At 35.2% G+C, this 144179-nt stretch overlaps 2 protein-coding genes across 11 annotated transcripts; one reads left to right on the top strand and one right to left on the bottom strand.

Annotated features, from left to right (window-relative positions):
• Positions 1–24301: 24301 nt before the first annotated feature.
• Positions 24302–29840, top strand: LOC149550691 (uncharacterized). Of its 10 annotated transcripts, XR_016352563.1 has the most exons (5): positions 24302–24532; positions 24960–28469; positions 29194–29349; positions 29501–29569; positions 29721–29840. XR_016352563.1 is itself a non-coding variant. In XM_089786254.1 (2 exons), the coding sequence occupies exon 2, from the start codon at positions 25046–25048 to the stop codon at positions 27875–27877; it is 2832 nt and encodes a 943-aa protein (XP_089642380.1). In that variant the 5' UTR covers positions 24302–24532; positions 24960–25045; the 3' UTR covers positions 27878–28842. The 10 variants fall into 10 exon arrangements, 1 of the variants encoding a protein (XP_089642380.1); XR_016352559.1 differs by having other exon boundaries at positions 29194–29569; XR_016352562.1 differs by lacking the exon at positions 29721–29840 and having other exon boundaries at positions 29501–29642.
• Positions 29841–68737: 38897 nt separating this feature from the next.
• On the bottom strand, positions 68738–131769 carry LOC149550690 (DNA-directed RNA polymerase 1B, mitochondrial-like). Its single transcript, XM_089786253.1, has 19 exons — positions 130805–131769; positions 103504–103716; positions 103279–103406; positions 103079–103145; positions 102741–102799; positions 102001–102118; positions 101610–101723; positions 101276–101407; positions 100742–101158; positions 100497–100547; positions 85819–85889; positions 84719–84803; positions 84342–84491; positions 84055–84129; positions 71298–71387; positions 71147–71194; positions 69974–70088; positions 69772–69875; positions 68738–69632 (listed from the first exon to the last, which is right to left on the bottom strand). The coding sequence occupies exons 1-19, from the start codon at positions 131561–131563 to the stop codon at positions 69522–69524; spliced, it is 2907 nt and encodes a 968-aa protein (XP_089642379.1). The 5' UTR covers positions 131564–131769; the 3' UTR covers positions 68738–69521.
• Between the last annotated feature and the right edge of the window lie 12410 nt (positions 131770–144179).

Below are 144179 nucleotides of genomic sequence, written 5' to 3'. Positions count from 1 at the left end.
AGAATCCTTACCTTTATCACTTTTTTGCTAGACACTCTTAGATGATTCTCCAATTTCAGTGTTGTTGTATCCAAGTCCTGATGTATCATGGGCTGATCTTGGAAATTTCATCAACTGTTCAAAGTACTTAATGGCTTCACTTGACTTGTTGAGATTCTCTGCTACCTCTTTTTCTCTATACAATTCATTTTGCATCTTCAAAGTAGAGATCTCAATATCTTTCATATTGAGTTCATGATGAAGATTCATCATTTGGGCAAGTGTATCCATCTACATGTTTGAGATCCTTGATAATTTAGTACATTTTTCTTCAAGTCTATTTGCAAGATTTCTTTTGTCATCTTCCATCATGACTCTATCCTCAACTGCTCTTTTCTTTTGTTCAGTGATTTCACATAACATTATGGCCTGTGATTCATGTTCCATCTTGAGAGATCTTATCTCATCTGCTTGAACTTTGTTTTTATCCATTAGTTTTGCTATTGTTGCATCAAATTCTTTAGTGTCTCCATTGGCAAACAGTTTTGTGGTATCAGTCTCCTTGTAGTTTATATCATTTTCTGCTATGGCTATGTCCTTCCTTCTTTTCAAGGATTTTCTTAATTCCTCCCTGGCTTCCTCTACTTTGTGTAGGGCCAGTTGCACATCAATCACTTGATTGTCAATAATCTTCCCAAGTTTGGAAACTTCCATATTTAGATCTTTTTCTCCAAGCTGTTAGACTTCTCCTTGTGAGAACCTTATCAGCTCTGATACCAATTGTTGGAATATTCAAATAGGAACAGTGAATCTGAGAGGGGGGGGGGGGGGGGGGGTGGGGGGGGGTGGGGGGGTGATACCAATTGTTGAAATATTCAAATAGGAACAGTGAATCTGAGAGGGGGGGGGGGGGGGGGGGGCGAGGGGGGGTGAATTAGAAGTACTGTACTTTGACCATTAAAACTTTTTCTTAATTGAAAGTAGATTGCATGCATATAAACATATCAAACAATTATGAGAAACACATAAGCATCACCACATAACACTTGAGATTTTGGTAACCCAGAAACCCTCCAGAAATAAGAAGGTAAAACTTGGGTGGGGATGATACCCACAAAATCACTACAGTGATAATGTTTAACCACTTCTGATGGTCTGCCCTGTTAAAGGCTTTACACTGTATCAATAGTGACTTGATTAAAGGATTTCAAACACTTTACATGAAGTGTTACCCTATTAAAGGATTCAATCACCTATTTGAAGGATCTACACAATAGCTGTTAAGCTAACCTATCACCATAGGGTTTCCTTTCTAATACAATTGCTAGAGAGTATTAGGTATAATAAACCTGATAGCTTACAATCCTTCGATTGCTAAATATAGGCACTTGATCTGCTTTCTCTGATCTTGATCCTCTGTGATCTGATACTCTTCACTTTGGAAATAGTTTTCCTTACACACCCTCATCCATTTTTTTTTACAATGAGATTTAGTCTTCCTTATAAAGACATTTGAAGACTTAGGGTTAGGTATGGATCTACGATCCATATTGAATCGCTATTTCCCACTCATTCCTTTCACATTTACTATTGGTTGCATGCCTTCTCCATTTTTCTTATTGGTTGTATGTAGATTGCATAGGAAAAACAAAAGATTCGATCTTATCTTTTAATCCTTCAAGATTCGTCATATGTCGGCCATGAAAATCGTTTACATTTGCATTTGTAAAGTTACAAACTCATATGTGCATTCTATGTTGCTCAACACTTACTGATTCTTGATGCTCAACACTTATATTAAACTGGCTTACTTGGCTCTTGTTGTATTTCTGTATTGCCCAGCATTGTCTATGACTCGGCACTCAAATATCACTTGGCACTTGTATCATGCTCGGCACCTAAAGTCATTTGGCACTAGATCTTCACTTGCCACCTGATCTTCACTCGGCACCTGAAGGCTTCTCGGCACCTAAAGGCTTTCCTGACTCATCTCATGTTGTGGCTCGGCATACATGGTATACTCAGCTCCAATGTAGAAAGTGGTTAAGTGTGTTGGCACTCAAGTGTCAAAACCATTCTGAGACTAACAAGAAGATCACTTCTTCACCAAAAAGAGCTCTGAGAGGTCAAGAATGAAGGTCATTAACTTTTGACTGAATGGATGAATCAACATGAAAGAATGGAGTGTCTCTTTGCATTTATCATACCTAGGGAATGATGAAAGTGGTTGCAGGAGATCAGAAAGATCAGGTTCATCATCAAGGAACTATTTCTGTTGTCATTAATTTTGCTAAATTTAGTTGTGTTATTTGGTCAATTAGAATTAATCATCAATCCATGCCACATGGACCAAATACTTCTTACCATTCTACCATTTTGTCACCAATTCAACTTATGCCTTGCGTTTGACTACCCACGATCGCAACCTCGCCAGCACCCTCCTTCAATAATAGTTACTGCTTGTAAGACCATGACCATTAGTTATCGCTTCCTTGAAACCTACTCTTAACATTCTTCATTAATTGTTGCAACCTTGCAAAGGCTAAAATCTAACCACATCTACACTGTCACCACCTTAACCTGAGGTTCCTCTCTAACCTTTGTGACCAAGCCAAACAAGGGAAATCACTTGATCACAACTCAAACCTTAGCTACTTTTAACCCATTGCAATCATGCACTGGTCATAGATTTGAAAGATCTAACGATGCAAAATATATTTTTGAAGCATTGAAGGTTTGTTCTCTCTGCACCGTCACGACTTGAACCATAGTGTGTTAATGTAACCACGTGATTAGTTGAAAACAAAGCAATAGCACCCTCGCCATCTCAACCCTAGTTAGCACTCAACCAACCACAACTGTGTGAATCGCATGGTCACAACTTAAAACATCTAAGGCATAATATGAAATATAGTTCATGTTAAATTAAAACCTTAGGTGACTGTTAAGAAAATTTGAATTTGAATTTGATATTTTGGCGGAAGGGCATTTTGGCTAATAGTTGTATATGAGAAATATGTTAGCAAGTAATACTAATCTATTCAAAAACAAAAGCATTAACTAGCATATAAACCATAACATAAATGAGAGACTAAAGAGGAAACCCCAATTGGAAATGTGAGCCAAATGAATGGACTCTCCCAATGGGATTTAGCTCCTTGCTTGGTAGATGGGTCTAAAGATTGGGATGTATGCTCAAGGTTCCCAAAAACTAGCTTCAATGGAGATGAAAAATGGCAAATTGGTAGCTTTGTGAGCTCTCAATTTGGCATCATAAGGGTATGGTTGATGGCTTTTTGGCTCTCAAAAGGGCATTATAACTTTAGCTCCAAGATTTTGATGAAATGGCTTGGGAGGGGATTCAATTTATAGGCTAAGGGCTTAAGGGATGGAGGGCTAAGATGGAAGGAAAGATAAAAGCTTAAGGAGGGCTAGGATGCACTCAAAAGGGAGCACATGGATTGTGCTTTTTTAGCACCAATCAGGGAGTGACACATGTCACAAGGTGAGTGGATGGAGGAAAGGGGAAGGATGAGTCAACAAAGGAGGCTCAAAAGGATAATATCTTCATAAAGACCCTTCATTATGGCTTGTAAGAGCTTGTAAGAGTCTTTATGGCTTTTGTAAGAGCATTCATTGTTGGGATATTTTGAGGGGAGTTGAGATTGTTGACTTTCTTTGGCTTAAGAAAGTCTTAAGCTTGCTTAGGGAATGTGACAACATTAAGGGGTGGATTAGGCTTGGGTTTAGGATTAGATTAGGGATGTTAGAGATTTGCAAGTGGATGGCATTCATGAGGGTGGGTGAGTTAGTGGCTAAGCTTGGTTAGTATGGGTGGATGGGGTGGATTAGGCTAAAAAAGGGGGTTTAGGGATAAGTTAGGGGTTTTTAGATTTGAGGGTTTTATTTATCAAATAGTTTTATTTAATAAATGGGGATTTTGGATTTAGATAGAAGAATAGGATTTAATTGATAAATAATAGGTTATTTGATTTATCAATTAGGACTATAGAGGATTAATTAAATTAATCAGCTAGGGAATGGCAAAGGATTAATTAAATAGGAATTTAATTAATTATGCCTTTAGAGATAACTAAATAGGATTACCAAAGCAATGTAATCAAATTTAGGTGTCTACAATAGTATTCCCTTGGGGTAGTCTGTTAGCATGTTGGAGAGATGATTGAGTGCTTATGTGTTGCATTCATGACTTGGTTTTTCATTGATATCAACATATACGCTTCCTAGTTATGACAGTCATAATTGTAGAAAGAGTTTTGGCCAACCCGATTAGAGGATGTTGAGTTATGTTCCACGAGCTTAGAATCATGTTGTTGGATATGTCTTGATTATATATATGTGTTCGCAAAAAGTATTTCAAAGGTTCATGTGAGTTTCAAAAGATTTTTTGAAGACTAGTTGCTGAGAGAAGTTTGTAGGGAACAATTTATTGGTAATTGGATTCTATCTATTCAATGAGGTGAAAGATTGTTTAGAGAGCTTGGATTTTGGTTGAAGACATGTTCAAGGTAGAAGATGCTAGTGATGATTATGTGAAGATTGTTGAAGGATGTTGGAAATTTGATTGAAAAGTTCATTGATGAAGATCAAAGAGAGATGTTGCAAAGAAGGAAGATTGATGTTTTCAATCATTATTTTGTCATTGATGTCAAACCTGCTATTTGTAGGAATGGCATTTGCTTACAAGATCCAAGTACTATCACTTAGTTGATTGATGAAGAGGATTTGGTCAATAAGATGTAACAAGACTACCTAAGGGAAAGGTTGAGTTATGATGTTGTAATGAAGTGCAAGGATTAGTTAAGACAATGGTTAAATGATGTATTGATAACATACCCAAAGATACAGAGGTTGGTCACACTTAGAAACATTGAAGGAACAAGTTGTAACAAGGTTGACTGCAAAGCTTAAACTAAGATCATTAGTGGGTGCCGAGCAAGTTAGTTGAAGCTGAGCAAATATTTAGTTGGAGTCGAGTAGCAGGAAATTCTAGTGTGTGCCGAGTGATCTTCAGGTGCCGAGCATCAGGAAAAACACAGTTGATGTCGAGTAACATAGTGTGTGCCAAGCGCTAATATTTCAATAGTGCCAAGCTACTACATTATTTTAAATAACAAAGACTTTCCAAATTTGAGCCGATAAAGTCGTTACCTTGAATTTTGTGAACTAGTTGGAGGATAAGGATGATGAGCTGGTGGCATAGAATTCTATGTAAACTATTTTTAGGCAAATTCAAGAGGATTATTCAAGAAGTTTCTAGAGGAAACAAAAGATGGGTTAGATATAATGAATCCTACCTAATCCATACAAATTGAAATCAAAAGGAAGGAAGAATCGAGCGGGAAAAGAACTCCAAGACTTCTATTTACGGAGTCACAAACCAAGAACCAAATGTTGCTAATGCTACTACTGCCAAAGAGCCAAATTGTGAAGTAGTTAGAAGGGTGTTAAGGAGAAGGCATCTAGAAGAAGGAAGAGCACAAAGGCTCTGCTTCTACAAGTGGTTAAGAAGAGATTATTACACTAGTACATTGAGCATGGAGACTCAAGGAGACTAAGCTTGAAAGGAGATCAAGCTGTCAGAGTTGCAGAGATTGAAGACCAGACAATGATATGAGCTGAGAAGTGATCTAAGATCTGCAAGTTAAGTTGTATTCTGCAATCAGGTCATAATCCCTAATTGTTACTCTCTAGCATTTATATCAATAAGTATAGAAGGGAAAATCATATAGACTTAGGTTGGCCTAATAGTCATTTGTAAATCCTTTAACAAGGTGGCATTCCAAGTGAATGTTCTAAAGTCCTCTCACAAGGCCCACTTCTAACAGGGTGGTTAAATCCTCTAACAAGGTCACATTTAACAGTGTGTTGTAAGCCTTTAACAGGGTAGGCCTTTCATAGGGCATCACTTTAGAAGAGTGAGAATTGAGTAGCATGTTATTGGTGGTTTTTCCCAAATTAGGTTTCTATGTAAATCACTATGTTATGTGTTGATTTCTTATGTGTTATGCTTGCATGTTGATTTACAATAACTTGTTGGTTAGAAAAGTTAAAGCTTGGATGAATGAATGGTGGAATGGGCTCACTATACTTAGTGAAAAGTTTGAATAGGACATTTGGACCTAGAATAACTGATTCACCCCCCCTCTTAGTTATTCTAAAGCATTTATAACATTTCAAAGGTTCATGTGAGTTACAAAAGATTTTTTGAAGACTAGTTGCTGAGAGAAGTTTGCAGGGAACAATTTACTGGTAATTGGATTGTATCGATTCAATGAGGTAAAACATTGTTTAGAGAGCTTGGATTTTGTTTGAAGACATGTTCATGTTGATATGTTCGAGGTAGAAGGTGCTAGTGATGATTATGTGAAGATTGTTGAAGGATACTGTGTGGGTTATTCCCTGGAAGTTGACTTTTGTTTATATTATTTTGGGAACCTGTAATTGTAATGAAACATGTAATGTATTATCTTATTAAAGTCCTATATTATTTATTATATATTGAATAAGCCTCAAGGATGACTCAATTAGTTTTTTTAGAACTTGGTACAAAAGAAATACATTTTCCTTGGTTGTAAAGTGTCATATGTGTTGTAATGATATAATCATTGTATTATGCAAGGATTGGATACAAATTTAATGAGATCAAAGTAGAGGATGATGTTGATGCTGTGTTGATAACTTAAAAGCATCTATAATGCCAAGGAAAGTTGGTGTATCAGTTAGTTCACCCTTGGATATGTTATCCTAAGAATTGTTTTGGGAAGACGGTTCTAAAGTTATTTAGATAGTGGGTGAAGTATCTCCTAACAAGGTTGAAATCTTCTAGCAAGGATTCGAAGTCTCCTAACAAGGACTACATTTACTAATTCTATGTAATTAGCTTCCAATAGAGTCTTATCCTTTCACGAGGAATGTTTATATTAGTACATCATCTTGTGGGTATCATTCCCACCTGGGTTTTCCATCTGATCAAGGTTTTCCCTAGTTAACAAATCTTGTGTTATTGCACATGGTTGTTGTATCTATTAGTTATGTATTTGAGATATCATAAAGTTAATTTAAACTTTTTAAGCACATAACTGATTCGCCCCCTCCTCATTTATGTTGGTGGACTTTACTTTCTAACAATGACAACAATATAAATGTGTTCTTCAGACATGACAAAAATAGTGACATGTTCATGGGGGGTTTTGTCTAAAATACTCATAGATCCTACAACTGTACTTGGTCTACATAGATACAATATAATGACTCTATAACTTGTTCCTCAACATAGGATGATGGGGCAAATGTTGTCCAAAATGGTTTATATTTTTCAAACCCTTGTAAAAGAATCAATAATGAAATATGAAGTGAAATTGTATTAAGGAAAGTAAATAGGAAGGGAAATAATAGATTTACCTTACATAAACCCTCATGGACAGATATAGAAATCACTTATGACCATAAAGATGCTTGAATGTACTTGGCATCTAAAGAGTTGGCCTTGAAATATGATGTAAAATAAAGGTTTCCCTCACAAACACATACAACTATGATTGTCACTCCTAGATCTTGAATGTGGATATGTTTGATAATCACTTACAGAGAGGAGAGAACAGGTGGATGAAAGAATGGTTTTCTTGCTTAGTTTGATAAATCCTCTTATTAGCAATCATGGGAGAGTAACTTGCATCACTTGGCCATCTTAGAGAATTGGAGATCTTCATCTTGGATGCTTGTCTTCAAACACTACTACATTTGGACCCGAATTGTGATGACAGGATGTCGCAATTACGACGGCCTACCATCGCCTAAGCAATAGTACCAAGAATTGGCTCCTATCGGATGGGCATTAGAATTTTGGCATTTCATATTGCGATGACAACCTTGTCTGTCATAATTATGACACCAAAAGAAATCACAATTTGGTAGAGGGCAAGGCCAAGAGGTCACCATGACATTTCATAATTGTGACAGGTCATCATCACAATTACAACATCTAACAGTTTCACATTGTCATTAGAATAGTAACACTTGTACTGTATGACTGACAGTCAAGCATCTAAATGTCCATCACAACCACGATGGTATGTGACATTAGTTTCATGGGTTCAACAACTCTCTATCATATTTATTTATCACAAGTGTGACAAATATGCAAGACAGTGCTCTTGTTCCAACGATGTTCTGTCAGACGGGCGTGGCAATTGCAACGACTTGCTGATATATTAGAAAAAACATTTGTTCTTCTTTGTTTGAAATACATTTTACTATGTTGATCACATGTGTATGTTTTTTAGCGCAGGTCATGCAGTATCCTCTTTGGCCCCACTCACGGAGATTGTGTTTGACATTCTTCTAAGTTGTTTGATTGATACTACTTTTGCTCAAGCATTTCACAGATAGTGTTGAATTTTCATTTCCTTTTTATATTACTATAGATAAGAAGCCTGATATCATGATTATTTCTCCATGCAGGAAGTTGTGGATTCAACAAACATTTTGTGTGCAACATTAGTTTATTGAGAACTTGACATGAAAATAGGCGGACCATCGCCAAATGTTTCCAAGTGGCCTTTTTCTAGTGGTCTGCCTATTTTCATGTCAAGTCCTCAATAAACTAATGTTGCACACAAAATGTATGTTGAATTGATAGCTTCCTCTATGGAGAAATAATCATGACATTGGGCTTCTTATCTACAGTAATATAAAAAAGAAATGGAAATGCAACACTATTTGTGAAACACTTGAGTAGAAGCAATGTCAATAAGACAACTTAGAAGAATGTCAAACACAATCTCCTTGAGAGGGGTCAAGAGGAAACTGCATGACCTGCGTTAAACAACATATGTGTGTGAGCAACATAGTAAAATGTATTTCTAACAAAGAAGAACAATTTTTTTTTAACATGTTCTTCGGATGTTTTCCTTGTGGTATCATTCAATGTTTGTTATATCTCATGTCTTGAGATATTGTGTTGTATTTACCTATCTATACATCTCCCAAGGGATTTACCATGCCTTTTTATTGCTTAACATTGCTTTTATATGGTCCTTTCAAGGATTTTTATAATAGCTTGTCTTTATAGAAAATATTTAATACATAGCATTATATAAGTATCCCTAAAAATCAATGAGCAAGTAATGTGATTTTGTGGAGTGTTTGCCAAGAATCACTTGCCTCAAAATAATGTATACTAACATATTGCAAGTATGATCTTAAATTCATGCTTAATAAATCACAACATTATGTAGAAGATTGCATGATTCAAGAACTCATTGTGATGGTTCCAATTGCTCTTGTCACGGTTTGAGTTCCTCTTGCTGTTGATAGTGTCGTCAGAGCTCCTTTTATTTTGTTGATCCACTCTTCTTGTTGATGTTTCAATGGGGGATGTGTTTCTTCCTTGCTTGTCTCTTACTTGGAGGTTCCTCTTTCTCATATGGTTTTGGTCGAAACTTCTATTGGTGTGGTTGTCCCTGTGGTTGCTAAGATTTGAACTCTATAAGCATTTATATTCCATCTTTGAATTAGTATGTTGTGACAAGGCTCATTGAATAGAACACATATCAAACTAATATTCAATAGAGGTTAATTGAAATCATATCACAAAAATTAATTAGAATGGAGTACTCTTATTTCAGTACTTAGCCAATCAAAAAAGTGGTATCCCAAGGACCGAAAACGTCTAAATTATCATATGGAAAGGGCAAAAGTAAAATATTGTGCATCTCTTCTTCAAGCTTATACATATGTGTTGTACTAAAGTTAAATATTTGCTAGATATATTTATTGTTGATTTGTTCATTGTTAATTGTAACTGACTAATATAGACATGCATGTGGTTAAGAAGATTACTTAGAACTCCACAAAAATTGTTAGAAAATGAATGATTGTTAAAGCACCTTCCTTTGAAAAGTATATCAGTGGAAATTGAGAAATTCAGCAACCCTCTTCAGAAAATCTATAATCTTTTTATATGGGGTGGAAGACTGATTTCAAATGTTGCGGATTACTTTTCTTTGTTGTCTATTCATTATGTGTGAAGCCCACCCATGCCAAAGTTGATAGAATATTTCCTCCCCTCTATGAATTGCAGTTACCATATGTCTCCATGCTATTAGTTCTTCTTCACCAATATTTTTTGATCTTTCAACATGATTCTTGTTGCTTTGATAAGTTTTTGTTTCCAAATACATCAAGAATTTCTTCCATGGATGAATTCTCACACTCTAGAATCGGAGATTAGAAATGGTAAAATTATTGTGCACTTATGAGAAATTGGTTACATGGAAAATATCTTCACCTTAACCTCCTTCACAATAAAAGAAAAATAAATTTGAGGACAATAGAAAGACATATACAACAAAGTATAAATAGGTTCTTGCTTTAGTGGTAGATACAAATTGCATGTAGCATGTATCATAAGATCTGTGTAATAAACTTTTCATCCAGAAAAAAAAGGACTTTTTTTCATGTGAACGTGAAATAAAGTGATCAACCATGTACTCCATAATTGTCTAGATTAGAGACCTCTCCATAACAATCTAAATCTTCTTCAGTTCATATCTCCCAAAATTATTCATTTGCATTTTTCTCTTTGAATAATTTTGTTACGCTGATACCATGTGAGACTTTGGGCAGAATTATGGAAGCATGCAAAGATTTTACACAAATGATACCGTGCTTTGATTCTTCATCTCTGTTTAATAAAAATAAACATAATGCTTTGCTTTTCCAGATCTTATATTATAAGAACCACCCTAAAAGGATTCCCTAATATATGAATTGTTTTAACAACTCAAAAAAGCAATCCTATTTAACCTTAAAACATCTATGAGAATGGTGTAATATTCCCAGCACCTGGTGCATGCATTCAAAATTTCAAAGAAAGTAGAGATAATACATTTCAAACACATCCCAAATAGCCATCTGTCAAACACCATGACACATTTGCTATCCATTCATGCTTTCTCCACTTTAAATTCATGATTCAAATTTTAGACATTGTTAATAATTGCAAATATAGGTCTGTACACTTTATAATCTCAGTGACATTGTAAATAAAAATATATATAGAATTACGATAACATTCTCTGCCACTGAATTCAAAGTGGACCACAAGTTTTGTGGAAGGTGGCTAGACGATGTTGTGATAGGGCCTTGATCAATATAAGTGTTTGCCAAAAAAGTTGTTGGGTTTGCCTAACTTTGCCTTTGTTTCTCCTCTATTGCTCTTATCATTTGCTACTCTGATGTGATCATGCCCTGCAAATATCCACAACAATGGTTATTAAAGCACTTCCTACATTTATTTTTCAGACAAGTCCCAAAATTTTAGTTTGGGAGGGGATCAAAATATTATTGATTGCTATCCTTTATTTATAATCATATGTTCAAGGATAAATAATCAATTTTCACTAGTGTGTGTTCATTTCTATTATGACTGACATTTCTTTCCATTTTTCATGTTTGGGCAAGTTTTCTATATATTTATGTTGAATAGTCATGTTTTAGTGATCAACAATCTTTAGTGTGTGTTCAACTCTATTATGGAAGTTTGACATATAGTAGTAAATATATAAGTACACCAAAATATGCTATGACAATAAGAAGTTCAATTCCATTAAGAAATTTTTAAGATTCAACAACCAAGAAGAAAACTCTAGGTCCCACGAGGCATTTGTAGTTTTGAAGGTTTAGTGGTATGCTCAATTTTGAGAGGTGCAGATATTGCTCTAAATTTTCTATTGATGTGACCAGTTTCATCCTCTGTTTGGGTCATATATTGTGTTTTTTTCACACATTTTTTTCTTATACACCGTGATCAAATTACATGCATTTTGGTTATCATGAGTGAATGGGCAGCTTTTTCCAATTGCTATATGTAGCTAGCAAAATGTGAATTCCATAGATAGAGTGTCCTCATTCAAGGCTATATGGTCATCATAATTTTAGCATAATTAATGATCACACCTCTTACAAATGTGATTAATCTATGTCTAGTGTACATTTTTAAGGAAGCATGACTTTAAAACTCTTTTCTTTTGAATTCTCTTCATTTTTTTGCTACTACATGATTATAATATTGTTACACAATTTGTATTAGGGAAAATCCATTAATAACAGTGAATATTATTTAACTTTATATTTTTGAAGTACAAAATGTTGCTACTCTATTGAATTTGAGGAAGAGGGGTTGTAGAGAACAAATAATCCATCATCTATAGGAGAAGCAACATTTCAGACAATTTCTTGGCACCTCTTTAGGATTGTATCTAAACAAGTTGAACTTTACATTATATTGACCAACTCTACATATTAGTGCATATTTAATACTAATTTCATATGTGTCATCTAACATCATGTGCATTCAAGAAAGGAAAAGAACTATTAAATCTATCACCTTTTTTTGCAAATTGCACCAGACACTCTTCAATTACAGCTTGAAAAGACTTGTTCCAGTTGTTTATATCATCACTGAGATGGGAAGCCTCATAAGTACAATGCATGCTCTTATGCAAATGCCTTTCTAGATTAGACATGACGCCAACCATTGATATAGAAGATTGTGATTTTGATAGTTGTGCAAGGATAGTAGAAATTTCAATGATATTAATCTGCATTTGAGAATGGCTTGCAAATTGACCAACAAAAAAGCATGAAAAATCATAAAATATTAAAATGAAAAGGTGAACTTGGAATTTTGAAATAGTAACTAAAATGTTCACGTATAAATTATAATTTAACCAAAGTATTTTGAAAGTAAAATTCAAAATTCAAAGAAGTGGATGTCTTATATAAACCTAGCTAGAGATGTAGCCAATGAAGTTTGACTTTTACACATTGCAATTTGCAACAAGGATTATAAATTGTGAAATTATAAATGTTACTTGCTTTCTCCATTAAGCATTGCATGTCATCTAGACTTTATGATCCTCTAGTTCCTCCCTATAATATTATTCAACGTATCACCACACTCAAAAATAATAATGAGAATAGTTCATGAATCAATGTATACTTTAGAATGATCTAATATCATTTGTTTCCATTATTCAAATTTTTCTTCATGTCTCCCAATTTACAACAAAAGTTATCAAATGCAATCAAACATGACTGTAGATAAATAGAAACATATCTTAGAGAGAAATAATTTGAGGCAATCCCATAGAAAGCCATTCTTTTGAATACTTCATACACTACAACTAAATTTCATAGATAAATGAGTTTGACTATGGCGTCCTTCTACATTATCTGAAACCAAGAGATTCACACAATTAGTTGTCATGCAGTCATAGGTTAATGTTGAGCTTCTCTTGGTTTCAAGAATAGTTTAATATTCTCTACTAATTAGGGCCAACCATGTGAAGGTGGAAGCTCATTCCCCCCCCAAACATCTACATTCCCCGTTAACAAGTAACATTCATTAACACATTAGTTTCATTAGAACATTCACATTAACATTGAAACATAAAATTCATTAGAACATTCAATAGAACATAAATAAAACATATATACATAAACATCAGTCATTATCAAACAAGTTACATAAATAAGTTACATAAGTTCACATGAATCATTTCTTTTTTCTTTTTTATTTTTTCCTTTTTTGTCCTTCCCTTTATTGTTGCAGAGGCATATCCATGTTGTTATCGATATTTCTTCTCACCCATTGACGTGCACTCATTGTCCTTTGCAAAGGTTGGTCCTTTGCAACAACAAATAAAAGGGTTAAATTTTAAAAAATTGAGACTTTAAAGATTTTAAAGAACATTGTGGTGCTCTTTACCTTGTCCAACCACATCATCTTGCCCGCCATCTTGGACCTCAACACACTCATCATCTGCATCCCCTATAACTGCAATACAAGATGTTTTCTTAATCCCAACACATATTATAGTTAAATTTATATTACTACACCAAATTCAATTTAAGATGTTTACCTGTATTAATAATTCAAAAATAAAAAATCAAATAGAAAATGTTTACTTGTATATACGTTGATATTATTCTTCATCCATCTCATCATTGGGAACATCATTGTCATCAACATTATCACCACCACTATCCTGGTCATAGTCATCGTCATCGTCATCCTCCTCCTCCTCCTCATCATCATCATGATCAGTAGCAATATCATTTTCTTCAGGAGCATCATCAACTAACTCTCAGTCATGATCCACATCTTCCTCTTCCTCGGTATCTTCTTCTTCCATCACATTATACCTTATCGACCTTCCTCTTTGACCATGTCTAACAAAAAATGACTAACCCAATTTATGTGTAACCTCTAAGTAAAATAGTTGCTCACATTAGCTTGGAAGAACATAGGGCTCATCCCCAAATGGATCAAACAACCTTGTATTAATCATTGGAAATCCATTCTCATGCTCAATAACAGTTCTATCAGGATCATTTTGATTGAGTCGTAGTTTGTACCATTTGACAACGAAGAGAACTAATTTGAAGGAATTAAAGTCATAGTCAAGTATATCAACCAAAATGCCATAGTGTCAATTGTGAGATTGTTGAGGATGTAATTCATTTCTATATGAAATATTGATCACCTAGAAGACTACACTTATCCCAGAATCACAAGTTCTTTTCGTGTCATCTAAATCTTTGATACAAAATTTATAACCATTACAGAACATAGTTTTGTGGTGTTTCACCTACATTAATGCCAAACATGTATAAGTTATTCCATCATGAGTTCAAAAACATACGGTTGATTAACAAACTCATAAGTACCTAGAGATCTCTTAAACCATATGCTAAATCTATTTCCTTTTGTGTAACATTGGGATCTCCATTAAAATGAGAATGTTTAACCAATGAAGACATGGATTCCTATTTTAATCCATGACTAGAATTTTGACATCATTCAATCCATACCATCATCCAATCTTGATTGTTTGCAATAAACAAATGTATTGCATCCCACTCTTTAGTAGCTGTACAAAAGTAAATAGATGACTTAGAACAAATTTATTTTGAAGATTAAGAATTAATTAACTACAATAAAATCTCATAATTTATTACATTTCACTTTCATAAATCTACCTTTCCCCACCAAGTAATCCCCTTCAAATTTTTTAATGGATGCGAGATCCCAAATGCAATCTATATGGGTCTTTGATGCAAGATTAGGAAGATATTAAGTAAATGTACACCATCATCTGGTATGCCATATATCCCTCAATCATAGAAACCTCACGACATTCTCTTTATCGAACCAAACCCTTCAAAAATTTCAAGTGTCTCAACAATCCACGTCGACCTAAGTTGTACAGTTCCGCACAATTCAATCTCCTCAACTTGGTGTATGAGGTACTGTTCTTGTGCATTGAAAAAAGTTGAAGGTAAACACTTTTGCATTTCACAAATTAGTAGAGAAATTATTTTCTTCTAATATTTTATATCTTCTTTATGGATTTCTTTAGATGACAACCACCTACAAGGGATTCAAGACACAAAAACATATAAATACGAGACTTTACAATTTATATTAGTTGTTTGATATATTAAACAAATATCGTTGCTTACCTCATGTAGTTTCCAAGATCATATATCACTTATTTGATATTATTGTTGAAGTTGTTTGGGAGCGATAGGGATAGCAAATACTGCAACAATTGTCAACTGATCATTTCATTCTTTTGTAACGTAATACAATGATTGAATGCAGTTTCAAAAATATGTTGTAAATACAAAAGACTGTGACTTAATTTGATGAATGTATGCCAATCATGTGTTTTCAGCCCTGGGCCAAATTCACTTTTCTTTGATATGAGATTTGCTTATATTCATAGCAAATCCTATAGGAAATATCATTTTTCGTATGACTTCTTTTATGACTTTACTTTGATGCTTCGTTAATAACCAAGGAAGGGTACTTGCATTAATTTGGTCCCCATTTCTATTTGATTCAATAATATTTTCCATTGCATGATTGGAATCATGAATGTCACTACAAATTTTGGCAAATTTGTCTTTGTCACACCTTCCATCCAATATTTCCACAGTGTCTCTATTACATTCTTTGCAATATGCATGGTATCAAACAAATGCACAATTTGTAGTTTCTTGTAGTAGGGCTACCTACAAAATTATTTGGGTAATATTTTAGTCCCTTTGGAAGGTGGTCAGTACTGATGCCTTTACGACCTCAAATTCTATTATATTCCAACTGCCATAGGTGAGGTGTCATTCTTTGTGGCTTTGATGTAGTCTCTTCTTTCCCATTGAAAATATGTTTTTCGACACTTCAAAACTTATGTTTTTTGTGGAGGAAGTACCTATTCTCATCAAACACCTGCTTTCTTAAACTTTTGGAATGAAAAGATTTTAGCTTTGGACCACACATTGGACATGCAAATTTTTCCTTTGTTTGAAGACCTACAAGATAATGATACAATTAAATTAAAGATGTTCATTTTTGGAATTAGTATTATTGTGTACAACTATATTTTAGCATAATATACCATAGAAATGGGTCAACCCTGGGGCATCATGAATTGTCCATAGAAACATCGCATGGAATTGAAATTATTTTTGTCCAATTGGTCTAGAGAAATCATACATAGTTAAACCATTCCATAACACTAGTGACTCATCGAGAAGAGGTGCAATATATACATTCATATCTTTCACTTGGTACTTACCTAGTTGAATGAACAACATCAGATAATTAGTGTGGTCATTTCACTCAAAGACTTATAATTACATGTAGGTAACAATAAAATAATTAAATACTTGGAACAATCATTGCCAACATAATATGCTCCCTCTTTATTGACATCCATGGAAGAAGGTTATTGTTGATAACAAAAATAGGCCAGACCGAGTAAACGGATCTCATCTCTCTATATGGATTGACACTGTCAGTTGCCAGAGAAAGCCTAAGATTTTGAGGCTCTTCTTTAAATTGTGGCCACTTTTCTTCTATGTTTTTAAATGTTGAACCATCCAGAGGCATTTGAATAATGTCATCTCGACTTCTATTACATGCATGGTAATCAATAAATTGTGCCAAGCTACTACACCTAAATAATCATTTAAGATGGAAAATAATGGGGATGTAACAAAGAACCTTGTGAGGCACCTTTTTTTTCACTTGATCATCTCAATATCTACTTGTATAGCATTCAGGGCATTCTATTGCATTTTTGTGATCTTTATGATAAATTACATGATCTTGAGGACAAGCATCTATTGATTGATACTCCATTCCAATATGTTTCGTAGTGGCACATAATTCTTGGTACGAGGGAGGGAGAACATTTGATGGTGGTAAAAAATAGTCTTTTAGTTGTTAGTATAAACAATCTTAATGGTACATATTTCACCTTTATAGACTATAATGATGTATATCACAAACCTTAGCATACATGGCATTGTTATGTTGGATAAACCATTCATAACCTTCAAATTCACCAATAACAATACAACAAAGAGAAGAGTTGATTGGGATCCTTCATAAAGGGTCATGTTTGCGTTCTCAAGTAGAGGTATATCATGGAAAAACTCAATGTCATCCTCCTCCTCCTTGTCGTCATCATCAGTAGCAGCAGCAATGCTAGTACCAAGTGTGTCATGGATCAATGCATTTGTACCATCATCTTTAAATGTGTTTTCTAATGCATGATCACCATCTTCCATGGGATCACGATCTTCTCCTTCAATACTCACACCTCCATGTTCCTCCAAGATGTGTTGGTCCATATCACGTACTACCCTAGGGAGATCGACTTATATAAAAATGATTATAATCAAACCCCCATTCTATGATTCATAAGTATATTAATTGTAAAAATAATATAACAAATAACTTACCAATTGATGATAATCAAACCCCCCTTCAGTGTGACCATTCTCCTAACAATGTCTCTTAGCTAATTTGATTTTTAGTCTTCTAGTCTTTAAGTTGTTACAATGCTTGCAAGGGCAATAACATTTGTCATTGCCCGCTCTTTGAAAGTTAGATAACAATCTAGCGATTGTCTCCCTATTTTGATCTAACTCCCATTGTATTATTTAACATGATCCTTCTTCATAGGAATAACTTATTTGTGTACTTTTATTGAGTTGGTTGTAGTTAATGCTTATATTTGCACATATGGTTTTGAAAGGAACATTTGGTGTAATTAATGTGCATATCTGCAAAAATATTGGACATGTTGTACTTAATGTTTATATCTACACATGGTTTTGAAAGAAAAATTTGGTGTAATTAATGTGTATATCTACAAAAATATTGGACATGCAGTACGTAATGTTTATATCTGCACATGGTTTTGAAAGAAACATTTGGTGTAATTAATGTTTATATCTACACATATCGTTTCGAAAGAAACATTTGGTGTAATTAATGTGTATATTTGCAAAAATATTGGACATGTACTTAATGTTTATATCTGCACATATGGTTTTGAAAGAAACATTTGGTGTAATTAGTGTGTATATCTGCAAAAATATTAGACATGTTGTACTTAATGTTTATATCTGCACATATGGTTTTGAAAGAAACATTTGGTGTTGAAACAATACAGAAAGTTTTACAAGAAAATGAGCCTGAAGCTCGAAAACAAGAACATGGTGTTGAAATAGTATAGAAAGTGCTTGACATGAGAGGTCCAGAAGTGAGGGTGTTGACCAATCTTAAAAACTTGAATGTTGAAATGAAATCTATCAAGGATCAAACACCTATGCCAGAGTTACAACACAATGTGAAGTTGAAAGCTATCAAGGATCAAACACCTATGCCCCTTGTCCTTTATCCCCTTCCTCTTCATTCCTCTTGTTTGTAACTCCTTGTCACTCCCTCCATTGTTCTTCTTATTTTGGCCTTCTTGTTTTCTTGAACATTTAGGGAGTTGTTCACATGATTCCTCATTAGTTTACATTTCAATCGAATTCTTTTTTCCTTCAACTTAACCATCTATTAATTTATCCATTTGCAAGTGAATGGTGCTAAACATGAGTAATTATTTTCTCAAAGCTTCATCTTTGTTAGACCAAACTATAGTAGGAATTACATTCTTTCTTGTTCTATCATGATCACCTTGAAATAACATCTGCATTTGCTTAAACCAACATATCCTAATATGTTAAATGCTAGTTTCTCAAATTTGTTCATTTGAAACATTTTGCTAGTTTTTGTGTAAGTTATTTATTTGCTTTCTTCTTTCAAAGTTTGTGTGCATGGGATACTTAAAGAAAACACACTTCTCACAAGATTCTTAGCCTCCAATTTATTTCATTTAAGCTATTAAATTAGTATGATTTGTCATGATCACCTTGGAATTTGTCATGTATTGCATGTACATTTGCTTTGCCATTGCTTATTAGAGTGTTTCAAGGTTGGCAACCACTTCAATATCCTTTGCATGGTTTAGAGGTAATGTCATTATGGAAGAGGTTTCTGCAAGGAATGAGCCTCATGATTATGACATTTACACAAAAGTAGAACTTTCTTCTTCAACTCCTTTCACTCAACTCTTCACTAAAGTTATTCTTCCAACTATAAGAATAGCTGCTACAAATTCCTGGGAGCCAAGGAACCCTGAACCTATGCTACATTTTTTCGAGAGATGGGATAATTTACTACCAGATTTAGTACTTCATAACATTTTGGATCATATAGTGATGCCCAAATTAACAACAACAATAGATACTTGGGATCCTCGCAGGGAGACTATGCAAATACATGCATGGTTACAACCTTGGCTTCCATTGTTGGACTAGTGTATGGAGCCTTTATATCCAACCCTTCATTATAAGTTGGGGAATGCACTTCATGTCTATCATGCAAGTGATGCATCTGCATATGCAATTTTATCACCTTGAAAAACTGTGTTTGATCCTGCTAGCTAGGAACAACTAATTGTTTAAATTATTTTCAATCGAAAAATTATTTCTCCATCTTCAAGTAACCTAAATCCTTGCTTCTCCCAGTTGTATTATTTCTCTATTGTTATATATTCTATAATAGATTTTCAATTTCTTTCTCCATGTTTTTATGATGCATAGAAAAGCCCATATCATCTTAGGATAACACTAAGGAAAGTGGTTGCAAATATTTGAATAAAGAACTCAAAAGGGAGTTTAATTAATTAAATAATTTGTGTGTTTGATGCTATTTAATGAAATACTAAACCAAGTGATCATCATATAATTATAATGTTCAAAATATGCACAAAGTAAGATCTTGGTACATAAAATTTTAGCAAAAAATAGAGGGAACAAAATTCAAATAGGGAGTCATATAGTATCTAATTATAATTATGAATTAAACATTATATCAAATACAACCATGTTTATAATGTAATATCATTTTGTGTATTTTGTTAGTCCACACCGAAATTAATAACCTTGTTTTTACTATACAAACTTTTCTTAGTCAATAACCTTTTTCTTTTTTCAATTTGGGAAGTAATCCCCTTGAATTGGGCATACCATGTTTTTCATCCATGTAGTATTAGGACAAGTACAAACAACTCCTAGAATTTTTGTTCATGGACCTAGTGGATATTCATGCACACCCAATTCGAAAGTTGCTACCATTAGATCTCTCTATTTCAAATAATCATATAAGAATTTGGGTTATGGTGCTCAACCCATGAGCACTCTAAGCCTTATCTTATCATGGATGTCAACTAGGTACATTCTATTTCTTCTTTCATTAAATCAACAAAAAGACTTAATCCCCACATGCCTTTCAAGAATCAATTACATTCAGCGTTGAGATCATTGCAATTCTTTTTATTAAAGCTGGAATTTAGTTTTTATGATTACAAAGGAAACTGTTGGAGTGAATGTGTTTATTGATCAATATCAATAAGCTAGAGAGTAAAATCTCATCCATACCCCAAAAATGATCAAGGAAATCAAAGGCTTAAGAAAACAAAAAAATGGAGTATATCTTAGAAGTAGAAGATCACCTAGGGTTTGGTGGAGTTGAGAAAATAGTCTAGAGTTGATAAAACTGAAATAATATTGTATAGCTCATGCTTTCAACTCTATTTATTTCTCTATTCAACAAAATTTGAAGAGTTTGTATAGTAGAAAAATCATTTTGTGTATTTTGCGTATTTTATAATATCTGCAATGATATGTTTTTGTAAAATTTCTTGTGAACTCTACCCATTTTTTGTGGTCTGCATTATTTTTGTGTAGGATATTGAGGTAAGTCACTTAGCATGGGTTGAGTGAGTTTTATTGTTTTATTATTTGGATTTTGGAATATGTACGCAACTAGATCATTTTTTCTATTGTGTAGATAATATGTAATAAGCACCTTAAATAAAATCTCTCTGAATATATAAAGAGAAACATGTTTGGAAGGAGATATAAAGACATACATGTTTAGAAGGAAAGGAAAAGAACATTTACATACGTACCTCTTCTCATTCTAGAAGAAAATCACAGAGCAAGGGTACGACACAACAATGAAATCACTGAGAAAGGGCATGACACGATAATGAAATCGCACAGCAAGGGCATGACATGACAATGAAATCACAGAGCAAGGGCACGATAACAAAATGCATAGATCACAAGGGCACAACAACAAAATGCACTGATCACAAGGGCCACGACAATGTTCACAACACCACACCTCTTTCACACACAACTCTCCACAATCAAAATCAAATGGAAAATGATTGTTGTGTTTTTTTTTAATGCTCGCAAGGGCATCGCAATTATGACGCCAACGTCAATATTGCAACGACGTCGAGGACAATTGCAAAAAAAAAATGAAAATCTCCACAAATTACATTGTTGTCGCAAATTGCCATTGTAATTTGACCCCAAATGTTGTAGTGAAATCTTGATAACTTGATTGCAAACATGCTTTCATATGATAAATGGATACAAAATGAGGAGTGGTAACATGTTCTTATACTAAATCTATCATTTTAAAATTCAAATTTGATCTAGGTCACCCATAAATGAAAAATCTCAATTAGAATCCTGACATCGTGCCAAGGGGAAAGTTTGGACACAACACCTAAGGAATTTTCACCATTGGCAATGTGTCCCATGGAGAATGGGGTTAAATTTCAATGGGAGCTCGGGGAGAGTGAATAAGAGTAGAGGGAGAAAATATTGGTTGCCAAGATCAAGCATAATGGACATCCAAACCTCCTCACTAAAATGTGGTCTAATAAGTCCAAAAGCATCCAATTATGGTTGCTAAATTTTTAGGACTATACATGCATAAATTGAGATGGATGGAGCAGACAAACCCTTGAGCATATTGACATCTAATAATTAAAGAGTCAACTACATACATGAATGACCAAAATAATAAGGAGATTGAATATGAGTAGTAATGGTGGGCTTTTTACTTTGTTAGCAATATATAATATAATTGCCTAAAGTTTAGAAAATTTTCTATAAAGAATCTTGTATGGAATAATGTCGACACTTTTCAAGTTTTCTAGATCAAATCTTTGGCCATGACTATGTTTGTTTTGGAATTACATTACTCATTTATTGTATCTCATGGTAGTTATTCAATAAATTTTCTGTTTGTCACATCTCTTCAAGGTTTCTCTTCAAAAAATTTCCCCTCTTCCATTCTCTATCCCTTGGAGCTTGTCTCCTCTCATAGGATAGATGCCAAGAGAAGAATGAGAGCTCGATTAATAACACCAATAGCCAATCTAAGAGACATTGAATTGCATACCTATTCCAAGTGTTATGCTACTACTATTGATCACTTGGTGCTTAAAGCTAAAGTGCAAGTCTTGGAGTAAGTTGGTGAGCATTTCTAAATTTAGCTCTAATGTCATTCATAAGTGAGCTACTTCCCTCTATTGCTATTGAATAAGGAGATAGGCAAAGATGGTCATAAGGAAAGCAATCATAAGAAAATATTTGAATTCATCACCAATGACTTGGGCTATCTCTTTGGTTAGCCTGTTGATTTTTTGGTTCATGTATGTTCTATGTTATGCTTATGAATATTTTTTATTAGTATTGTTTGTGATATAAAAATTTATATGAAAACTTTCCATGCATTGTTAAAGTGGTCGTAACCAGTCATCTTTCAATACCTTGCAATTTTGTAATAAGGTTAAAACTTTGATTTGCTTCTTTTAATTAAAAAATCACTTAAAATGAACCCAATTAATAGAATAAAATTTGTCATGACTCACAACAAAGAAAGTAACCTCCTAAGTATAATGCAACTCCTTAAAGAAACATCTTTGACCATGATAATTTTCATTAGTAACAAATGTAACTCCCATACACCACTATTACGGAGTAAGCATTCACCAATAATAAATGATATCTCAAATTCTTTTTTATAAAATTCTCTTATCGACTACCTCATTAAATAATTGATGTGGCTAAAACTGTATAGTTGACCAATTTTCAAAAAATTAAAAGTATCATAGATTTTCTCGAAAATTTCAGCATTTGATCTTCATGATTTACATAGTTTATAGTTGAAAACAACAAAATAATTAGAAAAAAATTACTACATTTTCATAAATCTGAAAAAAAAAATTGACTTTATTTTGTCTTTAGTGCATTTTGTGTGAGATTAGCCTCTCCCATTTTAAAATGCACATAACTAAAAGACGACTACAAACTTGAAGTTGAAGATGAATAATACAACTAATACTAACAAATTTTTGTTGTTTTGCACATTCTAAATATACTTATTTTTTTCAAGTCTAATGAGTAAAACTAGAAAACCATAACGACTTGTGATGTATTGATTACTTATGACTAAAACCATTGAAAACTACTAGAAACTACTCTCAATTTAAATCAAAACAAACATTATACAAAAAAATACTAAATGGTATTATAATATAGTTATCCATGCAGATATATGCTATGGACAAAAACATCATCTTGTTTTAAAAAAAATGAAAATTTATGGGTCAACTACACGCATAAATAGAGATATATGGAGTGGATGAACACATATTGTAATGTAACAATTAAATGGTCAACTGATTTCATGAATAACTAAAATAATAAAAATAATAAGAAGAGGATCGAGGATGGGTAGTCATGGCAGAATTTTGACTTTGTTAGCAGTATATAATAGAATTGCCTTAAGAGTTGGAAAGTTTCCTGTCAGGAATCCCGTACGGTACGGTGTAGATCCTCTCCAAGCTCTCTGGATGCAATCGGCACCTTTAAGGTTTAAAAATCTGCGCACAATCTCAATAAAAAACGAGTATCCAGTTAAAAGTCAATGCCATCAAAGGAGAAAAAGTGGAATTACCAAAAGGTATGGTGAAAAGCTATGTGTGTTGTATACACATTGATTGGGCTTACTAAAAGCAATCTATGGCTACAGGATAGTGTGTGTGGATTGTGGCAATGAGCATTGAATGCACCGCATTGGAGTATGGAATTAATTGAATTCACCTCTATAATATCGGAAGATGGATAGTCCATGCATTTGCATGGAGTGCAGCGACTGAATTCAGGATTAAATGCGTGTTGCAGACATGACAGATTGACATGACTTGAGCCGAAAGTAGAGAACATGATATGAATTGGGGTTACATTAGAGGTAAAAGCAAGAGCACCCACTTCCTCATCTTGGGCTCCGCAATTCTTGGCTGTACCCAAAAAAAATTTAAATTTGAGCTCAGAATTGATGCTGTTTACGTCTTACTATTCTAGGCTTGTTAGGTTGTGGTGAGTAGGGGACTGTTTTTTTGTCTTAATCAGAGATTGTAGTTGGGCATTGAATGATTTTGATGTTCGATTTGGGATGTTTGATACAAAAATTAGTTCAGCTCGGTACCTGATGCCGTTATCTGGTATTGTTCGAGCATGAGATTGTGGAGTGAGTGATTGTGTTTTGTTTTTACGCGGAGATTCTTGTTGGGCATTGAATGAGATTTGATGTGGTTTGATTTGGGCTGCTTGTTTGGTACAATTTTGAGAACTGTTTAGTAACTAATACCATTGCTGTTTTCTGTCTGGTTTATTAGGTTTTGTGCAAGGGTAAATTTTCCTGCTAGGCGATGAATTTTTGGGTGTGGTGAATCTGGCGAGGGACATCTTTTGCATTTCATTCATGCATATTTCAGTATGGAAGCCGATATCGTCCATGTGCGCGGCACTGATAATGGATAAGAAGGATAGAAGAAATGGCGGTGTTGTTGAGCCTTCTGGAGGGCCATCTCTTTTGCGGCAGCTTCATGAGAACAGGCTCAGGGAGGCTCTTGAAGAGGCATCTGAGGATGGGTCTCTAATAAAATCACAGGAAGATGATGATTATGATGAGCAAGGCACTGAAGATGGGATTTTCCAAAGATCCAGATCGTTAGCTAGGCTCAATGCTCAGAGAGATTTCCTGAGAGCTACTGCAAAAGCTGCAGAGAAGATCTTTAGTGATGAAGCGTCTATACCTGAGCTAGATGAGGCATACGATAAGTTTAAAGCCATGTACCCTAAATATAGTAATTCATGGAAGGTGGATGAGCTTAGGATTGATGAATATGGACATCTTGAGGACTACAATAACGAATACAAGAAGGTATGCTTGGACTACTGTGGATTTGGGTTGTTTTCATATTCACAGCAATTGCAGTTTTGGGAGTCTTCAACATTTATCCTCTCCGAGATATCGGTGAATTTGAGCAACCATGCGTTGTATGGAGGTGCGGAAAGGGGAACAGCGGAGCATGATGTAAAGCATAGAATTATGGAGTATCTGAATATTCCCGAGTCTGAATACGGTATGGTTTTCACTGTCAGCAGGGGTTCTGCCTTCAGATTGCTTGCAGAGTCATACCCTTTTCAGCAGAACCGAAGATTGTTGACTATGTATGATTATGAAAGTGAATCCGTGAATTGGATGGCTCAGACTGCGAGGAAAAAGGGTGCCAAAACTGCTAGTGCCTGGTTTAGATGGCCCACTCTCAGGCTATGTTCCAATGAGCTCAGGAAGCAGCTATTGCATAAGAAGAAAAAGAAGAAGGATTCAGCTGTTGGGCTTTTTGTATTTCCCGTGCAATCCAGAGTAACAGGAGCCAAGTATTCCTATCAATGGATGTCACTGGCACAACAGAATGATTGGCACGTTTTGCTTGATGCGGGGGCTTTGGGTCCTAAGGATATGGATTCTCTTGGTCTCTCTCTTTTCAGGCCAGAGTTCATAATAACCTCCTTTTATAAGGTGTTTGGATCAGACCCCACTGGATTCGGCTGTCTTTTTATCAAAAAATCTGTGATGGGTAAGCTTCAGCATAAGGAAGGTGCTGCCGGACCTGGGATGGTAAGGATTATCCCAGTTTTCCCTCAGTATCTCAGTGACGATGGAACAATGGATGGAACCATAATGGAAGAGGGGGGCAGTGTAAAGGACAAGGAAGACCAAGACCAAGAAGAGGATGATGAATTTGTGCCTGATGTTCTGGGGAAACTTAAAGGATCTCAATTGCCGGCATTTTCGGGTGCATATTCTCTCTCTCAGGTCAGAGAAGTTTTTGAGTCTGAGATGGATCAGGAGAATTGTTCGGATAGAGATGGAGCAAGTACCATCTTTGAAGAGGTTGAAAGCGTTTCGGTTGGAGAACTCATGAAGAGTCCTGTTTTCAGTGAAGATGAGACGGATAATCTGTATTGCATTGATTTGGGTCAGAGTCCTCTTTCACTGGAGAATTCAGGTAAGCTTGGTTCACCCCGGCTTCCTTATTGGTTTTCAAGTAAAAAGCACTTGAACAGAATTAGGACACCAGAGCATACCATCCATGAGGATGAACAAAATTGTTCCGCCTTAGAAAAGGATCAAGTCATTTCCTTTGACGCAGCATTGTTATCGGTTTCCCAGTTAGATTCTACCAAAGAACCGACTTTCTCTCAATCTCTGGTTAAGACACCTGAGAATCTCCATACTGGACGACGTAAGCCATATCAAACTTCAGAAATGAATGGAAATGGAAATGGTACTACATATAGCTCAAAAGAGGATACCCATCTGGAAAAGTATTTGGCAGAACAGCGGAGCTCAACTGCTTACAGCATGGCAGGCTCAAGCAAACTAAACCCATCTGAAAATGGAAGCTTGGTGGATTACAAGGCCAAGGAAAGTGCCATAAGGCGTGAAACTGAAGGTGAGTTCAGGCTTCTAGGCAGGAGAGAGGCAGATAGGTTTTCTGGTAGACATTTGTGTGTGGGCGAAAATGGCCGAATAAGTAGTATGGCTAGAAAAGTTTCTTTTAGCAGTGAAATAGATAGAGAAGGCAATGCTTGTATTTTGCCTAGTGGGGGAGAATCTGGAAGCACATTTTGTAAAGAGGAGGATATTACAAGTGATGCGGAAATAATACAACATGAGGAATGGGCTAGAAGGGAACCTGAGATCTCTTGCATGCATCTTGACCATGTAGACATGATGGGACTCAACAAAACTACCTTGAGACTAAGGTACCTAATCAACTGGCTTGTAACTTCACTACTGCAGCTTAGATTTCCAGTAGACAATGGCAGGATCCCTCTTGTGCATATTTATGGACCCAAGATCAAATATGAACGCGGTGCGGCTCTTGCTTTTAATTTGTATGATGTCAGTGGTACATTGATCAACCCAGAACTTGTACAGAAGCTTGCAGAGAAAAATGATATTTCTCTTGGTTTGGGTTATCTCAGTCATCTAAGGTTTTCAGAGAATTACACAGATCTGAAGGATGCCTCATATTCTAGCAATGATTCTCTTTGCAAGCCTATAGTGAATGGGCGGTATGACAGCAAGAATGTATTCGTGCGGGTTGAAGTTGTAACTGCTTCTCTTGGTTTTCTCTCTAATTTTGAAGATGTATACAGATTATGGGCATTTGTGTCAAAGTTTCTTAATGCCGATTTTATCAAGGGAGATGTGTGTCAGATAAATTCTCAAGCGGTGTGAAACCAATGGAAAGAAACAAACTTGGATGTTTCTCCTCAATTTTCAATTCAATTGATTTTGATTGACAACCTTAGTGTACCGTTCTGTAGAGCATTCATGATCGGCCATTCTTAACTTTATTCCTGTAGAGGCAGAGGCTGGGGGAAACATAGCTGAACCGCTATTGGCTATTCCCAAGTTTATTTATGTAGAGACAGAGGCAGTGGGCAATATAGCTGAAGTGCAATTAGGTATTTGAAGTTCATTCATGTACAAACATAGACAGTGGCAAACATAGCACTTGCACTGAATGGCTGTTGGCTATCGTTCTCAAGGTTATTCATCTAGACGCAGCAACAACTCTTTTTGAGTCGAATCTCTGTTTTTGGACCTATTTTGGGTGAAGTACTATAAACATGAGACATGGTGACTGACGTACTACATGTTTCTAAGGCCTGCTCTGGAAGTTTTGGTTCATTGATAGAGAGTCCCAGTTTTGGCCAGTTCGCACATACTGGGGGCTCCTTGATACAAAATGCCCGAGAGTTTAGAATTGCAATTAAGTCCATGGCATCGCTTGGTTCATACAAAGCCTTACCTAATGAGAATCAAGGTAATATTTTGCTGTAAGTAGTTGTTTTTGGCAAAATCATATTTGACTAGCATTTTGTATGTTTTCCCTTAACAGGCATTATATGTTCTCAGTAGGTTTGCCATGTTGTCAATGATTTTGATAGGAAGATGGTTTTCACACTCGATGTAAAGGAAGGAATATAGTTGATTTGTATGTTGGTTTTCCAAGGATGTTGTATATGCATATTTTTGTCCAGAGGAATTCTTTTATGCAGGCAGGTACTTGTAACCAAACCTCGAATGTCCATAAAAGCAGGGGTGATCTTGCCCTGCAAATTTCGAATGAAAGAAAATGTAAAGCAATTCTTATTTGCAGACTTGTGGCTATCAATGAATTTCTTATGTATATTAAATTTCTTGTGTAGAGTTGTTTAGTGGAATACTCTGATCAATTATATAGTAATGTGGGAGTGGAAATTTTCAATTGTGCTTGTAAATCTACTGGTTGAAATGTTAGAGAAAATGTTTAATTAACTGTATCTGTAAATCAAGGACATTATAATTTGATGGTAGGTCATAGTGACCAGCTTTCTTGTTTGTTTTGAACCACTCTGAAGATGGCTTGTAAGTAGCATGCTCAAAATCCTGCTGGATAAATATACAAGTAGTTTATTTAGAGACCATTCTGGAACTTAAAATCTCAATTTCTAGAACGTAAACTCTCAGAGGCAATGCTGTAACCTAAATTTCATGTCTGATCACAGATTTTTCCAGTACAGCTCTCTCAACCTGATGATGGATCACTCTTCAACATTGATGCAGAAAATTCTACACAATTGAATCCAGATACAAAATTACTAAGTTTTGTTGTAATCTAAATGTCTCAACCACTTTGGTTTTAGATACTCTGAAGATCACTTGTAAGTAGCATGTTTCAAAATCCTTCTAGGTAAAATCACAAGCAGCAGTTTATTTAGAGGCAAAGCTGAGACCTAAAATTTCAATTCCTTGTACAATTGAAGATTTTTTTTTCACAGCTATTTCATTCTAATGATAGAATGATGGTCACAGAGTGTGATCTGTAACATTGGTGCAGAAAATCCTCCACAATTGGTCCTGTTCGATATTCTTCTTTCGTTGGTACCCTTCTTATGCTCTTTTATTTGTATCCAAACTGCTTTCTTTCAGCTAAAAACTACTTTTTTTGTGTCAATATGCTCATTGTTATCAGATTGGCTTGGTTTGTAAGGTTTAATGTAGGAAGAATGCTGTGTGCATTGTCTTTCCTCAGGCAACCGGGAATATACTGGATCTCTATTTGTAGAACAGGCGAGACTATTGCAGTTACATTGGCAACACAATATTCATTTTATATACTAAGTGAGCCTAATTGAGTCATTCTAAATTAAAATTGTTACTCCATTGTTTGCAACAATTCTGTGAAAGGGAGGTTGATTTTTGGTTTGTTCTAACATCTTTATAATTGTGGAAACTAAAGGACTTGTGAAATTGATCTGCATTCTTGAAAAAATCGCCCATCTCGACATTGTAAGATGTGTAACACAAGCAATCAAAACAAGCTACAAGTGTTTCTCCGAATTCGAAAAAACGATCCTAACATCAACATCAACATCATCTGATATATATATTTTTATAAGCCTCTAGTTTTATATTTCAAGGAGCTCATCCATATCAAACAAAGGAGGGGATAATAATTTAGAAGACTAAATGTAGGGTACTTAAATCAAATTAGGGTTTTATCGTCATACAGGTCACCGACAGTTTAAAGATATCAACCCAAGGATCAGAGTAGTTATTAATCTTACAAGTCACCGCGTGTCTGACCGAAGTCCCAAGGAGTTCTTGATGAAAAAATAAATTATCGCTAAACATTCCAGGGCAAAATCAGAAAAATGGGAATAAATTGTGCGTAAATAAGCAAGAAAACATTCTGATTAATGGAAATGATATCAAGGGTGAGGGCTTAACATTCTTTGTTAAGGGGCCAGTTAAATTGTTTATTGACGATTCATGATTGTGAGAAAAAGTAGCTTTGAGGACGCCATAACAAAGTAGATGGAGTATTGTTCAATTTACGTACACTTTTGAGGGCCTAAATGATAGAAACAGTTTTCTCAAATAGAATTGTTTCGGGAATTTTGTAAGTTTTTGCAAAAAGTTGCATAGAGGTTTAAGTTAGTGATTTAGGGGTAACATGGAAAACAAGTATAATGAAGTAATGTTTGAGTAAATAACGAGTATCATACTTTTTGAATAGTTGAGTAAAATATAATTATTTTAATTGTAGGTATGTATAAATTTGGTGAAATATATGATTTTGATGAAGAGTACAATTTTTATCAATTTAAATATACAATTCAAATTAAGGAATATAAAGAAATAGAAAAAATGAAACATCTCTTTTTTATTATTTCAATGAAATAAAATTATCTTATTTGGAAAAATAAGGTGTTATAATCTTTATGGACATTATCATTATAATAATCTTCAAGTCAAAGCTACAATTTGTGCTATTGGAACTATATTTTGTCACTGCATTCACAATTCTTACTTTTGATGTATAACAACACTAGATTGTATAATATTATTATAGCAACCTAGCAAGGGGGGTTCACCCTTACACCATAGTCCAAGGGTTTTCTAGAATAATGATTTACAATAAGGTCCTGAAAGGCCATTAATAGTACGTTAGCAACACAACTTATAATTTGCATCAAGAATGGGCAGATAACTCAACCACTACAAGGGGAGGAGAGTGAGGGTTTGCAAAGTGTTTTTTCTTCTTATTTTATGGACAATCGTTTGGTTGATACTTTCAATGTGGTTCACACCACGAGGGGAAGGTAGTGAAGCCCTCTTCTAGATAATTAATAATGAGAATAGAGTGTTGATAATGTAGTATCTCAATAGCCAAGGGTTGACACAAACTAGGAGCAACAACAACTAGAGAAGGGCCCACATGGACAAAAAGAACCACACAAACAATAAGAGGTGGAGTCTAATCTACTAGGTCAGAGGAGGCTAGCTCAATAGAAGCATCACCTTGTAGGTAGTCATCATTAACTTGTGAAGAACTAGATGAACAAACAATCAAATGATCGCCATCGAAAGGGGAGACCGTCACAATCAAAGTGTTGAGCCCATGGCTTGTCCCCTACAATGAGATCATCACCATAAAGAGGCAAGTGAAAATGCCATTGTCCGCTAGAATGCAATGAAAGGTAGAGAGATACATTGAAAGTGTAGCCTCATCCATCTTTACAAATGGACTGATAGAATTGTTGATGGCCTTATAGTAAGAGTTTTCCCAAATTTGTAGGGGGAGATTGGGGAGATGAACTCACATTGGATGCACATTGAGAGGTTTAGTAAGAGGGTCAAAGGAGGTTTTCCATGGTTTGATCAAGATAGAGTGAATCCCTCTCCCACAACTTGCTCAACACCAAATCACATTCATCAAAAGAATAAATAATAATAATTAAATAAACCCTTAGCACATTAGAAAAGCTTGATGTTACCTAAGACTAAAGGTCTCTACTTGAATCAGATACCTTAGAGATGTAGATTAGGAAGAGAGGCCATAAGCTAGTGAATCTATAAACTAACCTACAACACTTATGAAAATCCTCACTATCCACATGTTTGGGGTTGCAAACAAGTATAGCGGTATCGTGGAACAAGCCATGGGTGGTGTAATCACCCATTTGGTCTCATAAACTAAGGGCCCCAAACCTAAAATAATTAAATTAAATAAAAAACCAAAACCTATTATGCATTAAACCAATTTTGCATAATTGAATTTATCATTAAATCTTTGATCATTCAATCAAATAATCATTAAATTAAATTATTCTAAAGTTTGATACTCATATCTTGTTGACCCAACTGATCACATTAACTAAGAATAGTTGGCATAAGTTTGTTGTCATTGATTGGTAAATGATTGACAATATACATCTCTTGAGTACTGTAGATATCTTCACTGGTCTACAAGGAAGAACATGGTTGAGCCAAGTCTATCCAGTCAGCATGAGGGTAAACAATTGATGGTGTTTCTAAATTATATATATATATATATATATATATATATATATATATATATATATATATATATATATATATATATATATATATATATATATATATATATATATATATATATATATATATATATATATATATATATTTGTTTTGACAATTATTGATCAATATAATAGTGTTTAAAGTCCTTATTTTTAATCATGAGATAATTATTATTTTGATTATCACAAACTATATATATATATATATATATATATATATATATATATATATATATATATATATATATATATATATATATATATATATATATAATGTAATCAAACAATTATTATAAATATTATTATACAAACCAATCAAATATAAATATTAAGATATATACTTATATCAAACTATTGGATGATCGTACTTAATAATTGAACCAATTACAAGGTTGGAGTCATGACCTAAACAATTGGTTGGGACTCTCGGATACTCAAACATCTTATTTAATTGAAATCAAAACCACGACAAATGGATTGAACAAAGGAATTATTACTTGAGAATCAGGAAGAATAACAAAATTAATTAATATTTGACAACAGGATGAGCCAATGATCATCATGATATAAATAATCAGGATGAATAAGTTATAGGAGCCAATGTAGTTTCTGAGATCATTCAACAAGAATCATTCATATTTGAGCAAATTTGAAGATCACACATTTATGATGAACATAGCCAAGAAAGTTCACACAAATCGTAGCCATTGGATTCACATCCACCCAAAGAGGATTATGGACTCAACACCCAACAAGATAGAAAAGGTATCCAGAGATATACACTCGTTCCACATAAAAGTCAATCTCATTGGTGAAGGATTACATCATACTAAATATATAGAACAATAACAAATATTTACAGGTAGAGCTTACTAAGGAAGCTAGACAGAAAGCTAACTTACATCGAAACTCAGAAGTGGGATACAGACCCTAGAACATATCATCCTCCAAACCATCAACCGTCATAATACATCATACATCAATCCAATTATAAGATGTTTTAGGCCCAAGTCTAACAAGGAACCATATTATCAATACACAGGGATAGAAATAACAAAATAACTCATACTAGAGTTCTACGAGTTCCAAGGAAAATTAAGGCAAAGAATCAAGCATCTCTAAAGGTCAGTATATCGAAAGACTAGACATATGCATATGATAGGATGAACATACTCATGGTTGTTCATAATGCTTAGGTTGAGAGTAATCTCTCCTAAGAAGGATGGATGGATATGATTAATCATCCATAAGGCTTATCGAGATGGAAGTTTGTGAGATGACATCACTTAGTGGAGAGTTGTGCCAATATAGGAGCTCCAAAAGGCACTACCCCAGGAGCTAAGTGTCAAATCATGACCTCTCCTTAAGAAGGAAGTACCAAATAAGAAATAGGATCTATGTTATATATATAGATAATGCTTAGATAACATTTTTTATCATAATTATTGGAGAACTAACATATTTGCAAGTTCATAAGTCAGGAGCTTGTGGAATCTTTTCAACCAGTGACCCAAGGACATTACAGTGGTATTAGAGCATCAATCTTGCCATCTTGAGAACGATGTTTCATGCAAACCTACAAGAGAAGAAGTAGGAATCCTACCATGAATGAAATGACCAATGAATTAAGAGCTTTCATGGAACAAACCAATCAAACTCTCATGAGTCAAAATGAAAGATAAGATTAATCCAACTAGACCCTTCTAAAAGCTTTACTAAATATGGGGAATTCTATTAATAACCTTAGGAATAACTCTTCCCATGGGGGAAATATAAGTTCAAATGAACCAGATATTAATGAGTCATCATCATCTAGAATATTAAGACCCCCCTTCTTGCCATGAGAAGAAATACCAATGGAAGAGGAAGGAATAAACCAACCCACCAATAATACAAGGCCCCTAAAAGAACCAAACTTTGGCATCTAAACAAAGAGCTTAATCATAAGGTAAACAAAGTAATGCTACCAACTTTTGATGGATCAAGAAAAATAACAGCCCATGCCTGGCTCCAAAAACTAAACTCCTATTTTACTCTTAGCCCAATGACTGAAGAAGACACACTTCAACTTTCTATACTCCACTTAGAGGGAACAACACACGAACGGTGGCACAATGGGCTTCTCTCTTAAGGCCATCAAAAACATTACTTCTTACCAAGAATTCTCTCAAATCTTATCAAACAATTTGATCAAATCAAACCCGAATGGTACTTCCAAGAACTAACCCATTTAAAACAACACATAACCATAGAAGAATTTTCTAACGAGTTCCAAAAATTTTTGGTCATTGTCCTTGACTTATGGTAGAGAAGGCTTACATACTTATTTGTTGAAGGCCTAAAAGACTATATCAAAAATATAGTTAACCCTTTAGAACCTCAAATAGTAGAAGAAGCCATCCCAAAGGTTAGAAAAGTGGAATCTAATGTATCCAAAGAAACATTTATAACTTACCCCCCTAAAAATCCAAACAAGCAAGAAGAAGCAAGAAAGGAAAACAAAGATAAAGCATGCTACTATTGCAAAGAACAATGGAATACTCCAAGGCATCGATGTCAAGATAAAGAAGCGATGACGAATAGGTATGAATTATCTAAGAAAGGTTTATGTTTCAAGTGCAAAGAACCATGAGGTCGAGATCACCAATGTAAGAGGGGACAACTTCATAGAATGGAAGAAATGAGCAAGGATGAGACACTAAACAAAAGAAGAAAGGTGGATGAGAAGGAATTTGGAACACTAGTTATAGTCACCTAAGAGAGTGGGTAGAGACTTTTTTGTCTAAAAGGAACTTCAAAGGGCCAAAAGGTGATTGTGTCAATAGATTCAGGAGCCTCACATAACTTCATCAAGAAAGACCTAGTAGAAAAGAGAAGGTTAAAAAGTCAAAAATTTAAAAGGCTTCAAAGTGATAATGGGTAATGGTACCATTGACCAATGCATGGAAATCATTCCCCAATTAGAAATTACTCTAAGTAACTACACCCTTAAAACAATTTTGTTGTTGTTGTGAAACTACAAAATGATATCATTCTCGAAATGCCTTGGATTGACTCCTTAGGGTGCTTCACTATTGATAACCCTAACCTGGAGGTGTGTTTCAAGCATGAAGGAAAATATATAACATTAAAAGGATTACCTAATGGATCCTCCAAAATGGTTTCTTGAAATAGAATAGAACATATCCTTAAACATGGTCAAGGAGAATAGATAGTGGAATGTATGATTATAGATAAAACACCCACTAAAGAACTTATGATACATGCAGATATGCGTCCCATCCCAAAAAAATACAAAAAGGTCTTTGAAGATATTCCCCCAAGTTTACCACCAAAAATGGGTTTTGAACATTCCACATAAATACAAAGAGGAAATTGAAAGGACTATTAAGGAATTACTAGAAATGGGGCACATTCAACCAAGTAGCAGCCCATTTGCCTCTTCAGTAATACTCGTCAAGAAAAAAGATGGAACTATGAGGATGTGCACTGATAATAGAGCCTTAAACAAGAAAACTATCAAGAATAGATGAATTGATGGACGAATTACATGGTGCTCAATATTTTTCAAATTTTGATTGAAGATCTAGATATCACCAAATCAGAATGAGGAAGGAAGACATCCTAAAAATATTATTTAGATGCCATTATGGGCATTTTGAATTCCTTGTACTTCCCTTTGGCTTTACAAATGCCCCAATCACCTTCCAATCATGCATGGATCATATTTTTAGGAAGCAATTAAGGAAGTTTATTCTTATATTATTTGATGATACACTCATTTGTAGTAAAACTTGGTAAGAACACCTGCAACATATTGAAGAAGTCCTAAATATTTTAGAAACAAAGTCATTATATGCCAAGATTTTAAAATGTGAGTTTGGATTAAATGAGATTCTTTAGCTAGGACATAAGATTAATGTTGAAGAGTAAGTGTAGATGAGGAGAAAATCAAAGCTCTCAAGGAATGGAAAAAACCAAAGACCCAAACTCAATTTAGAGGATTTGTTAGTTTGTGCAGTTATTATAGACAATGTGTAAAAGCTTTTTTTCAAGATTGTTGCCCCGCTTACTGACTTAACTAAGAAAGGAGCTTTCACATGTAATCAAAAGGCGCAACAAGAATTTAAACAATTAAAAGAAGCTATGAGCTCATGTCCTATTTTAGCCATACTTGATTTTACAAAACCCTTCGAGTTATAGTGTGATGCCTCAAGAGAAGGAATTGGTGTAGTCCTCATGCAAAAGAAACACCCAAATGCATTTGAGAGTCGCACACTCACAGAATCAGAAAAGCATTACTCTATATATGAAAAAGAAATGTTGGCCATTATAGTGTGATGCCTCAAGAGAAGGAATTGGTGTAGTCCTCATGCAAAAGAAACACCCAAATGCATTTGAGAGTCGCACACTCACAGAATCAGAAAAGCATTACTCTATATATGAAAAAGAAATGTTGGCCATTATGCATGCCTTAACCAAATTTTGACAATACCTATTATGTGGGAAGTTCATTGTTAAGACAAACCATTATAGTCTACATTTCTTCTTGGGCCAAAAAGATCTTAGCGATCGACAACGAAAATGGGTAAGCAGGATTCAAGCATATAATTTTGATATAGAATACGTTAAATGGGTGAGAAATGTAGTGGCAAACGCTCTATCGAGACATCCCCATCTCAACATGGTCACTAGTATTTCGAGAGACTGGAAAGGGGATATTATTCCTGAGTATGCAAAGGACCCTATAGCTAGTGAAATGCTAGAAGGAAAATGCCAAATGAAGACTTCAAAATCCGGAATGATGTTACATTTTACAAGGGAAGGGTATTCTTGACTCCTCAGTCGAGGATGAAGAACATTGTCATAAAGGAGTATCATGATAACCCCTTGTCCGGTCATTAGGGATATTTCAAAATATATAAATTGACAAGAGAGAAATTTTCTTGGAAAGGGTTGAAGAAAGATGTCTAGAAATATATACAAGAATGTATGACATGTCAGCAAAATAAGTCTGAACAAACACATCCTATAGGTTTACTACAACCTCTACCCATTCCTAATCAAAAGTGGGAGAGCATTTCAATGGATTTCATAACCAGCCTATCCAAGGTACAAGGGAAGAACAACATTTATGTGGTAGTAGATAGACTCACCAAATATGCTCACTTAATTTTTCTAGTCAGTATTGAATCATCAACACGTCAAATAGAAAAACTATTCTTCAAAGAGGTATTTAAACTTCATGGACTTCCACAAAACATAATCAATGATAAAGATAGAAAATTCATCAGTCAATTTTGGCAAGAGCTATTCAAACTAGCCGTAACTAGTTTCATTCCAAGCACGAGTTATCACCCACAAACATACAGGCAAACCAGAATAATAAATAAGTGGTTAGAAGGATATTTGAGGAACTATGTAACTAGACATCAGAAAGCATGGATCAAATGGCTGCATTTAAGCAATTTTTTCTATAACATGATGTATCACATGTCCATCAGAATGTCTCCTTTCAAAGCTTTATATGGTTATGAAGCACCAACATTTGCAAACTTGATTCTACAAGAGATTTGAGTGCCTAGCACACATGATTTTATTTAGTAGAATGGAAATACTTTAAAAAATCTTAAGGAAAACTTACAACAAGCCCATAATCAACAAAAAATCTATGTTGACAGGAAGCGCATCAAGAGAACATTTGATATTGGAGATCTAGTGTTCCTCAGATTACAACCATATAAACAAACTTCAATGATAATAAAAAGAGGGGCAGAAAAATTAAAACCACAATTCTATGGAATATATTGGGTAATGAGAAAACTTGGAGAAGTAGCATACAAACTACAACTACCTGAGGGAAGTAGAATCCACAATATTTTTCAGGTCTCAAGGCTTAAGAAAGTATTGGGAAAACAAATAGAACCTTGTACATAATTACCTCCACTGGATGACGAAGGTTAGCTTGTCTTAGAACTCGAGGTTATTCTAGACACATAGAAGAAGCAACTGAGAAATAGAACTATTACTGAGTATCTAGTCCAATGGAAAAATCTACCTAAGGAAGACACCACTTGGGAGAAGGAAGAAACTATCAAATTTCTTGAGGACAAGAAAAAATTAAGTGAGAGGGACTGTAATGACCTCAGGGTAAAAAATTGATGGTGTTACTTAATTTTAAATAAATAATAAATAAATTTTTGTTTGGACAATTATTGATCAATATAATAGTGTTTAAACTCCTTATTTTTAATCATGAAATAATTATTATTTTGGTTATCACAAACTATTATTAATAACTACATACATACATACATACATAATCAAATCAAACAAATATTGTAAATGCTATTATACAAAATAATCAAATATAAATATTAAGATATATACTTATATCAAACTATTGGATAACCGTACATAATAAACGAACCAATTACAAGGTTGGATAGTCACGACCCAAACAATTGGTTGTGACTCCAAGATACTCAAACATCTTATTTAATTGAAATCAAAACTATGAAAAATGGATCAAACAGAGGAATTATTACTTGTGAATCGGGAAGAACAACAAAAATAATTAATACTTAAGAATAGGGCGTGCCAATGATCATCATGGTATAAATAATCAGGAAGAATAAGTTATAGAAGCCAACATAGTTTTTGAGGTCATTCAATAAGAATCATTCATATTTGGGCAAATCTCAAGATACAAGTCAAAAATTGGCCAAGGAGGCCATATTGCAAGAAAGAGGAAGCCTAAAAAATTATTAATCTTCACCATCTCTATCATATCAACACTTACCCAAGCTCACACATTTCTGATGAACATAGCTAAGATGGTTCACACTGTTAGTAAACAGTTTTTCTCATGAATGTTCATATGTAAGAACAAAGAAAAAGTATGTAAACTAACAAATTAATTCCTATAGAAGAGACTAAGGAATTCTCTGCTTAAAGTTTCTTCAATGAAAATAGGTGCAACTACCTTTATTACAATGAGAATTTTTTTTATCTAAAGACTCAACATAGTGACCTTTTCAAAAAACAATCTGTTGAAAGTGTTGAATCAACTTATTTTATCTCATCAATACAAAACAAACTTTAATACAAAAGAACCACTCGATTTTAATTATCAAGATGATCCATAGTTGAAAATTAAACCATTGAGCAAGCAAATTGGATAAAACTAACTTCTCACAGCATCCCAAGTTCTGAATTGACAATTTCAAAATCAATAACAGACATAGCCAAAAGCTTAAATAGTATCTACAAAAATACTAATTTAAATAGGCAGATAATAGTATCTACTTACAAAGCCTTTAACCATAAATCAAACTGTAGAGTTTCATTGTATTTGCACAATTCTAAAATGCTACTTCTAAATTGGGAATAAAACCATAAAAAAAAATAGTTTTGTCTATCGATTTGCTGGAGAATTCTAAAAAAACCCCTTTACCATACTAATTATTACATATATATAGGCATGGGGCTGGACTACTACCAAAATTACCCCGCCAGGAGTTAATTGTCTTTGGGTAAAGTAACTATTAACTGAAATGCAAGAAAAACAGACAGCAAAATAAAATATAACTAAGTGATTAAGTGTAACTGCTTGTCTTGATCAGGTAGTGTTGTCTCCACTGGCCACGCCTTTCACCATTTTCCACATTTCATAGGCAGTCGAAAAGGTTGAGATAACGGATTGATGTGGCAAACCAATATAGGCGAACCTTTGCTTCCAGATTTCTTTCATCTTCTTCAGTTTAGCAACCTTTTCTTCATGCATTTCCAAGTGCTTTAGATTGATGATTAACATAGCCTCAGTATGCGCCACGTTAGAAAAGTCTTGCTTAGCTGGTGTCGTCTTGTCTTGCCATTCTTGAAATTTCTTTTGAACTTCTTTGATTATCTCATCCGATTGGGCAACAGAGTCGTCTTCTTTTCCCATGAACTGTTTGGCAAACCATTTAAGGTCATTTTGAATAATCTGGTGTATAGCCTTAAGTTCTTGCAATGCTTCTTTAATTTCAATTACTCCTTGTGTCAGTGCTTCATTCCTCCATTCAATGCAATCTTTGATGACATACAGGGCCTTTTCGTCTAGACCAGCTATGAGGCATTCAACCTGGAACCTCTATAAGCCAAGTTCTTGCACATCTTCCAACCACATCACCACCTTTTCCCAATTATTTTGCTCTTTTTCATATCCTTCATTGCTTGCCTCCACCTTTTTAGCAATGTTCAATATTTCCTTCGAAGCATGGTCTAAGTGACCTATGTGCTTTACGGTGTCATGCAGAACATCCTGAACCCATTCCCTTACTATTTTCGCTACCACTTTGCACTTATGCAAATTCTCCAATGATTGTTGATTAGTCACAGTGGACACATCAATGATCACTGATTGGCCTTGCTTCAGGATGAAGGATAGCATTAATATATTATGCCATGTTTTTTATTGTTTCCTTCATCTCCTGCTTATCTTGTCCATCCTTCCATACCCTGTGTGCAATCTTTTGATTGGATGCTTCAAAGAATTCCATGTCTACTTCGCGATTCCCTTTTTCCCAAGTCAACCTTTGTTATCTGGTAGTCTTGAGGGACCACGAAATCATGTAAGCTTCCATCTGGTGGTGTAGCTATCTCTGCTGCCCAACGTCTTGAATTCTTATCAAAATTAATCCTTGCCTCGATTCTGGCTTTCTTTACTTTAGGTGTTTTACCAAGACACTAACCAAATCATCAATAGGCATGGGTATTGGGACTATGCTTCTTTTCTTCTCCATTGATGCCTCTAACCATTTAGGCATAGCCTGATGTTTTTTTGTAGCAGGGGAACATTTGACCAAGGTGAGGTTACTCTCTTGGCCTTCAGTAGTCGCTGACAAGCTCTAGGATTTAGGTACGTTATCTACCATAGGTGGGTCTTCTGCTACCTCCAGGTCAACGGTTATGGTGTTCTTTCTTCTGAGGATTGATGCCTTCCTTGTGCTTGAACGGGTTATCCTCTTGCTCTCTGGAGTTGCCTCTTGAACTTGAAGTTGAAGTGATTCAAGAATTGCTTCAACTTCAACTTCAACGGGACCTGCAACAAAATTAGGAACACCTCGATTAGTTTTCTTGTTGGCAGTCTTTTTATCTTTGCTTTTTGAAAACTTCCCAGAAAGGTTTGGAGTAGCCACTATCTTTAATTTTATCCACTTGGCGGTTCTGGCTATTACATCTTTAGTACGGGCATAGACATCATTTTCTTGCCTCTTTTCCCAGTCAATTTCATGAATGAGCATGCATTCAATCTGGTCAATATAATATTGATCAAGCACTTCTTCAGAATCATCATCTTTTAGTCCATAAGTATCTAACTCCACATTAAACATAGTGATCTGTTTAATGGTTAAGCGTGACCACAGTCTTTTCCTTACTTCAAATTCATTAAGGTAGTTTGCCCAAAAATCTTCTAATTGCGGGGAATGAACCAGGGATACTGAATTCTTAACATTGTTTCTGACAATGCCAGTATAGTCAAAATCTAACTGAGAAATGAAAGGCTTAAAGCATAAGCGAGTTAATGATTTTGTTGACAATATGGCTTCTTTCAGACTGGGGCATCTATAGTGTCCAATCTCAATTGGGAAGAATACTAAAGAAGATCTTTTTGAAATCTAAGAAGACTCAACCACAGAAACAAATTGCCTACACATCTCAGATAACACTACAGAGTCTGAACAATAACGTGGTAGCTTTAAAGGTTCATCAGAAAAACCACCCACTCTGATATATGTAAATCCGGGGAATTGAATGTAATAGCAACCATAGATTTGGACAACCTACATAGCTTCTTCTGACATCCTATCATTCTCCCGACCTTGGAGTTCAAATACCAATTTCCCTAGAAAGACATCATTTACCCTTTTAAACTCTTTGCATAATGTAGTTTCTTGAAGATCACCGTAATATTGGTAGATGGGCATGTCATCAACCCAAGGTGCATGTGGAAGATAGTCCCATTCTTTAGATGCCATTAGGATGTAAATTAGATAAGAAGACAAGAAAAATGGACCACAATTGTTAACAACTATTAAACCCCTATGCAGGTTTTCTGCTATCAGGTCAGACCAATCAATGAATTTAACTCCTTCAACGATCTTCTGTATGAAAAAGTACATCCATGACTCCCAGTGGAATGCATGCTCATTTCCCTTAATCCTATTCAGCAGAAGAATGATGTCTACAATTTCTTTTATAAAATGCTCAATAGTCAATGGCTTAGGCAGTCTAGAACCTCCTTCTATTGGTTTCAAAAGCCAGGACAGAGCTATCTTGTTATCATAGTTGCTTTTTTTTCGACGTACAGGCGCTCAGCTTCTTTGAACATCCATGGCTTGTAGGGTTCCTTGTGAGGAATCCTAAAAGCTGAATGGACACTGGTTCTATTGATTTTAACAATCACTTCCCCTGAGGCTTTCTTAATGCACCCAGAAACAAGGTCATAATGGCTTGCACATTCAAGGAAGAGTTCTGGGTATGTGATAGCAGCGAAAAAAGTGGCAGCTTCTAATAATCCACTATCAACTAGCTTCTGGTAAATAGGGCTTGATTGTATGTTCTTGGCTCGTTCAATTACCTCAGATAAATTTTTATTTACCAGAAACGTGTCACGAATTTCAAGCAGTGAACTGAGCAAAGATGGCTTCTCTAACTTGGGCATTTTGGGGTGGAAAAGCATCATGATTGCTAATAAAGACAGGTTTACAAGATACAGCTTGAAATATCTCAAAACAAAGCAAACACAATTTGAAATGCAAAGGGTTATGGAAATGCACTTACAGTTTGACAGAGACACAACCTGCAATTCGCCCTTCTTACCCAATAGTGTTGGAATTTCTTTGGAGAAAGTGGAATGAGTGGGAAAGGCTAAAATGAATGCATTTACGGAATGATTTGTGTAGATGATCGCAAGATAGATTTGGCAAGTAAGTGCAATAATTACTCATCCATGTGACATGCATTGGAAAAGACACCGTGTGTGCTTTGTTTTAAATACTCCATCAAATTTGCACGTATAATGTTATGCTAAGTGATCATGACATGACAATTTTAACCCTTAATCAAATCTTGCCATAGCCGAACACATACTGCCTTAAACCCCTTCACTTATAACTTTGCATGTCTTGGGAAGTGTTATACTGGGACCCATCTTGATTTGGCCCGAAAAGTTGAAACTTGCATACAATTATCGTTAGTGTGCAAAATCAACATTGAAGTTGAAGTTGAAGATTTGGGTGGTTGGGTTTCAACTTCAACTTTGACATTACTAAGGTTGACTCGAGAAAAAATACTGGGCTTGACATATGAAGACAGATGCAAACTCGAACTTGAAGTTGAAGTAAGCTAAAACTTCAAGAAAAGAAGACTTGTGACTGAAACATTCAAGGGTACGAGAAAAATATAAGTGCTAACACACACAAATCGTAGCCATTGAATTCACATCCACACAAAGATGATTCAAGACTCAATGCCCAACAAGATAGAAAAAAATCCAAAGATATAGACTAGTTCCACATAAAAGTCAATCTCATTCGTGAATCATTACAACATACTAAATATATAGAACAATAACAAATATTTACAGGTGGAGCTTACTAAGGAAGCTTGACAACAAGTTGACATACATCAGAACTCATAAGTGGGATACAAACCCGAGAACATATCATCCTCCAAACTATCAGCCCTCATAATACATCCCAAATCAATCCAATTATAAGATGTTTTAGGCTCAAGTCTAACAAGGAACCATATTATCAATACATAGGCATAGAAATAATAGAATAACTCATACTAGAGTTTGATGAGTTCCAAGGAAAATTAAGGAAGAGAATAAAGCATCTCTGAAGGTTAGGATACCAAAAGACTAGACATATGCATATGATAGGATGAACATACCCATGGTTGTTCATAAGGCTTAGGTTGAGAGTAATCTCTCCTAAGAAGGATGGATGGATATGATTAATCATCCGTAAGGCTTATCAAGAGGAAATTTTGTGAGATGATGTCACTTAGTGGAGAGTTATTCCAATATAGGAGCTCCTAGAGACACTCCACTAGAAGCTAAGTGTGGGATCACAACCTCTCCCAAGAAGGAAGTACCAAATAAGATATAGGATATGTGTTAAATTTCTATATATATATATACATATATATATATATATATATATACATATATATACATATATATATATATACATATATATACATATATATATATATATATATAAAACATATATATACATATATATATATATATATATATATATACATACATATATACATACATATATATATACATACACACACATATATATATATATATACATATATACATACATATATACATATATACATACACACACACACACACACACACACACACACACACACACACACACACACACACACACGCGCGCGCACACACACACACACAGAGATATATATATATATATATATATAAATAATTCTTAGATAACATTGTTTATCATAATTATTGGAGAACTAACATGTTTGCAGGTTCATTAGTCAGGAGATTGCAAAATCTTTACAACCAGTGACCTGGGCACATTAAAAATATACATCTCCTAAGTATCGTCGATATATTCACCAGTCCAAAAGGAAGAACATTGCTGAGCCAAGTCTACCGAGTCAACATGAGGACTCATCACAATGACATGACAGATTAGGCTTGGCAAGAATTTAAACTTGGTTTGAATTCTAACAAGAATGAAAAAATACAGAAAGTGTAGATGAATCAAGACAAGAACCATACTAGACTGATAGCGCTACCAGCCTAGACTCTACAATATAGGTGTCACTAGTCACTCATGATCTACTCAACAATTTGAGTTCAAAATTTGAATCCATTGGTTTGAGAAGAATATTCTCTAAGGGGTCTTTATGCCCATAAAAAAGAAGTGACCTCACTAACTTTTTTAGTGAGTGTGTGTATGCAAAAAGGAGGACAATATCACATACACAAAAAAAGGAAAAAGAGAAAAAATGGAAGAGAGGAGATGTTAAGCAAAAGGTTTAAAAAAAAATAGACACTTTGAACCTAAGGAAGAGGAGTATGCTACAACGACAAGATGAGAAGCTGAGGAGTGAAAAGAAGAGTGATACAAGGGAGATCACTAAGTTTGAAGGTCAAACAAGGGGAGATCAAGATATCTCCAAGGTATTCAATGGAGATCTACCAAGCAGATAAGTGCTACTTGATATAGGTCACATTTGATTGATCTTTAACCATTGTAGTCAAGTTGTAAGGCTGCTAACAAAGCATGTTTATGTGTTAAGAATATGATTAAACCCTTTAACGAGGTCCTTCTTAGAAGGAGTGTTAAATCCTTTAACAAGGTAACCTTAATAAGTTGATTGTAATCCTAATAGGTCACATACATTCTTAACAGGATGTGTTCTCATAAGGAACAAGTTGGAACTCTTAACAAACTAACCTTTTATGTGCAGTAAAAGGCTAGTGGTTACATTAGCTCCATCATGGTTTTCATCCTCTTATCGAGGGTTTCCATATACAAAAATTTGTGCATTCATTTATCAGTGCTTTGTGTATGAGTTTACATAATTTCATTTTACAAAATTTATTTTGTTTGTAAGCAAAGCCCCTATGGATGGAGTCAAGACCTTGAAGGTAGCAAGCCTAATAGCTTGAGGGAAGATCAACCAGTAGTCATGAAATATAGGCAACTATATGAAGAAGCACTTGACATCATATAGCACTTGAAAGAAAAACTAAAGGAGTCTCTTGTAAAAAGGAAGAATCTTGTGAAGAAACTCAATAAGAGTCAAGAAATCATTGAGAAGATGGAGGAACAAATCGGATCATATGGATATGAAGAAACAATATCAAATATTACTTATGATAACAATAAGCTGAGCAAGTATGTTCTCAAGCTAAAGAAAGAAATAGAAGAGGCATCCAAAAGATTGAGCCAAGAACAAAAAGAGAAAAGTAATGTAGCACAAGCGGTGGACAAAGTTGAAAGGGCACTAAGTGAAGCCATAGAAGCAAAGAAAGTAGAAGACAAAAAAAATAGACAAAAGGATCAACATATTCAAAAGCTCACTGAGGAGATAAGAGACACCAACAAAATAAATGAGAAGCTAAGAAGATTCAATGACAACCCAAAAGGTAGATGCACAACTGAAAGCTCAAAGAAGAAAAAATGACAGAATTGGTTTTGGCTATGAAGGTATTAACAAGACTAAAACATGAAAGACATCCTGAGGGAAAATATCATCTAAAGGTATGAAACCTAAGAATTCAACTTGATTGTGGTAAGATAGGTCATATCTCTAATATATGTGGGTACAAGAAAGTTGAACCAAATTAACAACACACGTTCTATGGCCATTACAACACTGTCACAAGTATGGTCACTCTACTCAAGAATGTGGATCTTACACTCAACAAAAGATGTTCGATGGATACTATTACCATTGTAGCAAGTATGGACACAAGGCCAAGGTATGTAGATTGAGACTACAGAAGGATCAACAATCTCAGATCACCCCTAAGCCCAGTTGGAACAATAGGTACAACATGACTAAATAATCACCATGTGAGAACATAGGACATACGGGTGATCACTGACAAACAAGAATCGATCAAAGGAACTATTTAGGACCATGGAGAAGAACATGCATGACATGTTACTACTTAAACATTATAGGCCATGTTGTTAGGGTATGTAGATCAAGAGAGAATCCCAAGTGCAAAACCTAGTTAATAAAGGGAAAACTAAGGTAGTGGACAAGGAGGAAGTTGGAAAATATATCACCAAGATGTGGACAAGAAAGGAAGATGAAGAGGTCAAGCCCAAAGAAGTAGAGAGGTCAATTGTTGTAGGTGAAATCTCTGTGGTGAACTAAGATGGTTCTAGCTTAAGAGGGATTGTAAATCAAAGAACAAATGATACACCAATTTCCTATTCAAAATTGGTAGGAGGCAAAACACAAGGATGAAAATCCTCTATTAAGAAGCAAGAATGTTGTAAATATGATTGTTGGCATACAAATTTCTTGCATTAATGATAAAAAGTTGGGTAGGTAAGAACTATAGTTATTATTTCTCATTTGTTAAAACCTAATGACAAGTTCGAATGATATGAATAGGGAAAGGGGAGATGATTCAACTACCTTGAGAATCAAATTCTTGCACCTAAAAAAAATCAAACACACCTCATTGAGCAACCAAGCATCATCTTTGCCACCATCAAGTTCTCCAAACCAACAAGAGAACAAGGTCACACTTAGGGAAATCAACCAACACAAAGAAGGGTTTCATGATGGATAGAATTCACAAGGCCACAAGACCATGCTCATTAGCAATGAAGAAATATCAGAACTAACATATATAGTCACTTCACTGAAAGGAGATGCAAGAAATCAAATAGCAACACTATCCTCATTGCTTGCAAATATTCTATTAGTGGAAGATGTAAGTGCATACCTAAATGCAAAAGATGCGGAACTATATCCGGATAAAATCTTTGAAGTATTCCCACATCTCCACGGAATAGTAGAATAAAGAAAGAGAAATGACATCTGTTGAACACCACTCTACACCAAGTAATAGATTTTCTTGACTTCATTGAGGAAGATTGGGTAAAAAAATGTACTAAGAAAAGTACATGGGAACTACATGTGGCTTGATAAACCCTAAAAAATTACAAAATGGGTCATATCCAAGGTAATGAGACTAAATAGCACTGGATAAAAGCTAAATTCAAGCAAGGCAACACTTGATGAAGTGGCTAGAATGATAGGAGAAAAAAACGGACAAACATTAGCCATAGAATAAATCTCTGACAATGAAATGAGATTTGCAGTAATGGCAATTGGTTACAGATCTTACTTCTCAAGCAAAGTAAACAACATGCCCTATGGATCAGTACATGCAACTTACCAAATCATTCGTGAAGGTGCACCAATCGACCTAAGTGGATGGCTACATGAAAAACTAATACTGAACCTAACAAAATTTTAAGGAAAACTCTAAGGTTCATTCATTCAAGTTCAGAGCTCTGAACTAGTATGTATATTCTTTTATTTCATGAGAGAAATTCTAAGAAAAGGCGAAGTCATGTGGCTGACCGATAAGCTCATCTGTGAAAAAATTTGTAAAGCATACATGACATTAGGTAATGATAAAGATGTTCAATTCAAAAGATATTTTGACAGTTTTAAGGATACAATGAGAAAACGAAAGAGAATACTATTTGTCTTGTTAGAGAAATACAAAAAATAATTATGCTTCTTAGCCAACACCGACACTTGCATGATACAAATGATAAAGCCCAAAACTCATTGAATTTTTGCATTCTAGTATGAGATAACAAAAGAAGAAACAAAAGCAACTGTAGAACTAATATTTTCTATGCCTGTTGACAATACACTACCAGTGTGAGGCTCTAGCACAATGAGAAGAATCACAACTAGAATTGAAAGGGACAAGGAAGAAAACAAAAGAGAAGCCAAAAGAACAAGCAAGAGGAAGAAGGCAACTAGTACCTAAACCACAAACCTTAGGAAGTAGAAATGTTGGGAAGGAAACAATGACTCAAGAAGAGAGACCACCTCACTTGAACTAGAGTCGAGTGATAATGATGAGAACAAGAAGACGAAGAAATGTTCAAAGAGAAGCATGCATATGCACAACAACGATCCAAACCAAGGATTGTTAAATAGCTAAAATGAGGTAATCCAACTCCTCCACTTTCCATTACAGACATACTAAATGGATATAATGCACAATGAAAACTAAAATATAATAATGTATAGATACACACTTATGAATGAGAGAGATCAAAATAATGTCATAATCATAGTACTAGTCAGCATGAGGACTTACATTAGAACACCAAAAGTGATGAAGAAAATCCTAACAAAAGAACTAGCTAATATTATAATCAGTAAGTGGAGAACTAGTGTTGTGTGATTGGGAAAGGTTAACAACGATGCACTACCTAAGGTCAAACCAAAGTTGACCCCAATACATTTACACACATACACAAATGCCTACATCAATGAGTTTCTAACCCAAGAAAATATTGCACTAGTCACAACAGGTGACGAATGATAAATGTTTGAAAAGGCAATAAAAAACTAGAAAAATATAACTGCCCAAGAAGAGGTAATATGCGTGAGGATGTCAACCAATCAAGCAAAAGCATTAGGAGGACCAAATCCAAAGGAAAAGGGAAAGAAAATACTATAGCATCGATTGGAACAAGTAGAGCAATAGAAGTTGAGGGACACATTGAAGAACCAGATGAATAACTTGTAAACTTCAATCCCCTGATCTCACTAAGAAGTCACAATATGCAAAGGCACACAAGTCAAAATACATGCGGTCAATAGTTCTACCTAGGTGGATAAAATACAACCGATGGTGGATATAAAGAAAACTCCAATGACTCAACATGAGGAGAGACAAGAAGAAAATGAAACTCAAAAGAGAATACCAGTAGAGGGACACAAGGATAAATTATCATCTCTTAAGATCACAAAATGAGACACAAACCAAGAAAGTCCAATGGAAAATATAGCAGTAGAAGAACAAGTTGCATAGTATAGTGCCAATCTACCAGTCCAACCTCAAACACAAAAGGTATTCCAAAAATCTACCAGACACCAAAGCACAAAAAGAAAAATACAAATAGGTAGCACATAATCTGAACAATCAAAAGGAAAAATATTGAAGAGAAGGAGAATTGTTTGAGTAGCACACTCAGGAAGTGGAGAATCCTGAAACAGTTCAAGGTGCATTAGATATGTACATTGGAAGAATGCAAAAACTAAGTAAAAAAGAATTAAATCAACACAATAGTTTGTTGAAAAGATCACTAAGATCAATAAATCAAGTGTGCAATAAGAAAGGGCATATCCTCTAGTCAAAACAAGGAAAATGAACACAAGAATACTTGTTGATGTGAAAAGCGACACTACCACCAATATTATTGATTAACTTAGACACAGTTTGAGTCACTTAAATATTAGTGATGAAAAAAGTCTTCTCAGTAAGAAGAAAGAGAAAGACAAGCTCAAACAATAGATCAAACATCATTTGTAGCAACTTGAAAAATACTAGGAACACTGGTGATGGAACTATTGAAAGACATCACTCCAATACTCCAATAGATCTCAGACTCACAAAAATTTCTGATAGATTTGAATGACTCACTAAGAGCACCTCATCAAACAATATAGGTCACTCAAACATCATTCAATCTATTGACTAGTCTAGAAAGCATGCACACCAAACAAATTCAAGAAAAGCATCATTTGATCAACTGGATCATAGAAATTCAACACCAAAGGTACTCCAATCTCTTTGGAGTACAATGTTTCTTTCTTCCCATGATAAATATTATTCAAGAACATATCAAGGAGGAGATGGATTAATATCATCAAGTACAAATGGAATGATTGAAGAAATGGACCAACACTTACCAAAGATCATCAGCCTAACCCATGCACTCTACAAACTTCCAAACATTTGGAAGGCACAATTGAACACTGCATAGGATACATGTCCTTTTTTATTGATGATAAAAAGGGGGAGATAAAGATGAAAAGGGAGAGTGAAGATGATAAATATGATAGGGGGAGTGACGATTCAAAGAGGGAAATGCCCAATGCATAGTGAAAGGGGGATATGACACACAAAGAAAGGGAGAAGCCTAATGTAACAAAGGGACATAAATGCTTATGATGAATGAAAGAAGAATGAGTGGGATAAATAAATTCTTAGTAGAATAGAAAAGAAATACAAAGTCATAGATATACCAGAAGGGGGTGACAAAGGGAATGGCAGGAAGGCACACAAAGTTTTGCTAAGTGTTTCCACGAGCAAAGATTCTACCGACATCTAACCTAATCATAGAGTATGTTTTTCCATCAATGCCAAAGGGGGAGATTGTTGACCCAACTGGTCACATTAACATAAGAATAGTTGGAAAAGTATGTTGTCATTGATTGGAAAATGGTTGAGAAATATACATCTCTTAAGTACTAGTAGATATCTTCTTTGATCTGCAAGGAAGAACATGGCTAAGCCAAGTCTGTCCAGTCAACATGAGGAGTCATCACAATGACATAGCAAATCACGTATGATGAGAATTCAAATTTGATTTGAATTCTAACAAGAACAATAAAATACAGAAAGGACAAACAAATCAAGATAAGACCCATACTAGAGTGACAACGCTACAAGCCTAGACTCTACAACATAGGTGTCACGAATCACCCGTGATCTACTCAATAGTTTGATTTCAAAATTTAAATTCACTAATAAAAGCAAGATATTCTCTAAGGGGTCTCTACGACAATACAAAAAGAAGCAAACTCGCTAACATTTTTTAGAGAATGTGTATGTGAAAAGGAGGATAGTATTGCATATAAAAACAAGTAGAGAGAAAAAATGGAAGATAGGAGATGTTAAGTAGAAGGTTAAAAAGAAAAGAAACACTTTGAACCTGAGGAAGATGAGAAGTTGAGTAGTGAAAAGTAGAGTGATACACAAGAGATCACTAAGTTCGAAGGTCGGACGAGGAGATCAAGATATCTCCAAGGTATTCATTAGAGTTCTAACAAGTAAATAAGTCCTACTTGATATAGATCACATTTGATTTCTCTTTAACCATTGTAATCAAGTTGTAAGGCTCATAACATAGCATGCTTTTGTGTTAAGCATATGGTTAAACCCTTTAACAAGGTGCCTCTCAGAAAGAGTGCTAAATCCTTTAAGAAGGTAACTTTAATAGGTTGATTGTAATCCTAATAGGTTACAAACATTCTCAACATGATGTGTTCTTAGAAGGAACAAGTTGTAGCTCTTAACCGAGCAACCTTTTATTTTTAATAAAAGGTGTTAGGATTATCCTCAGACAAAAATAACAATTACATGCAAATATAACCAATATTAGAAAATAATAGATCACACATAAAAGAACACAAGACGCCAAGATTTAATATGGTTCACCCAATCCTTGGGCTACGTCCACCAACATCAAGTCCAATATTATTATTATCTAGTGATTACAATCGACAATCCCTTATAGCTCAATATCTCTGCATTAAATTATGAAATTCCTAACCCTAAGCCTTTTTATACAAGCTTTTACTGCTTACAAAATTAGGGCTAGAATAAGTCATCCAATAAGAAAAATAGCAGCCTTCGCCTTTTACAATATAAGGTCATTTTTGGCTTCAGGGGCATTTCCCTTAAAACCCCCGTAGTGGCATTGCCCCTCAACCCCACCCTATACTGTGATAGGGAGTGCACTTGACCTCGTAGCGGGGTTGCCCCTTAACCTCATCTTGTGGGTACTGCCCCCAAACCCCCATAGAAATAATGTGGGGAGAAAATCGTGCCAAATAAACCTCTAAGTCTGATTAGGCTCCACATCACAACAATCTCCCACTTGGAGATTAATCAGACTTCACAACAATAACCTCCCACTTGGAGACTGATCATAGCACTGCTAAACATGTAGCTCCCACTAGAATATCAAACAACCTTGGACTTTTTTGTTCTTTTATTATGTTTAGTCTAGAAGATCAACCGAAGCTAAAGAGGATTTAAAATTTTCTCCGTTGTTACTACCTTCGCAAACATATATGTTGGATTATCATTTGTATGTATCTTGTCCAGCTTTGACTGTCCATCATCTAGAATTGACCAAATGAAATGGTATCACAACTGTATGTGTTGTATCTTTGAATGCATAGCTGAATTCTTTGCAAGATGAATGACGTTGTCCTAGGACTACACAAGGGTGCTGCCCCTTGACCTCGTCTTGGGGGTACTGCCCCCAAACCTCCCGTAGAAATAATGTGGGGAGAAAATTGCATCAAATAAACCTCCAAGTCTGATTAGGCTCCACATCACAACAAAAAGGCTAGTGGATACATTATCCCCAATGTGGTTTTCATCCTCTCATTGAGGGTTTCCACGTACAAATATATGTGTGTTCATTGATGAGTTATTTTTTGTATGATTTTATATACTTCTATTTTACAACATTTATTATGTTAGTAAGCATAAGGTGGTTTGTAACAAGTATAGTTAAAAGAGTCAAAAGAGAAATCGACTTTGGGAACGGTACTAATTCAGCCCCCCCCCCGCCAGTATTTGTTGGGACCAACATATCCTACATATATTTAATTAAAAGAACCATCTCCCCTTTTATATTAAATAATAAAAAAATCCTCTATCTAATGTGCACATAATTCTAATTTCTAAATTCAAATAAATAAAATAACACCACTTAAATGCATGACTTTTAGGAAGCTTCTAAAAGTATGAAAACATGGATCACTAATAAATGAATCTCCACCATTGCTCATTATTGTATCTCAACTACCTGTTTGTCTCTCATATCTATGAAAGGAGGTCTCTACCTCATTTCAAAGGATCCTAACTTTTGTGCTATTGTTATGCTCCTAGTTTGAATCTTGATTTCTTGATGATTGCTTTCTTTTTGAATCATTTATCATATTTCATCTTTGCATGTTAGATTAGCTCACTTAGTTTAATTACTATAGTTGTAATATTTTATTAGCTAACTTTCAACTTACCATTCATCATATTTGCATGCATGCATCAATGGAGTTCTTGAGGGTTTTGTCTTTTCATGGCTCTATTTGTCTTTGAACCTCTTATTTTGCAATGCACATTGCATAATTTTATTGCTTGATTCTGAGAGAAATTTAAATAGCATAGATGTTGCATGTTGTGGACAGAGAGTTGTAAGGCATCATTTAGAGATTGGTTTGTTTAATCTTTGAAAATAATATCTTACAAAATTATCAATGTTTAATTTAGCTAACACAAATTTTCTAATAAAAAATTTACATCCACTGTGGATCTAGAATTAGTTTCTATTTTTGATGCACAAGTACAAACAATCATGCAATATAACTTTGTATTAAGCGTGATATAAATTTTCCATAGTGTATTGTGCTACTTCTACAGTTTTATCGTACCATTCATAGGGTCTTATCACATATTTTCTAGACTTATATATCCATTGCAGTTTTCATCGCATGACTTAAAGACTTGTATCAAACTAATAGTAGAAAGTTATGTTTCACAACTTAAATTGTAGATTTTAGAATTTCTTGTAATTTTCCCTAGTTTCCAATAATCTACATTAGCTTTTCATCATGTTGACGATAAGTTTTGCAAGGTTTTTACCTTAACTTTGAGATTTTTCTCTAACTTGTAGTGTTCGTTTGTCAAAGAGCTATAACAAAGACACTAAATACAACTTTGTTGGTCAAAGATACAATAATGAGAAACTACTAATGGTTCTATTTTTTAGGTTTTCTAATTGATTTTAGCTAAACTTTGTGTCTAGTTTAATTTCTTTTCATAGAAAATTAGACATATTCTAGGGCACAATTTCAACACTAAGCATAGTTCGAGTTGGAAATGAATTTTTCTTATATCTCTAAAGAGATGTGATTTTGTAGGAGAGAATGCTTTTCTCCTTTTAGGACAATTAGAAATCCTAACCCTTTTCGTGGAGCTTATTTTCTTTTCTTACCTATAGAGGGTCTATCAGTTTGAGGAAAATCTCCCACCAATGACCCAAGTGAGAACATGTTTACGCCAATGATTTCACCTCACTCTAAAAAATATTCTTCCTAGAGTCTAAAGACTTGGAAGATGAGTGAACTTCATCCTTGTAACCCTAGAATTAACATGTCTTGAGGTTGCTTTGTTTGTTGTGTTGAGCGGTGACACTCCCATCCTTGCTTGCAAGGGTACATGCTTTAAGATGTTGATGGGGTTGAAGTTCTTAATCTTGTTTACAAGACCATTGGGGGTTTGTATGAATGAAAATACATATTAATAAACGCTTTTAGTTAGTTACTACCCAATTTACCTCCAGAAGGAGCATAAGTTTTGTGAAGGGAGGGTGAAGAATCTCTCATGAAGAATAACTCACCATAAGTATCCACCTGGACATTTGAATGTAGGCATGACACTGACCCCTATTACAGGGTAAGATTTTAACATGTTTCTATTAAGTCCTTGGAAACAAAAAAAACACAGGTGCCCTCTAGGAGGTGACACGATTATGTGAGTTAGCCATTTCTATTTTCTAGGAATAGGCATGTATTTATTTTATTTTTGCAAGTTCTCCCGTTACTATCATACTGCCAAGTTACTTTGTCTCTGATAGGATTGTATACGACTATTATCTTCTTTATGTTTTCAAGTTGTAGGAAGTCTAGAAAATTTGAAATGAGGGAAAACTATCATGTCAAACCAAGGCTATGCTTCTTCCCTTATGTTAGCTTTTTAGCATTAATGGGATCAATTATCTACACCAATGGTTAAAACTTGCAAACACGCTTTCGCTAAGTGGTGAGTAAACCTTTGTGTCTTATGTGAGTGTCTTTTCAAAACAACCTCTTTGAAATTTGATAAAAAATACGCCAAATTGATCTATAAACATTGTCGAACTACCAAGACTTATCAAACCAAAAATAACCAGTCAAACGTACCATTTTGGATCAAAATATTCACAAACTTAGCATCTCTTGTATCATGTATTGCACACAGTCCAGAACATTGATACAAAAATTTGACCAATTTTATTGTACCTCATATAGGGTTCTGTCATTGTACTATTGTATCTCTATCATTCTATTTCTGGACTTTTGTCATCCTTTAGGATTTTATCATTCTTCTCCTAGATTTTTATCATTTTTTCAAAACCTTATTGCACCATTCACAAAGTTCTATTGTATGGTTGAACTCTCTAATGTAAACATTGCTTCAAGTCCTAAAAATTATCAAAATTACTTAATATATTTGTCCAATCATTGTTGTATTCTACCACTGAGGTTTTCATGGAATTTTTAAGATTATCTTTGTTGAAAAGTAAACCTAGGTATATTGATTACAAGTCTTGGTTAGCAAGCGATATCACTTGTCCTCTCTTTTTCATCTGTTTTTATCTTATATTTTTCTTGTTCATGAGTGTCACACATCAAACGTTCAAGCTCCAACATAGACACCTCATAGAAATTTATCTCATTTGAAATCATAACTTGGACAAGCGTACATGTTTTTTTATTAAATAAAGAACTCGAGAAAACTCAAGTTGTCTAATCAAATTCGGCATTCTTTTTAATGTCGGTGCAAACTATGCATCAAAGAAGCCAAGGAGGAAAATCCAAGGCTATTGATAGTATGTTTGTTGATACTCCAAACTCTTGGTTGTAAAACCCCTTAGCAACATCCTCTTTTGACTTACAATCCACAACTAAGTTTGAGTTATTTATCTCTCCAACTTCACCAATGACACCCAAGAATATGAGTATAGAAAATATTATCGACAAAATGAAAGAAGGTTGATGACTACGAAGAGAGAAAGAACTAAATAGTTATTTCAATTGAACAACTAAATATGAAAATCAATATACATCTCAACACACTTTTCATCATGCTTCAGAACACACGTCCCAAATTGTTAACTCGTCCTTTAGTAGTGATGAACTTACTCAAGATGACATTTTATGGTTCAACAAGACAAAATGCTTAAAAAAATGATGAATGCACCCCCAAAATTAGGATAAGGACAAGTACTTCATGTACCTAGCATCTCAAGGAGTCAAAATCTAACCTGATTTTAATTTAGAGGGTTCAATCCAAAAAGAGGAACCATCTCCTTAATGTGATACAAAAAGGTTGAGGAAATGAAAAAAGAGATAATCCAACTTTAAAAGGAGAGAGAGAAACCTAAGAGAAAATTCTTGCTAGGGGCTATTTTTCCATTCCCTTTTCACAAGGATCTTTGCATGCCTCCCTTTCTTGCTGAAGTTGAAATACCAAAATATGACAAGTATGACCAAAATGTTGATCCTCAAGATCATGTTAGCGATCTTTGTGCCCTTAGCATGGAGTTCTTACATGAACAATCCTACCTCATGAGATTGTTCTCTATAAATATCAATGGACAAGAAATGGAGTGGATCACCAAGCTATCTCCACCCCTCTAGTCCTTTGATCAATGAGTCCAATGATTTCTTCAAGAATACTCTTACACCTTCCAACATGTGTTTATGTTGGGCTTATGTAATACCAAACAACAAACTGACGATTCATTTGTCACCTTCCTTTAGAGATGGAGGAAGCTCACTCATGCTACCCAAGATTGATATTTAAATTCAAAAGGATTTATATCATCGTCAATGATCTTATTCTAGGAAAATTGAGAAAATAACTCTTTTCTGCCTTTGCCTGATGGTGGAAGACATGCTTTGCATTAAAGATATCCTAGTAAAGAAGGGATAACTCACCTTGAACAAGGACAAGATAAACACTTCCAACAAAAAAAACAATAAAGACACAAGTAAAACCTTGAACAAGAATAAGATGCAGTTTCTGACGGCGTAGTGGACAATTCCATGATGAAACCAAAGGAACCTATTTTAACTTACATAACATAATCCAAGTTTCCAAGCAACATGAAGCCCCATGAAAACAAAATGACCATAACAAGGGTAAGTCATCTTGGGCATCAAAACCAAAGGGAACTTCACACCTCTAGGAGAGTCACTTGAGGTTGTCTTGAAAACACTATTATCCAACAACATCATTACATTACTGGAAAAATGAAACCCTTAAATTAAACCTAAGGTAAAGCCTAAATGGTGGAACAATGATCATTATTGAAACCACCATAGAAACAAATGTTGAACTTGATGAAAGATCAACCCCATAGTTCCCAATAATCACCTGCATGAAAACACTTGTCAGAGAAAGAGAGAAGCAAAAAACTATGGAGGCTGGAATTCCCAGATTCATAGATGAGACATTCTTGATGAGTAAAAAAGTGACATGATATTATTGAAAGTGGATGAATTTCAATGAATGTTTACAATGAGAGATCGTCCTTATAAAGGAAATCGAAACCCTAAAAATGTCTAACCTAGGTTGCATCATAATAATTTTTTTAAAAATTAATTATTAGATGTCTAAAGGTTAGCTTAAGTGAATTAGAGTTAATTAGAAAACATCTAATTACTCTAACACACTCCCCTCACCCCCCTTAAGATAAACTTAGGGAGTAGCTAAAAACCTAGAAACTACTATAGAAAGTAGAATTCGGTCCCGACAAACAAGGCCTGATGAGGTACCCAAGCACAACCAAATCTCTAAAAAGAGGAGAAATAGAGAAACCTGCATGGGAAAAACCCTACTCCAAAAAGAGATGGAAAACATTTTGAAAAAGAAACTAGTGAAGGACTGAAGAAGCCTCCAAACTCGAGAATGTCCCAGAAGATAGGAACAAAATATGATTATGAAGAACACCACTAAAGCATGTAGAAGTTGCAAAGCTCTATCAAAAGTAACTGCTAATCTGAAGAACCTTCAATGAAATAGAACATGACCAGGTAGAGAAGACTATAATTTGCATCGGATCAGGAGGCACACAAAGGAAAACAACTAATTTTTTTAAGATACAGATGGCATGAAACACCAAAGCCTGAAGAGTTGATCAATCAAACCAAGGAAACATGAGAAACAACAAAAGAGCCCCCCTAATGCAAACAAGGGTGGGTGACAAGCAACTGGAAAAGTGAGCCAAAAGAAGTGCATGTCAAGGAACCACAATCAAGATGCACAAAATAGTACATATGTGTGTATTGAGATGATCAATCTCAGACACAACATGAGGCTAATGTCACAGAAGGGACACTCATTGGACAAAGGAAGATGGAAAACAAAGAAAAACATCAACCCCCCATGGCACTTTAATCATGAGTAGTGCATGTACAATAAGGCACAAGATATGGTGAATCCCAAGAATACAATAATCTATATTTTATATTCAGTTGTTTTGCCTTGTTTTGATTTTAGTTTCTTTTTAGCATGTTTTATATCTCTTTTTGGAGTAGGTTTTTCTCGTGTGGTTTTCTCTATTTCTCCTCTTTTTAGAAATTTGGTTGTGCTTGGGTACCTCATCAGACCTTGTTTTTCGAGACCCAATTCTACTTTCTATAGTAGTTTCTAGGTTTTAGCTACTCCCTAAGTTTATCTTAAGAGGGGGTGTTAGAGTAATTAAATGTTTTCTAATTAACTGTATTTCACTTAAGCTAAACTTTAGGCATCTAATAATTAATTCTTTTATTAATTATTATGATGCAACCTAGGTTAGACCTTTTTAGGGTTTCAATATCTTTTATAAGGACGATCTAAACCCTAAAAAGGTCTAACCTAGGTTGCATCATAATAATTAAAAATTGAATTAATTATTAGATGCCTAAAGTTTAGCTTAAGTGAAATACAGTTAATTAGGAAAAATCTAATTACTCTAACAACAAAGGTCATAGAAAAAGTGACTACATAAAACTAAAGAACTTCATCCAAGACTCATTGATAAAGTCTAAGAGACGGCCACAAAAACAACTCTGATCATTAAGTCTACAAAGAACCTCTTGTTGATTGGCAAACTAGATAATGATATTTAATCTTATTTTGCTTCTATGTTTGAGATTCTTGAAAAACAATTGTCCATGAAGAATCATTATTTATAAGTTAATCAAATAGGTGAAGAGGTAAAGGCAATAGGTTAATAGTTAAAACACTGTCAACACAAAAGATACATGAAGATGCCATAAAGGATACACGAAGGCCTATCAGTAAAAAGGGAAGTTAGTTTACAATTAGTAAACTAACTACAAATTATTAGTAAATAGAAGAAATGGTGAATAAGTAAAGCTAATAGATCGACAACATAACATAACATTTTTTGGAGAATGATTGAAGCAATCATTTTATAGTCAGATTCACTGAACCTAGTCAGAAGCTAAAGTGATCTACATAGAGATTTGTAAAGAGTAAAACATATTATGGAGATTGACGATAAGATCTAAATGAAGACTTCAAGGAAAGTTGGATGAATATAATTCTAGCTTATTTCACCTTGGAAATGACAAAAGGTTATGGTGCAGTCGATAAGATCAAAATGTAATGTGGAAAGATCTAGATGGCTTCAAGAAGAAGCTAAACAAAAACCTAATTAGGACACACAAGATTTTGCAAGCATACAAGAAGGATAAAAGAAGTTCAAGTAGAATAACCAAAAGAGAAGAGAGTTAAGAGTTAAGAGTTGATGACATAATGCAAAATTGAGTTGTGATCACAAATCAAAGTATAGATAGTTTACAGGAGGAAGCTAAGACAATGCATAAGGGATCCAACAAGATTTGCGAAGAAAGCATTTATACATCATTACATTCTTGTTAGAATACCTAACATTTTATGCAAGTTACTTGACTAGGAATTCTTTAACAAGACTTAGAGTTCTTGATTGAACAATTGTAAATCCTCTATCAAGGTGAACACTACATATGTGGGATTAAATCTCTTAACTGAGTAGTCCCTAACAAGACTTTTAGATACGTTTGATGATGTATCTGTCACTTCTAACAAGGTGAGTCACTTGGAAGGTGACATATGTACCTCTTAACTAGGCATATCTTTTTACTTTGGTGAATAGTTGTGGGCATCATACCCACTATAAATTTTCCCTCTAACCAATGAGTTCTACGAGACCAAAAATCATGGAATCGTGTATGGATGAATGATTTTGTTTTTTATTATGTGTTTACTATATAAGTAAACAATTTTAGATTGTAGCGAATAATAAGTAAATGAATGTTATTTTCTAAATAGATTGCAGATCTTAGTTTAAGGTGAAATTTTTTATTTGATAAACGGTTTGTGGGTACCAATTCCCACGTATTTCCAACACCTCTTCCAAAATATAAACAAGGAGAAGGATCCAAAAAGAATGAAGAGGATTCTCCAAAGTGAACAACACATATACCAATAGTGACAATGTTAATCACATGTCAGAACTTGTCTATGATTCAATTAACATGATCAAAATCAAAGACAAGATAAAGTCTTCCACCTCAAATTCACTCGATAAACCTCCCAAAAAGGTTGTCCTCAATGGTGTGAATCCCTTTTCCAATCATGTGGATCTAAATTTGAGAGCTCAAATGCATTGACCTAATCCAAAGTCAAACTATAGGGAGTAGGTCCCCCTTAAAAAAATGTCTTAACGCCTAAATGCAATGACCCATAGTCAGGCTAAGGTCACCATCAAGGGAGTTCACCCTTCTAAACAACTAATTACTAAAAAATTGGGATCCTCATCTTCAAAAAACATGTCCACCACTATTAGCAATAATTGCAACCTCGTGGACCAATTGCAAATTAAAGAATCTCAACACAAATCTCTTCAAATTGTTGGAGTTATCCCTCAAGCATTGGGAAATCTAAGAGAAGACCCTTCTAGAAAATTGATTAGTTCTAAAACATGGTGATTCACCTGGAAGCACCTCATTACATGTCCTCTGAGGAGGATAATAAATTGACAAATCACCCTTACAATCTTTCCCTTCATATTGAAGTCCTCATTCACAAAAACCACATCAAGCACATCTTGGTAGATGGAGGTATAGGTTTAAACATTTGCACATATGACTTGATAAAACAACTAGTATTCTTAGAGCATGCTATTGATCCTAGACAAAAAAATAACAATCAAAGCATTAAATGAAGAGGAGAGGTCATCTTAAGGTCTCGTGGTACTTCCAATCAGAGTTGGATCTATTAAATAAGAAGTAGTTTGCCAAGTGTTGGACTTTCCTCTGACATACCATATCTTGTTGGGCAGATCATGGATCCATGAAATGCAAGAAGTAACCTCTACATACCACCAATGCAATAAGTTCCCATACAACGAAACTAAGGTCACTATCCTAGGTGACAACATCATTTCCTGCAATACTCTTTGCCAGATAGCAGACACATTTGTTCCACATAATAGAGCATACGAGGAATCCAGATTCACATTAGAAGATTGTGAGGAGAACTTGAAACTATTAAGTACTGGCATGGGGAATACAGACTTGGCTTTATCATGTCCCTCCCTATTTCACCTTGGTCTTATAGAAAGCCTTCTAGGGCCATGAGACCTACATTATCTGCAATGACCATTAAACATTGATCATTTATCTAGTCCTTTGTTTTTATCGAGGAGGAGAATGAAGAAAGATTTGTATGTGAGTGGATTTACCCAGAAGAAGACATTGAAAAGTCCACAACTACTGCTGAGGTCATCCTAAAGTAATACATGAAAGGCTCTGAATTCTTACAAAAGATGGGTTACTCTAGACAAAGACCCATAGGTGATCATAAAAATGCTCTTGTAGAACCATTAAGCACCACTAAAGGGCATAAAATAAGAGAAAAACTAGTGTGGTTTTCTTCATGTCTAAGTTCCAGTCAACTACAAACATTGGTCTCATCTTCAATGAAGATTTTGACCAATCAAAAGAAGAAGATGAACTTACAGGAATATATTGTGAGCAATTTCTCAAGATACATACAACCAATCATGGATACCAAGAGAAACTTTATGACCCCTTTTCAACAATTGGCTCTTCAGAGTGCATTGACTTCATTCCTTCAACATCATTTTCTTTCAAGAAAGGTTGAAGAAGAGACTATAACTAAAAATAATGAAGTAGAGGCATCCATATCTCGACCACCCACTCTCTCAAAGTGATGATCCTAGGGTGGAATGCATTAGTACAATTATTTCATGAATCTTGGAAAGAAATGAAGGGACTAGCACTGATTCAACTGAGTGGGACTAGGAATCCACTTCATTAGCATTGATAGACTTGGACATTAATGTAGTACATAAATATGTTGACCAAATCGAGGAATTCAATGAGTCACACACTAGGTCATATCAGTCGAACTTTCATATTGCTTTTGTGAATCAAGCCAGCTATGTTTTTTGTTCCTATCAAGATGAATGTCTCTGGAGAGGATCTTATAGACCTTGACTTACCTGTAGCCACATATGATGAACACACTATTAACTCCCTAGAACCTTCCACCACCTTATCACTCATTCACCCTGAACTCATAGATTGGGGGCATCCTTAAACATCACACACTAAGGAGAAAATTGGTCATAACAATACCAATGCGTTGATCTCCCTATTTTCTAAAATGATTGTGAATTAACCTTCTATCTATATGTTGTTGAACTTGAAGTCTCTTCCACAAGTGAACTGACTACAAACATGACTGAAGCAAATATCAAGTATCTTAGTCACATGAAAAAAATGAGAAGAATAGGTGCTCTAATGGTGGAAGCCACTAAATGGTGGTTTCAGAGCCTAAACTAGTCATTAAAAAAAGTATATGAAGGTGAAAACCTCCTTGAGGCACCTATGGATGAGATAATTTGTAGTTTACCCAATCAATTTCAAGACCAATCATCATTTCTCATAAAACCAACATAGGCAGTCAACATTCAAACAAATGAAGTGCCTAATATCATTCACCTAGATGAGTCTTCAAACAATTTATTGAGTTCTTTATTGAAAAGAAAAGAAAATTTTCTTGGATCTACTATGACACGTCAAGACTAGACGCAAATATGATGATGCATCACCTATCTATAACACCAAGTGTCAAACATGTCAACCAAAAACTCAAAGTGATGCATCCTCATGTGCATCTACTTGTAAAAGTTGAACTGGGAAAACTCCTACAAGTGGGTTTTATCCAAGCCATTTACTATGTTGAATGGATTCCCAATATCATTCTTGAATCAAAACATGACAAGTCTATCAAAGTCTGGATAGATTTCAGAGACTTGGTCAAAAATTTTCCCTAAGGATGATTTTTCACTACTAAACATCAATATGATAGTAGATATGACCGTGAGCTATGAAATCTACTCGCTAATGGATGGTTTCTCGGGCTACAATCATATCAAGATTTCCCATGAAGACTAGGGAAAAGAATTTATCTATGTTTGGGTTGCATTTTTCTAGAACGTCATGTCATTCGACTAAGTCAAAACTTATATAAACTACCATTCAATCACATTAATAGTATTCTAATCTTCAACCCCAAACATTAAACAACCTAACCAAATATTTAATTAATCTTTCATTCTCTTTAATAAAACATTTAATCACTTGAATTAATACTTCAAATAATAAGTTGATAATCTCTGTATCTATACTTTTCATGACAATTAAATTTTTTCTTTCACAGAGATATTCTACAACTCAATCAACCATCGCAACTCATCATATACGTGCAAGCTTGTTCTGAATATTTTATTCTAGATGATACATAGACCATTTATATTATTAGAACAATATCCCTTAATCATAACCAGTCTCTTTTGAGTTAGCCAAACCCAATACTCTTTATGGAAGATTGATGATAATCTCTACTCTTATAAATCTGATCTAATCTTTACACTAGCTCTAATACCGTGTTGAGGAAATAGGATCATATTTCAAGTCTTCTTGTTATGATGTAATTCACCAAATTCTTCTTGCAGGTTTGTATTGTTTCACAATTAGTGGCAATGTGTTAATCCACAATATGTAATCATTGTTTGATTTTCTCATATTAACCAGTAATTATAATAGTTGATTTGAATGTCAATTACTACACAAATTGTATAATTATCAATTCAATCAAATTTGTAATTTGACCAATAACTGATCTTAGATTTAATAATCAATAGATGATGATTCAACATAATGGAAATCTCTCTCTCTCTCTCTCTCTCCACACACACACACACAGAGTGTGTGTGTGTGTGTTAATTATCTAATGACTATAATTAACCTAAGATAATAATGTGTAACTAATAAACTTAATGATTGATTAAAATAGTTTATCTCATCGATCAAATCAATATGAGCAAAGCTACAACAATGTGGGGCAAGGGAGCCCTCACCCATTCATCACTTTAGAACTAGTACCTAGTCGAGAATAGTGCCTACTGAGAAACTCTTTAGTAGCAACTCTTCCACTAAATGTCTCAGGAATTATTAAAACCCCAACATCACCCACACCCAAACGTGGAAAAAAGGGATCAATGTTAAGAGTAAGCCCTAACATACGCAAGGTCTGAGTGACATGCCCAAAAGCAACCACAAAAACTAGATGGAGTAGCACAAGAGACAACATGGGAAGCAAATAGAACAACTTGAGGAGTAACAGAGGTGTTCAAAGTCTTTACACTGTGAACAATAAGAGCCTACTTCATTGTCAAAACTTCACAAAAATATATTGTTGCATTTTCTTTTATACTCTCATTTATTAAATGCTCTAAAAATATATAAATACACTAACATATAGATTAGTACTACTCTTACATAAAAAAATTTAAAAAACTTGGATAATTCCAACAAGATTCAAGATTTAGATTTTTATCTAACAAATAATATAAAAACAATTAAACAATATGTCTAATAATGAAAACAACAAAATTTCTTTTCGATTATTATAAATTTTACAATCCTCCATTTGTGCACTTCACTAACCTTTTAGTACCCTCAAAAAGAATTGTTTACTTTAAAGTTGTCTAAACCCTTAGCTTTGTTGACCCTAATATACTAATTTTGGCTACTCACTACTATCTTATTGCACCACCAGTCCAAACCCTTAGCTTTGTTGACCCTAATATATTGATTTTGGCTACTCACTACTATCTTATTGCACCACCAGTGCAACTAGCATGAAATTTGTAGAAATTGTGATCTGTTAGGGCCATTAAAGAACTCACTTCATATACAATTGTCACGAATAATGTTAATGTGTCTTATTTTAAAAAAAAGCTTTACAAACCTTGTGAACAGTTTTACAAGCTTATCAAATAATTTTTGTAGATTATTTGCCCTTACATATATTGCCTCTTCGATACAAAGAACCTCCCCCAAGAAACCTTTACAAATCTTGAGAAAAACACCATAAAATGAATAAAGAGATTTTAATGGCATTTATGAAATCCAAAGATAGAAGACATTTAAGAGACACAAAACTTAGATATTTTAATATTCCTTCCAAATATTGAATCATATATTATGTCTTAATAAAGAAGTTAACTATATTGTCCAATCTTACTACCTTAAATACCTTATAAATTGTCCACCTCCAAGCTATATTTAAAAGATAAACGATGGGCCTCAATATTTGTTTTGTCTGTAATTACATTTTTTAGTCCCTGCCTATATATAAGCAAGGAACTAATGTTCCCGGATGCTACTAGCTATTTAGTCTCTTAGTCAAAAATATTAAATTTCTAAGGTTCAGATACATTTCCACAGTGTTTTATTTTTAAATTATTTTTCAATCATAAGTTCTTTTTTCCAATTGGCTAATTCTATTTTTTGCTAGGGGTTATATTATTTTTTAAATTGAAAAATAACAATAATTCCAGAAAACTCCAACGAATTTGAAAATGATTGGTGGCACGTAGCAGCCTCTGCACAATCTCTTTGATTTTTCTTCTTCTAAGGTGTGATAGTGTTGACAAAGATTTGTTAAATTGAAGATGAATCATGAAGAAAAGGGCATATTATAACTTGTATGTGAAGGAAATCCACAGACTAGTGAGCTTGGCAAAGAGCTTTGGATTATAGAAACACGGAGAAAGAAAGCCCTACTGTGAAAAGTGTCTTCCATAGCTACCATTCCATCCTCATCCTCCTCCTTATTCATCTCATCTCAATACCAATATCAACAACACTAACCTGATACATATACTAAGACTTAGTGTGCCTCCTTCAATTCCCACTCTTTCGCATTTTGGGTGTTCTGCAACTTTGTTAGATGGGAAGGCGGTGGCTTCTGAGCAGAGAAAAATACAAGACAAAGTGCAATAGACAAGGAAGAAGGGTGGGTATGACATCTAGACTTTCTACGTCTGGCTGCTAAGACAAGAACATAGTTGTTTGGAACTCAATCATTACGCAAATCTCTTTTAAATTCCATTTAAAGTCTAATACCACACATGTTGTCACATTCATACAAATTCTCTACCTTCCACATATCACCAATCATCTGATTTTTATTTTTAATAATATAAGAACAAAGGATAAATAAAACAAGTGTAATGTCATATGTGGAAAAGTGGTACATCCTAGTATCTTCTAGTCTTTTCATTTTTTCCGATGAAGATTAAGAATTCTACTTTATTGCCAATACATATTTTATGTTCAACTTTTATTTTTCTAAGTTTTGAAAAATATTTTCTTTTAATTTCTATTTTTTTTAACATTTTAAAGGTTTATATTAATAAAATGATTAATTATATAAAACTTAAGATTAATAAATTAATAAACATAACATATGAATAATTCTTCATATATTTATAAATTTATTAATAAACTATAAATATAATAATTAAATAATTTTAATGTAAAACAAATTAAACTTTTAATAGTAAATATAAAGATAATAATATTCTTAAATAAATATGATATGTAAATATATATTCAATAATACTTAGAGAAGATCAAATAATCTACATTCTAACCCTTATAATAAAGTAAATATAATAGAAGAGTGATAAGAAATTATAATAAAAAATGAAGTTATAGAATATATTTTTAAAATTCATTTCTTGTCGAAGAAATACAATATATGCTTTTAGTACTAAGAAAAAATGGCCATTCTTTCATGGTTTCTTTACAGTAACTTTTTTTCGAATATTTGGTGTTTAAAAATTTTTTAAACATATTCTCTCACTAGAAAAACTTGAATCATTTTAATTACTTAAAAGTTGGGTTCTAAATCATGTCGCCAGATAAGTTTATCTTTTTCTTATTACAATAGACAGGAATTCTTAGTCCCACAGAGCTCTTGTTTTTAAACGTTTCCACTCCACTCTATCATAAACATTTATCATGAGCCACCTAAACTTCAAATTAAAAGTCTTCATATAATCTTAGAGCGATATTAAATCCAAATCTTGTACTTATACGTGATGCCATTTGATAACGAGACACTTCTTTATGTGCACGATTTCATATTTCATCTTTTCAATTGAAACTACCAAATAATAGACTTCAAACCTTTCAGGATTTTATTTCGTTGGAGTCTCACAGAGATGAATTTGTCACATTCTTTAACGTTTGTAATTTTTATTTTGGATCTATTTACTATCTATTGTACATTTGTTGTAAATTGTAGCGGCATGAGATAACTCTGGTGGAGTTATACAAGTTCATTAGCACATTACGCAAATCTATAGATTTCTGAAACCCAACAAAAATAAGAACAAAAGATTCGATTCAGTTGAGTCTTTACCCTCCCAATATTACCATGATAGAAAACAATAGTTTCGTTGTTCTCTAGATAAAAATTGTTACCATCTTCCATCCGTCTTCTTACGTTTGCCGGCTTGCCGCAGCTTCACATTATCAAGCAATGTCATTCGGCATGTCCTCAATATTCATGTCAACTTCTCGAAACTGGCCCCAGTTTAGTATTCTGTAAAGTAAGACTTTGAAGGCTTTTTAAGCCCTTCGCAATTCAAATCATTTGCGAAATGACTTGTAATTAAAATAGATAATGTTACAATATAGATTCTGACTTCAACCGATGTACAAATTGCAGACAATTCCTCCGAAGTATTACTTGCAAAAAGCAATTGAAAATGCTTCCAGAGAAAATATAATCAACTCTATTATTGGTGCTTGTATATCAGTCATATCAACTGCATTGGTACCTTCAATTTACAAGAGAAAAAAGCCTCTGCAATGGAAAGACTTGATAACAATGAATCTTCGAAAATCTGATTCAACCTCTATTATACTCTCTAAAATAGAAATCGAGCACAAGTTCTCCATAGGAAGCCTGCCTTTGGACAACGGAATTTCATGCTTTGAGCATAAGTGGCAGCAAATTTATTACTCCACTGTTCTGTCACAATTACAACTATCTGCCACCATGAAAAAAAGAAATGACATATCATCAAAGAAACCAATATTACAAGGTGAATCTCCATGTCAATGAGTAACTGATTGCAGAGAGACCGAACTGCCATGGTCAATTAATTGAAGAAATAAGGTGAGTTTAAGACTTCTCTTAAATCAAAATCACTTCGATCTGGTAATGGAGGAAAGCCCAAATCAGGAAAACTGGTCTCAAAACTTCCCAAGAGCTGCACATTGATTCAACACAATTGTCATTACCCTCATGCCTATAAATTGAATTTCACATGATAAATATGCAAAAAATAATCTTTGACCATCTTGAATAAATAACAGCAACTGTGATTCTTATGCAAGTTTGGAATTTACATTTTCAAGTATAGGTTTACTGTACAATTCAACGAAGTTCTCCCTGAGTATTCGGTTCATTTTGTCCACATCACATGCATGTGTCCAATATGAATCATGTACTCCTGTGCACAAAATATTGAAAATCCAAACAAGATTCATTGCATGCAACATTTTTTATATTCAAGGTATATTTCCCTATCAATCATGCAAACAAAATTACCTGCAAAAGTCAAGCCTGCCTCACTGCAGGCAATAGCTGTCATCATCATATGAGAACCATCAAGTGAATGCACGAAGTTTGGAGGGAAGGCTGATTTTTGCCGATTGATCATCACCTGAAAAGAAACCAGTAAGGGTAAAATGTTAAATTTCAGCATGCATGATTCAAGCAATCTGAATAACACATGCCCTTCACCTTGAGAAAGAAAAAGAAAAATCTAAGGGCACATCCAGCCTTTCATGCACTAGGATAAAAACTGACTAATGAAAGTTGCATGATCAACAAACACACGGTGTGCATAATATCCTTAAACTCTTGGTGCAATGGAGCTTGCATGTAAATGCTGTTCATACAGACACCAATGAGTAAACATGTTTCTCATATCAATTTGTGCACATCAATATATGGATAACACCATAGAAACACCATTTTCCAATTTCAAACAAAATTGAACATAGAATTGAATGATACTTCTTCCACAAGGGACTAAAAGTGTCCGAAGGATAGGAAATCCATCAGAGAAGTAAAAATGTTGTTCAACACTGGTATAAATACGTTCAGAAAATTTCTGAGCATTGAAAAGAACAGCCGATCTTCATATATCACTAGTGTCTTCTAAAGAATGTGACCTTTCAAAGAGTAAGCAAACAAAAAACCCTATTATAGATGGGTATTGCCTATTGAGATAATTAAACAAAAAGTATTCTAGTGTTAACTAATTGACAAGGTTGCACTCTTTTTGACAAACACGTGTATCTCTGTTGTCTCACAAAACCAACACCTACCCCACATGCATAACACACACTAGCCATTTTTCAATCTTAATTATTCAATCAGGCCAATTTCTAGAACTATTTGATACAGAGCCATGATTCTTCCATAATCTGGTGCACATTAAATATGATAACTGCTGTCTTTTCTGGCAACAATTTTTTAGTTCTAAGAGAGATACACAAAAAAACAATTGATGTCCAACCTATAATAGCCTACCAGCTATTCAACCATCTCTTACTCTACAGTGATTAAAAATCAACTATCTCTTCGATATTTTAATTTTTAAAGTTGTAAGATCACTTTACTCACTACAGGGCAATTGTTTAATATACACTTACACTGCAGTACAAATTCATTCACTTTCAGAAGTTTACCCAATTAAGCTCAAGGATTACTTACATTATCACTTTCTTTCTGTACCACCAGGGTTTGAAGGGATGTCCTGACCTGTACAGATAATCATGCCAAATATTAGCTAATGATTTTTCCTCATACAAGTTTATTTACAACTACATTAAATTTAATTATTGTACAAATTACTTTCACATACAAGATGTCTTGCAGGTTTCCTGTAAGGTTGTACAACTGGTAATCCAAGTGGTGTGGTCCACTTTACTGTTTCATTTGCAGCTGCGATTACCTGCATGCCTATACAAGGTTATTCTTGCTGACAGAAGATGTTAAAGCACAAAAAAATAAGTTAAAAAATGTTACTAAAACACTAAAAGTCATCCAAAATAACGACCATAAAATATCTTCCCAGGACATCACAATGTTCATTTGCTTTGATGATGATTGATGGGGATGCTGACCCTCCTCAAACTTATGTATCAAATATTGAACTTATTGTGTGTGTTGCAAGTGGATACCTCACACTTTTACCCTTTAATTTGGACCCGCTTTGACCCATTTGTACAAACAATAGTGCAAGTAGCATGTTTCTAATTAAGTGTTGGCAATTAATCAAAGTCTTCACTGAACCTGGATCAACACATCATCCCAAAGATCTAGATCCAGTTTTCAATTTCCCCTTTCCTGACTTGGGTCTAATTGACACAACAGCTATAGATTTGACTTAAACTCTCAAATTCAAATTTAATTATGATCCTACAACCCTTTTTAAACCCCACATTACGTTCCACCTTGGGTATGAAATGCTCAACATTGAATCTGAGGGTGTTATATAAAAATGATAAACCCTAAATTTAATTTAAAGAGAAAAGAAATTATCTTACAACATCATGATTTATCATCTCATCAATATTATAGTCACATTTGCATTGATAAGGGCAAATCAGGAATCTTTGGCTGCTTGAGTTGTCTTTAAAATTGCCAAAACCATTAAATCAACTCAAAGGCTTAATTTTGGCAAAAGGAGACGCTTGTTGCCTCCCATGCCTAGCTGAACAAACTCTATCTGTCTTTACTGTTAACATCATATTCAAATATCTGAGGTAGCCGCAAATTCTGAAAAAATGAAGTCACAAATACAAACCCACAAAAAAGGTTCAAATTTGTTGATGTTAGGATTAAATCCACAGCTACAAGAATGACCCATAGCAAATTATGGAAAATTTTAACTTCTGTTGTGAGTTGTTAAACATAGATCTGATATTTAAATGAATGGAAAATTACAGAATATCATCTAAAAACATTCTTCAAGTCCCAATCCTAAGTACCTTGATCATGTTTGTAAAGTTCATGCTTATTTATGAACATGATTATTTAATGAATAATTTGCTCAAAACTTTAATTTAACCTGGATCCGTAGGGCGGTTTTTTTCCCTTATTACATATAACTAAATACTTTAAATTAAAAATATATATATGTCAAAATTTTCTTTTTATCATGACACATTAGTGCTAGCCAACAACCTCAAGAACATCTCCTTTGGATAGCTAATGAAATATCAATGATGCCAAACCCCGCCAATATAGATGCACAGCAAAAGATCCTTGCAAATCAATTTTATCAAATTTCCACATTCCGTTTGTGTTCAATAGTAGATACTCATTTTGATTGGGTGTGAATTTTTGGCATCAACATTTCAGAGCGCACTTTGTGATCCATAATCAAGATGTGCCAGTAGATGAGATGTTTCCAACATAATTTAACCCGTCCAAGAAATGGTGACAATCTGGAAACTCGGAAACTTTCAGAAACCCATTCCATGGCAGTGGCTATACTGTAAAATTATTTAAATAATAAGCGGAAAGAGTTTCTGGATTAGATTGTGTTGAATATTTTTGCATCAACATTTTGGATCACACTCCACGATCCATCGTGTGGATGAAAGATAGCATAAGAGAGCACAAGGATCACGGAATGTGTTCCAATGCCTTCATGCAAAAATATTCAACACTATCCAATATATAGACTCTTGCAATCACAAGGCTAACACGAAACGTAAATCATCCAAGTAGTTGTTTTATGACACTTACCACATTATGGGCCATTTACTAAACAAAGTTTCCTAAAATCTAAATAATAGGAGCACATAAGCGTTTTTCGCACTAGGAATGCAATTCACTCCACCATGCAGTCCCTTGAAGCCAAAAAATAAAATAAACACATCTCCAAGTGTCTGTTGAAATCAATGCAGGGGGGTCGCAATTGAATACAATATGACTACAAAGGTCATCCTGTCATATAATGTCGCTAATGTATTAAATGGGAACAAATCACAAGAAACTATCAGAACAAATCACGAGTAGTATGCATATGGTATGGACCTAGAGATCATGCAGATGCAAAGTGCTCAAATCAAGAGGTCAACCTCAAGATAATAGATGTAGAAAAACATAATGAAGCATTGACAACTACCTAAAAGTGAGAAACAAAATCTATGCATCTACACCAACGTACAAAAAAGAAAGACTTCACGAAAACAGAGCTGATGTAAAGCACGCTATAGTTCACAACTATTGCCACTCAAACATTAAAGCAAGTACAATAATAAATCAATTGTATTCTAATGAAATTATTGCAAGGCAAAGACTTCAAACATGTGTAACACAAGGGCTCGCAACCCCTCCCAAACCTCAAAACCCCCATGCACCTGGGTGGGGACATCCTTAGGGACTCAGTGTTCCCAAGTCCCCCCACCATCACCTCCATGTCCCCATCTTGTTGTCAGGGGTTCCTGCAAGCAAAAAATTGCAGTTGTAGCACTTGTGATAGAAAGGGGGTTTACAAACTACCGTAAAGGTCATTGCTTACACACACACACACACACTACATATGCATATCTATGAATGAATTTACATGATTTTGTACTTGGGTTGATATCACACTCCTCAGTGTAGTCATCTTTACGATATTTTTGATATACATGTAATTTTGCTATGTTCAAGTATTAAATATTATACTATATTAATTCTTATACTATTATACATCATTCATAACTAGCATTTTAAGTACAATATTTATAGTATATAGCACACCCCTATAAGCCCTTTTTCCTCCATCCTAGAAACTCATCCTGATGTCCCCTAATGCCCATGTAGTATTCTCAGACTTTAAAATGTTATATCTGATATTGTATCTGGAAGGAATAAGCCAGTGCATGCTGGCACACATTTAGAAGTTGCAGATAATGGAGACCCCATAAACAGACCTCCATTGTTGGGAGACCAAATCTTTTGTTATTGATAGTTAACATGTCAAAAAAAAAACAATGGTGCACAAAAGATCCTTTAAAGGAATCTCACTAACACAATTATTGAAGGTGTGTTTGGTGTGATGTAATTTCAAAACACAATGAGAATTCTAGGTCAGTCGACCACTTGGCTCCAAATGTTCAATTATTGGGTATAAATCGACATGGAATTAATGTACTAGCAATTGTTGTTGGGAAATAATAATAAAGGTTATTATGAAGTCATTAATGTTGTTATTAATATTGTTAATGTTGTCAGTGTAACGAAAGGATAGGCAGTTACGGATTGTGACGGTTCACCTTATACCCTTCGAGTCTATACATGTACTTCTCGCAGATGGAATATCGTATCATAGGACAGTAGTAGTAGTTATTGTTATGTCACATTGTTGTCATACATTTGAAACTTCAAACAATTTATGAATTAATGCAAAAGCATTTGGTGTACTCTAGCATAGCCTGTTCTTTTATATTTTATATTGTTATCATATGCATTAAGCCTGTTACCCACAGGGGGCAAATAACAACTTTAATGGTCTAGAAGGTACTTACTGGAACTCACACATTTTTATTAAAATTTGTGGTCATTCACAACAATATAATTCACTATTATGTTGATGTTAGTTTGTACCAAATGAAACTAACCACAACTAGAAAAAGAACACTCTCTATTGAAAGCAAGGGTAGAAAATATATAGTTAATTTGAAAAATCAAGCAAAGGGTGAGGAAGTGGAAATCAATAGAAATAATAATTTATTTTTTTTCCAAGGAGGTTGGATATAATCTCAGATTTTGTTTTGATGAATTCATTTTGAGCAATTGTGCTTGTACTTCTTCAACAAATAATAAACAATTGAACTACGAGGATGTGGGTTACAGGTGGGCCACTCTTGGTTTTTAGCCTTTAGGTTATCTAACAATGGGAGAATTTGGATTGCAATATATAATCTCATACAAAGGTTACTACAATGTCTGGGGAATCAACAATTTCAGCAAGTTGGTCTTGAGGCAAAGGAAATATCCATGGCGAAGAATGGGAGAACATGAACAAATCCCTCGAGTGTTATTTTAATTCATGCAAATATTATTGTTGGGACAGTGTCAAGTACTTATCAAGGCATTGGGCACAAGATTCATCTGTAACATCCCCTTTTCCCGGGCCTTAGTGATCTGAATCGTTTTGTCAATTCAGAGGGCAATACTGAAAGAAAGAAATAGTGGTATTGTAAACACATAACAAGCCATATGAAAGCTTCTATTCATTCATGATACTAAAAAAATTTATGTACAATTATGGAGAATCTCGTAGTGAGATGTATGCCTGAGATTCAAATCAATTTTTGGACAAACTCATGGATGAGCTATATGTCCAAGTTCATAAATGTTGGGCTATCCCGTGAATGAGATGTATGCCCATGAACTCCATAAGAGGTGGGCAATCCCATGGATGAGATGTATACCCACAAACTCCATATACAAGATCTGGTAAAAATTGGCAATCTCAACAAATGAGATGTATCTCCATATCCTTCTAATCTTAGATTCAAATTGAAACCCTTTAAACATCTTCAAGGAAGCTGAAAAGTTATTGAATTTACATTCCAATTAGAAGCTGAATGGACAACTAAAAATTGAAAGCTCATTGAAGTTGATTAAGTATTAACTAAAAACTCATTTTTTAAAATGTCAAATCATTTCTGATCAATTAGCTAACAACTTAGCATATCATTGAAATAAAGTTACTACTTCACATTCATGAAGCAGTTATAACAGTTATTTTACATGTTCATACGAAAGAGATTAATGTTACAATCAGTTTAACTTAAATATCATAACTAACAATTGAAGGCATAATTAAATTGAGGATTTTGAGTTTGCAAAACCCTAAATTTTGAAACTGAAATCCGCCTAGGGTAACATCTGCAAAACCCAGGTTAGTCCACATATACGACTTAGGGCACAAAGAGTTATACCACTATATCATAATAACCAATACCATTTAGGGTAACAAAACCATTGCAACATTCTCTTTTTCCCATTGCTAATTATGACAATTAAATGTAAATAAAAGATACGTTTATATTCATATTCACATGAATGAAGGATTGTTACAACAACCATTAAGTAAGCCTATCTCATGCATGCCATTACATTTCATGTTCATTTGAAAATCAATATTTTTAACTTTTAACTAATTTGCTATTGCATTGAAAAAGGAAACTGATTTCTAAGCATTGAAGAGAATAACTGATTAAACGATATTAACTATCTAACATATCTTCAACTTGAGATTACAAATATCATAAAAGTAAATAGCTGTTACCTGAAGATATTTGAATGCAGATTGTATTTATGCAAACCTTGGCATCTAGTGGAGAGGAGAAGCATTACCAAGGGCTTAACCTCCCAACCATAGACCCTTAAGTATCCCCACACAATCTCTACCAAGAAAGGCCCTCCCTACCTTGGGATTTGGCCTAGGACACCACTGTCCAGCCACTGAGAATCCTAGTGTTAGAATGTCTACCCATCGTTTGGCTTGGCAACAAGACATAATATAGTGGACTACCATGAGCTGACTTAGTTATTTAGATTTTGAGTATTGTTACTGATTTGTGTTTTACTTTTTCATGCAAGGATATTCCCATTCACAGCTTTCATCTCGATAGGCTAGTCCTCATGGATGAACTTCTAGGTGGTTCTTAAGTGATATTTGGTTTATGGAATATAAACATTGTCATCTTATCATGCCCAATCTAGCCAATGGCATTACAAAGAGATTATGATTCCCTTCAGATTAATTCACATATCAAGGGTATATTAGCAATACCTCTATATGAGTTGGCACTCTCTAACAGCGAACATATGCACAATTATACTTGAAATATTATTATAGATATGATCTTTCATTAGCAAGATAACTACTATTGATATCAATTGAATAGAAAGAATATACGCAAGTTGGATCATTTCATCATGGGACTCAAGAAATAAAGAAAATAATGAAGCCCTCTTTAATAGGCAAATTAGGTAATTCAAGAGTATGACTTCTAAAAGATAAAGATAATTCAGATTAAAAGTGCATGACATAAGAACGATATAGCTCGATCTGAGAATACAATTAATCAATGTTGAGTGCGTCGACTTTACCACGCAAGTCCGATCTTGTGTCTACGTCTAGTATAGAGATGTTGGATAACCGGTCACTACTTGGGTTCTCAAAATAATTGTTGTATATTACCACATTCTAGCTTGGAAAGAGCAGAAGCTATGGAAGTAAAATGATTCAAAGCAAAAGCAGAAAATGATACCCAGAAGTGCTGACCAAAATGGTAAGAGGCAAATATATAAATAAATCTATCGCTGAGGTGGGCGTAGAAATGTCAAAAATGCCCCTTGAGTGCATGCTCAGTTACGTAAAAGATTCTAAGGTGGCAAAGGGTTCCTCAAGGCCATTGGTTCAAAAAATAATTGAATTCCATAGGTTCAAATATTTGAAAAGAACATTTGAGATATATAAGCCAATGAGAAAGATAGGAAGTCGCTCAAAATAAATCAAATAGGCCCTCTATGCCATGGAACAATAATAATGATAAAGGTTCTCCCTCCAAATGATTTAAAATATATATCAACATCGTGGTACCTATGCCATCTCTATTTGTATGTACACATATACATACATGTGCGTAAATTGAATCTTTTATTTCTTTTTGTGCCATTATATTTGATTTATGCACATATATATACACGTATGTGCAAGTAGAAGTATCTTGATATCATGGTGTCGATATATAAAGCATAACAGGAGGCTCCACAATAATCTCAAATAGAAAGGTAGCAACTAGTCTCGTTAATTTAATGCTTAATGTTTTCCTTTAATTGATTAAGTGTTATAAATTGATTGGATAGCTCATGGTTGTCCAAAGTATACTCTTGCTTTCCTAGCCGTTCACTCTTAACCATGGTGGTTTAGGACTCATACCTATTTCCCCAATGATAGGTGGTGCCCCAGTGCCCAAATCCTTCTTTGGCAATGCTTCTCCCCCCTTCGCCACGTTACTGCAAGAAGGAATTCTCCACAATAATATCATGTTCCTCAAATCATAATTTCTATAACAAGTTATTGTTCATAAAGCATCATTACAGCTAACTACCATTTCACTTCCTATGAATGAGTAACCAACTTTCCAAGATTTCAAGATAATAATATAATAACATCATAACGGTTAACCATCTTACCATTTCACCTGATAACTAATTTTACCCATCAATTGACTTCACATGAAAACCCAATGGCTGTATTAGCAATTTTTAAATTAGGTAAAACTTGGAATGTAACATCATCGTATTGCTACTTATACTAGTTATGTTATAGCTCAACTGCCAAAACCTGACATTTTCTTTTGATGTCATGGATATCATAGTCCATTAGTTTTGTGTACCTAAGATACTTGAAAGTATTTATATATTCAAAAGTGTTGTTTCCTTCAACTTAAACTTTGTACTTATTTGTGTAATGTATAGTTGTGTAGATCATCAATTTGATTAATGGAAGAGCACATCCCCTATATGTAGTATGGGGAACTTTGCAGGGTTGGGAAGGGAAAAGCAACAAAGGAAATGCCTACCTCCTACCCTCCTTAGACAAATAGATAATTGTTCCACCACCAATTCGCACCATACCTCTCCTCATTCCTCCCACTATACCTCTCCTCATTCCTCCCACTTTGTGGCTAGTAAAATAATGATATAATGTTTGTAATGATCATCTTTAGTGAGTTCAGTTTTATTAGTTGGTTTCTATTTTGTATTCAGTTGACAGTTGTTTTGTTTAGAAAGGCTGTCTTGTATTTTTCAATTTAAGGTGACTTTTGACTCCACAGTTTTACATCAAACTATCAAGTTCTATAACAAGGGACCACAGGGCCTGCTTGCATTGATCTGTTTGGAAATTTCATTTATTCAATTCACAAAGTCTAGTCAAGTCCAACAATAGTAGCTCTTATGTATACACTCATACAATTATTAATGTATACACATATTTCATTGTATCCAATGTCATCTCAAAGGATTTCATTTCACATATGTAAAGAATATTGTACCCACATTTGTATCCTTATCAGTATCCATGATAGATAGGATTTCTTGTTACTAGAATTCCCCCTCTTGTTGACATTATTTGTCCCACACTAAAGGTTTCCTTCTATTCCTAAACTACAATCATGTTTTCTAGAAAAAACAATATATGAACTGATTATTGAAGCCTTGGTATTTTTGCTCCAGTTAGAAGCGCTCTTACTATTAGGCTAGCAATTACCACACTAGTTCAGTGAATGCAGCAGCTTTTAATGAACAACAACCATTTAAGAGTTATAATATCGATCAAAATGAAGCAAAAGAATAGTGTCGCGCAAATTGTAAAGAAATAAAGATCTTTGTTATGAAGAAATTCTATAAGAAAATGGGTTTGGAAGGTAAAAAAATTGTTACATCAGTGAGTTCAACCCCACATGCGATCAACTCCAAAAGGCATACATAGAGGCCAACATTTCTTGAAGAGCTAAAACCCTTATTGCATAGATCAAAACCAACTCATATCAACTCCAATGTGAGACAAGACATTGGAAGAGGCCAAAAGAGTCCTGGGAAGAGAGTTTGCATGTTTTGCAGTTTTGGGAAGATGGAAACCAAACAAAACTTTATTTTAGAATGTAATACATACTAGGTCAGCAATGTCAAATTTTTGGATATTATATCCAACATCTCTTGGTACAACTTATTTAGCCAAGAGAACATTGAGAAGTTATGTTACATTCCAATTTTTGACCTAATTTAAAATGTTAATATAGCCATTGAGGTTCACATGAAGTCAGTTGATAGTGAAATTTGTTATAATCCTATGAAATGGTAAGATGATTAGTTGTTATAATTTCATATGAAGATAACATGCTAGTTGATTATTTATCATGAATTCATGGAATTGAAAAGGCAGTTAGCCGTTATGATTAATAACTTGTTATGGTAATATGATTTAACTGTGGAGAATTTCCTTGTAGGGAGCACGTCAAAGGGGTAGAAGCATTGTCAGAAAAAAATTGGGCATGGGAGTATCACCATCACTGAGCAAATGGGTATGAATCATGAATCACCATGGAGGACCTGGCGACTACATAATAGGATACACGCATTAGACATGCATGAGCTATTTAATAAACATTTAAAATATTGACTTAGTTAATGCATACCTTTAATGGCTCTTGGTTGACTTTTCCACATCTTTTTAATACATTTATGTACATACACAGATATAAATTAAAGATGACATCATAGTATTATTTTATACAAGATTTTATCTATTTAATACATACATTTAAATGCATGTACAAGAAGATAAAATAAATCTTCCAAGATGAAACATGTATTTAAATATACATATTTATAAGGTATGACCTTGGATAAACATTTAATATGTGTCATCTTAATAAAATATATTTACGTGCAAGTAAATAAATATGTTTATATTATTCTTTTGATTTGTAACCTTTCAAATTCTTTTCCTTATCTATTCAATTCTTTACTTGAAACCAATTGAACACTTGGCATATTTATTTGGCGTCCAAGAGCCAAGTCTCTTCTTTTATGTTACGGCTTCTTGGAAGCCAAAGAGACTTCCGAATACCTCTTATATTATGGAGCCAAGTGAGTCAGAAGACAATATAACTCATCACCCGACTCACTTTCCATGCCATCCGACTTCTTTTTAGCACCCATCTTCATTCTATACTACGGATACCTCTACAGATATCATACAATATCCCTACAATTTACCATTGTTAATCATTGCATATTCCTTCCACGATTTGCTGTTGATAATTTACTGAAGATGTGATTGTTAATCACACTGGAAATTGCGCTTCTTCCATGAAGGATGGGGCTGACTGATAGCGTCCAGCAAGACACCATTCTATTTCCAAATTTTCCCAGGTTATGTGGTGTTCATATTCCAAGCATTGCAATATATTTTATTATCTGATATTGCTGCATTTCAATTTACTATAGCAATAAGATACAATCTTGTATCATGATGCAAATCATCTTGCTTAATATCATCAATTAGACATGGTTACCAGGAGACCCGTCTCCCCCCTAAAAGTCACGTCTCAGAGACCGAGACGCGTCTCAGAGACTTTTCGCATCTCCGGAGACCTCAAAAAAGTTTGGAGACTTCATGACGAAGTCTCCTGAAGTCTCCCCGTCTCCTAAACCAAAAAGTGAAGTCTCCCCGAAGTCTCCTGATAAAATATAAAAGTAAAATATAATATTAAACAATTTTATATATTTTAGCCCTCATTTTAATGTTTTTAATGCAAAAATTAAGACCACTAACAATTTAAATGATTAAATCATTTAAAATATTTTATTTAATAAATTAATAACTTTAAAAACATTAGAAACACTTTTTTAAAATTATTTTTATTCGACAATTTAACTGATTAAATCATTTAAAATATTTTGGGAGACTGATGATTTTACCTTGTGGAGTAGATTATAGTACCATCGACATACTAATACTAGATATATTTCTGTTTTTTGTTTATTGTACAAAGTGTTCATTTTTGTTTGCATATCGGCAATTCAGCATCAAACTATACTTTTTTGAATTTAAAATTTGAATATGTAATGATAATCTCAGCGATTATCAATCTGATATGATGGTGATCATATGCAATATTTGAAAAACAAATATGTCTATGAGATACAATATTGTGATCATGTGAGTTTTGAAATCTTTGACTCTATGAGTCTATTTTAATTTTTAATGTGACATTACTATTATTATTTACTTTAGTCTTACAGTATTACTATTTTCAAATTTTACAGTATTACTATTTTCAAATTTTGTATTTACTTTTAGTATTAGACTCTTTAAACTATTAAAAAAAAATTTTAAAAAATTTGTCGTCTCCAAGTACCCCCGTCTTCTATTTGAAAAATTGTCGTACCATTACCAGTACCAATACCGGAGACCTTGAAGTCTCCCCATCTCTCGGTGACCTTGCAATTAGACCTTCTCTAAGATAGAGTTGTTTATGATAAATAAAAGCCAAGTGTCTATCTATGACATGCTATCATTTTCAAATCTGCCACTGAAAGTCAGAATCAAATGATATTTACTCTGCAAGTCATAAAAATTACACTTCTCAGATCACAGATTGTGATAAGCCGGAAACATATAATATTCATATATCAATTGAAGATCAACAAACAGAGTCGATTGCCCTGAGATTCTTGCACCTAGGACTCACCGGCTATACAGCCATGGCAAAAGGTGAAGAGGTGAGAAAGGAATCTACAATAAAATGGATCAAAATCAGAGGTGACATAACAAAAGGAATCATTAAAAAGCTCGTGCATGATCATGTTTAATGTTTTCTCCTATTGTCAAGTCGAGTGGTGTGATTAGATATTAGGATGCTCAGTGGCTGACAAGGTGTTTCATGGTCTTTCTAGGTAAAGAAAGTGGGGGGGATAAGTTTAAGGTCCGTGGTTGGGTGGTTAAGCCCCTGACAATGTTTTCCCTCTCCACAAGATGTCAGGACGCTCATCAAATAAAGGTAAGTTGAGCATTCAAACATTTATTAGTAACAGGTATTTTTACTTTTATGACATTTAAACAAGTAGAAGATATGATGGATTAATTTATATTGTTGAATTCAGTTATCTCCTTGATGTAAGCAATCTTTCATGTCAATGTAATTGGTAATCAGTTAGATCGGATGATCTTCCAACTGAATATGGATATATCTATTGGATTGTTATTTCACTCTTTCATTTATAAGAATAATGATTATGAGCATATTTTTTAATCTTACGTTACTGCCATAGTTAGCAATAGGAAGAAAAGAAGTGATACAGCGGTACCTGACACCCTAAATGATACAGTGGTATATGATGCCCTAAATCCAAAGGTAATTGATGCCTTAATTGATACAGTGATATGTGATGCCCTACTTGATACAATGGTATGTGGTAGTAATTGTCATTTGATCCTAAGTGGTATTTGTGGACTAACCTGGGTGTTTGCAGAAGCATCCTTGATTGATTTCGGCTTCAAATTCCATGGTATGTAAATTTTAATTTCCATAGTAAATTCAGTAATGGTGTTTTCAATTTTTAGTCATGAAATTCTATTTCACTAATTGTAACCGTTAATCTCATTCACATGAACATAACTGATATAACTGTCTTCCTATGAAAATGAAGTAATAACTATATTTCTTTGATATTTTAGTTGTTAATTAAGACCCGGGAAAAGTGGTTGTTACAAGTTAGGTGGGCTCATTATCAGCTTGCACAAAAAAAAATCTGAATTTCTAAAGTTGGTTTAATTGGAAGGCTGTCCTATAGGCTGTGTTTAGCCTTGTGGATGTTAAAATTCATCTATCTAGCTAACAACATTTGTAGCATGATACTCGAACACCTGCCAATATTGAATTTTACCATGGAATATGGGTCAAACTAAAGCAAACTGAATCTCACTAAGAATTACGACAAGAACCATACCTGTAGAGATGTTTAGAATGCCTGCTAATATTGAATTTCACTATGAAATGCATGCAAGTCATGTTCTATAGAGAAGTAAATACCTTAGCACAGTCACCCAACCAGGTCATAATACACCGTGCACCATTAAACAAATCTCCCAATGCAGTAAGAGTTACCTGTCAGAATGAATCTTGAATGGTCAGACCTAAAACCCTGGGTTTAAAAATTCATCTCCAAACAGTTTTCACACACACACACACATTGTTGGGAGTTATACCAGATTCCTCAGCAATAAATCAAGCTACAAGAGAAGCCTATAAAAGCTCCGTGACGATGGAAATCAAATTTTGGCCCATTACAAAGGTTAACTGTTTTTTCTTATCCTTACTTTGGCAGCATAATTGCATGCATTGTAGAGTGCAATATCATCAGGAAATCCTCTTTCTTTCAACCTGTTTTTGATCTGATTGCGAGCCCCAATAAATGTCACTCCATAAACTGAAGTCATAACTGTTTGCTTAACTAATTTTCTGTCAACCTGTACAAATCAAGCAATTAGCTAACTGCCAAGAAACATTAACAGATATTGTATTGCTAGCCATTAACAAATCCTGTAAAATTTGTTGTCTGTTTAGCTAAAAGTAAACAAAAATTAGAAATGTAAAAATTCTGATGCACTGACATTTTTTAAAGATTAAAATTTCCAAAACGACAGAAATAAATGCAATAAGGAGCTATAAATGATAAGAAAAGCAAAGAACTAACCTGCCCGAGTAATAATCTGGCATTCATTGTATTCCGGTTTTTGTCAGGATTTCCTATAGCATCCTTTCGCATGATTTCATCCACCCTTACCCATTCCAAAATAAGCAAACAAATCAGGTCCAACGAGATGAAGTTTAATCAATAATCTGCAAAAGGATAAACTAGTAGAAGACTGCTTCAAGTAATACAGATTTCAAGAATGTGAGGGTGGGAGAAAGATAATGCCTGTTTGTTGAGAAACGGGTAAAGTTATATCAAAATATTTGGGAGAATGCCAGAGAAATAAAAGTTGGTTGGGAATCTTTTCAATTACTATGAGTACTATATCATCTATTAGAATGAAAAAGTGCACTTCAACCCTTCGAATCATAGTTACAAAACTTGCCCAAACTGAGATAATCCCAAGCCAAAGTAGTCAAAATGAGTCCATGAAACCCAGTACTAATAAGGAGAAAAAGGTTAAAAATTGTTTAGTCAAGAATCTCGTATCCTTGCAAATTAACCTATATTGAGTCCACTAAAGTGTCTATTCCCTTAGTGTTTGTGTAGCATCATTTCAGTTCTTGCATTAGCCTTTTCCCTTCTCAAGCAGCTCAGAATTCCTTTTCAAGGATCACCTTTTTGTGCCATTTTTCATTTTATCCCCGTGTTTTTTTCTCATCTCCAGTAGTTTTTATTGCAAATTGTCTAGATACTAGCCCCTAGCCTAAAAGTGTATCTAGCCTTGTTATAATAAGTTGTTAGAACAGCTACTTCATCTCAAAAAAACTATTTCATTCAAAACGTTGTTCTATTATATCCATTTGCAGCATCAAACTTGATTAGCACAAACATCCAGCATTCTTTCAACTTTACTGAAAGCAGGAAAAACAACAGAATTTAATACCAACTGAAAGTTGAAGCACAATGCATGGAAGAAAATAACAATAAAATCATATTTTATCATGCTACAAGTATAATATTTAACTAATGAAACCCTTAACTGTAGCTAGAATATCAACTCCCGAAAGGAAGCATCAACAAATTTGGCATTGGTGATGTTCCTTTATTCAACAATTAAATAACAATGTCTTGAGACATAGGTAACACTCATGGCATACCTTTCAGCAATACTACTATATACATCAGCAGGTTTGTCACCACTAATCAGATTGACTGCTTCTGCACCCAACTGAAAGAGCAAACAAAACCACAAGTAGAAAAATGAGTAAACAAAGCCATCTCAAAATCATGATTTGCAATATCAAACTTCACTAAATCTATGAAACATGGGCCTTTTCTCCACAGGCATTATCCAAAAGAGTATTCATTAAACAGCTTCTCGGTCAGAATAAACATTAAAATATATTGATGTCCACATTAAGTACATCCAGTTAAAATTCAGTTCATACAAAGGTGAAAAGTACTTAGGTTACAAACAGAAGCTGACACAAGGCACTAAATATAAAAATAATAAATTTTGAGATATAACCTTAATAACAATAACACTGAGCAATCTGAAAGGAAGAACAATAAGTCCGTGACTGAAGATTAATGATCCTACTACGGGAATATCTCATCAGTCACTCATTTGGTAAAGGTATCAGTAGGTTTGATCTGCTGAGTTTGTATATTACAAACAATAGAAATATTCATTTGATAAAAGAGATCAACCAAGAGATGATGTGCAGAGATTAAGAATCAAACGTAACAAATCTGGCAGATTTTGCCTATGAATAAATGGATGAATTAATACTACAAATAAAATAAGTGAAAAGAAAATACAAAAATTAATTTGATTCAACCCACGATATACAAAGCTACCGTGGGTTTGGTAACCTCAAATTACTCTGGAATCTGGTTAATAAACATTAAGTTGTCAGAACTTTGATGTGTCAATGGGGAAAGTAATTAATTACAACAACACTAGAATAAAGATAATTGCAAACTTGTAAACAAATGAATCAGGAATAAATAAAGATTCTGTATAAAAAATTTACTACATTGATATGATAGCTACATATGGCTATCTCTGAGAACTGCAATTAGTTTTTCTTTATTGGTTAACTATATAAGCGTTAAAGCAGGAATCTCTGAGAATAGAACTGAATCTAACATGCTACACTCCCAAGTCCCAGTCCTACATTACAAAATTCTCTGTATCTAATTTTTATACATTCACCTGCTAATTCCTCTATCACTATTTGTCACAGTAAGTGGACAACCCAAAAATATATCTCTAACTCTTATTTACTAAGAACTCCACTCCTTGGTAAATATTGAATATCTTAATAATCATTCGTCGTGATATTTCTTTCTGCAATAAAGAGGCCCCATTTGTGAGGAGGGGCATAAAAGAGATCAACCAAGAGATGATGTGCAGAGATTAAGAATCAAACGTAACAAATCTGGCAGATTTTGCCTTTGAATAAATGGATGAATTAATACTACAAATAAAATAAGTGAAAAGAAAATACAAAAATTAATTTGATTCAACCCACGATATACAAAGCTACCGTGGGTTTGGTAACCTCAAATTACTCTGGAATCTGGTTAATAAACACTAAGTTGTTGGAACTTTGATGTGTCAATGGGGAAAGTAATTAATTACAACAATACTAGAATAAAGATAATTGCAAACTTGTAAACAAATGAATCAGGAATAAATAAAGATTCTGTATAAAAAATTTACTACATTGATATGATAGCTACATATGGCTATCTCTGAGAACTGCAATTAGTTTTTCTTTATTGGTTAACTATATAAGCGTTAAAGCAGGAATCTCTGAGAATAGAACTGAATCTAACATGCTACACTCCCAAGTCCCAGTCCTACATTACAAAATTCTCTGTATCTAATTTTTATACATTCACCTGCTAATTCCTCTATCGCTATTTGTCACAGTAAGTGGACAATCCAAAAATATATCTGTAACTCTTATTTACTAAGAACTCCACTCCTCGGTAAATATTGAATATCTTAATAATCATTCATCGTGATATTTCTTTCTGCAATAAAGAGGCCCCATTTGTGAGGAGGAGCATGCTCGCCAAGAAGATTGGTGTAAGAAGCATCCGTATAGGCAAAAAAGCACCGCAAGCAACATGGCAATGTTGCTTCCATAAGTGATTCTGATGAAGATGAATTTTTTGTATGTTGCAAAGAATCAAGCTTCATCTTCTAATAAACTCGTATGGATGTTGATCCTTGAGCATCTAGACACATAATAAGAGAACAAAAGTGTTTCTACAGCCTCACCTCATCAACTTCACATTCTTAAGTTTCACTTAGTGATTGCATCCTATGAAGTGCAAGGCATTGGAGAATTTTCTTTACCACTCAAGATTATTAAGTGTCAACTTAAAACAGTTCCCATTCAAAAAGAACCTCTTATCGATAAGTCAATTACTAGAGCAAAATTTTATGGTTGAGTTGAAACAACATAATGGTGGAAAACTTTATCTCAATCAAGGCAAGATTCACAATGGTGAAGATGTTGTTTGTGAGCCTCAAGAACTGGCAAGATATTCAAATTGGTTTATGTCAATCATGAAGAAAATACCCTTGCAATAAGTTTGCCCAACACTCTTTGGCACAAATCACTTGCTTATATCAGTTTAGGCTACATTCTTGCCTTGAATTAAAAAGAAATGGTGCAAGAACTTCCCTCATGAAGAAAACAAAAGTTATCTGCTCCAAATATCTTGTCAAGAGGAACATCAAGCTCATTTTCCTCCAAGAATGACATTGGCTTTTGGTCCCGAAGCTTTAGCGCACATTGAATCTGTGTACCCACAATACCTAGACATAATCATGCCAAATATTTTGTAATTTTTGTGGAATACTATTCCAAAAAATTCCGGATTTGTAGCTGAACTTGCAAAAATCCAACCATTTGCGAAATCAAGGCATTAAAGCCCATGCAGAATGGCCATCTAGTTACTTCCTCAAGGCCATTTGCTCAAATGCGCAATTCACTAGTATAGAATTTTCATGCTACCTTCAACAACATCCGATTAAAATATAGTTGACCATTGAATCCATACCTCAACAAAATGGTATTGAAAGAGACATAATTGTACCATCGTGGAAATAGTACAATGTATGCTCAAGGATGCAAATCTAGCTCCTATATTCTAAGCTGTGATTCATGCAATTGTGTATTTGCTGAATTGGGCATCCAACAAAGTCCTTGAAAACATCAATCCTAAAGAATCATGGATTTGGGAAAGAATATCAGATTTCAACATGTGTGAATGTGAATGTGCAACCATCATATTTATTCTTGTGGTATCAAAGAGATTGGACAAAAAATCCTTAAATGCATTTTTCTTGGATACAATTGAAAGTCAAAAAGATATCAGCTTGTAGATCCAACTACAAAGAAGTACATAAGCAAGGATGTTATTGAAGATGAAAAAGATAACCCACCCCCTCCTCACCATAACTTATCAATTCCCAAACACCTCATCAATAATCTTGAAGTCGCCTTGGAGCAGAGTTGTGTGAAGAAGCATGAGAAGTGGCTTTTCTGTAAGTTTTCTGCAAGTTCTGATGACACAATACTGATATAAAACCTTCACCTTGCTGGAGATGATCGTTATATATTCAGGACAGAATATTTTGCATTCTGGAGTATGAGGTCTTGTACCCAACTAGTTCACCTAGTGGTTCCCATTCATATGGTTAACATAGGTCTGAAGGAATCTACCTATCTATTAATTGTCATGAGGTCTTAACTTGTGAAGTCTTTATTACCTAGGTCAATTCATAGTTGTCAAGTTAAAGGTGGTTGTTTCATAACATAGGAATAAGTCAGGTGTCACAATCTTGTCCAACCCTATCGCTTAAGCTTATCCTTATAAGCAAGGCATGATGCTATGTACATTTTATACAATCAATCAATCATTCAAAGATCCATAATGAAGCAAGACGTCCTTGTCATGTTCTCTCTTGTGGAAGGTCATTTTTGTTTTGTAGGTGAGCCTTAGGAGTGGGGAGTACACAAACTCCTATGTAATGTCCCCATCTTTGGGTTATGTTGCTCTGTAGTTGGTGTTGACTTTCCAAGATTGTGTCAACCTAATCAGAGTGGTAATCTAATGTTACCAATGACCTCAGATGGTTTAGCGGAGTTATATGACAAATTTAAGTTATTTCCAGCTTCCAAAAGGATTCCAAGATTCTTGGTGGGAGCGTCTATTTTTAGTAAATTCCCCTATAGGATCCAATTAACATCTTTCATTTTTGGTATCACTTCAGTGCCGTCAAATTTCAATTCTGATGCTCTTTGGCCATTGTCGCTAACTAGGTATGTACTGTTGAATTGTTTGTTATTTTTTAATAAAACAATTTCAATGATTTTTTACGAAGGTTTAACATATTAAATTTGGCCTCTTACTCTAAGATTTCTTCCAATAAACCCATGGACCTAACTTTTTGATCCTCCATATTGGTTTATTATTTTGATTAGGATTGAAGGGACCTAGCAAAATTGTCCATAATCTCAGTATTTGTTTTGCTACAAAATATCTCTTAATAATATGTGATTGAGTTTTATCATAAAATTAAGAATAAAAAAAGAAAACTAAATGATGGGAAGATTTAATAGGTTCTTTCGTCTTTCAATATTTATCATGTCCTTGCTTGGCTTGGTAGCTAATGTTGAGAAGCTTCTAAGAATGGTCAAGTTTTTTCTATGATCGAATGTGAAGAGTAACAGGATAAGAAGTATTATCAATTGAAAGTGCTGGCCTTTGGAAGAAACTGGGTGGATTGGGTTTATGAGATCTCAAGTTTCAAGGTTGAGCTGGCCTTGGATGGGCATTGAGCAATCAAGAATCCTAATAAGGCCCAAAAACCATCTGGCCTCAACAACAAGAAATCAATTTTGCAAAGTTTGATAAATCTGTTTTTTTTTTTGCGTTTAGGGAGTAAGGGACTTTTTAGTAATTTTAAATTAAATATCACTAGATTTTCCCAGGGATAGGGACACCTTTGTCAATTTCAAATTTATATAGCCGATATAGATTATATTATTATAATGATAAGCTTCTTGCCCTACCAAGAGTTGTTTTGCAAATGACTGGGAAACTAAAAATTCCAAGAGTTTGGAGATATATTTGGTAGTGGTTCTCTAGTTTAATGGGTAGAGCTTTGGGACAAACTCCTATTACCCATTAAAACCATAATACCACAATGTGAGTACCGACTATGGAGTTGGAATTGTATTTATGGTTAAATCAATTACATATAAGTTAGAAACTGGGATTTCTTTGTATGATATCATTCTGCCATCTTACTCTATATATGAAGCCCGTTCTATTGTGTTTGAGCTGATTGAGTAGATTATAATGGCCCAATCATAAAGTTTATGAATTATAATCAAATGGGATTTGGATTATGAAGTTTTAATAAAATGGTGTTCTGGATTTAAGTTTGTTGCAGAATGGTTAAATTGTTTAAGTATGATTGAAGAGATATAGTTGGCCTCTTATCAGTTGTTCTTTTATGAATATGAGAAGATGGTGTTTCAATATGCAGATTAACTCTTGTGTCCAACCTCCTTGAGTTGATGAATCCCTCAAGGAGTGTACCATAAGAGATCTCTCTGCATCATTTTTGGTATCAGATCATCGTCCCTCTGGTTGTTGACAGCCAAGACCATCGGATAGTTACAGTTAAGTTGGAATGTAAGAGTAAATAAAGTTCTTTCAGATTATGGCCATCTTGGGTTCAGTTCCTTTGCATTCTGTTTTTGGTAAGTTTTGAATCTGACTTAACAGTTCATTTCTACTTATTGGTTTTTCTCGGTTACTGGTTTTATATCATTAACCGATAGTAAAGATTCAATCTAAACTGTGATTCAGATTTCAAACTATCCAATTTGGTATTATCTCTTTTCTGAAATCATTATGCCGATTAATAAGAGGTTTTGGTTTGTTTATATGGAAACCATCAGCCCAAGAATCGGGCATTATTATTGTTTGTCATGGAATTTCAAACCGATCAAGCATCGGTCATGAAGTACACAGTTTCCTTTCTGTCTTAATTGGAATTTGATTGGTTATGAACCAAGTTACAGGCAGTTTTAATATTGATTCAATATTTTCATAAGCAAATATTGGCCATGCTGGTATCAGGATCTTACATGACTCTGTCTTATCATAATTTGACTGTGAAAATTGGATTCATGATTTGCACATGAAATAGATTCATTTTTTTATATGAATCTGATTTGGCATCTCTTCAGAGTAGTTATTGGTTGTGAAAAAGATGTCACCAATAATGAGCAAATGAATGTGGTAATTTGGTACCAGCTTTACATTTTCTTGGGTTTAAGTGCCATTATTGTACCATACCCATAAATTGGTTGTTAAACAAGTTAAAGATTGGCTTTATGGTATCGATTTTGGAGAAGCCATGATTTTTAGTTAAGACTAATTAAGATTGAGAGTAGTTTGGTACTGGATTATAAGTTATTATTGTCTTGTTTGAAAGAATATGTGATTTTGTATTATGTTCTCTCTTCTTGTCAGTATTATGACAGTAAAATAAAGATTTTGATTTGTTCTCAGTGTGCTTGCATTAAATTGGTATCAGAGCCAGAAGCTCTTGAGTGTGTGGGTAGACTGCTGAAAGAGGCAATCCACACCAGGACCTAGTTTCAAAGAGATTATGGTATTTGATTTTTGTTGGTGAAGTTTTTATGGTTGCAGGTGCTTATTCACTTGCTCCAAGAGGTGGACATAGAGGTCTACCAAAGGGCCATAGGAGATGGTCCAGTATGTTGCCAAAAGTCTTGGGGAGAGAAGCAAGAGAGGACTCCCAAGTGGGGCAATAGCGTCAGTGTGTGCGATGCAGCATTGGAGAGTGGACTTGACCTTGGAGGCAGCCAGCATAAACTCCAATAATAGAAGTCACAAGAAGATTGAATAAAAGTTTGAAAGCAGCAGAGGAATCAAAGATGAAGAGGCAAAGATAAAGACAAAGTGCAGCATGTTTTCTTGCAGGATATTCCAGTACATTTCCATGAGAAATAAAAATCTTTCAAGCCTAGGAGTATGGTGCAGGGGCACCAAGAGATTAATCAATTTAACAAGTCTAATGTTGTCTAATTGATCAATTAATACCCATGCCAATGTATTACAAAGCACAAAATTGCAACTTTGTATTACCTCTTCTGCGTCCTCTCCCAGCCATCTTCCCGCTCTGATACCAAATGATGCAGCACCAAGTATCAATACGCACTAATACATGATTAAAGATGAAAATAGATAAAAGCCACAGAAGAAACATGCATTTTTATGGAACTCACTAGAATAACAAGAAATTACCTTTTTGGCAGATTGTTACAAATTTCGAAAGTTGTAACAATCTGCCAAAAAGGCAATTTCTTGTCATTACCCACTAGAATAACAAGAAATTGCCTTTTTGGCAGATTGTTACAACTTTCGAAATTTGTAACAATCTGCCAAAAAGGTAATTTCTTGTTATTCTAGTGAGTTCCAAAAATCTGCATGTTTCTTCTGTGGCTTTTATCTATTTTCATCTTTAATCATGTATTAGTGCGTATCGATACTTGGTGCTGCATCATTTGATATCAGAGCGGGAAGATGGCAGGGAGAGGACACAGAAGAGGTAATACAAAGTCACAGAGGGACATGCAAACCCTTCAAAGGAAAGCTGCAGTAATTGCAGAACTTCTCGCTCATCAAGGGCTGAGACAAAGGGGAGATAGTTTAGACGAGGAAGCAAACAAGGAAGGAGAAGCTCACCAACAAGAAGGAGAAGCTCATCAACATGCAGAAAATGAAGAAGAAGGAATAAAAGGAAATGAACTTTATTTTGAAGAAAGACGATCAGAGCATTAGAGTCACACAATGGAAGTGTCAAGATTGAGGTACCTAATTATGCAGGAAGTCTTAAACCAGAGGAGTTAATAGATTGGTTGAATAGCATGGGAAAGTTCTCTGAATGGAAGCATATAGAAGATGGAAATAAGGTGAATTTTTCCTACACAAAGTTGAAAGGGCATGCAATGATCTGGTGGGATCACCAAAGAATGAGAGAACCCAAAAGGGAAAGCAGAAAATTAGGACATAAAAAAAGATGGAGAAGAAACTAAGAGGGAAATTCTTGCCTTCAGATATTATACACAAACCTTCTTTCGGAATTTTGAAAATTCAAGGCAAAATCTATCTACTGTAGAAGACTATATACAAATGAATTCTACAAGTTAAATTCGGGTAGATCCTAATGAAACTGATGAACAAATGGATGTGAGGTATGTTAATGGATTGAAGCTTTCTATTCAGGATGAGTTGAGCCTGCATCAAATCATTAGCACGAAGAGGCATAACAGCTTCCCTTGAAAGCAAAACACCTTTTCCAAAGAAATAAAGGAGCAAGGTAAGGTACATTGGCCCATCTCGTAGTGGTTCAAGTTACAGTCGAGGAGATTCATCACAAAGAATAGAAAAACAAGAAAAAAACCCGCCAGAATTCATCAAATCAACAAAGAGGGTGAGGGTTTCAGTGAGGTAGAGATTATGGTAATGGCAAACGATGGGAAGGTCAGAGAAGACCATTTACTTGTTTTAGATGTGGAGAAGAAGGCCATTGAGCTTTTAAGTGTTCTGATTATAGACTGCAAGATGGGAATCAAGGAAGAACACCTTAGGTGAACCTAGCCAAGCTAAGAATGAAGGAGCAGCAAATGAAGTGCATCCAAATGTTGGAGAAAGCCTCATAATAAGAAGGATGATGGTAATTCCAGCAAAGGAGAAGACAAGGGAAAAAGGCCCTGAACGCTCATGGCTCAGAACAAATATTTTCGCACAAGGTGTACTTCAGGGGGGAAGGTATGTCAAGTTATTGTAGCTGGAGATAGTTGTGAGAAAATGATTTAAAGAGATGGTAGAAAAGTTAAATTTAAAGTGTGAGAAGCATCCTTGTCCCTATCATATTGCATGTTTTAAAAAGGGAAATGAAGTTACAACAGATAAGAGGTGTCTTGTCACATTTTCCATAGGGAAGGTCTATAAGGATGAAGTTTGGTGTGATGTCATTCCAATGGATACCTATCATATCTTGTTAGGTAGACCCTCGCAATTTGATAGGAACATTATCCATGATGGGGAGAAAAACATATATACCTTTTGGAAGGATGGATCTAAAGTGTTTATGTTACCTCTCGAGAATGGAGGGAAGGCAAAGAATATATTATTTGGAAAGGAGATTGTCAACGAACTGAGGGTGACAGGATGTTATTGACTAGTAGTAAGAAAAGGGAAAGAAGAAGACTTGTCAATACCACAAGAGGCAGCTACAATATTAGGAGAATTTTCTGACACTATTCCAAAAGAGTTACCTAATGGTCTCCCACCAAAACAAGATATCCAACATCATATTGATCTCATCCAAGGAGCATGTCTTCCCAATCAAGCAGCTTATTGGTTGAATCCAACACAACATGCAGAGCTGAACAGACAAGTAACAGAACTAAAGAAAAAAGGTTTGGTTAGAGAAAGCATGAACCCATGCACAGCACCTGCATTATTGGCTCCAAAGAAGGATGGCTTACGGAGGATGTACACTGATAGCAGAGCAATTAATAAGATTACCATTAAGTACCAGTTTCCTATTCCTCATATAGAGGAAATGTTGGATGAATTAGTAGGGACCAAGTACTTCGACAAGATTTGATCTATGAAGTGGCTATCACAAGATCCGCATCCCAGAAGGGGATGAATGGAAGACAACTTTTAAGACAAATGATGGTTTGTATGAATGGATGATCATTCCATTTGGGCTTTCTAATGCACTTAATACATTCATGTGGTTGATGAATACTATATTGCGACCTTTCATTGGTAAGTTTGTGGTTGCTTGTTTTGATGACATCATGTTTTTCAGCAGATATAAAGAACACCTGCATCGCCTGAAGGTTATCTTGGTTGTGTTAAGAACAGAGAAGCTCTATGCAAATTTAAAGAAGCGCAGATTCATGCAGAATAGTTTGACTTTTTAGGCTTTGTCATTTCTGAAGATGGTGCTCAAATGGACCTAGAAGATGGTGTTGAAATGCATCTAGTGAAGGTCAAGGCAATTCTAGAATAGCCTAAACCCACCAGCATAACAGAGGTAAGAACATTCCATGGGTTGGCAACTTCTATAGGAAATTTATTCGAAATTTTAGTAGCATTGTAGCACCCATAACAGACTACACCAAAGGAAGGGAATTTGCCTGGACAGAAGATGCTGAGAAAAGTTTCAATCTTTTGAAGACGAAAGTAACTAAGGCTCCCATATTTGCAATGCAATGCTTCCCATATAGGAATAGTTGTTGTTCTTAGCCAAGCAGGTAAACATGCAGCTTTCTTAAGTGAAAATTTGAATAAGTGAGGAAGAACTATTCTACCTAAAATCTGGAATTCTATGCAATTGTTCAAGCATTAAGGCAGTGGAGACACTATTTAGTCCCACAAGAGTTTGTATTAATTATCGATCATATTGCTCTAAAATACCTCAACACATAGAAGAAGTTGAATAGTAAGTAGGCATGCCAAGCGGGTCTCTTTCTTACAGAAATATACCTTCGTTCTGAAGCATAAGTTTGGAAGAAAACAAACCAAGTTGTTGAAAAAAACCAAGTTGTTGATACTTTGAGCAAACAGGCTAAACTATTAACCACCATGGAAGTTGAAGTCAATGGCTTATGCTATTAAGACTTTATATGAGACTAATGATGATTTCTGGGAATTTGTTGAACAGCTAAAGGCTTCATCTTCAAAGAAATTAGAGAAGAGAGAGCTCTAGTCACCCAAGTTGAGGAGAAATCAGATTGGATAATTGATAGTGGATGTTTACATCACATGACTGGTGATATGAACAAATTTGTTAAGTTCAGAAATCATGATGGAGGTATTGTTAGAGTTGGTAACAATGCAACCTGTAATATTACAGGGATTAGATCTATTACTCTTAATGGTAAAACTAACACTGACGATGTTTACTTTGTTGATGATTTGAAACATAATTCGTTAAGTGTTGGACAGTTGGTAGACAAGGGATATCTATTGTAGTTCACAGAGAAAACTTGCATTATCAAAGACAAGGATGGTAAGATGATTGGAACTGGAACCAGATCAAGAGGTAAATCAGGGAATTTCACAGTTGTGGATTGGTTGGGCACTTTGGAAAGGACAAGACAATAAACTTAGTTGAAAATAAGTATTATTGGCCAAAGAAGGAGGATATCACTAAATGTGTGGCAAGGTGTATAATCTGTCAAGTGGCTAAAGGACATTCACAAAATACAAGCTTGTACATGCCTTTATCAATACATAGTACATACTCAACCATGGAGTGATTTGAGTATGGATTTTGTGTTGGGTCTTCCACACACTCAACAATGTAATGATTCTATTTTTGTAGTTGATCGATTTTCCAAGATAGTTCATTTTATTGCCTGTCAACAGACCAATGATGCAACTAGGATAGCAGAGCTATTCTTCTCAAAAGTTGTTCGCTTACATGGTCTTCCAAAAACAATTACATCTAATAGAGATATTAAGTTCTTGAGTCATTTCTAGAGGACTTTGTAGTGAAAATTGGGGACCAAGTTACTGTTCAATAAAGCCTATCATCCTTAAACAAACAAGCAAATAGAGGTAGACAATCGAAGTTTGGGAAATATGTTACGATGCATTGTTGGTGAGAAGCCCAACTAGTGGGGCTTGGCAATGCCCCAAGCAAAATTTGCTTATAATAGTTTTGTTAATAGATCAATAGGAAAATCTCCTTTTCAAGTTGTCTATGGTAGGAACCCTCAAGGTGTTCTAGATCTCGTGCCACTACTGTTGGGAAACAAAATTAGTGATGATGGGGTAGCTTTTGTTGAACACCATCAACTCCAACAAGCTTTAAGATAGAAGTCACAGGAGAGTAATTAGAAATACAAGATTACTACGAATGCTACTAGAAGACAACAAATTTTTACTGAAGGTGACTTGTTGATGGTTTACTTGAGATGTGAGAGGTTCAGTAGTAGCACATATCATAAGTTGAAGTACTATAAGATTGGCCCTTGCAAAATCATCAGGAAGATTAATGATGATGCTTATCAGGTTAGCTTACCAGGCAATCTAGAGGTCTCTCATGTGTTTGATGTTACTTATTTGTATGCATTCCACAGAGATGTTCATGAGATAATTAATAGACAAGTTGTGGATTGGCAACATCGGCATCCCAACAAGAAGGAAAAGATAGCCAGAAATCTAGACAAACAAACTACATCCACAAGGCATGGTCAATACAATAGATATTTGATATAGTGGGATGGGTTACCAGAAACAGAGAGTGCATGGTTATCTAAGTGGGGAGTGATGCACATGGATCCAACAAAGTTGCAGCAATTCACAAATAGTCACTTGCAAGAGTTGTGTTTCTTTCAACAAGGGGAGAATGATGCAGGGACTTTCAGGGGTCATAGCTTTTTGACTCGGATGTGGGTTTTTGCTGAAATTTTTAGGGTGGCTTTGTTAGGAAGAATGAGGTGGTCTGCCAATTCAGCTCTGCTCTATTGGTGGCTAGAAAAATTTATTTTCAAGAGCCAGAAAATCTGTTTGGATCCATAAAATTAGCTTTCTGTATTTTTTTATTTTTTTTCAGTTTTCTTTCTTGTAATAACTTAGAATAGGTGTTTCCAAATTCGAAGATTACTTGGCAGTTTTACTTGTCATAGTTTAAGGAAAGTTTAGTTTAATTTTCAGCTTTCTAGGAGTTGTTTTCGAAAGTTACCAAAAATGGCAAATTTTAAAAGTCCTAAAAATCTGCCAAAAAAGGTAATTTCCTGTTTTTCTAGCTTAGAGAGTTTTTAGTTAATTAAGGAGCTGCTGAACATTGTATAAGGATGGTTGTTGAATGGAAAATCAGTGAGTTCCAAAAATCTGAATATTTCTTCTGTGTCTTTTATTGTTTTCATCTTTAATCATGTATTAGTGTGTATCGATACTTGATGCTGCATCACAGAGTTTGGAATGTAAGAGTTTACTTGCAGATTTAAATTTGAATTGAGTTTTTAACCATTCCCTTTCATTGTTATCAGGTTGCAGTATTGGGTTACATTTGATGTTGTTTTCTTATGGACTTCATTTGCGTTGTATTCTGATTTAGAAATAACGGCATTGAGTTTCAGGCATAGATTCATGTGAGTCGATTTTGCATGTGTTAAAAATTGTTTCCTTTTAAATAACAAATCCCAGTTTACAAAATGTGATATTGATCTGTTTCCTTGTGCAATGTAAGTGCAAGCCGATTTATGACCGATGGCTTGAAAAGGCATAGGCAACGACACTTAATGGAATCTGCCTTGACTATTATGGAAGGAATTAGAACCAACTCCATGAATAGTTTGGACAGTCATGAGCAGGGATTTATCGGGCTCTGTGTCCATTATATATTTTTCAAAACCATGATGTGAGTACTGACTATGGAGTTGGAAGTGTATTTATGGTTAATTTGATTCCATGAATCAATCAAATTTAAGTTAGAAACTGGGGCTTCTTTGTATGATATTGGTCTGCCATCTTAGTCTAAAATATGAAGCCGGTTCTACTGTGCTCGAGCTGATTGCATCGTTTCCACAGTATGCATTATAATGGCTGATTCATAAAGTTTATAATCAAATGGGATTTGGATTATGAAGTTTCAATAAAATGGTGTTCTGGATTTTAAGTTTGTTGCAGATTGGTTAACTTGTTGTAACAGGGAAATAATGTTTAAGTATGATTGAAGAGATATTGTTTGTCTCTTATAAGTTATTCTTTTATGAAAATAAGAAGATGTTGTACCAATGTGCAGATTAACTTGTGTTGAATCTCCTTGAGTTGATGAATCCCTTACGGAGTGTACCATAAGAGATCTCTCTACATCAAAGACCTAATCCATTCTAAGAAAGGCTTGAATGGTGTGAATTTTCTTAGTTAAGTTTTTATGATAATACCTTAAGCAATATTGCATGGAAGAATCATACTCTTCCTAATATACTCAATTTAGAGATATTTACAACATCTTCAGTCATACTCTTGTGAGATTTTTTTTATACGCTTAACCTCTCGTGGAAACTCTAACTTTCTGTTAAACGCTGACAGTCCCTTCCTGGTTGTTTATGATTTAACTGGTTGCAATCTCAAAATGTTTAGTTTAGGTAGTTGATTAGTTTTAAAAAGGTTTGTTGTGAGTGCTGTGTGCAATTTTGTTGAAACCATTGAACATTTGTTCATTCTTGTAAAATTGCAAAATGTTATTTTCTATTCTGCTACAAGATAAGTTTGAGTAGGATAGAAAGAGCAATAACTTAATACTTAGTGCTCTGATGGTGTTGCAATAGCCAGAAGACTCTTCATGATCCCAATTTGATTATGTAACTTTTTTCTTGGCTGGTCATTGTCACTATGAACGATATATAACTTGGGATATCTTGTTTTTCCTGCTTCTAGGACTGATATTTTCTTTGATGATGCCAGATTTGTTTGTAGTTAAGCCCTGTTGCTCTCTCATTCATCCCATTGGTTATGGGCTATGCATGCAGTCTACTATTTTGGCTGATATGGCTTATGTTTTGTAAGCTGTCCTCCTTGACTCTGACATTAGTTTTTTATAGTTGCTTACACACTAAATATTAGATGCATCCTTGAACAAAGCTTGTTGACCATGTATATATTCAAGCATTGGTATGACTGGGTCAAGGAACGTGAACGAAAACTCAGTTGTAAATAAAGGAACCACCATCACCTTGTCTCTTCCCAAAGCCGCATAGTGTTGTAAACCATTGCATGAACCATCCTGAAAAGAAGCCAATTAGTCATTGTCAAATAAAATATGAAAACATAAAATGAAGCATTGAAAGGAAGAAGCTTGAAAGCTCTGTAATATGTTTGTGATGGAACAAAATACAAATTGCAGAGAATGGAGATATTATTACACTATGGAAATCAAATACAAGCCTTTGCAACACTGAATTGTATTCAGTTATTCACCTGATGAACAGGCATATGACAAACAAGACTCTCTGGACAAGAGCTCTTCAGTGCATCTGAAAGATACATGCAAGCTGAAAGACACTGGAAGGGATCTTCAGCACCCAACCACCAACGTTTACCTTCAAGTGGCCTCTCTGCTGAGTCAATGATATTGTTGATGTTGTCTTCAATAAACTCCTGTCGTCCATCATAGGACAACTTGTTTATACCACCCCCGAATAAGTTTGCCAAATGTATCTTTAGCCAGTAAATCCCTCTATTGCCTAATGGTCGACCCTCAGCAAATTCTAGAATTCCCCGACACAAATCTGAACCTAGATGATTTAAATGTGGATGCATTGGATAAGCTCGACCTCGAAAATCTAAATTATGGGGATAGTAAAAGCCTTCTTCATTCCTCATGCTTCTTGCCACCTATTGTATCATATAGGAATCATGATTGCATCAGCACACTAGAATCTGTACAATAATGTTTTGTATTGATACCTAAACTAGAAATTATAAACCTAGAAGAGTGAAGATCTCTCTTACAGAAAGTTTCAATTCTATATCACATCGCCGAGAGTGCCTTTCCACATTTGTCTTATTTGCCCTTCTCAAATTCCATCTCCAGTGTTTAATTTCAATTTCATCTTCTGTATCTGGCCTCTCAGGTAAGAGCATCTGCAAATATAAAATTATCAACACAAATTTTACATCACAATTGCAGCATTTGGCAAGGAAAAATAAATTAAATTGGATCACAAAAACACAAGTTTGTATTTTTAAATTAGTATAATTTCCAGCTTCAGACCGTTAATTAAAAAATTGTCTTGAAATCTTTGAAAGAACTGTTGTAAACATTAAAATATAAAGATCAACATACATCCTCGCGGTCAACCAAGTCTGCAAGACGGCCCCCTTCCGCCCAAATTGTATCTATAACATGAAGAACTCTCTTATTCACTCTCCACTTTGTTAACCCAAGTACGTCTAATGCCTGCAATGCAAATAAAAGTAGAAAATCCTTAGTCTACAAAATTTTAATGCATAATGACTTAGACACCTTTTAACAAGAATGATACTAAATTAAGCTCCATAAGACAACATTGCATTCATCTCTCTGCATGCAAATACTAATTTAATGTTGAAAAAAGAAACTCGTTACATAGGTTGAAAATACTTCTCTTGCAAACCAGTGAGTTGAAATTGCTTAATCTTATATTCAATGTGAAAGTGTCATTTTGAGTCTTCTAATGCTGATGAACAAAGCATACCTTGTACACTTCTTTTATCTGCTTAACTGGAGCATTCCTCATTGCTTCTCTTTGTTGTTTAACCCCATGCACACGCATCACAGATGAAGGCAAAAAAATATAGCCTCCCGTGTCATACCTACAACATTTTAAAGTGAAATACTTCAATACCATGCTCCCTGACAAAAACAGTTGGCATATAAAATTCAAAATTCAAGTAAGTTCTCAACTACCGAGTCAAAAGCACAAAAGTTCAAATTATAAACACAATCCTCTCTTAAAACACAAAGTGACAACGCTCAAATATTGGCAATAAAAATGCATAATCTACATAAACATTTCAAGGTTTAAAAATGATTAAACTTGACTGGTTAAATATATCTTCATATTTCTTAACAAAGTAATTATATTGTGAAAACGTCTAAATTTCTATATGTCAAACTAATCGGATAACTTTAGTTTCAACTTTATTTGATCTCTTCAATGTACAAATTTTTAATCTAAAAACTGTTATTTTTCTAGTTAATTTGTTTTCTAAAATTTGGGTGAAATGAATCCTTTATCAAAACCTAAGATGTTCCAAGTATATGATTTAACTTTTACATTATAAACACACTGTTGAAAAAACACCTAGCTGTACTTGCAAAGGCATCCAACGGACTCATTACACATTTCAAACAGAAGTAGAACAATCGCTAAAAATACTTGATTAGGAAAGTAGATAATAGAAACAAAGAATTGTGCCAAAATAAAAATCATACCCTCTCCATGGACGAGGTGTGATCAACATTGGCATGTAAGGCATCACCATGTGCCTTGCCTGTAAACACATATATGCCCTTCTTATAATGCAAAGACAAAATATAATGCAAATCCGAAAAAAAATTGTAATATATTCAAATCCTTCTCTTCTAAAAGTTTTGCCTAGCACTTTAATGGATACCTTAGAAGCTCATACCCCAGAAACCTATCGTGATTCAAGAGGTAATTGCAAAGGCAATACATGTAAATCTAAGCCAGTAATCAAAACTTCCAAACTTTAATGAATAAATACAAAAAGAATTATATTTGTCTACTACTTGGCAAGATTTTGGTATACCGTTTTTTCCAGTCCTCTCTTCACTAGTGGGTCACATTCTATAACACCAACACTCCTCTTCGTGTTCCTGGATTAAAAAATATCTTAGGATAAGCAAAAATTACGCAGGACAAAATGCATTGCTCCATTTTACAAAGTAAAGAGTAATAAGCTCAAGAATCTTCTTTTCTTTTCTTTTTTGTGAAAAAAAATCTTACTACCCAATTGTAACATTCTTTATTATATGTTTAAATGCAGGTCGAATATCTTGTGGCCCTTCTGTGGACTGGTCAGTAGGAGGCTGTATGAAGGCTGTTTCTAACAGGAGCTCAATCAAACGAGAACCCACCTGGAAAATATACAACAGAAGTTACTTCACTTCAGATAAAGAAATCAAATAAGATGTACATAGCCTACCATGTGAGCCTTAGACATGAAATTCTTACCTTGGCATGTATAGTAGGATCCCAATGTTGTGAATCCTCCTCCTTTTTTAACATCCAAGTTACTTGTCGTGCTTTCTGCATTTTCATCAAGTTTGTAACTTGTTTCCGAAGAATTTCATTTTCCTTCGTTACAGTTTCTTGTTCCTCTCCATCAACCTCTTTACTTCTTTTGGACTTTTTCTTTGTCTTTTCTAAAAATTTATGAATCCTGACCTGCCACAAGAAGAAACAGATGAATTTTCAATAATCAAAGTTAATGCATATATTTCATACTGGATAGGGCTCTTTAAGCTTGTTACATGGATTAGAAGAATGGAAACCAAACAGACCTAGAATATTCATATATGAAACCAAAATTATATTTTATATGTGCAAAATCTTACATCCTTAAGCAAAATCAAATAGGTAGTAAATTAGATGCATCAATTCCAAAACAAGATAATGTGATGAGAAACAAAGCTTAGATGATATTGCAGAACCGTACTAACTGTTCTCTGAAATCCAAAAAACAATGCATCAGCTCCATTGCTTTCTCCAGCTTATATGTTTGCTATTATTGAGAGTTAGTGTTTAAAAGTGGTTTGGCCCTATGCTCTCTGCTTGTTATCTTTTGCACAACAACAAATTTGCATGGAATCAAAGATATTCGAGCTTCATAAATTGCATAAGCAAATATAATTCATCTTTCAAGTATTTTGCATCTGTAATAATGAATGAATTACAATATTATATAGTATTTAATTAAAAATGGTCTGTAACAATTATTTAAGTAAAAATGGTCTATAAGAATTTGCCTCAAGCCCTGATACAATGAAAGAATTTGCCTGAGGCAATGAATGAAAATGCCAAGATCAAGAAGCTCAATTGATAGCACAAGAGAGACAATTGATGTGATCAAATGAATGATTCAATATTAATCAAAATGATAATGGGTAATGAATAATCAGATTCAGCTAAATACATAATAGAAGTGCCTATATATAAAGGCAATCAAGATGACTAGGAGTTGTGCCAGTGATAAGCATCACAACTAAGCACATGTCCGCCAAAGATGGATTTTCCTCCATTGTGCATGAAAGTGTGTGCATTAATGAGAGGATAAGAATACAAAGGTGTATCACACAAAGAGAGGTGTGAGACAATATGTGCTCAAATAAAGTGTAAACTCCTATGTGTGTACATGACAACTGATATGAAAATGTATTATCTTATGTAAACTTAAGTAACATGTACTTATTAATATTTAATTACTAGGCCATGTCAAGTACCCATGTACAAGATGCAAGTGCAAAAGATATGCAATGCAATCTTCCATAAAGTGGAGAAAGAGGGAAAAACTCGTGGGAAAAACCCTCTCCCAAAAAGAGAGATAAGTACAATAAGAGAAAATGAGAGTGAAGATGACCTCATGTGAGGAAAAGATCCCCCCCATAAGAAAGAAGAAGTGCAAGAGAGACCAAGTAGCCCTCCCCCCCCCCCCCCTCGATGTAGAATGTACAATTGTGGTAGATGCTCTAAGCTCGATGTAGAAATTGCTCCATAAGTGTAGAACAACATTCCTCGAGAAGAAACAAAACTATAAGTGCATCAATGAAGCCATCTATAGGAAGAAACCTCAAAATGTATGGAATCTCTAAAACCTACTCAAGTGTCTCCATGCCATTACTGAAAGGTGCCTCCTCCAAATCATGTGTACTAAGCCACTCTGCTGAAAAAGACAAATCAAGATCAACTAAGGATGAATGTAGAACATCTGTCAAAGACTAAAGTATCTCCTTTGAAGATAAAGTGACCTCCTCCAGATGTTGTATCAAAGGATCTATCATAATGTCAACCTCAAAAGACTGATCAAGTAGAGAATGAAGATGAGGGTCACATAATCCCTCGCAACAACTAAAGAGGGATCTTAACATGATCCCTAGTTCAAGTAGCCAAAGTTCTCCTCAAAATCTGAATCATCATTGAAAATGTGATCAAAATCTGTTAAAGAATCAATATCATCATCATGAACAAAATCTAAGAAGTAGTATAGTCTAGATGCATGATCAACCACCCCTATAGCAACACCTTTCTAGTCTCCAAGTCTCTGCTAAAAACAAAATCGACGTGAATTTCATAGTCCTCCTTGTATCCCCATGAGTGAGTTGATAGATGGAAAGAAGATTATAAATTAGGTGAGGTAAACACAACACATCTTTGAAGTATCCCTCCCCCTTATTAATAGTTCCTTTCCCAACCACATTCCTGTAAGTATGATTCCCATCAAAATAGGTGGAGTATGACAAGGATCAAATGATAAAAACATAAACTGTGACTATGCCATACGATGAGAAGCCCCTGAATCTAGAAGCCATTTCCATGAATCGTGACATGAAGTATCAACTAAGGCTTGACCTTTACCCATGTGATCCTTTCCTTTATCTGGATGAGAAGAAGAGGATGAAGTAGTCATTTTTTAAGGTGGACTTCTTTGATTCATCTTAAGAAGATTCTTGAGATCATCTATCTCCTCCTTGTAGCAATGATGTTCTTCATGTCCATTCCTCTTGCAATATGCACAAGTGAGCAACTCCATTTTGGATGATTTCCCCTTATCATTGCCTTGGGATGAGGAGGTGGATTGCTCTTTCTCATGTGATTTACATTGGGTTTTTTCCTTCCACTGCTTTTGCTTCTTCTGTTCTTGATTCCCTTGATTAGCCACCAATGCCTTAGAAGTTGAAGATTTGAGAATTCCCATACTCATCAATTTTGATTGTTCCAACATCAACATCTCTCTAAATGACTCAAATGAAGGTGTAGTATATATACTTACCATGGTCAACTTGCGAGTGTTGTAGCTTGAAACAAAGGCTGCATATTTTGAAGGAAGATTTTCCATCATATGATGAATCAATCGGGAATCCTTGATGCTAATACCACAATCTTTAAGTTGTACCCTCAACTCATTAGCTTTGTTGATGAAATCTTGGATTGTGTCAAAGAATTTAAGATCCAATTTAAAAAGTTGTGCTTGAATTGTGAATCCCTTATCTTCATCTACTTTCCCATACAAACTTTCAAGTTTATCCCAAGCTTCCTTGGAACTACTCAAGGGTGTGATGTGAAACAAAGATCATGTGAGACTGCTTCTCTAATGATTCCAAAAGCCTTAGTCTTAAGTTTACCATGCAATTTTGTCCTTAGTATCCACATTAGGACCAGAGGGAATTGGAACTGTTCCATTTACAAAGAGAATCAAACCTTTCTTCATTAACCTACTCCATACATTTTCTTTCCATGTGGCATAGTTATCTGGAGTTAATTTTGAAAATGAAGAACTCGTTATGCAAAACTAAAAGAATGCAAGAGTAAGCACACAAGACACCCCCCAAATCACTCAATCAAAGAAACCCCCAAAATAAATGCTTTGGCACTTTATATTTAGTGCGTGTACAATTGCCACTTGTCTAAATGGACCAAAGAGGACTTCTGATTTTGATAGTTACAATAGAAAAAATGAAGCTTTAGCTAACTGAAGTACATAAGACACTAGATCTCTCAAGGATCTACATAGTTACAAGTGCTAAAATAGGCCAAAAATGACCAAATGTTGAAAGTACAATATCTAGTTACAACTTCTCCAAACTGATATTAGATCTAGAAAGTAGATGAAAAATTATGCACTTTCAAAAAAAAATGGCACCTGAAAATGTCTCTGAATGAGCCTGAATGGAGCCTCTGAAGTTGCAATACATAGGATTACAGATACAATCACCAAAATCTCTCAATTCTGCAAAATCTATGTTCCAAAACCAAAAAACAATTGCACCACTAAAAAGTTAAGCAAACGAAGGCCAAAATAATTTTTAAATGTACTCAATTTGGAGCTCAAATGAGTGAGTAATGCCCTCTCAAAATCGAACTGTCAACCTGAAACTGAATATGGTAGGGGTCCCAATTTCAAACAGCCAATGACCTCAACAGACTAGTCGGGCTAAAACTAATGGTCACAAGGTTGTCGAAATAAAACAAAAAGCTCAGATAGGATGAGTATATGGCCATTAAAATTGAAAAAATATATGCCTATGCTGACAAGTGATTACAATTGACAGTCTTGAACCCGTCAAGGCAAAAATAAAAAAGGCTAGTAAGTGGCTATCTCGAGCCAATGTTGGATCTACTCGTCGATTGGTGGATCAACAATGAACTCAAATCTGTGTTGTTGTGATCGCAAAGAACGGATCAATGTAGAGGGATCAAAGTCTCAAATGAGTTGGGTGTATGAAGATGGGCATACCACAATGTAAATTAGAGGCCAATGTCGTAGATTACATATCAGTGCCACCAAAGAGCCTTTGAATCCACAGAGATCGATATATGAAAGGGAGGTCAACTACGGGCCCAAGAATCACTGTCTCTGTCGTCTTTGATGCATGGATGGAACCGTGAGATCACCTATATGCTAGGGGGTTGATGTTACTGTGTCTCCCTTGTGCCATGTTGGCTTGGAGTCCGATCAAATCTCGTGGCATGGGCAATGCTCCAATGTTGAGAAACTCTACTCCATAATGGAGCTCAAACTTGTCTGTTGCAATGTTTGAGCTCTGGTTTTGAAATGCGCAAGAGCAATCTGGACTGCAAATAGAGGTGGGCGAGCTCATCTATAAATCCCTCGTTACTTGCAAATAGGTTTGATGTATATGTTGATGGCATTAGGGTTCAATGCGACCAGCTTCGTTGCTAGAGTGATTACCAATCAGTCTCTGTAGCTCCAGTGGGTGGGCTCTAAACCGAGACTTGGATGCCTTTAGCATGTACTATTAGATACGAAACATAAAAACTCACCTATAGTAGATTGTCACATTGTACATCTACCGCCTATATGTCCAAAAACTAATATTTTTGCCCCAAAATAACATAAAAAATCAACTGAATATTGGAAAGATTCTAGATCTGAAAATAAAATATCTAAAAATATTACCCAATTTGCAGATCGGACTGCCAAGTTCGATTTGCAAAAAAATTTATCAATTTGACTTTCACCAAACAAAGGCATTTTTATAGTCAAAATTCATGGAAACGAGCACCTAGCTAAACGGTGAGGTCAGATCTTGCTTTGGATGCTCCCAATAATTGCTGATATTTCAAGTCTGAATTGTCGAACTCCAAAATGTGAAGCAAATGATGCTCTCCAATGGCTTACTAATGAAACTTCTTCGGCTCTAATTCCATGTAAGAATTTGCCTAAGGCAAAGAATTAAAGTGCCAAGATCAAGAAGCTCAATTGATAGCACAAGAGAGACAAATGATGTGATCAAATGAATGATTCAATATTCATCAAAATAATAATGGGTAATGAATAATCAGATTCAGATAAATACATCATAGAAGTGCCTTGTATATAAAGGCAATCAAGATGGCTAGGAGTTATGCAAGTGATAAGCATCACAACTAAGCACATATCCACTAAAGGTTGATTATCCTCCATTGTGTATAAAAGTACGTGCATTAATGAAAGGATAAAAATACAGAAGTTTATCACACAGAGAGGTGTTAGACAACATGTGCTCAAATAAAGTGTAAACTCCTATGTATCTACATGACAACTAACATGAAAATGCATTATCCTAAGTAAACTTAAGTAAAGTGTAATTATTAATATTTAATTACAATAAGATGGTCCATAAACAATATTGCATGAAGAAGTAGGCTTGGACAGATTATTATGAGAAAAAATATTTATTGGGTTATGACAAGAATATTCAAGATTCTTGTCATAGTATAAGAGTGTAAAATTTCTAGCAGGTAAAAAAAATGGCACAAACGAATGAAACGATGCAGAAAATAACAGTTCCATACTAAACATCACTTAGCATTAATATTGATATTCAGTGAGTATTAAATATTGTGCTAATCTTGAAATAACAGAACTTATAAATTGAGAGAATTTATTAACAGAATAAAGTTTACCATTTAAAAGCTACTTATCTGTGATATCCCCTTTCCAAAATAAGATTTGATAATAAATAATAATAAAAGAATTAAAATATGAAGTAAACAAATACATAATGAAATATTATTTTGTAAAATCTGTAAAGAAGCAAAGTTGTAATTATATTAAAGTATCCAAAGAGACATACATACATAACTGATAAGATATTATCATATTAGAGATCATTTAAAAAGATTAAGACAATCATAAGTAGATAAAACAGTATTTGAACAGATAGGAAATAAAGTAATTTTTAGAAAGATTAGAAGTTTTTAATTTTACAGGCTCTGTGTATTTTCACAAGAAACAAATGCTTCAGATTGTAAGAAACTGTTCACCAATCAAATATTCTATGAAAATACTAAGAACTAACATCGTTTCTCCTTAAGGAAATCAATGCCTTAAGTACACAACCCACAGAAGATGTCAGAACAGTGCCAGATTTGGTGTCCTTATACTTGCATTAAGCAATATGATGCTACATCAGAATTAGGAAGACTCCTTTGGAACAGCAGTTGTAATACATAGCAATCACAATGATAAAGAAAAAGCAGCAATGATAATGAACTGGAATTGTGATTAAAGAAGAGACTCTCATTAAAGGGGATGTGAATATATTATATAAAGAAGTGATTTGATAAAGAAGACAAGGCATACAATTTACATGTGCAGTGATTTTATTGCAGAAGAATCTCATTTGACAGAAAGTGATTATATGAGAAATGTTTCTGTTGAAGAAGATAATCACGTTTGATTAGGCAACAATTGTAGCAGACAAGGCAGCACTCCAACGTAAAGATGAAACATATCATTTAATGTCTGTGATGAGAAACTGTCTGTTGATTTAGAGTCGTCTCACTTTGGAATTAGATAAATCATTTCATGAACTTGCATCAATTGATAAAGATATAAATCAAGGTTGTGGACAATTGGGAAGATAGTGTAAGAAAAAGAATAAGGATTATAAAATATAAATGTTACTTTTTACAAGGAAGAGATAAGAAGAATAAGACAAGGGTGTGATAATGGAACTCTAAACAAGTCATTGACTATTCTGTAAGCATAGGGTAAAGAGTAAATAAGGTTGAAGGTATCTGAATTAGATACTGAAACAAACGAGGCTATATATATATATATATATATATATATATATATATTAACAATAACGAGGCATCATATGGTCTTATATGTATATATATAAAGTAATATATACATAATGAATATACATATGTATAATAATCAGACTTATATATGCATACATGTATATATGTTGATAATGCAATCATAATTGTATGTGTGTGTGTATAACTATGTATAACTATGTATGTTATATTTCATAAGAGAACTCACAAGATATATATACAAATAAGGAAAGTACATGCCTATATTATATATCTGGTATGGTAAGGAAGATGTCAGAGAGGAAACAAAGATTATATAAAGATATGTTTTAGACTCTTCATAAGGAAGAGATGAATAAGGAACATAAATGAGCATTCGGAGATAAAATAAAACCATATTTAGTCTTATTACTATTTTTGCATGAGAAGAGCTATAATGCTTCCAAGGAAGGGCAATAATCCCAATTGTAGTATTATCCCCAAAACAGGGTAGAGGTCTGCGTCCCACAAGCCTTGAGCACAAGTCCCAAGATAGGATAAGGGCTTGGACCTATAAACTTTGAGGGAACCTATTGTAATTGGTCTCTAGGCACCTCAGTTACATGTCTAATCCTCCTTTCATCAACATGAAGTAGCAATAAGGTCAGTATGGATGCTAATAATATATATACATATAGAGATAACTTAATCTAATGAGATGAATGAATAATTTTTCCTTACGTTGATTGCCTTACACTGAAACATTATATATTTATCCATTTAGCTTAGGATATAGAATTAGATATAGGTTAAACTGATAATTACTAAGCCTAAGCCAAATAGGGGACATTACATTATCTCAATTTAAAAAGACTCACCAAAATTGTGCACATAACAATATTATTTATATTGTCATTTCATGTTTGAGTTCAATTGATTCACCATGTTTTTGTCCCCTGAATTTGATATCGATGGACTTGTCATACAATATATATTGCATATTACTTACCCTTCTCTTGACATTACGCTTAAAATTCATCTTAAAGGAGCAAATTGTCCACCTTTGCCCAGGCATAAAAGTGATTGCAGCTTCACTGAGCCTGGTGATATTAAGTTGGGTATCAACCGTGATACTCATAATTCAAAACAAAATTAAAAAGATAGGGCAAAATAGGACCAAAGTGGAGCTATCTCGATGCCAAGAAGATAGGTAGTGAACCAACATGATGAATCTGGGACATGTGCGACAATTTTGGAATAAGCTTTCTGTGTGCCACAATTAGCCCCCCAAGAGATAACTCAGACTGTGATGTAGAAACTCGAGAAATGGAATCTTTTGAGGAAGTGTCAACAGTGAAAGCTACCAACCTAGATTTTCTATGTTCATTCTAGGGATTCATCCCACCTCAACCTCCATTAGACAACTGCAATATAAGGGACATCCGGTAAGGAGTCCCTTAAAAGCAATAATAATTTTGTAACAAAAAGATTAACCACTTGAATATCTACTTCTATTGGCCACCAGCAGCGAGCGAATTCCGCTTGCATCAAAATATGAACTTAGAATAAAGAGCTCATTACAATTATTGGCTAAATTAAGCTTTCTCCTACAATAAGAGGAGCTTCCTCTTAATTGTGTTTCTTCAAAGAAAATTAGGAAAACATCTTAAGATGGCTGAATGAATTGTTTTACATAAAGGGAATGTCTGTATCTGACAAGTTCCAGCACACCCCATAAAATTTGGATACTCTGCATCAAGAAATTATAGCAACATAGATGCACCAAAATGAATAGGAGCATGATATATAAATAGGATCACCCTACTCAATTATCATATCATACTGTACAAACCTACTATAAGGTGGCTTGCAATGAGTACTTGTCTAATCACTTCATTCCTTGCTCTTTCTTCACAGATTTTTTTCCCTTGCTCACTCATTTTGGTGCACCAAAATATCCATAATTCCTCAATGCAAGCAGTCCATTCTTGTTGGACATGCCAAATCTTACATAAGAGGCAAGTGTTCCCATTATCTTTGACTGGAATGGATAAATAAATATTTCAAGATAAAAAAGACCCAGATGAATGCGACTATGATAGAATTAAGGTTTCTACACTAGAATTTGGTAATGCCTTTGGCCCAATCACCTTGGCAAGATAAGTCAATTGGATGATTGACCTAGAATTTGGCAGTTGCATAAGCTTGCAACCTATCCTGATGGATAAATAAATATTTCAGCATAAAAAAGACCCAGATGAATGTGACTATGAAGAATTAAGGTTTCTACACTAGAACTTGGTAATCCCTTTGGCCCAATCACCCTGGCAAGATAAGTCAATTGGATGCTTGACCTAGAATTTGGTAGTTGCATAAGCTTGCAACCTATCCCGAGCTTCTCAAAAGGTTAACACATTGAATGGGAGCCTCTGGATAAATATTGGGTTAAATCAAACTTTGGCAGTAACTTAAATAATTAGATATTTAGAGACAGGTGAACTAAGTAACTGACTAGGCATCCAATAAGGGTGTCATCACAGAATCTTGGTCTCTCAAGTTCCTTAATAAGGTGTATACACTTTTGGAGAGGGACCTCCAAGGACTAGAAAATGGTCTAGCCTGATAATGGGCTTGCTAAAATTATTAAGGCTGAATTATGTCGGTTAAAAGGTTTATCCTTGATACTTTAGCAGTCACTAGCTATAAATCTCCCTTCTTGCAATTTTTTGTGTACAAAGACAAAACAATCTCTTATGACACTAAAAAGAATTTAGTGGTGGACAGTCAAGAATGTGCTCATAGGAAACTCTATTCATAGCATGAACATCAGCAGTACTGACACTAAATACCGCCCTATCTATCTTGGTTTACTAAAGTGATTAAGGCTGAATTATGTCTGTTAAAAAGTTTATCTTTGATACTTTAGCAATAACTGATCATAAATCTCCCTTTTTGCCATTTTCTATGTACACAGACAAAACAAACAATCTCTAATGACAAAAGAATTTAGTGGTGGACAATGAATATACATAAGAAGATTTTAATCATAGCATGTATATCGGCAGTAAAGCACTAGAATATTCCCGTCTATATCTTTCAGTAGGAACAATTTGTGGCTTTACCTGGTATAATATGTATGCTAATGTTAGGTCAGATTGATCCACCATATTTTGTCAAACAAAGAAACAGATGTCCAAGAGTATCTATGAAGGCTAGACTATCATCTAGCCTCCATGAAGGGTGTGGCTTGTATTTACCAACCGTGATGATTCACAAGATTGAGAAGGATGTTAAGATCAAGGAGGATAGTTTTTTTTTTGTTTGTTCATGAACTCAATGTTCGCCAATTTGGCTTTCAATGTTCTAATTTTTGCAGTTCTTGGGTGCCTAACCCAAGGCCAGTCGCTATAGATTTGAAATTAAATTTGTATTATTAAGATTGATTTAAAATAATAGAAATCTAACTGAATACAAATAAAACAATTTATAGATAAGAGTGTATTTAATATTAACTAGCACTTACACCTACGGAAGTTCAAGGGATAAGTCGATTGGAAATTGTGGTGAGGATAACTTTGTGAAAAATAAAAAGACATAGATCCCCTAGCTTTTTAGTAAGGAAGATCAAATTAAATGTACCGATCTACCACATCATATTAAAAAAACACAGCAAGCATGAAATGGTGTTTTTGCTAGACAAATAAGAATAAGATAAAAAGAAAACAGATCTAGCCCAACAAGTACATCACAGCCCAAACAAGAGAAATAAAACATAGCAATAAATTTCGTTGTTAAAAGAGTAGATCAGAGTAATAACAAAATGGGAAAAAAATGGAAATCATGAGATTTTGGAGGTTCATAAAACTGAAAAAAACACAAAATACAAGAGTGGTTTTTTTCTTCAGAGCAAAAATTAATGAGAATGAAACAGATGTATGAGTGTTTAAAGTCAAATGACTAAATCAGAATAAACCTAAAAGCACAAATAAAGTAGACCAATGGATAGCTTTGTTGTAAAGCGCTTGCCAATTGTCGTGAAGAGGACTGGTGGCTTGGGAAAACTTGTTTTGTGGTTTTTTCAAGTATATTTAAAATGTGAGACAAGTTTTCCGGCTTAAGAACACAAGGGCAAGCCCACAATTAAAGCCTATTGACTAATAATATATTAGAAATGTAAATGGTAAATGAAAAATTAATTTAATATATTTTGAACTGCAAAAAGAGAGTTTGAAATTGTGCAGGTTCACCCACCTCATTCCCAACTGCCTTGCCAAAATGTATTGCAGTGTTAAGAAGTCGTGAATCTCTACCAGGAACATCAAAGCCCACAGTGTGGTTGTGTTCTCTGCACGTCATCAATATGCCAACCAACTTATGCATTGAAATGACAGCCATCATTTTTGGTGGTAGCCGAAGCATACAATCTCAAAACACATCTCCATTGATTGTTGCAAAACATTGCATCTCCTGCAGAACTTCTTGTTCATTGACAATGGCATCGCACAGGGGCTTGAACCTGCCACGGAAAAGCATTTTCATGTAGAGCAAAGGAGCTAACTTCTTTGAATGCATCTCAAGCATAAGATCCCTATACTCCTTAACACTTTTTCCTCCAAACCTTTGTTTATGGTTTATCTTGCCTCTACTGCAAGGACAAAAAAAAATTCCATTTGGCATGCAGCCAAGATGAAACTTATGTATTTAAACATTGTATGGCATTGGACTATAGTCGGAATAAAGTAACTATTGTGTTCAGTACTTGTTAAAGCTTAGTTGGGTTGGGTAGTTAGGAGGTGAGGGAATGCGTCAGTTGGTTTTCCTAACCAACCAACCCTTCTATAAGCACTTGGAATATTGTCAATGTACTCATGATGTTTTTGGTATTAATAAAGAAACCATTTCCTCGCCTACTGGTATTGTGGTATTAAAGGTACATTCTATGTTTTACTTTGTGTATCTCAAGTGTGTTATTTTGTATGATTAGCATATCTTTGTGAACTTGAGTTATATTTCCACTCTACATTTTTGGCATCATTGCCTAAGTCCGAACCTGGAGGTCGGCAAGATAGAGTAATGGGAAGGCCCTTTGTACCGCTCATCCAAGTAACAAATAGTGATGGAAAAGAGGAGAAAATAACCAGGGAAGATCAGTTGACACGTGATCTAGTGACGGCCTAGGAAGTTGCGGTCGACCAGTACGTATGAAGGGAAGCTCGTGAGAGAACAATCCTTGAAGGTACGGTACGCAACGAACTTTCGGTGCCACCTACGGTGTACGATCTCCTAGGAGAGATTCCTCGCCTGTTAGCGCACAATGTTTTACGAGTAGAAGAGGAAAGAGCTGAGACACAAAGGGAACGGAGGAGACAACAAGTATTCCACCAGTTTGTGGAAAGGAGGACCAGGGAACGCGAGGAACATGAAAATTCCAAAAAGGGAAACAGATAATAAAATTGATTAATGCCCTTGATTCCATACATATATCCAAGGCGGGTACAAGGAGAAGAGACTAAGGAAGAAGTTGCCTTGAGGACACTACGTCTCCAGCAACAGCAGGAGAGACGTCGTAACTTGAGGGGAGGACAAGGGGATTCCACCAAAATCCAAGAAGGGTTGATCGAGCATACAATCGAAGGTATTGCAAATTTGGTCATCTCGGAGACACCAACAAAAAAGTTAGGATATAGAAATCCAGAGACACCTACACAAAGAGATCTCTGACAGAAGCAAAGTCCGAAAGAAGAAGATACTTTCAGTCATAGTTGGCATATTCGCCGAATAATCACCGAGTTTTTGGGACTGGCGACTTTTTCCCAGCTTTAATTGCGACTCACTATAGAAAAAAATTGCTGAGTTCTTGTGAAAAAATCACTGATTAATCGCCAAGTTTTTGCAAAAAATCGGCGAGTTTTTCAAAAAAACTTTTTTTTTAAAAAAAATTAATCTTTTTTGTTAAAAACAAAAGGCAAAAAGCCTATATATTATGCAAAACAGAGAGTTACAGTATGCTAGCAGAGCTAGGAAGAGGAAGATGTGATTGTAATGATGTTTTTACTTCTAGTTTGACACAAACTATTTACTATTATGCTTCCTGCCATTAGTATTCCACATGAGAATGCGATTTTATACCCACTATGCATTTATATATAATTGAACTCCTGCATTTTTCTTTTGTGTTCTCTATAATAAACTCATTAGATGCATCTTCTCATTGAAATTTGCAAAAAAATGTATTTTGAACTAAATTTTAGTGGTTTATTTAGGTTCCCGAGTTTTTTTTAAAATGGCCGATTTTTTCTCGATTAAACTTTTGGGGGGCTTGGCGAGTTTTCCAACTATGCTTTCAGTAATCAAGAATCAAGTTCCTCGTTGAGAATGAACTTCCAATCAAGAGGAAATGTTCCATCGAGAGGGAGTGTGCCATTGGGAGGAGGTGTTCAATCGGGAGGAGGTATTCCATCAGGAGGAAGTGTTCCATCCGGAAGAAGTGTTCCAACGGGAGGGAGAAAGCCCCACATAATGGCAATATACAAACAAAAATTGCCAAGGTTCATAGGGGACTGCTTGGAGAACCCTGCTCGCCATTGTAAAACATGCATAACAATATGGCAAGCGAACAGAGAAAATGACGCAGCAGAATGGCTAAAAGCTTTCCCAACCACACTAAGGGGTATCGCCATTGATTGGTATACCGATTTGGAGGCAGCAAAGAAAAACACATGGAATAATATTTGCACAGCCTTTGAGGAAGAATTCAAATTCCTGAGGGATGATGATGAAATAGTAACGGAGTTTTATAACACAAGACAAGGGAAGAGTAAATCCGTCAAGGCCTACAGTAGAAGATTGAAAGAGCTGATAACGAAACTAGACAACAAGCCGACAAATGGACTAAAGAACGATGGTTCACTGAAGGATTAAAACCGTCCCTTAGGAAAAAGATGAAGATAGTCCTACCATCAACCTTTGGGGATGCGTGTACTCACGCCATGGACATAGAAAGTGAGAGTAAAAATTCCAAGGCGAGAAAGCATGGAAGCGAGAGTGAAAGTGCCGAAGAAAGCAAAGAAGAATCCAAAACCTTTCAAGCCTTGAGAAAAGACTTGAGGTGATTGATGAAGGAAGTGGCAGGGAGTAAAGAAGAAAAGAAAGAAGGGAGAGAACTTTGGTACACTAACTGTGAAAAAGGCCATACAAAAGGAGCATGCCCAAAGAAAGCATTTTGTGAGATTTGTCAAGTACTGGGGCACGCAACTAAAGATTGTCCCTACAATTTAAAAACACGAAGCACTCAAATAATCCTGACCCTAGGGGAGCACTCTACACCACCCTCCACTCTTCCGAAGAATACAAATACAGAAGCCTCACCAGGAGGATACAAAAATAACAAGAGAGAAAGTAATATTAATAGCAATAACAACATACCCCGATGTCCAATCCAGTATGATTCCAAGGGGAGACTAATGATCCAATGTAGGCAATGCAATGAATGGGGACATTTTGCACAAGATTGCCAAAGCGGAGGAGGACAAAATGGAGGGATGCTTTGTAAATGGAATGGGTTGTGCAATCATGAGGATGCAAATTGCCTGAGACAGAAAGGGGCAAATATGTTAGACATTGAAGATCCAAAAGGCGAAATTCTTGCAGTCTCCAGGATGCAAGCCAAAAAATTAACCTATCCAGATACTACTACGAAAACGAAAAGATTTCAAGAAGCAAAGGAGGACATTCAAGATAGCATGGGAGAGGAAGGAAAGGCAAGGTCGAAAAAGCCTACTTCGAGTAGGGGTGTACCGAATATTGTGAGGCATGTACTGGAAACTACTATCCTAGTGAAAATAGGTGATTTTTTAGAAACATTACCCCAATTGCAGGTAACACTAACACAGGGGGCAAACCCGAAAGGGACAACCTCAAAGAAAGAGAAGGAAGGAGAAGTATGGATAGAAGACAATAACCTGTTCACTACAAGAATGGGAAGAAAACCAACGGTAGTAGAGATGGAGATACTAGGGTGCAAGCTTTCAAATACTATTGTTGATGGAGGTTCTAGCATAAATGTCTTATCAAAAGAAACATGGAAGGAAATAGGGAAACCTACACTTTGGCCACCGACATTTCAACTAGTTGGAGCCGACCAACATGGAATCAAGAGTATAGGAACGCTGATGGGACAAAATGTCATAGTTGGTACGCAACAATTTTTTCCAAATTTAGTGGTTATCACTTCAGAGAAGAAAGGGTACGATGCTTTATTAAACAGAGGATGGTTGGTCGCAGCAAAAGCTACCCATAACTGGAAATCGAACACTCTATCTGTTTAGCCTGAAGGTAGAACGTACATCATAGATCTCAAGAACTAGTCAGTAAGTCAGGACTTGGCATCAGACTTCGAAGGAGAAGATATGGACGGATGGAACCAGATAAGGAAGGAGTGCTTAGATTAGGGGAATGCTCAGAAGATGACACAAGTTCCCTTAATGGAGTATTTCACTGGCAAATGGGACACTATGAAGTTTTCCATGCGGAATGTAATATGTTGGAAGTACAAGATTCTAAGTCGGAAGAACGATACCCAGAAGGGTACACAAAGTATAAGGAAGGCGTGGCAACTCTCAACAAGACACTTGCACACATTTTTGAAAAAAAGGTAGAATACAAGGAGGCCAAACTCCAAACTTTAAACCTGGGAGAAGCGGATCAACCTAAAGAAATCTGGATAGGGAATGATTGGGACCCAGTGTTGAAGGCGGCAGCCCTTAGAATCTTCCTGGAGTATAAGGACGTCTTTGCTCGCACATACAAGGACTTGAAGGGAGTACCCCCGAAACTGTGTGTCAATCAGATTACATTGGTACCTGCAGCAAGACTAGTGCAAAAAAGACCTTATAGAATGAATAAAAACTATGCAGAAAGGGTCGAGGAAGAAATCACAAAGATGTTAGAAGCAAGGATAATATTCAAAGTACAAACAAGTGAATGGGTATCTCCTATAGTCATATCACTCGAGAAGGATGACGCTCAAATTCGAATGTGTAGATTTCAAATGTTTTGAATGCGGTGACAATAAAAGACCCATTCCCCATTTCGTTTACTGGTAGTGTTTTGGAGGAGGTAACCGGCCATGAGATGTATTCCTTCATGGATGGATTTTTAGGGTACAATCAAATTAGCATTACGAAGGAAGATAAGCTAAAAACTACATTTGTGGTTGAAGGCGGGGTATATGCCTATAATAGGATGCCCTTCGGACTATGCAATGCACCAGCCATGTTCCAAAGGATCATACTACATATCTTCGACGACATGTCAGTGGGGAATTTCAAAGCCTTTTTGAATGACTAGTCGGTTTATAGTGGACTGGAGCAACACCTCAAAATTCTTGGAGAATGCTTGGAGAAATGTCGAAGAGCAAGACTGGCCCTCCATCTGAAAAAATGCAAGTTTATGGTTTCACACGACAGACTTCTTGGGCATATTGTGTGCAAAGAAGGATTGAAGACAAATCCTGATAAGATCAAGGTGATTTTGGAAATAGAAGCTCCGTCGAATGTTGCAGGTATCAAATCATTTCTAGGCCATGTAAGATACTATAGAAGGTTTATAAAAGGATTTGCCGAAGTGTCAATGCTACCGGAGAAATTTAACCAAGAAAGGAGAGTGGTTTGGGTGGAAGGAAGAGCAGGACGCCTTCCAAGAACTAAAGAAAAGATTAGTCGAGGCCCCTATTCTCATATATCTCGACTAGAACAAAGAATTATGTGTCCATGTGGATGCATCCAATTGTGCAATAGGTGCCACCTTGGCACAAACCGAGAAGGAAGGGCTCAATCATCTTGTATATTTTGCAAGCAGGCTTCTATCTAAAGCAAAGTATAACTACAGTACCACGGAGAGGGAAGCATTAGGTATGGTGTATGCAGTGCAAAAATTTAGACATTATTTATTAGCTACACCCTTTACATTTTTTGTTGACCATCAAGCACTAATGTACTTAGTGAACAAGCCAATGATCCAAGGGAGAGTAAGTAGATGGCTAATTCTGCTACAAGAGTTTACATTCAAAATCAAAGTCCGGCCAGGAAAAACTCATGTAATTGCTGATCAATTGTTAAGAATCAAGTTAGGGGAAGCCTCTGGCAATGGGGTGTGAGGATTTTCTAAATGCACACCTATTTCAAATTGTTGTGTTACCTCAATGGTACGAAAAAATTGGAGTACTTATCAACAACAACCTTCCCAAGAGAAGCCTGCAACAAAGAGGAGAAAAATTGCCTTAAAAAGCAACACATTCCAACTAATTGAAGGGTTCTTGTACAAAATGGGACCGGACGGAATACTGAGGAAATCTGTGATGGAGGAAGAAATTCCAGGAATTCTAAAAGAATCCCATGAAGGACTTTGGTGGCCAACATTGCATGCAGATGCAAGGGAATGGGTATTGAGCTACGACACTTGTCAGAGCGCACGCAAACCGCTCAAAAGAGACTTCATGCCACTATTTTCGTCCCAACTACAATAATTATTTGAATGGTGGGGACTAGACTTTGTGGGGCCATTACCAGTAAGCAAAAGTCATATGTGTAAGTACATAGTGGTAGCAACAAAGTACCTAACAAAATGGACCAAAGTCTGGATCCCTTTGGACAACACTACTCTCAGCACGACCAAATTTCTGTAAGAGCAAATAGTCACAAGATTCGAGATTCCACTCCAGTGGACAAGTGACAAAGGAGTACATTTTGTAAATCACACCATTAGGATGATGACAAGTGAGTATAAAAGATTTCATTCTTTCTCGAGTCCTTACTATCCAAGGGCAAATGGCCAAGCAGAGACCACGAACAAAGTAATAGTGGCAATCCTATATAAAACTTGTGGAGTAGAAGGGCAAGACTGAGAAGAATGAAATCTGGGGATGGTTTGGGCATACAGAACTACTTATAAGGCCACTACTCGACACACTCCCTTTCATCTTATGTACAGATAGGAAGCAGTGATGCCAATGAAATATATAGTACCAAGTTTGAGGGTAGCAGTTCAAAACAGATTAGGCGACGAGGAAAGTCTTAAGGAGAGACTATATACTTTACTCAAACTAGACGAAAGGAAGACACTTGCTCAATTGAGTACAGAGGTGGCCTAGCAAAGGCGAAAATGTTGGCATGACAAACATTTGAAGAAGATGAATTTTAAACAAGGCCAACTGGTACTTAGGTATAATGGAAAAAACGAAATAAAGCCCGGAAAATTTAAAGTTCATTGGCTACAACCATTTAGAATATTAGAAATAAAGGAGAACGAGGCAATAAAGTTATCTACTATAGATAATAAACCTATCAGAGACCTAGTAAATGGGTCTAAGTTAAAAGTATATAAAGAAAGAAATAAACAAGTAACCAATTACTTTGTAAGTACAGGAGGAGGAAATAAACAAAGGAAAGCAAATAGTGACCAGCAAGAAAACTTTCACCCTAATCCGCATAAAGAGGTTGCTCCACAACCTATTATACTTCACACCAGAATTCACATAGCCATGCTCCCATAAGAAGCAATAGTTGTACATGCACACAATGAGGGAAAAGTGGTTGTACGAGGGCAATTCCAGGGATCAAAAGTGACAGTCGTACAAAAGGAGAAGGTAGTCATACACCAGGAGGAGGCATGCGTACGACAGAGGAAGTAATTGAGGAGAAGCTAGTCGTACGACAGGAGGGGGATTCGTACGAAAGGAACAAGCATCTGTACGGGAAGAGGAACAGGCATCCGTATGGGACAAGGCAGCCATACGAAGAACACCAGGAAACCAACTTGTACGGACCTAGAAGTACGGACGGTGTACAAAGGAAGCCGTACGTGGAGCAAAAAGTTTCAAATTGTCGTATAGAAGGAACAGTTTCAGATTGTTGTATAGAAGGCAGACATCTGGCAAAAAAAATTGTACAATCGTACAGAGGACACCAGGCAAGCAATTTGTACGAAACTCATATTCTATAATAGGTCCATATGCACTTATCATTATCAATAGGTACGGTGACATTTACTCCTTGGTCGGACATGCAGATACTATAGCCATACAGAAGCAAGAAGAGGTCCGTACAGAAGGGTGCGTAAAGACACATCACACAAACGGTTGGCACACTTGGCACATACAAACAAAAGAAATTTGTTGGGAAGTGAGGTACTACCACACAATGGTGAAATTATTTATAGGAAACCCTAGCAAAGAGAACATTATTGATTCCAAAAAGAAGCCGCCTGTGACACTAAAAGCACAGAAAGAGATAAGGAAGATTACAAAAGGCAAGGGCAAAATGGCACAGAAAATCACGGCTAAGAATATCACTTTTGAAAGTGTGATGGGAAGTGAGTGAAAGACCTGGTGGGAGAAAAAAGAAGCAGATCGCCCTCTGAAAAAAACATTGTGCACAACAGAGGTAGACAAAATAATTTTCAAGCCAATTTTTGAATTGAAGGAGTTTGAACCTATACTACGGAATTTAATCATAGGTTATGAGAGATCATGTCATAAATCAATAGTGCAGTATTTCCAGCAACAGGTGACAGTTTCTTATTTAGCGTTGGAAATAAGTAGGGTTTTCAAAATTCCCAATAGAGGGCAAGAACTAGAAAAAACCCTTATGAGAGTAGAGGACAAGAAGAAGTGGTTGAAGCTAATGTATCGAAAAGACCTTACAAATTTCGAATGGGAAGGAACTTTTAAGAACAGTAGGAGTCTCAAGAAAATCTTCATTATAAATGATGAATGGCGATGTATTGTAGATTTGGTGAAATGTAAGCTCACAGCCACCAGCCGCACTTCAAACATTGCCCTTTGGATGTTGCCCGTAGTGGATGGACTGTATAAAGGACAAGCATATAACTGGGCTCAATTTCTTTCTGACAAACTTCGAGAATTCATGGAGTTGAAACTCAAGGCTTTTTACATGCCCCATCATGTCGTGGCTTTATTTTTAGGAGTACGCACTCAAGTGAGCAGCAAGCATTTAGGGACATTAATACCAACCAATAGGGTGGAACCCTACAAATTTGCTATGACATACTGGCTCTGTATGGACACCATGAGTGTAGGATCTCACAACGGTGGCGAACCAAAGAAAAAACACCGAAACAAGCAATTGTGGCTGAGACACTCGAAGAGGATGAAGAGAGTTCAAAAGAGGAGGCCAGCGATACGAATTTATCTTCCTCAGACTCACAGGAGGCAGAAATCCGCCTAAGTCACCTACAAGGGACTCCACAGGAAGTTACTTTCTTACCACCTATGGAGGGGCCACTTCCAACAGGAATATCAAAATCTTCAGAGATTTACCATAACATGATTAGTGATCTCGAAAAAACTGCTATAGCAAATATTTCCAACCCAAATCAAGAAAGAGTCGAGAAAGGAACGAGCGACAGGCAACAAATTCTGACATGGGGGGCTTCCAGAATATCACTTCCGAGGATGGCGCCACTAATCTCTCCAAAACAGCACTTTCGTACTAAAGTAATAGATTTGAGATGCTAGACAAAGTGAATACATAAGGTGAGGTTGCAAACACCTCTAGGCCCAAAAGTAGTACATCTAGTTGCCCTCGTAGTGCAATCGATAGGAGCAATGGATAACCAACAGGGAGAAATACACCCTCAGGAGAGTATGACGGCTATGGCTATGGCGGATACTGTCCCGGAAGAGGCTAACAGGTTACTCAAGGAAGAAGACATGGTGTCTTACCCTCTACGGGCAATTGCTGAGGAATAGGTAGAGATACAAAGCGAGTGTGGGGAACCTTCGGACACGGCTTCTTTTGTAGCCGAGGCAGAGTTGTTTCTCACCGAATTGCATGCCATGGAGTATTCTACCAAGGAGCTCATGCAGCAGACTAGGTCTCAAAATCTGTAAGTTGTCATAACAGCAACAGAAGCATTGGCAGTGTTTATGCAGACTAGCTGCCATACAAATTAGGGACTATCAAAGTCGGATGGATATTCAGAGGAGGATATGGCCACTATATGGAAAAGCTATTCTATCAATTCCAGTGGACAGGAACAATCACCACCTCTCACAGAGGCCCTTGCAACTATGGAAGTTGCCTTTCGGGCAACCTTCTTGGAACTTCCGCAGAAAAAAAGCTTGGCTAAGGCGTGTGGGTTGGAGAGGCAAAATCTTCAACATCAGTGGGAAGCACAAAAAGTTGCCATGGAGGAAGCCTGGAAAATAGAGAAAGCTAAATTGGAAAGCAAGATCGCCACAGCAGAAGCAAAGAAAATGGACGCTTTAAGGGTACTGCAAGGTGTTCAAACAAAATAATAGGCAGTTGGATGGGACCTGTAATGGCTATAGGGAGCTCTGAGCACAAGGATGTCTTCCCATCCCTCTTCTTGAAGTCAAACTTCTTTTTGTTGTTTTCATATTCAGCAGTCCGCTGGACAACAACTTTTTTTTAGGTGGGATAGATGTAGTTGGAATAAAGTAACTATTGTGTTTAGTACTTGTTAAAGCTTAGTTAGGCTAGGTAGTTAGGAAGTGAGGGATTGTGTCAGATAGTTTTCTCAACCAACCAACCCTTCAATAAGTACTTGGAATATTGTCAATGTACTCATGATTTTTTTGGTATTAATAAACCATTTCCTCGCCTACTAGTATTGTGGTATTAAAGGTACATTCTATGTTTTACTTTATGTGTATCTTAATTGTGTTATTCTGTACGATTAGCATATCTCTGTGAACTTGAGTTATATTTCCACTCTACATGGACAAATGCCCTTCACATCTCCATCAACTCCTTCACGATTGGTTCGCATTGACCGCGTAATCAAACAAACTACCGAATTTCTAGGGAGGAGCACACTTGCCATTTGTGTGACATGGGGGAGCCCAAGTCAAAAACACGCTTTATTTTGTGTTGCCTCATCTACTATGAGATTGGAGGTTCTTTTGCCTTTTAAGCGTGTCGGTGTCTCACATCCTTTTTTTCAATTAAACGGATCTGAGACGTATTGTACCTCTAGGAGGCGACAAGGCTTTGGGACCACACAGCACAACTTCAAGTACCGTTGAGACAATCCATGGATCAATTCATCACCTCATTTTTCTCTTCAATCTCTCATGCTCGAGGTACCTAGCAGATGCTCAGCCCCTCTACTCCTAGTCAAACCATGTGAGTGCATCCTCACTAGAGCTATGCTCATAAATGACCCTCCATTTGCATTGGCTCTCAGAGATAGCCTAGGGCCTTTCCTTGCCCTAGAGCCTACCCTTCAAATTTGGACTTCTTCACAACATCGGGCAGAGATCAACATGTTGTTGACTTTTGCCTCTACTCATCGGTTTTGGGTTTGCTTTGTTTTGCTCTTTTCTTGGGAACTATTTGGTGTTCCCACAGCTAGCTGTTATTATATTGTACTTTTGTGGTCCCTTAGGATGGGGTCCCATGGAAGGAGGTTTCCTATAAAATAGAGTGGAAGTCGCTTTCTATTTTTTAGGGAATATTTTAAAGCTAGCAGTCCCATTATTTATGTTGTATATTCAAGCTGACAATTTTAGCTCCAAAATTTAAGGAAAATAAATTAAAAATAAGTTAAAAAGTTAATTAACTTCTAAAACTATTTTTTAACTAAAAATCTAAAAATTCAAATGTTTGACAAGTGGCAAAAATCATTCCTAAGTTGGTGGGGCTATTCCCAGCTCCACCCCTTTTTCGTCTACTTCCTACAAATTAGGGGCTTCTATTTTTTAGGAGAAGGTTATGAATAATCCCGAAGAAAAAAAAATTTTTGCTCATGAGACCATCCGCTTCCTAGAAAATAGAGCTTAAGGCCCCCTCGTGGACCCCTGCCTTAGACCCTCTTTGTGGTCTCTTGTTGGACATTACTAAATTTATCTTATTTTATATTATCTACTCTACCAACTGATCCTCCTCACTAGTACAGCTCTACTACCTTTGGCCCAATCACCTTCGTGAGATAAGTCAATTGAATACTTGAACTACAATTAGGTAGCTGCATAAGCTTGCAACCTATCCCAAGCTCCTTAAAAAGGAGCACATTGAATGAAACCCTCTGGAGAAATATTGGGTTAAATCAAAATTTGACAGTACCTTAGATAATTAGATATTTAGAGGCAAGGGAACTGAGTAGCTACTAGGAATCCAATATCTTATAAGAAAGTAAAGGTGTAATCACAAAATCTTGGTCTATCAAATTCCTTAATAAGGTGCACACACTTTTGGAGAGGGATCTCCAAGGACTAGAAGATAGTCTAGCCTGATAATGTGGCTTGCTAAGATTATTTATTACAATAATAGATAAGACGTCTATTATTAGTTAATGGTTATCTTGTAATTATCTTTAGCTTTAGTTTGCTTTCGTTTTTTGCTTTCTCTGGAATAGAATGTTTCTATTCTTTACGATCGTTTCCTAAGGAAACATCGTCTCATTCTTTTGTATAAATTGACCTTTCGGTCTCTGTTATTTATAAGCAAGTATTTACCAATTACCTTGTAATATGGTATCAGAGCTAAATACTTAAATTTTTTCGGAAAATTTTATAATTTCTTCTTGAAATTATTTGTTTAAATTTTTCCAAAATTATTTCAGCTAATTTCTCCAAAACCCACCTAGAGTTTTTCTGCTTGGAGAAATTCCCGAATTACGGGTCTGCAAATCGCATGGAAATCGTGGCCATTTTTTGAAGACTTGCGTTTTTGGGGTGAAAATCTGCATGTTTCTATATCAAATCTTCATGCTCTTAGCCGTCTCAGTCTGTCATCGTGCTCTGGGAAGCAGATTTGACCATTTTTCATCAAGAAATCTGAAGTTTTTTCAAGTTTTTTTTCAGCTAGGGCCATTTTTTTTCGAAACCCTAATTTTCGGGGTCGAAAAAAAAATTTGTTTGCAGATTCTTGGTGGGTTTTTCGAGAGCTCAACTGGGTTGTCGTCCGTTTTTCTGGGTGCCTCGATTTTTGTGCCTCGATTTTCGAGCCAGCGGATTCAAAAAATGACAGCAAATTCCTTCTGGGTTTTTCGAGCTCTCTTCTGGGTCATTCTCTGATTCTTCTGGGTCTTTCATATTTTTGCCTCGAAGAACGTGCCTTCACAGATTTTCACAATTTTTCATTGAAAAACGTGCCATGGCATCTCTGACAAATATTCTGCTCGAGCATAATTCCAAATTCAATGGTCACAATTATGGAACTGGAAGCAACGCATCATTGCAATCTTCGAATATCGAAACACTGATCAACTTGTTCTGGGTGTTACGCAACGTCCGACTTCTCCGGGTCCTGATCAAGATACATGGGATCTGAATAATCGAGAGGCAGTAATGCTTCTCAAACTCTCCGTAGCTGATGACCAGCTTTCTCAGATTCCATCCGGCAAGACAGCGGCCGAAATCTGGACACATCTAAAAGGTTTTCATGAGACTTCCGACAAGAGCAGAGCCTTCTTTCTGAAAAACACTCTGTTTTCTATTGTCATGGATGAACGCACCTCGCTCCAAGCACACTTGAATCGGATTCAGGAAATCCGTGATCAGTTACTTGCCATCGGTCGCAAGATGGAGGAAGAGGATATTGTGGTAATCACTCTTCGGAGTTTACCAAATTCTTATGAGCATTTTATCAAGACTCTCAACATCACATCTACTGGTGTTGATCTAAAGTTCACTGATCTCTGCACCCTGCTACTTCAGCAAGATCGGTGGAAACAACAGTTCGGTAGCAGCTCCAGTTCCACCTCCACTGAGCAAGCCTTTGCTGCGAAATCCTTTCAGAAGGATAAAGGCAAGTTTCAGCAACCATCTCAGCAGAAGTCTTCTGCTCCAGCATCCGATGGTACCAAAAAGAAGAACATTCAATGCAACTATTGCCACAAGTATGGTCACATGAAGGTTGCATGTCGGAAACGCTTAGCTGCCCAGTCTAAGCAATCAGGTTCGCAACCCAAAGCGAACAGTGCAGAGCACACTGAGCAGGTGGAATCTGCCTTTTACACCTTCATGGCTAAAAGACCCGCAGATCATGTACAGTCATCTGCCTGGTACATTGATTCAGGTGCCTCTCGACATTTCACTCACCGCAGAGACTGGTTTACTGACTACCAGCCTTATTCAGATTCTGTTATCTTTGGTGGTGGAGAAGAGTACACAGTTGTTGGTAAAGGCAACATTCAAATTCAGTCTGTTGGGAGGAAGCTCATATTCCTTGATGTGTACTACGTTCCAGGGATGGAACTAAATCTACTCTCGGTCAGTCAGTTGCTGCGACATTCTCCACACTTGGCAGTCACCTTCAGTTCACATCAGTGCACCATCACTGATCGGGCGACTAAGTCTACTATTGCAGTTGGTCTTGAGGATCATGGTCTTTTCAGACTTACTGATTCTGGTGATTCTCAGGACTTAGCTATGGCTGCTCGGCGATCTTCCATCAGCACACTTTGGCATCAGCGATATGGGCACTTAAATGTGCATTATCTCTCACAACTTGCTCGGGATGAGCTTGTTCTTGGTTTGCCAGAGATTCAAACCCAACACCTTGGAGTTTGTGACGCATGTCAGGCTGGGAAGCAACATCGCACACCTTTCCCCAATGGCGATTCTTGGCGAGCTTCTCAAGTACTTCAGCTTGTTCATGCTGATATCTGCGGCCCTATGGCCACTCCTTCTGTTCTTGGATACAGGTATTTTCTGTTGTTTGTAGATGATTTTAGTAGAAAAATGTGGGTGTATTTCCTTAAAAAGAAATCCGATGCATTTATTGTATTTCAGAAGTTTAAACCCTTAGTTGAAAAAGAGTCTTGGAAATCTATTATTACTCTTAGATCAGACAATGGGGGGGAATTTTGTTCTAATGTTTTCTCCAGCTTCTTGGATACACATTGCATCCAACGCCAGTTCACCACACCCCACACGCCACAACAGAACAGTGTAGTTGAACGTCGGAACAGGACAATCACCCAGATGGCTCGTTCCATGCTCGAACACAGACATGTTCCGAAGCGTTTTTGGGCAGAAGCAGTTAACACTGCAGTTTATCTGTTGAACCGGTCACCCACAGTGGCGGTCAAAGGTAAAACTCCGGAAGAGGCCTGGTCAGGTCGCAAGCCCAGAATCAGTCACCTGAAGGTTTTTGGCTCTCTTGCTTTTGTTTGGATCCCTGATGCTTCACGCACCAAGTTGGATGCCAAGAGTCGGAAACTGATGCTTGCTGGATATAGCAGTCTTCACAAAGCCTACCGCCTTATTGATGTTGAGACATCTCGTCTCATATACAGCCGCGATGTAGTCTTTGATGAGCAGCGAGGACCATTCATGCCTGTTACCTTGTAATATTATTAAGGCTTAATTATATTTGGTAAAAGGTTTATCCTTGATTCTTTAGCAACTACTGGCCGTAAATCTCCCTTTTTTGCAAAGACAAAAAATCTCTGATGACACTTAAAAGAATTTACTGGTAGACAGTCAATTGAGTGCACATAGGAAGACTCTATTCGTAGCATGAATATCAGCAGCAATGACACTAAATATAGCCCTTTCTAGATCTTGGCTTGCTAATATTATTAAGGCTGAACTATGTCTGTTAAAAAGATTATCCTTGATACTTTAGCAATCACTGGCCATAAATCTCCCTTTTTTCAATTTTCTGTGTAGAAAGACAAAACAAACAATCTCCGGTGACACTTCAAAGAATTTAGTACTGGACAGTCAATAATGTGCACATAGGAAGATTCTAATCATAGAATGTATATCGGCAGTTAAGGCGCTAAAATATCACCCTATCTATATCTTTCAGTGGGAGCGATTCATGGTTTTACTTGGTTAAATATTTAGGCTAATGCTAGGTCGATTGGATCCACCATATTTTGTGACAGAAACTAGACTATCATCCAGCCTCCGTCGAGGCTGTAGCTTGTATTTGCCCACCATAATTCACTAGATTAAGAAGGGTGTTATGATCACGGTGGATAATTTTTTTTGTTTGTTGGATTAGCCAAATCTGGACTTCAATGTTACATTTTTCGCAGCTCCTGGGTGCGTACCCCGGGATACTGGCTATAAATTTGAAATTATTGTAATATATTAACACGGATTTAAAATAACTGAAAATAAGTAAAACAATTTATAAATAAGAGTGTTTTTAATATAAACAATATATTACATAAATATAATATTTTTGAACTGCAAAGGGAGATTTCGAAATGCTGCGGGCTCACCCACCTCATTCTCAACTGCCTCGCCAATATGCATTGCAGTGTTAAGAAGCCGCGCACCTCCACCAGGAGCACCGTAGCCCGCACTGCGGCCGTGTTCTCCGCAAGTCATCAGTATCCCAACCAACTTATGCATAGTAATGACAGCCATCATTTCTGGCGGTAGCTGAATCATACAATCTCGAAACACATGTCCATCAATAGCTGCGAAATGCTGGGCCTGCTGCAGAACTTGCTGTTCCTTGGTAATGGCATCGCGCAGGGGTTCGAACCAGCCAAGGAAAAGCATTTTCATGTAGGGCAAAGAAGGAGCTAACTTCTTTTTACACATCTCGTGCATAAGATCCCTGTACTCCTGAACGGTCCTTTTCCAAGCCTCCGTTTCTATTTTAGCTTGCCTTTTTCTCAAGGCCAAAAGTTTCTTTTTCTCATCTGACATGCGGCCAGGACGAAACTTACTTCTACTAAACTGATCCTCCTCACTAGTACAGCTCTCATCCGCCTCATCACTGCTGATTATAATCTCGGCTGCCGCATTGGCAACGCCCCTGCCTCCAAGTCGCAGCCACGCTGGATCCACTCTTCTAACCCCAAAACCCTCTGTGACCCATGCTAAATGCGATATGCTTCTGGCAAACCCCATTTTATAGTCTAAATTAGACCTGTCCTCTGCAAAACCAGCTCCGCTGAATTCCTTATTTATAACTGTGTAGTCTTTAATTGCTTTTAGTCTTCCTGGTGTTTTCTGAAACACTGCTTTCCACATTTTTTTGGGAGTTTCCTTGCTTTAATAAATCTGCAAGTACAGCAATCCAATAAACGATCTTGTGTATTGCTTAGTCTGGTGGAGCCATTTGATCATGGAAACCGGCAGAGCTTATCTCTGCTTTCGCCGGGCACAGATTTTTTCGAAGCGGCGGCTCTAAACCCTGCCTAAAACCCTTCCCACGACGAGATATTTACCTATATCATATCTTCATTTGCATCATGAATTACTAGCATAACGTTAAAATGATGATTTTGTTCCTGTTGATGATGATTTATATAAGCATGTTATTAGTTCCTGCCAAGGCAGGATACTAGAGCATCCTGGTGGGTGCTACTACCTTTTTTTTTTTTTTGGAACCAATCAAAATGTTTTATTTTAAATATTCAAATGTTTTGTTACCAATCAAAATGTTTTATTTTAAATATTCAAATGTTTTGTTACTAATGTTGAGGTAGATTTTTTTTGAAAATTGTTATCTGTTAATTGTTCATTGGTGGATTGCATGACCAGTAGGGCAGTGGAATTAAAAAATAATTCCTATGAAAAGGGGCACGGTGATCTCAAATGCCAATGCAATAGTTTTTTCAAGCAAAAAAATTAGCGGAGGTAGGTCAGTAAATCAACTTGCCTACCCCAGAGCTGCTTATCTCGCAACCTTCGAAAATGATGTTCTAAGGCGATTTCCCGTTGAGTTGACTGAAAAGTATAAGTGGCCCAGTGTAATTGGCCGGCACCCAAACCGCCGAGAAAAATCAATTCGGCTAAATATAGAAACAGAGAAAAACTAAAAAATCCCACCAAATGTTGGTGATACATTTATGTTAGCTAATCTGGATGTCATCGCTAGCCATACCGACATGAATGATATTTCTATTCCTATGTAAATGTGGCCCAATCGTGGGAACTCACATGTTCTAATGTATTATTTTGCTTGCAGCCATTTAAAAGTTTTGATAGGATTTCATGACATGAAACATGGGGAAGGGTGATCTTGATCGATTATTTATGTCTGACAAAACAAGTCATTAACTATGCCCTCCCATTTTTTCAACAAAAGATTGAATGGAAGATTGAATGGATTTTTGAGTGGACGTTTTGTGGCTGAGATGTTGAAGAATAGATTTGGTGCGTAGCCAACAGAACTACAAGACTGCACATCAGAAACCCAGTGAGAACAATAGCGAGGAGTTTTAGGTCTCAAATTGCAACTCTTCTGGTCTAGCACATGCCTGCTCATAGAATATCTACACAAAGTAGGCATGTTTAATGGCAGTTTGAGCTTGTATTACAAGATTACGACTTGGATTATTGCAATGCTTACACTCTGTGTCAGCGGAGTCGTTCTTGCCTCAAGCATTTTCGTTCCCATGATCTTGGCAGTATTGTTAGGGATTGCCTGGATGCAAAGCAGTTTCATTGGTCACAATTCGGCGTATTTCGGGCTATTGAAAAGCCACTGGAGATTGCGATTCAACTTCTGGTCCATGCTCACCTGTGTGCAATATTCATAATTTGCATGGCACGCCTGGTAATTTGAAATCCCTATGGAATTCATTGTATTTTTGTTTACAATTTTTCTATTTGTAATCCATAGATTAGATCCGTGTGCAATTTCTAGTCATTCCGTTGGTTTTGAAATCCCCACGGAATTGTATTTTTTTTCACACAGTTGCAGTTGCAAGAAATAATTTTTAGTTGATTGTTTCTCCCTACTAATTTTTGTTTTATCTCTCTCAAAGAGTTGGAAAAAGATTTCAAATTATCATAGGCATTAATCCATTTGCAATTCCCTACACAAAATTAATTCTTTCGCATTGGTTGCGTGTTTGACACACTCATCAGGTGCTATTGCAACTTGTTCCCCTTATTGCATTATTTTGTGGTTTTTCCAAGATGAACCAGAGGAAAGAATAAGAAGCCTTCAGCACCTTAATCCTTTCTTCTTCAGAGACAGGGTGCCTGCCAGAAATGTAATAAATTTCCTTATAATCTGATCTCTCTTCAATCCTAATTTTTGCAAAAGACTTATCAAAATTGCTATTCTTTCCAATGAGGGATTTTCGATAATGCCCACAATCTTGGAAGGGCAACCCAGATCTGAACCAAAATTAGTAAGACTCAACAACATAACTAAATTTTGTTTTTCATTTTGTTGCCTGGTATAAAATTAAGTCACATACTTTTATCATTCATAAAGTCAAATACTTACTGTGAGATGTAGATAGTGATTTAGGTTTTTTCCCTTGATTGTTTTCTTCCTTATCAGAAAGCCAATTATGGCATAGATTCTGTAAATCATTGAGAGTTTCTTGAGATTCACCAAAATCAATGTTTTTTTCACACACACTTCTTCCAAATATTCGAACTATGAAATTGGGCCTACAAATCAAAAAATCTCTCTCTGTAGTCTTTGATTATGCACAAACAGGATGAGCTCTTGTTGTAAAAGTGTAAGAGTTTCATAAACATGGCTCCAAGTTCAAATCTACCGAACATGATAGAGAGTCGAAATTGGATAAGATACAATACCCACCACTAAACTAAGTAAAATAACACATTTAATTCAAAGTTTCGAACTAGGATGGAGCACCACATCCATCTGTAAAGATATGCAAATTACTATTTCCAATAGAAAAATGGCAAATAATACTTCAAAATTGCCTACTCTCAACTGCATGTCGCACCCAAATTAATGAACCTGGAACCAAGTCCCAACGAAACTAATCTAAGCTTTAACCTAAAAGAGAAAATTACCTAATTATGTGAGAAAATAAGAATTATATATCATATGGGATGTGGATAAGAGGCAAAAGGGCTTCCAAAATAGAGCTCAAATCACACAGGAAGCAAGGGAATGCCATGTTGAACCAATGGCGTCTATTATTCAATGAGTTGTTAAAAACAAATTCTATCAATTCTACATCTAATTCTTGGTTGTGGGGTGCCCAAAAGATGAAATTTTGCGAAATTCTACAAGCAATTTGTGGGTAAGGTTTGAATTAAAGATGAGGCTGGATGCAATCGCATTCAAAATTCACTATACGTAAAGCTCCCGCATGCACAAGGTTTTCCAAAGTTATTCCAAAAACATATACATTAACTACAATGACTGGTTCAGCTCGAAACGGCTCTACCTCCAGCTCCGATCACTGCAACCCTCATTTTTTAAAGAGATCTCTTTATTCTATTGCAGATATAGTCTTCTGTTTATTACGAGTAGAAGCGATGGCTTTTCCATATTATAGTTTAGCTTTCTGCTGACAACCCAACTTGTATTACAGTTAATTCTGTTTATTATCAAGGTATGATATGTAGTGTGATCCTTAATTCTACTTATTTAAATTTTGTGTTACATTGTTCATGTAATTATGTATTTAGCATTCTATGATCGATCATGTTGTAATGAGTAATTTTATCTTAACACTAAAAGCTTCAATTTTAAATACACTATGGTATAAATATAGTAGCCTATAGGTTTTCTCAGAACAAATGATAGTGATCACAAAATATGCCACCACTATTATACTATCCAATGAAATTTCACACCAAAATGGTTGCCACTACATTTAACAGATATAGTATGATAAGGTCTAGAGCACCAATTGTTACATAAACTTTGTTAAAACTCAGCTTTTTAAGATTAATGGAGCCATGGAAAAAAGAGTAGCAAAGTGTATTACTGTGAAGACTAGCTAGCTGTTACTTTTTTTTGTTGAAAATGTGCTTTTTTAAAGATTAAGGCAGCCATGGGAAAAGGAGTAGAAAGGTGCACTGCATATAATGTTCATATTATCTGATATATTTTGTAGCTTACTGCACATTTATGATTGTATTCTTGTATGAGGTGCTATTTTTCATGGGCTATATGGGTCATCTTTAATACTCTATAAATTTTCACACAATGTAGTTATAAAAATATTTATCTAATTAAATCTATCAATAGATCTTTGGATGTTATTCTCTATATGTGAATATAATGCCTAGTTGCATATTTTTAATTTTTAATCTGCAACCAGGGCTAGCACTTTTTATGCAATATAAATATATTCCAGTTGAAATGAGTTTACACACACATATATAATAGATTTTTATATTGGATATTTATCTCATTCTAATTGGACAAATTCTGGTATTTTGAGAAAAATCATGGGCCAGCACTGACAATGACAATGACATACCTAGATGGGTAAAGATAATTACAAAGAGATGTAACATGACAATAATGGTATCTACTTTAAGCTGCTTCGGAAGACAAGATGGAAGGAAATTTCTTTTATATGTTTTCTATGCTTAGTTGAAGAGTGCCATTGAATATTAAAGTCAGAATTATTTAAGTTGTTAAGATGTAAAGTTTTTTACTTGTGGGGAAAAGTCTCAGAAGTTAGCCTTTCTAGTCTTCGTGGAATGAGCTTATTTTGGTAAGCCTGTAGCTTATCTGATTTAATTCTTATGTTCTTTTCTTGTGCAATAAGCTGCCTCTCGTACAACAAGGGGATGCATATCAGATACAACTTCTGCATTATGTTTCCCATTTATTAAAGTCACTGATGTGCATATCAAGTTTCAAGTTGATGAGAAGTAATAAGTTTTTTTATTCAATAATTTGCAAACATGATTTTAGGTAGATTTTAATTGTAGTCTTCTGCATTATGTTTGTGATTCAATAAAGTCAATGATGTACATATGAAGTTTCAAATTGATGAGGTAGTAAGTTACTGCACTTCAATTGAAACAAATCTGTTATTTTTTATTCAATAATTTACCAATATTAAATGTTAATTGTAGTCTTCTCCATGGAGTGTAAGGGAGATACCACATTTTAGACACATTTTCCCATCCAAATCAATGCTGGTCACGCTTATGGAAAGATTCAAGAAATTAAAACCATCGGTGGACACATTTTTGCAGAATTGAAGGGAAAATTGCTAAATTAAGATCACTACTTGTAGATATGAGTTCAACTTAATGAGCTAGAAATAATTTAGTGGCGATAGACTATTTTGTAAGTGAAAAATAATGGATTTATGATTCATGAAGTTAGTGTTTTGAGAAAATCAAAGTTTGATTGTTTATATTAGCAGTATCTCAGCCATCTGTCAATTGTCTTGAGGATTGCAACGTGTCCTCTGCTGAAAACCAATCTTTTACATTGTTAAAAATAATATTCATAACATTTTTAAAATATGTTTAATATATACATCATGATAGTAACGAACATCAGTATTCTATGACAACATCATAATGGCAACAATAAATGTGTCATGAAAGCAGTATAGCAACAATTAAATTAATCATGGCAGCAGTGACTAAAAGAATTGTAGTGTAACAATGGCAAATATATCATGTGCCAGATTCTTAATTAACAATATAAATTATATGGCAGTTAACACAATAATTCTTTCAATTTCTAATTTCGTTGTTAATAAAAAGGTTTTATTTTTCATAATTCTTGATGTGGTATTAGACTTGGTTACTATTGTCAATCGTAAAAGAGACTTGCCATGGTTTGGTACAACGTGGTATTGTGTGAAAGTAACTACAAACAAACGACTCTTTTTGAAACATGGTTGGCATGCAAACTTCCGTAAACATCATGTAACATTTTTTTAACGTGGTCATGTTATATTGTTGTTGTTATTTTTCTATTCGTTAACTTGTACAAATCTCTCTCCCCCCCTCAACACACACACACACACACACACACACACACACACATATATATTGCTATCCGCAAAGGATGGCCCTCAAACTACCTTCCCTGGAATGTGTCCCCTGTTGTCTTTGTCCTGAACATGCCATAGAACATAGATTAATTAATGTCATTCATATCATTTGATGCTACAAATCTTCTTCTATAGTAATTCTCAAGGTAAGATATTGCTTTAATAAAATATAAAAAATCTTAATATAGAGAAAATATTTTAGAAATTTGAATTTTGATAGATTTTATAATCAAAACAAATAGTTTGGAAATATTCGATCTCTTCAATTTTAATTATGTCATGTACATGATATTGTTTTTAGGATATTTTTATTTCTATAAACATTTGCAAAATAAAAGGTAAATGAATAAGTATATTTAATCAATATGAAGATCTAGGACAATATAGATCTCATTAGTTTTGATGTATGTACTTGTATTCAATACAACTTATGATGCCTAAACATATTATCAATCTTTTATCTCAGCTGAAAACCAAAAATCTATAAACAAATTACACTTTTGAAATAACTTACAATTTTTTATTAAATATAGTAAAGGTCAATGAAATCATTGGTTATATGAAACTCCCAAGTATAGTACGAAGACCTCGAGCAACCTTTAAATTATAGATTAATATCTCTCTCTCTACTTCTTATTTGCGAATGAAAGCCATATTTGCACCTTTGATGATTAACTATGTTTTAGCATATTTATTTTCAAATACCTATCTTAGCCCATCTTTCTAAGGGTCTTACATTTCTACAATTATTAAAAAAATGTCACCTTAGTCTAAATCTAAATATTGCAACAAAGAGGCATTTCAGGTCTTCCCTTTCAAATAATCATTAAAAACTAACATTGCAAATAAACTTTTGGTAGGAACTTGACGCCTTGCGTCCTTGTTTTTAGGGGAAACTAAAAATAATTTATTGTTGAGAGGAAACTCTTATTTGACCAACCTTTCCAAAGAAATTTATAGCTTGTTAATTTAACTTGAATATTTACATAGTAGCATTCTTATTAAAAGAGGGGTAAGAGTTGTACTAGTGAAAATTATACATAGTGGATATAGCAAATATTACAATATGATATGTGCATATAGACTTTACATTTATTCAGTTTATGATATTTATAAATTTTATAATAGATGTAGTTCTTATTGACCATGTGGAAGTAGCGTTCTCACATATATTGTTGTTTAACGTTCATACTTTACATTGAAATTCAATTTAGACTTATCAAGTTTAACATACATGTGCCTACACTTGTTAATTCCAACCCCATGTGTTAATTCCAACCCCTACAATTTTGATGTCTTGTGCAAATTTGTCTCAAATTAATGGATTTGTTGTGTAGGTCTTCACCTTAGGTGCATCCTTCCTTGTTATTAAGAGTTCTCTACACCATCTACAATAATCTATTGGCATCATAATGTTGTGTATTTTAGTAGCTCTCCTTTTCCATTCATATTCATTTAAGTTTAGAAGTTGGCTAAAGCGAGGGCAAAATTTAAACTCAAAAATTATATACCCATTACAATTTCACCTATAATTTTGTATGCACATTAGTGTCAATTCCTTCAACATTTGTGTGGGCTCATTGTGACACTTGCATCAGTACTTCCTCCTCTAAGAATGTTGATTTACTGTCTTTTGTAATTTTTTAGTGGGATTTATGTAGATACTAGCACATAGCATAGACATCTTCACATTTTGTTAGTGTCCTCTTATATTTTAATGTCCAAAGGTTATTTCGAAGTGTTTTTGCACTAGTCACCCACCTAAGTTAGTTGGAACAAGAGAGGATGATTCATAACAACTTAACAACTCTTTCTTTCCCTGCTCTTTTTCACTTATAAATATAACTTTTCACTCCATCCAATCTCTTGTGGGTACTCTCTTGAAATCTCTTGGTTCTCTTTTATAAGGTCCCTAAAGAAACTTTCTTGAATGCTCTCTAGCTTTCCTTTGGTTATCACAATTATTTCTTACTCTTTACTATCATGCAATTACCTACAACTTACTATAATATTCTAAAAGTCTAAGCAAAAGGCCTTTGTAAGTATCTTGGCTTCATCAAGACTCTCTAGTATTATATCTCTCGTGTCTTTGATCGCATTGGCATTCGTCACATCCCGTATCTAAAAATCAATTATCATTCTATTTGTTTGCATTTTGATCTATCTGTTTAGTTATTGTGGATGTAAAAACATCAAACAAGGAATCAACTAAGGAAAATCCTCAAATAGTCCCAACCAATTTTTATCTTCCATGTATATGTAGATTTATTGGAGATATTCAATCACACCAAGGTTTGTTTCTAATTATCTATTTTATTCCTCCCATTTAATCACTCAAACTTTGTTATTTATTTCATTCTTCTACCTTTATTATTATGTTTATCACTTTTGAGTTTTATATGTTAGTTAAAGACTTAAGTTCAATTTTCACATTCTTCATAGATCTATTATAGTCTATAAGAGACTACAATTCACCACGTAAATATCCAATTGTTGCATTGTTATCCTTAGATAACTACCATGCTCAATTAAAGATGCTTAGATTTAGACTTGTAACATTTAAAATGGGATACACCTCAATGTAATGGAATACACCCTACTTGCACACTTACAAGTATAGAAGGAATACCAAGATTTATCCATGAGGGAGATCCAATTAGTAGAAAGGGAAGTATTAATGCATGATCTTCTCAATATAGAACTTTATTGGGTTTTGTTCCCCATTTCCTAAGAGAAGGAATCACACATATAATGAAAGTAGATAATTGAAAGGAAAGTAATGTAGAAATGAATATGATAGCTAGACAGTTAAAAGGATCAGATCTCAAGCATCAAAGTAAGCCATGAGATGAAAAACTAAGGAATTAAACTTGCCTTGAGGGCCAATAGGAAGAGTCAACTCAAACTTGAAAATTGATCGTCAAACTATAATAAGAAAAACTAGAACTGAACTAAATCTGAGATCTATTGATCTTGAAAATTTGGGAAATCATGATAAAGGTTGACCTAGAGAACTTGGGTTGGCATAAGGTGCAGTTTGACCTTGGTTGAGGTTGAGGTTTGCCCTAACATGCTTTGCCCCAAAAACCTAAAATCTAGAAGTTTGACAAAAATCTAAAACCCTCATTTTGAAGACCAAATTTGATGCTTTGAAAACTTGTAAATATGCTCCTACACACGTGAAAAATGGAATTTTTGGGGGGAGAGAAACTTGTCTTGGTCAAGCTCCCATTTAGGAATTAACCTTGAAATGACAAAGAATGTAAAAGTAAGACAAATGTAATTATTCACCTTACTTGCCAAATCTCTATGGATGGATTTGGATATGTTGTGAGGAAACTTGCAACAAAAATTATAACCATTTCCACATAACTCATAATAGATTTGAAATAAATATGCAATTGAAATCCACATGCAAGAGAATAGTCAACATACCCACAAAAATGTGACGCAAGATATACCCTGGGAAACTCTCATTGATGGAAAAACCTAGCCTCCAATAGCATTCATTATCATATATTATTCAACAAAAAACACCACTACAATACAACCATGGAAGCCTTTAAAGCCATAGCCACAACCAAGCAATCCATGCGAACAAGAATGAATCCACACATACCGTGCCATGCTTCCAACCTTTACCAATGTTCCTTTGGCTAACCCGTCGAGCCTTGTCTCACTCAACTCTTGCATTTTCGCCTTTTTCCCTTTTGTCTTTCTTGTCATGTATCTACAACTACCCTTCTGGTTGTTTATATAGTAGCAAGTCCCACAAAACCACCGATTAGTATTACCTAAACTATGTGCTACCTAACCCATTGACCCCACATTTAATATTGGACATTTAATTATTTTCTCCGGTATTAAATAATTACATCAAATATTATCACAATGTTACAATATAACTCATCAAGTATATTCCATGGAAATCTTTACATGTTGCACGTCCATCTAGGTACTCCTAGTTGCAACATTACATAATAAAATAAAATAATACAATATAATAATATTATGCAATATGTGCAACCCACGTAATCTCAACAATCTCCCACTTGTTGCATACATTGCATAGGGTCAATTTGTAGCCACATAAATGAACAAGGGAATAATCATTCCTAATACATCCACCATCATGGATCAAAGTACACCATATACTCCATCTAGGTACCCACAACAAAATCAAAGTATCCAACATCTCAAACATGAATGATCCCACCTCCTATTATGCCACTACCATCGAACATACATAGAAGCTATCCAAAGAGAAAGCCACCCAACCTATCATATAAGAATCGTAAAATTATGTACCAACTGAAATGTTAAGCACAAAAACCTAATCCAAAAGGTAATCATGTATATCCGTAGTTGTTAAAATATCCATAGCTAAAATAACACCCACAACAAGTGTCAAACTCATCCAACTATCCATACCTCTAAAAGGTATACCAATTGAATCACACGATATCAATATATCCAATCCATTACCTACAATCACAAGCCTAAAGAGCAATACTTGCTACATATATACCAAGAAGCTCCCACTGCAAAAGATAATGTGAAATATGTAACCAATCCACTCACAACATCTCAAAGAAGTGAATCCATGTAGTATCAAGGACATCCACAATACATAAACTAATAACCTACAAGAATAACTCTCATAAAAAATCTTCAATGCTCTTCCATGTTCTCCACAACCAACAAAGTAAAGAGATAAAGGAATAAACATGTCATATCTCACATGACATCCATGAACACAAACTAGTGATCACAAGCTCCAACCAATCTCAAACCCAATGTAAGTGAAACCGAACATCTAGGAAGATGACTAAGACCAAAGAGAAACCATGCAAGTCATAACCTATATCATGTCCTTCTACACACACCTCTAGATGTAACTTGTGCAAGTATGATCTCCTCCATAAAACCTGAAACAAGAAGCCACAACAACACCCAAACCATACCATATAACTAATCATGGATGTTAGCCTCTCACAAGAAGATCAAACTCATAAACCACTCCTAAACCAACGAATAAGCCTAGTATAAAACCATCTCCCAAAATCAACCGACATAATAACACCATATGCACATGGAGATAACCAATGCTAAACCATCTCTCAAATGAACCCTCAAGAACTAACCCATGTACCATAGCTCAAGATCCATATCAATGAAAGATAAGCATAAATATAATGCACCCGAGAGAAACAATGGGCTATACCTATCAAGTATTCAACTACTGAGTAGACCAAGAGTGGGAAATGAAAATGTTCATCAAGATACCCAAGTCTCTAACCAAGACCTGTCTAAGAACAATCTCCTCTCAAGTCCATATCAGGTGAATGTCCCTCAAACTTCCTATCGAAACCATCAACCGTCTCAACAAATACATCTCTAATCCAAGAGAAATCATCATCACCACAGTCTTAAGTATCCATGAGCACCTATAAGCAATCAATACATGCCAACTCCAAATGCAACATAGCAATATCATGAAGTATCCAACAAAAGATAAATGTACTCAATACCAAGAAGCTAAACCAAGATCAATGTCAAAGTTCCAATCATAGCCTCAAGAACATAAACATGACAATGTGATCTAACCATCTCAACCAAAGAGATAACATGCTCCATATGAACTTACCATAACATGTCAAAAATCTAAACATTTATCAAGAGTATGCGATGACATAATAATGAAACTGTCCAAACACCAAGGATAACATGTCAAATGAAAGCATAAACCACACCTTTACCAAGAACCCCATGAGTCCTCAAGATGAAACCATCTCAACACACCATAAAGAAAACCATCTACACATACCATGAAGAACCATCTCCACACACCATTAAGATAACAAGTGCACCATACAAATGTCAAAGAAACTTCTACAACAATAGGATCTAAGACAAACCTCCGACATCTATAAACACTCGATACATATATCCATGCCAACAGCTCCCACTCAATTATGGTACCAAGTCACCCGTGGCATCATAACATCCATCTCCTACATGAAGATCCTCTAGGTCTACACATACACAACCAAAGTGTCAATACCAAGTGAAACCAAGATCTCCAAACCAAGAAGATACAAGCCAATCCAGGAACTAATCCTGCACTACCACCTCATCACTCTCGCAAGCTCCCACTAAACCATGTATCAAAGATATCTATGGCATCATGATGAAAATAACATCCTCTAACCATGAGAATCAACCAAGACATCAATCCATCAAAGAAATCAAAGTGCACATCATGAGCTCCTCAAAAGAAACCAAATAACCATGATCCTCAACCAAGATGATATACACCATAACTAAATCAAGAATCCAAACCAACAAACATCAAGGATGTAGCTATATATCCAATCATGTCATGTGAAAATCCTTAGCACCATGATCACATCCATGAACCAAATATTTGACTCTCAAAGTGTCCAACCTGTCAGCATAAAATAATCAACCACAAATTTTCACCATAACTATACCTGGTAACAACATCTCATCCACTTCTACATGAATAAAAATTAGAAAATCATGTGACTTAGGGCATAGACAAACCAAATCCAAGCCACCAATCTGAATATGCATCTATAATGAAAGATCAATGGGCAGAGATAACTCAGATCCAAGACATAAATGCAACTTGTAAGTATAGATCACTTACAATACTGCACAACTTGTAGACCCAACAAGTCATCATACATGTCCAAACCAAACATTGATAACCATATCATCATGAGACCAATCTGAAATATAACTAAGTATACAATGACATCAAATCTCAAATTTCTAAAACATACAATGTCATAAACTCACAGTGTTGCCATAGTCAATATATATCATAAACCATTCAGATCAATATATCACCAAATAAATCATGC

The sequence above is a fragment of the Cupressus sempervirens genome, chromosome 6, assembly GCF_028749045.1.
Source record: "Cupressus sempervirens isolate cs-2001-9-10 chromosome 6, ASM2874904v1, whole genome shotgun sequence".
NCBI classification, from domain to species: Eukaryota; Viridiplantae; Streptophyta; class Pinopsida; order Cupressales; family Cupressaceae; genus Cupressus; species Cupressus sempervirens.
The sequence above is the reverse complement of the archived record's forward strand: the minus strand, read 5'-3'. Positions and strand labels throughout refer to the sequence as shown.

What these genes read in the sequence shown, in the direction of transcription:
- LOC149550691 (XM_089786254.1), top strand. Translation starts at nt 25,046, where the DNA reads ATGCATATTTCAGTATGGAAGCCGATATCGTCCATGTGCGCGGCACTG.
- LOC149550690 (XM_089786253.1), bottom strand. Translation starts at nt 131,563, where the DNA reads ATGTGGAAAGCAGTGTTTCAGAAAACACCAGGAAGACTAAAAGCAATT. An exon ending in ATATAGAATTGAAACTTTCT is followed by an intron (nt 101,159 to 101,275) that starts GTAAGAGAGATC and finishes ATGATACAATAG; the next exon opens with GTGGCAAGAAGCATGAGGAA. An exon ending in GTCATATGCCTGTTCATCAG is followed by an intron (nt 100,548 to 100,741) that starts GTGAATAACTGA and finishes GCTTCTTTTCAG; the next exon opens with GATGGTTCATGCAATGGTTT.